General features: G+C 53.4%; 4 protein-coding genes and 1 non-coding gene across 17 annotated transcripts in view; 2 read left to right on the top strand and 3 right to left on the bottom strand.

The window, feature by feature from the left end:
- The window catches only part of DCTN4 (dynactin subunit 4), a 40658-nt gene extending 1571 nt beyond the window's left edge, over window positions 1-39087 (top strand). The window contains exons 1-14 of one of the 2 annotated variants that reach the window (XM_002710315.5): window positions 10776-10970; window positions 14316-14386; window positions 15396-15574; window positions 19981-20024; window positions 20877-20984; window positions 22142-22162; window positions 22560-22633; window positions 22751-22863; window positions 23536-23645; window positions 26908-26981; window positions 29568-29622; window positions 30592-30699; window positions 32791-32888; window positions 36515-39087. In XM_002710315.5, the coding sequence (XP_002710361.2) occupies window positions 10836-10970; window positions 14316-14386; window positions 15396-15574; window positions 19981-20024; window positions 20877-20984; window positions 22142-22162; window positions 22560-22633; window positions 22751-22863; window positions 23536-23645; window positions 26908-26981; window positions 29568-29622; window positions 30592-30699; window positions 32791-32888; window positions 36515-36728 (1404 nt within the window). In that variant the 5' untranslated portion in view covers window positions 10776-10835 and the 3' untranslated portion in view covers window positions 36729-39087. Of the gene's footprint in view, window positions 1-10267; window positions 10971-14315; window positions 14387-15395; window positions 15575-19980; window positions 20025-20876; window positions 20985-22141; window positions 22163-22559; window positions 22634-22750; window positions 22864-23535; window positions 23646-26907; window positions 26982-29567; window positions 29623-30591; window positions 30700-32790; window positions 32889-36514 lie in introns of those variants that run through there. The other variant, XM_070076332.1, reaches the window with a different exon arrangement.
- A 4045-nt stretch (window positions 39088-43132) lies between these two features.
- RBM22 (RNA binding motif protein 22) lies at window positions 43133-53577 on the top strand. Its single transcript, XM_002710313.5, has 11 exons — window positions 43133-44751; window positions 45176-45229; window positions 46157-46186; window positions 46777-46909; window positions 47977-48077; window positions 48161-48333; window positions 48992-49192; window positions 50196-50360; window positions 51115-51203; window positions 51384-51515; window positions 52441-53577. Exons 1-11 carry the CDS (start codon window positions 44698-44700, stop codon window positions 52569-52571), a joined length of 1263 nt encoding a protein of 420 aa, XP_002710359.1. The 5' UTR covers window positions 43133-44697; the 3' UTR covers window positions 52572-53577.
- A 1441-nt stretch (window positions 53578-55018) lies between these two features.
- LOC127490833 (U6 spliceosomal RNA) lies at window positions 55019-55124 on the bottom strand. The gene has a single exon (XR_007919228.2). It is a non-coding gene; the product is annotated as a U6 spliceosomal RNA (small nuclear RNA).
- A 3069-nt stretch (window positions 55125-58193) lies between these two features.
- MYOZ3 (myozenin 3) lies at window positions 58194-71723 on the bottom strand. 6 transcript variants are annotated; one of them, XR_011389823.1, is made up of 9 exons: window positions 70992-71652; window positions 69854-69899; window positions 69537-69598; window positions 64950-65104; window positions 63983-64036; window positions 63704-63869; window positions 63239-63401; window positions 59474-60111; window positions 58194-59103 (listed from the first exon to the last, which is right to left on the bottom strand). XR_011389823.1 is itself a non-coding variant. In XM_008255267.4 (8 exons), exons 3-8 carry the CDS (start codon window positions 69595-69597, stop codon window positions 59943-59945), a joined length of 768 nt encoding a protein of 255 aa, XP_008253489.3. In that variant the 5' UTR covers window position 69598; window positions 69854-69899; window positions 70992-71652; the 3' UTR covers window positions 58194-59942. The 6 variants fall into 6 exon arrangements, 3 of the variants coding, with proteins under 3 accessions (XP_008253489.3, XP_008253490.3, XP_008253488.3); XR_011389824.1 differs by having other exon boundaries at window positions 69854-69922; window positions 70992-71591; XR_011389822.1 differs by lacking the exon at window positions 69854-69899 and having other exon boundaries at window positions 70992-71723.
- Window positions 71724-73092: 1369 nt separating this feature from the next.
- On the bottom strand, window positions 73093-123615 carry SYNPO (synaptopodin). Of its 7 annotated transcripts, none has more exons than XM_051843525.2 (4): window positions 123515-123615; window positions 105372-105944; window positions 79859-82221; window positions 73093-75643 (listed from the first exon to the last, which is right to left on the bottom strand). In XM_051843525.2, the coding sequence occupies exons 2-4, from the start codon at window positions 105760-105762 to the stop codon at window positions 74999-75001; spliced, it is 3399 nt and encodes a 1132-aa protein (XP_051699485.2). In that variant the 5' UTR covers window positions 105763-105944; window positions 123515-123615; the 3' UTR covers window positions 73093-74998. The 7 variants fall into 7 exon arrangements, with proteins under 7 accessions (XP_051699485.2, XP_069932422.1, XP_069932425.1 ...); XM_070076321.1 differs by lacking the exon at window positions 123515-123615 and adding an exon at window positions 120779-120905; XM_070076324.1 differs by lacking the exons at window positions 105372-105944; window positions 123515-123615 and adding exons at window positions 96437-96543; window positions 100364-100567.
- Window positions 123616-138734: the final 15119 nt, after the last annotated feature.

Raw genomic sequence — 138734 nt, 5'->3', positions numbered from 1 at the left:
GAATGCATCACTAAGATGAAGATCAGAGGTCAACCAAGATTTCTCTTTCAAGTTCTGAGATTGTACCTAAGGCAAAGTTGTGTATTTGAAAAACTTTTTGTATGAATTCAGAGTTCTCTAGAGGAACAGAATCAATTGTGTGTATGTGGAGATTTATTTTTTAAAGATTTACTCATTGATTTGAAAGGCACTGTTACAGAGAAAAGTGGAGAGAGAGAGAGAGATCTTCTATCCGTTGGTTCATTCCCCAAATGGTCACAATTGCAGGGGCGGGGCCAGGCCAAAGTCAGGAGCTGGAAACTTCATCCAGGTCTCTCATGTGGGTGGCAGGGGCCCAAGCACCCAAGCACTTGGGTCATCTTCAGCTGCTTTCCCAGGCACATTAGCATGGAGCTGGATGGCCAGTGGAGCAGCTGGGATTCGAACTGGCATCCATATGGGATGCCATCATAGCAGGCACAGGCTCAACCTGCTCCGTCACCATGCCAGCCTGAAAGAGAGATTTTAAGGAACAGGCTCGCATGATTATGATGCTGGAAAGTCCTAACCCTGCAGGGCAGGCCAGCAAGGATCCAGGGAGGAGATATTATTCAGTGGAAACACAGCCTTTCTGGCAGAATTCCCTGTCCCTCCAAAGAGATCAGTCTTTTGCTTAAGGACTTCAATTGATTGGATGAGGTCTATCCACATTGTGGCAGGTAATCTTTACTCAAAATCTACTGATTTAAATGTTAAGGCAGGCCGGCGCCGCGGCTCACTAGGCTAATCCTCCGCCTTGAGGCGCCGGCACACCGGGTTCTAGTCCCGGTCGGGGCGCCAGATTCTGTCCCGGTTGCCTCTCTTCCAGGCCAGCTCTCTGCTGTGGCCAGGGAGTGCAGTGGAGGATGGCCCAAGTACTTGGGCCCTGCACCCACATGGGAGACCAGGATAAGTACCTGGCTCCTGCCATCACATCAGCGTGGTGCACCGGCCGCAGCGCGCCGGCCACGGCGGCCATTGGAGGGTGAACCAACAGCAAAGGAAGACCTTTCTCTCTGTCTCTCTCTCTCACTGTCCTCTCTGCCTGTCAAAAAAAAAAAAATGTTAAGGCCATCTCAAAAATACCTCCACGACAGTATGGTGTGTCTAGAAAAAAGAATAGCAAGAAAACAAGACATTTGGCTGGTGCCGTGGCTCACTTGGCTAATCCTCTGCCTGCGGCGTCAGCACCCCGGGTTCTAGTCTCAGTTGGGGCACCGGGTACTAGTCCTGGTTGCTCCTCTTCCAGTCCAGCTCTCTGTTGTGGCTCGGGAGGGCAGTGGAGGATGATCCAAGTGCTTGGGTCCCTGCACCCACATGGGAGACTGGGAGGAAGCACCTGGCTCCTGGCTTCAGATCGGTGCAGCGCCGGCCATGGTGGCCATTAGGGGAGTAAACCAACGGAAGGAAGACCTTTCTCTCTGTCTCTCTCTCTCACTGTCTAACTCTGCCTGTCAAAAAAAAATTTTAAATAAAAATAAAAAAAGAAAGAAAACAAGACATTGATCTAAGGAAAGGGGCACTTGTGTAGGCTGTGAGATGCTAAGCAAATCTTTGAGGCATGTCCTGGGACAGAGGGCAGAGATAAGGAACCGAAGAAGAACAGGAGAGGCAGATCTCTATTCACTCTAAGAAAACGATATAGAGGCCAGCGTTGGGGTGTAGCAGGCACTCATTCAAGTCCTGGTGTCCACTACTAATGTGCCTGGAAAAGCAGTGGAAAATGGCCCAAGTATTTTGGCCCCTGTACCCACATGGGAGGCCTGGAAGAAGCTCCTGGCTTTGGATCAGGTTGCAGCCATTTGGGGAGTCAACCAGTGGATGAAGATCTCTCTCTCTCTAATTCTAATTTATTTAATGAAATTTTTAATAAGTAATATTTATTTGGTTATTTGAAAGGTAGAGTTAAAGAGAGAGAGTGAAATACAGAGACAGATCTATCCGCTGGTTCATTCCCCAGATGGCCACAATGGCCAGGGCTGGGCCAGGTGGAAGCTGTGGGCTTCATCCAAGTCTTCCACACGAGTGTGGGTGCCCAAACACTTTGGCTGTCTTCCACTGCTTTTCCCATGCCATTAGCGGGGAGCTGGATCAGAAGCAGAGCAGCCAGGTCATGAACCAGTGCCCACATGGGATGATGGCTTCGCAGGTAGCAGATTTACCCACTACGCTACAATGTTGGCCCCAAGAAAGCACTTCTTAAGAGAGCTGCATAAAAATGGGCAGAATGGGATTTCCTTGGATGTGATGAGTTGCCCAACATTGGTGGTATGCAAGCAGAGAGAAGTTGCAGGAGGATTCTGCTGGGAGGGTGAAGGGCTGTGGGGCTGAGGAAGCGGGCACAGCATTGTCACAATGGAAAGGCAGTAACCCTGCACCAAATGGCACCAAACTGTGGCTTCTTGGCTTGGCACTGTCACTAGGCTGCCAGGCAAGCTTGAGTGCGTCCCTTCCTTCTGGGTCTGTGAACTTGAGAAGTAAAAAGAAGGAAGTTGAGTGGTATTCTCTGAGGTCACTTGCACCTTCAAATTGTTACAGTGTTCAAAACTCTGACAATAAGTCCAGTTTTCAGTTAGAAGCATATCTGTTTGAGATGGCTTACCTTATCCCACTGAGGGCTTCGTCCTGGCTCAGACATGAGCCCTCCCCACCCCCCCAGGCCCTCACAGCTCAGCGCCTCCCAAGAAGCCAGCCCTGAGATTACTATGCTCTCTCCCTTCCTCTTTCCTCCTGGACAAATTCCCAAGTTCTTTCTGTTTGGCAGATCCTTGGGCAAAATGCATTCTGAGTCCTTGGAGAAGTTCCACTTGCTTGCTAACTCTCAAAAGAAACAAGCTTTTACCCTGAAAACTAGATACACGGCTCATTTTTATTTTAATTAAAACTTTTTATTATTATTGCAGCTGAAAGACTTCAAATGAATTAATAATTAGGCAGAAAAGTCAAATGACAGGAGTTTCTGCACATGTGGAATTTTAGATAAAACAAGTTGCTGAGCAGACAGGAAGAGAAGGAAATGGAAGGGTTCCGTTTTATAGCTTTGAAGTGGAGTGATGGTCACGTGGCCTCATTAGTATGGTTATAATTATTTGAATCAGCTCTCATGGCGTCATTCCAGAGTAGTCAATTATTACACAGTCATGTAGCTAAGACGGAACAGAATGTCTTTTACTGGCAGATAGCTCAGTTCAGGCTGTCAAGTTTTTGAAGCACAGTGTGGTCTCAAGAAAAAAAAATAGGTAATAAAAACATTTGACTTTATTACTTGTCTCGAAGTAGATGATTTACTTTAAAAACCATTTCCTGAGGACTCACTTTTTAACAAGGGTTTTGTGTGTGTGCAGCCACTTAGCCCTTCTGAGGACATTTCTACGGTGAAAGTGTGATTACCGCTCATTTAATTCCTGAGAAACAGAGGCTTTGTCTTAAAGTGCCCCAGCCAGTAAGCGGCAGAACTGATTCTTATTTTTTATTTTTATTTATTTATTTATTTATTTATTTATTTATTTTGACAGGCAGAGTGGACAGTGAGAGAGAGAAAGAGACAGAGAGAAAGGTCTTCCTTTTGCCGTTGGTTCACCCTCCAATGGCCGCCGCAGCCGGCGCACCGCACTGATCCGAAGGCAGGAGCCAAGTGCTTCTCCTGGTCTCCCATGCGGGTGCAGGGCCCTTGGGCCATCCTCCACTGCCCTCCTGCGCCACAGCAGAGAGCTGGCCTGGAAGAGGGGCAACTGGGACAAAATCTGGCGCCAGGACCGGGACTGGGACTAGAACCCGGTGTGCCGGCGCTGCAGGCGGAGGATTAGCCTATTGAGCTGTGGCGCCAGCCAGAACTGATTCTACACGCAGCCTCGGTGACTCAGGTTCTGTGAGATGGGGTCATTCCTGCCCTGGCGCATGCAGTCAGATGCACAAGCACACGCCATCAGGATGTGCGATGCCCAGAGCACGGGGCCCAAGCAGAGGCAGGCAGACAGACACACAGCTGTGATGGACGGAGACGGACGGTAGCCATGAGCAAAGGTTATTGCTTGGAAACTTGTCTAGTGCTCTTCAAGTTAAGAGAGTATCGGTCAATTTTACTCACTCGAGTGAGTTTGTTTGTGCCTCCAGACTCCCCCCGCACACACTTTTCTATCCGGCCGTGTGAGGGGCAGGTGCATCTGGATGCACCACATCAATGGGCCACTCCCTGCCTGAGTCCCTTGGGCCTCACCCACTGCAGTGCCTTGCGGACTTCCAGTGGCCAGTATCTCTATCTTTATATCCGAGGGCTTTCCCCAGAACCACAGAAGGCCAGCCAATGTGCCAGCCTGAGGGTCCAAAGTCATCCAGGAATTAACAGCCCTCCCCAAGAGCAGCCCTCATTCCTACTAACTGTAGGAGTGTACGCGCCCCAACTCCCTCACCCTACTGTTGAAAGAATTCCGCGGGTTGTGTCTTGAAGGTTTCGGTGAGTGTACACTCCAGTGACCCCTCATGCTGGCTGTTTAACAGCACAACCGCATTGGCTGCCTTTCCTCCCTTCACCCACTCCCTCACTGCCCAGTTGGTGTGCCCTGGAGCTCTCAAATAAATGACTTGCACTTAAACCCTTACCTTACAGTCTGCATTGAGGGAACCCAGACTGTGACAGATTTTCTTGATGGCTGGCTTCCCATTAGGTTCACCTAAGAGCGAAGCACCAGCAAGCACTGGGGTGTTTTTCATTCTACTCCCACAGGTCTGGGAGCTGCTCAGCTGGATGGTTCCAGCTCAGGGCCTCTCACGAGGGTGTGGTCAGGCTCTCAGCAGGGTCAGGCTGACATCTCAAAACTGGACTGGAGCTGTGGCATCTGCTGCTGGGCTCACCAACCAAAGACTTCCGTGTCCTGCCACAGGGTTGCTCAGCAGGTGGCAGCCTGCTTTTCCCAAACAGGTGATCTAAGACAAAGAGGAAGAGACAGAGACTGACACCAATTAGAAGCCGCAGCCTCAGGATCTAGTCTTGGAAGTGTCATGCCATCACTTCCAGTACGCACTGTTGGTCACAAGGTCGGAATACCAGGAGGCGGTGACCACTGAGAGCCTGCTTGGAGGCTGGCTTCCACAGGTGCCCAAGAGGACCCAGACATCCCACTGAGCTTCCCTGGGAGGGCACAAAGATTTCCAAATGAGGGGCCGGCGCTGTTGGGTAGTAGGCTAAGCCACTGCCTGCAGTGCTGGCATCTCATACGGGTGCAGGCTCCAGTCATGGCTGCTCCACTTCAGATCCAGCTCCCTGCTAAGGGCCTGGGGAAAGTCTCGGAAGATGGTCCAAATGCTTGGGCCCCTGTCTCCATGTGGGAGACCCGGATGAGTCTCCTGGCTTCCATCTGGCCCAGTCCTGGCCATTGTGGCCCTTTGGGGAGTGAACCAGCAGATGGAAGACTTTCTCGCTCACTCGCTCGCTCTCACTCTCTCGCTCTCTCACTCTCTTGCTCTCTCGCTCTCTTTGACTCTGCCTCTCCCTCTATGTTACTCTGCCTTTCAAATAAATAAATAAATGTTTAAAATCAAAGATTTCTTTCCAAATGAGAGAGCTCACTCTAAAAGAGCTTCCCAGAAATGAATTGTAAAAGGCACCCAAGAGCAGCAGATGAGAGCGTGGGCAACACTGGTAGTCCCAGCTGCACAGAGCAATCAAAGAAGTCAGCTTAATGCTCATCCTGTCCCCTCGGAGCACAGCGTAACTTCAGGCACATCTCTTCCTCTCTCTCTGAACTGATCTTACTTGTACAGGAGGGGATTGGACTGCGCTCCAGAGCCTCGGAACGAACACTTTGGCAGCACCGAAGCTGTGCCACGCTCTGCCCTCTTTGCTCTCATTAGCTCATTTCACCCTCACGGCAAGGGGCAAAGCTTGCTGGGCAGAGTCCTTGGCACTGTTTGAAAGGGGCCGGGCTCTTCCGCACCAGCTTTTCTGTCTGAGCCCGCGCTGGGGCTCTGAAGATCTGATGAATGTGTTTAGCAACTGACGGGCTCTTTCTCCAGCCTCTTGTGAAATATTCTTTCCTGTGTGGTAATCAGCATGCTTTGTGAGTCGGAGCTAAGCAAACAAGAGACTGAAGAAGTTCATTTCATCTCCTTCTGTTGACTGTGAAAGCTGAAGCTCAGTTACCTCTCCTGGATGGTTTTATTTTGCCTTCAGGGAGCATAGTCGTGGTATGGATTTGCCAAGCCATGAAACAGACTGTCCTTTGGACCATCCAGGGCCTTTGTGTGTGTGACTCCAACCTGCACCATTCAGGAGACAGTCTGGGTACAGGAGGCCCCAGAGGTGGGCATCAGGAAATCCCACAGGTGTTGTCTATGAAATATAGCCAGAATCCACGGTCTGTGACACTCTAAGCTCCTGGTTGCATCACTGTAACAACCTAACTGAGCCCTGCTTCTGACCTTGCTTTCTGCAGCTCATTCTCAAGCAGGGTCCAGAGTGCCCCCTGTAATATATGTGTCACTGCTCTGCCTGAAATCCTACGTGGTTCACTACCCCCTTTAAGAGCCTACATGACTGCACCTCTGCTCCCACTGCCTCTGGGATCCCAGCCCCGAGATCCCTCCCCTTGCTCACTCCATGACAGCCCCATGACTCCCTTGCTATTCCTCAGAAAGACCTTAGAGCCTTGGGTCAGCCTCTGCCTAGAAGACTCTTCCCCCATCAATCCTCTCTCCCCACCTCCTTCAATCTTCACTCAAAATCTCACCTTCTCATGACACCTAATCTGACCACCCTATTTAAATGCAATCTTCCCCCTTTCTAAAAGAAGGAATTGCTTAAAGAGCAAAAAGGGAAAAAAAATTTGCTTGACTGTTGTCTATCAGAAAGTTTCAAATATTGAAGGCATCCATTCAACAAACTCACTGAGCACAGCTCTTTGTCAGGTACTAAGTTGGGCAGGAATTCCACCTCCAATTCTATTGGATTTAATTCAGTCAGCAGTACACTGGTGGTCTCCTAGAAGCAGTTGGGTAGTGAGTTGTGTGGTCATAGAGGGCCAGCCATGTGAAGTAGAAGCAAGAAACTTGGAGCCAACACCCGAGTTCAAATTCTAGCTTCACCGCGAACTTCATTCTGTCTTAAAGTGAGAGGAGCAGCTTAGTCAGTCTTGAAAGTCACTCTGGCTCCACTATTCCATGATTACACTGAGAGCTTTGGCCCCTCAAGTTAGTGTGAGCTCACAGGACTGAGCGAGGCCCAGGCATGCACTACTGGAAGGCGGCATTTCAGGGGCCAGGGACTGTCTTAAGCCCCAGCAACAGTTGGGAGCAGCTGCGGCAGTTAGGCTGAGGTCATGCTGTGCATCCTGCAGTCCGAGGACGTTGGCTGGCTCACGTCCCTGCAGCCTCGGCAGAGCTCAGAGTGTCCCAGGGAGCCACAGCACTGGAACCCACACATCTACTAAGCACAGAGACGGAGAGTAAGGAGTCTGAGATACCCTTGGGAAATTCCTGTTGAAGTCAAGGGGCGAGCACCCTAAAGATGTGAAACTTGTGTTCCAAACAGAAATGGGGTCACCCAGTAAACTTCCAGGAAAAATCTGGTAGGCTCCCCAGTGAGTGTGTGGTTTTCCCATGTATTTGCTTTGCTTTAGTTTTTTTTTTTTTTTTTTTAAGGTATTGTTAGAGAAGAGCAACTGGTTTCTTACTCTGCTGTGAATATGAATCATCAACTGATTGGCGTAAAGCAAGGAGCTTCACTTATAGAAACAAAAAATTGTAGCAGAAGTGGGAAAACCTATGGGTGTGTCTCTGGAACTGTGTGGGCCTCATTTTCCTTGTATGGAGAATACAAGGACTGAACTAGGATCTTCCCGGTACATAATGATTCTTAGTCCTCCAGTCTACTACAGCAGGAGGTGATAGGAAGCATCACCAAATCCGGTCCGGGGGCCAACTCCAGCTGCTGCCTGTTTCCGTGCAGACTGCCAGCATCTCCAGAGGCTGGTGCAGTGAGCCCCTCAAGCAAAGATGGACGTCCTCCTGAACATGCTTCTCCCTCTGCTCCAAGTGTCTGTGCCCCAAGCCGGTGTCTGTACCCTGACACTGCCCAGGACACATGCAGGTCACATGGAGGACTGTGCAGTTGGCGTCTGCCAGTAACTACCAGTGAATCTGCCCAAGTTCAGACGGCTGTGCTCTCTGTTAGGAAACATGGGCACTGGGAGCCTGTGTCACTAGAAAGGAGTTCAGCTGACAAGTCTCTCTCCTCTCCAACTTTTCCCCCACCTGCTTCCTGCCAGCCCCTGTCCCTCAGGCTGATGTCTCTCCAGTCGGGTGCAGAGTGTGCCCACTACCAGGCGAGCATCAGTCGAGGGCTGGGGCGGTGGTCTTCTACCTTGTTATATAAATACATAAACTATTGATTTTGCCTTAGTCTAAAGAGATCAAAATATTCACCATCTGGCCATTCAAGAAAAGGCTCCACAATATATGGGCTATAGCATGATTTGTTCAAGATAAAGTATGGACTCAAAGGACTTGGGTTCAAATCTTAGTTCTACCATTTCTTATTGGTGTGAACTTGGGCAAATTTCATTTCCTCACCTGGAAAATTGGGTTAAAAATTACAGTGCCTATTTCATAGGGTGGTTGTGTTAATGTGAAGTGGCTAGTGAATACTACCTATCAGGTAGCATTAACACACTTGACTATCTGTGTATATCCTAAGTATTCCAAGACGTTGCGATATCAAAATTTATTGTGCACCTGCTCTGGGCCAGGCCTTTACAGGGTCTGTGGTAGACCAGAAGGAAGCCAGATTTGTTGAGAAAAAATGAAGGCAGTGCAATGTGCAAGATTCCCTAAAAGGACACAGCTGTGGGACAAAGACAAGCGTGGGCAACTGCCTTTTGTAAGATCAATCAAGGTTTCACAGAGGAAAAGACCCATGCGCAGCAGGCAGATACAAAAGGTATCCCTGGTAGTCACGGTCCTGGAGGCGTAAAATGGCACGGCACATTCTCCTGAGTGGATCACAAAGGTCAGACAGGCCGTGAATGCAGGGAGGTGTTTGGAAGAAGAGGCTGAAGAGGCAGGAAGGTCCCAGGCAGGCCTTATGTTGTATCCCAGGAGTTTACGGGGTTGTCCTGTAGGTGACAGTGAGCTACTGGTGGGATCTACACAACAATGAGAGAGGATCAAGACCACAACACAGTTTTCAGAAAGACCATTGTGGTTCAATGTCAAAAGCGAATTGGGTAGGAGGCAGGAAGCTGCTCTAAGTCCAGAAGAGAAACTGCTAACCTCAGAATTAAGTCTGGGTATGAGAATGAAAAGAGGCAGGAGTCAGAGCTATTCGGGATGTAGAGTTGCCAGGAGAGAGTCCCCTAGGAAGCTCCCAGGTTTTTGGCTGGGGCAGCTCTGTGAGAGCCAGGATATAGCTACAATAGGAGGTCTAGGTGTATAGGAAGAGGTAGGAAGCCCTGAAAAAAGTACAACTGAAAACTGAGTTCACAGAAAAGACTCCTGAGAACGAAGGCTGCAGCTCTCTGCTATGTTTGTGCTTGGGGAAGCTTTAGCCAGGGCCAGCCGCATTTCCTGGGCGCAGCCGCCACAGGGCCAGATGTGCTGATGAAACAGTGGCTCTACTCTGGCCCTCCTGTTGACTATGACTTTTAGATGAGTCTATAGATTCAACACAGGCGAACCTGTCATTAATGCAGTTCTCAAACAGGAAACCCAAAGAGGGGAAGGCAGTCCTGGCAGATGGCCAGGGCTGGTCAGGGGCCTTCTCCAGAATTCCTTAGGTGTGGAGGATCTGAGTCTTTGATGAGGGTGGCCAAATGCACGCTTTCTCCTTAAGAGGTCCTTTGAGGGGCCGGAGCTGTGGTATCGGGTAAAGCCGCTGCTTGCAGCACCGGCATCCCATATGAGCGCCGGTTCGAGTCCCGGCTGCTCCACTTTGAATCCAAGCTCTCTGCTATGGCCGGGGAAAGCAGTAGAAGATGGCCCAAGTCCTTGGGCCCCTGGACCCGTGTGGGCCATGTGGGAGACCTGGAAGAAGCTCCTGGGTCCTGGCTTCAGCCTGTCCCAGAGCTGTCAATTGTGGCCATCTGAGGAGTAAACCAGAGGATGGAAGATCTCGTCTCTCGAGTGCGCACATGTGTGTCCCTTTCTCTGTTGCTTTGCCTTCAAATAAGTAAATAATTTTTAAGAAAATGTGTGTCACCTGCCAACATTATTCCCTCACTGATTCATTCCTCCACTCATCGACACTTCCTACCCACAGTACAGACTTCAACCTTGTGCTTAGCTACTGGAAACCTGGAAATGAATGAGAATTGGCCTCTGTTGCAAGTGCGTCCTTAACTAGCTGCAAACGAGAGGATGACCTGTGCTGAAGTCACCGTCAGAAGAAACGGCTGGTGCGTGACTTTTAGATTTCTTAGCTTTCCAGCTCTGCCCATGAACTCCGCCGTTGCGACCTTCCAAGTGCGTCCCGAACGTCTGCAGAGGGAGGCACTTGTAAATAAAAAGCATCCTTCCTTTCTGGAAGAAACCAAGACAACGAGAGCACCAAGCCTGTCTGGATTTCATCTCCGAGTCTGGACTTAATTAAAGGATTGACGGCTCCCAGCAGCGGACCCTCACCAACACGCGAGGGGCGCGGCCAGAATCGAGCGGACCAAGCGAACCCAGCTACGCCTGCGCACTTTGTTTTGGACCTGCGCAAAGCTCCTCTGGGTCGCAAGCCTTATGACAAAGTTACGTAGAAGACGTACGGAAGGCGGTGAGCAGACGCTGGCGCTGGGGTCACGTGATGCGGCGGGAGGGCCGTTGGCGCCTCCCTCTGCAAGATGGCGTCCTTGCTGCAGTCGGAGCGGGTTCTCTACCTAGTCCAGGGAGAAAAGAAGGTTCGGGCCCCGCTCTCGCAGCTCTACTTCTGCCGCTACTGTTGCGAGCTGCGGTCGCTGGAATGTGTGTCTCACGAGGTAATGGAGTCATCCTACGGAGAACCTGTGTGTTGGGGGCGGGGGACGATCATCCTAGTCACGGCCACCGGCGGGGAAGTTCCGCCGGTTGGAGGCGGGTAGTCATTTCCTAGCCTGCTGATTGGCTGTGTTTTCCGTCACCCAACTTTGTCTGCGATGTAATTTGCTTGTCATCTGTCACTTGGAAAGGAAGGGCGGCTTCGGGTGGGGCTGAGCGGATCAGCTAGTTGTAGAGCGGCCTCTGATTGGGCAAACTTGACTTTAGGGGAACCCAGTTGTCTTCTGTGGGGGCTGGTAGTTGGGTGGGCTGAGGGTAAGGGTCTGGCGTGGCTTGGTTCAGGCCGCTTGAGGGGCGAGATAACCGTCTTTCCGAGACTGACCGGGGCGGGGGCGCAGGCATTGTCTCGCATGCCCCTCCCAGCCTGGAAGTTCTGCCCCTTCGGCCCGGAGCGGCCCTCACAGACTGCCTGGCCCTGTTTGCTGGCTCCGGCCAAATTCTGGGGTGGGGCGAGTTCCGTGAAAAGCACTCAGGGGCCGCCCCTCCCGAGGGTACAGTGCTGGCCTTCGCCGGCGCAGGTGGGCGTTGCAGAGGGAGTGCTCGAAGTCCTTGACTCTAAAGAAAAGATGATCAAATGACAGAGCCTCCAGATGTCTGCAGTGCTGGGCGCAACTTGGGGATTAAAAGATCGCTAAACCATAAACCCCGCTGCTGGGGACTCACAGTTTAGTGAAGAGAATCCGAATGGTAGTTGCCATGTAGTATGTATGGTACGGAATCTCTCTCCAAACGAATGAAGGGCATACCTTTAAAAAAAAAAAAAAACGAACAAGCAAACAAAAGCCTTACAGGTAAAGAGACTGCCATAGGGCACCCCAGTAATTTAGGAGTGGCAGGGAAGACCAGAATTTGAAACTAAACAGCCTCAGAATTTTGCTAAAGTCCTCTGGACTGTTGAAATGCATATCAAAACACATCCTGTACCGTAAGACATTTTATGAATTACTAATAATTTATTGAAGGTACTTTTCATAATTGTCAGGGAAAGCAATGAAATAATTTTTTGAAGTCGATATATATATATATAAAATATGGCGGGGGGTTTTCTTGTATCCTCCTTTAGCACTTTCCCCTTGTGTATCTCCTTGGCAAGTCCTTTCTCTTTTAGATGCATCCCTATTCCAGCCGCACCCCCAGAACGTTGGATCGGATTCTCCTGTGGTGGCAATAGGGCGTTGAGGCCGCGTGACCTGTAGGGGTGTCTTTGGCTAGCACATCTCTTACAGCCTGGTGTGCACCTGTGATACGGAGGCCACTAGAGTTGGGAAGGATGAGGCTAGGAGGGATTCGGACAGGCCAGAAAGTTCCAGTGGAAGCCCTGGGGTGGGAGCTGCGTGTGAAGGGACAAGCAGAATTTGGAATGGGGACAAGGAGGAATGAATTGTATCTGCCTCCCGTGATGCATCAGGGCGGATGGTAATTAGTGGTACTGTATTTCATGTTCGTGGAGTTGATTTGAGCAGCAACTTTATTAATCTTTTCAAATGGTGTTTATTAGCTGATGAAAAAACAGGCAGTGTGCATACCTTTCCCTCTGCAGGTCACTAAAGATCTATAATTGTCAAATAGGCTCTACCCTCATTAAGACAGTGATGATCGAAACCTTTAAAAAAAATAGAGTGAGATTCACTTTAACCGTGTCTTTTAGTTAAACATAATAAGACTGTCCTGTTGATTTAATTTGTCAAAAAGCTCTGGTCGGTTGGATATAGCTGATAAAAAATCCGTGAGCATGTATTATGTTGGAATTTAGGAATATTTATTTATTTTCTCATTCATTCCTTTATTTATTTGAAAGGCAGGGTGACAGAGACAGATCCTGCCTCCACTGGTTCACTCCCCGTATGGCTGCAATGGCTAGGCTGGAGCCAAAAGCAAGGAACTCGTATCCAAGTCACCCATTTGGGTGGCAAGGACCCAAGTCCTTGGGCCATCTTCTGCTGCCTTCTCAGGCACATTAACAGGAAGCTGCATGGGAAACAGTAGCTGGAGCACTGCAGTATGGAATGTGGGTGTCACAGGTGGCGGCTTAACCTCCTGCACCCCTTTAAAGTCTCCTTTAATGATTAAAGTGTGGTCAAGTTATTGTAATCAGGGAAAACTAAACTAAATGAGTAAATTCCACAGCTTTGCAAATTGGGTTATTTTATTATCTATTTAGTAGGTTATCATAGAGTCCTTCAATTAGAAATGTTTGTTATTTTTTTAAGATTTCTTAAATTTATTTATTTGAAAGGCAGTTACAGAGAAGCAGAGGCTGAGAGAGGTCTTCCATCCACTGGTTCACTCCCCAGATGGCTGTAACAGCTGGAGCTGTGCCGATCCAAAGCCAGGAGCTTCTTTTGGGTCTCCCATGTGGGTGCAGGGGCCCAAGGACTTTGGCCATCTTCTGCTGCTTTCCCGGGCCATAAGAGAGAGCTGGATCAGAAGTGGTGCAGCTGAGACTCGAACTGGTGCCTATATGGGATGCTGGCACCGCAGATGGCAGCTTTATCTTCTGGCCCCTGTTTTTTTTTATTTGAAAGGCAGATATTTTTGTTTGTGTGTGTGATTTATTTATTTATTTGAAAGGTAGAGTTAGAGAGAGGGAGAGGCAGAAAGAGAGGTATCTTCCATCTGCTGGTTCACTCTCCAAATGTCCACAACAACCAGGGCTGGGCCAGGCTGAAGCCAGGAGTCAAGAGCTTCATCTGAGTCTCCTGTGTGTGCAAGGGCCCAAGCACTTGGGCCATCCTCTGCAGCTTTTCCCAGGCCATTAGCAGGGAGCTGGATGGGAAGTGGGCAGCCAGAACTCAAACTGGTACCCATAAGGGATGCTGGTGCTGCATCCAACAGCTTAACCTGAGTCACAGTGCCAGCCCCCCGAGAGATCTTCATCTGCTGATTCACTCCCCACGTGCCTCCAATAGCCAAAGTTAGAGCAAGCAAAGCCAGAAGCTGGGAACTGCCATCTACATCTCTCGTGTGGGTGGCATCGATCGCAGGACTTGAGCCATTGTGTGTTGCCCCCTAGAATGCACATTAACCAGAAGCTGCATCACAGGCAGAGTCATCACTCCCATCAGGCTGGGCTGGCGTCCCAAGTGTCCTTTGGATTGTTGTTCAGGTACCCCAGTTGGACAAGAAGAATGGATTTTTAGAGTAAACCCTAAGCTAAAAACAGTCCATATAAGAGATGTCTCCTCTCTCTCAGTGTAACATTTTAAAATTCCCCGTTTGACATAGAAATGACAAATATGCAAGCTAAACTAAGTTTCTCTTCCTCTGATGTTTTTGATTTCTTCTAGGTGGACTCTCATTATTGTCCCAGTTGCTTAGAAAATATGCCGTCGGCTGAAGCCAAACTGAAAAAGAACAGGTAAGACCAGGATTGGGTTTTCTGTTTTCCTCAACTATTTTCTTAGTAGGTAATTAGAAAGCACATGGAATTAACTGGGTTTATTTTTTTAAGCCATTTTTCATGTTTGGCATCATCATTGGCAAAAATGAAACTGCCCCTGGTTTTTTTTTTAATAGGTGTTCTATTTTACGGGAGTTTTAGACTTAAGAATTATTGTGAAGGTTGTGCAGAGAGTTCCCGTTGAGCATAGCCCTTACTCTCCGCTGTTGTTAACATCTTACATTAATACAGTGTACTTGTCACAGTTAGTGAGTCAGTGCTTATATGCTTATTATTAAAGGTGAGAATACTTCACAGAGTCATAAAAGCAATTAAAAGAGAAGTTTATTTTGGTGCAGAAAAAATTCTGAAATGCATGCCCACAAGAGAGCTTCAAAAAATCCATCGGAAGTGCATATTCTGAAAAAATGATGCATGGACTTCTTTAGCATCTGAAGAAAGAACAAAAAAAAACCCTGAACCAGTGCTGTTTCTGAACCATTCAGTTTAGCTTCGTGTGGGGGGGTGTGAGCTTTCTGGCCCAGCAGTCAAGCGATTATTTCCTGTGTCCAGTTTCAACAGCTGCTCTTATCGTTGGCTCTCGGTGTTCCATCGCACTGTCGGTGCAGCCTCGCCAACAGTGTGAACAGGAGCCCTCCTGTTCCTCGGGAATCTGTGAACTGTGTGAATGTAAAAGGAGTCTGGAGGAGGAACCTGTGCGTGGTGGCAGTGCGTCCCTCTGTGCAGTAGGATTGGGCCAGGTTCTGGTTATCCAAGAATTTGGGTCATGTTTGCATGGTTTTTAAAAAATATTATGTGATTATTTTGAAGTACTGAATTGCTAAGAGGCCTCCAGGAACAGTTTTAAGCATTCCTGCTTGTATTTGGTCTTTGTTGAATTGCCAGCACGCAGAACTCTGTCTGGCACGTGGTAGGTGCTTGGCAGATACTTGCTGAGTGCACTGATGGTTGTGTTTGCCGTGCACAGATGTGCCAACTGCTTTGACTGTCCTGGATGTATGCACACCCTGTCCACCCGGGCAACGAGCATCTCCACACAGCTTCCAGATGACCCAGCCAAGACCGCCATGAAGAAAGCCTACTACCTGGCCTGTGGGTTTTGTCGCTGGACGTCTCGGGATGTGGGCATGGCAGACAAATCTGTAGGTGAGTGGGGTCAGCTCAGCAGGAGATTCTGTGCACTCGGGAGTGGCATAACCGCCCAGAGACTGGCGTTTTATATCCTGTTGGAGAGGTAGGAGCTAAATTCACGATGTTTTGTCCTTAAGCCCACATTTATGGATCATGATGTTTCATCTGAGACTTGCTACCTTGGAATTGGTAAAAACAGCTTTTGTAAATCTGATTTTGAGGATGAAGATAGGTTCTTCTTAAAAAATAAATATCCAGGGCCAGCGCCATGGCTCACTTGGTTAATCCTCCACCTGCAGCGCTGGCATCCCATATGGGCACCAGGTTCTAGTCCTGGCTGCTCCTCTTCCAGTCCAGCTCTCTGCTGTGGCCCAGGAAGGCAGTGGAGGATGGCCCAAGTGCTTGGGCCCTCCACCCGCATGGGAGACGAGGAGGAAGCTCCTGGCTCCTGGCTTCGGATCGGCGCAGTTTTGGCTGTAGCGGCCATTTAGGGGGTGAACCAACGGAAAAGGAGGACCTTTCTCTTTGTCTCTCTCTCTCTCACTAACTCTATCTGTCAAATAAATAAATAAGCATCCATCACCGTGGATAAAGTTAAAGATAAAAGTAACAAATGATAAGAAATAGTTGGAATGCAGCTAACTAACTTAAGATGAAAAACCACATGAGAAACCTTTGTAAAACAATAAAAAGAGACTCAGTAGAAAAACAGGCAAAGAGGACTGGTGTTGTGGCCCAGTAGGTTACACTGCCACTGGGTCACCTGCCTCTCATATCAGAGTTCCTGGGTAAGAGTCCTGCCTTTGCTTCTGATCCAGCCACCTGCTGACGAACCCAAAGATAATAGGTGGAAGCTCAAGTACGAAAGTTCCTGGTACCCACATGGAAGACCCAGATGGAGTTCCTGGCTCCTGGTTTCAGCCTGTCCTAATCCGGCTGTGGTAGGCACACTGCCTTTAATATAAATAAATACTTTTTAAAGAAAGAAAACAGGCAAAGGGTTTAAGCAGCAGTTCTCATAAGTGGAAATAAAAATGATCAGTAAGTATGCAGAAAGATATGTTTAACTTTACTAATAATTGTGGAGATGCAAATTCAAACTTTTTATTTGGCAAAAAAAATTTTTAATCTGGTTATTTCAAGTTTGGCTAGAAAATGAGAAAATTCTCATGTAATACCATCTTGGAGAACAATTTGACAACATCTGTTAAATTTTTAAAATGCTTTTCTTCTGCCCAACAGTTTCATGTCCAAGTCCCCTGAAGCATCCGAACATAAAGACACTTACAGACATAGGGTTCATCAGTGAGACAGAAAAGCCATGTTTGGATTTAAAGGTGTAGGGTGTTACTTACCTCGCCATCATTTGAGCACCTCTAGGTAGAGATTGCACTTACCTTTATCAGGAGGCTTCCTGTATTTTTATATTTTTGTCTATTCCATGTTTAATATCACTGTGGAAACACAGTACAGTCAGTTGAAAATCCTGAGTTGCTATTTATGCTTTATATATATACAGTAGCACTACTAAAACCCTGTTGTCATTTTTCTTTCTGAAATTTCATGGCTCAGTTTTCTGATAATATTTTAAACTTGCTAAAATTCTTATTTTGGGATTTTCATAAAAGTTACACCTTAAATGCTTTTCAGATTATGAGCCACTAAGATTAGAGAATTTTAATTTCAGAACCTGTGCTAGGGTCTGGTGCCTAACAGTGAAAACAACTGTGGCCCACATCAGAGTGCCGGATTCAATTCCTGACTCTGGCTCCTGACTCACGCTTCTGTTATTGCAGACCCTGGAGGCAATGGTGGTGGCTCAGGTAATCAGTTCCTGGCACCCACGTGGGAGACCTGAATTGAGTTCCAGGTCCATCCACAACTGTCGCAGGCATTTTGGTAGTGACCAGAAGATCAGTGTTCTGTTTCTGTCTCTGTACCTCTCAAATGAATAAAAACCTATGCTGGCTTCTAGACCTCTCTCTCCTCTGGGTGTCTTAATAGTGATGGTTGGATCTCAGAAGTTCTTTGAGACTGCAGATAATTTCAGTTCCCCCATGATGGCTTTGATGCCTAGGAAACCCTGAAACCACTTTAGTTAGAACTGTTGACTGACTTGTAACAGTTCTCTGACATATTGTCCATATGTACAGAGGAAAACATAATGAGATAAGACTTTTAAAAATATTGTTGGGCCGGCGCCATGGCTCAATAGGCTAATCCTCCGCCTAGCGGCACCGGCACACCAGGTTCTAGTCCTGGTCAGGGCGCCGGATTCTGTCCCGTTGCTCCTCTTCCAGGCCAGCTCTCTGCTATGGCCCAGGAGTGCAGTGGAGGATGGCCCAAGTCCTTGGGCCCTGCACCCCATAGGAGACCAGGATAAACACCTGGCTCCTGCCTTTGGATCAGCGCAGTGCACCGGCCACGGTGGCCATTGGAGGGTGAACCAACGGCAAAAAGGAAGACCTTTCTCTCTGTCTCTCTCTCACTGTCCACTCTGTCTGTAAAAAAAAAAAAAAAAAAAAAAATTGTTGCAATTAAAAGGTTCCAGCTTTCAGAAATGTTACTAAAACTAAAACATTTTGGTCACATAGTTTATTTTCCATGATTCCTGTAAGTAATACAAACTTTGAAACAGGAATATTGTACAAAAGATAAGTTCAGCCATTTCCTGCGAGAAAATACATTATTACTTTTAGCAAGATCATTAAGAGTCCTTTTTGTTTTGGAAGAGAAAAAGTTACTTTTAATTATATAAATAATATATATTATGTGCATATCACTTAGTTTAAGAAAAGAAGTGGAACCAAAGCAGTATAAGCCCCTTCTGTAGCCTTTCCCCTCTTGTATTCCCCTGTCTGTCCCCAAGAGATGATTGTCACAACCCTGATGTTTATTAGTGTCTGAATATTTTTATACTTCTCCACATAGGTATGTTGTCACTAACAAATAAAAAAATAAGATTTTTATTTAGTTATTTGAGAGAGAGGGAGAGACAGAGAGAAAGATCTTCCATCTGCTGATTCACAACCCAAATGGCTGCAGTGGCTAGAGCTGGGCCAATCTGAAGCCAGGAGCTTCTTCCAGGTCTCCCACATGGTGCAGGGGCCAAGCACTTTGGCCATCTACCACTGCTTTCTCAGGCCATAGCAGAGAGCTGGATCAGAAGAGGGACAGCAGGGACTTGAACCGGTGCCCATTTGGGATGCCGGTGCCACAGACGAAGGCTTAGCCCACCGTGCCACAGTGCTGGCCCCAGTAGTTCTCAATTTTAAGCAGATGGGTACATATACTATATGTATCCTGCTACAACTTTATCAACATTACGTTTGTGATAAAAAACTGATTCATACATGACTTTCTATAGTTTTTTTATTTTGTCTCCTTTTGGTGGACATTTAGGTTGTTTTCATTTTTTGCTTTTGAAAAGAGCCCTGCTAGAAGCATTCTTGTGTGTGTTTAAGATAGATTGATTAATTAATTAGTTAATTATTTTTGTTTTCCATTGAAAGAGTTCTGTTTGGGTATAGGTCCATTAGTAAATACATATTTGGCAAGTATTTTCTCATCTGTGACTTGTTTTTTTATTTTATTAACAAATCTCTAAAGAACACAAGTTTGTCATTTCAGTGAAGAGCAATTTCTCATTTTTTGTTTTGTTCTATAGAGTGTACATTTTTGTGCCCTTTTGCAAGCTAAGCCAGAGTCACTAAGATTTACCCTTAGGTTTTCTTCTAGAAATGCTATAGTTTTAGCTCTTACATTTAAGTCTGTTGTGCATTTTAGAATAAGTGTTATATGAGTTATAAAGTAAGAGTCGAGGTTCACCTTTTCTCTGTGTGGATATCCAATTATTACGGCACCATCTGTTGCAGGTGGTCAGTTGTGGTTTCATTTTCAGCTTTCTTGAATGCTTTCTTCCCTTATCAGTTGTGCCGTGTGTTCCTTATGTAAGAAATTCTCTAAATCAAGGTCATAGAACATGGAAGTTACACAGTGTTGAAGATAAGAGCAGAGTCTCTGGATCAGACAGTCGTTTGAATCCTGGCGCTACCACTTCCTGTCTGCAGGATTTGGAGCAAGTTCTCTAACATCTCTGAGCCTCGATTTCCTCATCTGTAAAATCAGATTGATAATAAGAGTCCCTACCTCAGGAAATATCGTGAGAAAAAAAAATGTAGTACGTGTCCAATGCATGTTGCATCGTTACTGATGATGAAGAGAGTTGCCGTTAGCACCATTTTTATGTTGAAAGAAAATTTTATCCCAAGCATTCTGGTATATATCATTTCTAGGACTTTTTCTTAGAAATTCTATCATTTTATGTTTTTATATTTCATTTTATGGCCTCAGATGACTTGTTTTTATGAATGTGCAGTTATCAAGTCATCAATCTTGTTTAATGTCTCTTCATTTTCTAGCTAGCGGCGGCTGGCAGGAACCTGAAAATCCACACACACAACGGGTAAGTAAGGCGTCGTCAGAGCCATGAGATGAAATAATAAAAGATAGAGTAAAGGCCTGAAGATCTTCCATTTTGCATTGAACATGGCCCGTGCTTGGAAGTCCGTAGTATGTATTGTGGCATCCGTTACACAGGGAAAGCGCTTGTCATCATAAGACTAAATCAGTGTCAGTTTTTTCCAGTTGACATAAGTTCATGGAGAAAGCTAGGTGTAGTTTTAGGTCTGATTTCACGTTATGCCTCAGAAAAAGAAAACAAGATCATTTTTGTTTTTGCCTCATCCACCCACCCGCGAGTTACGGTTCCATTTTTTCCTCAGATACTCTTGGAAATGTCATAAATATGTAGCTATTTTAGCCCCTGGAGACACCAGTAATGTAGACAATGTCCTAGACTCACTGCTTACAGGGTCGTGGCCTGTGCCTGCTTCAGCAGCTCGTGGCGAGCTCCTCTGTTCTGTGTGTGTGACATTTGATGTTCTCACCCCTTGAGAAAGGTGGGGAACTGCTCTAGGAATGGATGTGCTGACATTCAAATGCAAATCAAATGGCGGTTTATAATTGTTGACCTATGTTACTGTAGAAATACTGAAAATGTCTTGGGTAAGATTGTGGAGGGGCAAAAAGAGATAAAATGTCCAAGCCTTTTCATTGTACACTTCTTCCTGAAGGTACCATTTCAGTTCTGAAAACAGATCATGTAATAAAGAGAAATTCTCTTAAAGAAAAAGCAAATTTGCCCACCTGAATCATTTGTCTCCTCTATTACATGTCTGTCAGTGTGATTGTTTAATTTTGTGTGTTTCTTGTTAGCTTTCTTGTGAAACAAATACGCATCTTTGATTTCTTACAGATGAACAAATTGATTGAATATTACCAGCAGCTTGCTCAGAAAGAAAAGGTTGAGCGAGATCGCAAGAAACTTGCACGACGTAGGAACTACATGCCTCTGGCTTTTTCGGTGAGGATTTGCAAGATCTGTGGGGCATAGCAATAGTGACCATTTCAGAAAGTGGCCGTGTCCTTCATTCCTGAATGGTGGGTAGCAGAGAGGGGTCCCTCAGAGTGACAGATGTTTAAGCCCAGCAGTTCTGCTTTTGCCACGTCATCAGCTCTGTTTGAGTTCTTTTGTGTTTTAAGAGTATTTGTGTTTGTTTCTCCATCACTCCCTTTTGTCTTCTGATGGTCCCCCCAAAAAGGCTGCTGTTTAATTGTGTAGACACCACAGAACCCCGCTTGCAGCTTTTGTGAATGACAGAGGGTCTGAAAAGAGAATGGGCAGAGTATGTTCTCTTCACGTCACCCACGTCTCCCACCTTTGACAGCCTGCTGGTAGCCGTTTGCAGCCGTGTGTCCCCACGATGGAAACACTGACATTACACACTTGTTTGGTTACCTAGTCATATCCATGCATTTTAAATTTTTTGCACTAAAATAAATTTACCTTTAAATTCCATTTTTTTAACAACCTTTTTGAAATACCCTTGGATATGCGAGTGGAGTTTTTGTAGGAATTATTTGTGGAAGTCTTTCCCTACCGGTTGCTACGAGTCAGAAGCTAAAGGTTAGGATCTGGAGTTTCTGTTACTTACCTCAAGTTTTATTTGCTCTCACAGAACAGTTTGTTTTCTGTGTTCTTGCTTGAGGCCAGCAGTTTGATATTTAGTAAATAACATTGGTTGAATGGTTACAGTGTGTCAAACCCTGTGCCAAGCACTTTACACATATCATGTTATCCTCACAACAGGTCTTTGGGGTACAGTGTACCCCTGTTGCACACTTGAGGAAATGAGAACTTGCCAAATTGCATCCACATGAGAATTAGTTAAGCCGTTGAAACCTAAAGAATTGTAAGGCTGTGTCAGAATGCCTGGAATAGCGTTTACTACACAGCGACAGTTATGACACACCTGCACTTGCCCGACACTGATGTGCTCGATAATCCAGTGGTGTGATCGGCGTATGTGCTAGTCTGTTCTGTTTAGGAGAGAAGTTCGTGTTAAATGCTTTATTTTTCCAACTTTCCCATGTAACCTGCCTGCTCTATGAGTTTGCTTCTATCTTATGCTGCATATTTTTGTCTCCGTTGCAACCTGCTGCTATTTGGGGGCTCCACAGCAACACACTATTCATGTAGTGGTAAGTTCTCTTTTATGATTCTTGCTGATCCCGAGGAAGTTAGCAGATGATCACTGGTGTTCCAAGAAGATGTCCGTCGTGTGTCTTAGACATTCTGCATAGTTCTTGCCTGAGCCATAGCTTAGATATTTTTAGATTAATAGTAAAACTCACATTTAGTTCACTTTTACTATATTAACATAGTTTCGATCTCTTTGTCTGGTGCCTTTATTATTTTAAGAATAGGATAATGATGTGGGGTTGCAAAGTACTCTCTAAAAGAAGCTTTTAAATTAGCTTTTTTTTTTTTTTTTTGGCTTATTCCCTGAGCTTCTCATGCTTTCCCACCCAGAAATCTTTCAATAAATAGGATGTATAAATCGTCACTTGCTAATAGGAATTTCTGAACTTTGTTTAGGATAAATACGGTCTTGGGACCAGGCTTCAGCGACCACGAGCTGGCACATCCATCAGTACCCTTGCTGGACTTTCGTAAGTGTGGATATTAAACTGAAAAGATTCTCTGTGACAGGAACACTTCAGTTGTTGATGTCCTAGACGTGGCATAATCAGTGGGCCCTGGAGAAATCACTACTTGTTATCTTTTAGCCTTAAAGAAGGAGAGGACCAGAAAGAGATAAAGATTGAGCCGGCTCAGGCTGTAGATGAAGTAGAACCTCTGCCTGAAGACTATTATACAAGACCCGTGAACTTAACAGAGGGTAACTTTAAATATTACTGTACATTTCTAGTCTGCATCTAAGTCTGCTTTGACCACTTGCATGCATTGCGATTTGAGATATTGAAGGGGATTGTTCTGGGTAGTAAAGCAACTTGTAGAAATAAAAGAGAGGGCTGGCGCCGTGGCTCACTAGGCTAATCCTCTGCCTGCGGCGCTGGCACCCCGGGTTCTAGTCCCGGCTGGGGTGCTGGTTCTGTCCTGGTTGCTCCTCTTCGAGTCCAGCTCTCTGCTGTGGTCCGGGAAGGCAGTGGAGGATGGCCCAAGTGCTTGGGCCCTGCACCCGCATGAGAGACCAGGAGGAAGCACCTGACTCCTGACTTTGGATCGGCGCAGCACGCAGGCCATAGCATCCATTTCGGGGGTGAACCAACGGAAGGAAGACCTTTCTCTCTGTCTCTCTCTCTCTTTCTCTCTCTCTCTCTCTCTCGCTGTCTATAACTCTACCTGTCAAAAAAAAAAAAAAAAAGAAAGAAAGAAAGAAAATAAGGAGGTAGATGTCATCAGAGAATTTTTGAATGTTAAATTTCTGTTGTGTGGATTTTTGAACGTCACTGTTCATGGTGGCAGTACTGTTTGATGCAGTTACTGACGACATCTAAGTCTGATTCTGAAAGTCACTGTGACCTGAGCCTGGCTTCTGCTTTCTTGCTAGTGACCACCCTTCAGCAGCGCCTCCTGCAGCCAGACTTCCAGCCAGTCTGTGCTTCGCAGCTCTATCCTCGCCACAAGCACCTGCTGATCAAACGGTCGCTGCGCTGCCGGGTAAGCAGCCCATTCTGTGGAGGTGCATTTGTATGAGAGAAAAGCAAAACTAAAGTAAACATGATTGCTATCTGACTAAGGTAGTAACTGCAGAAGACACCAGGTGTGCAGAACACTGTCGTAAATGCCTTCAATATAAACTCAGTTGGCGTAGCTCTAGCGCAGTCTCAAGTGTTGTTTCTGTTTTACAGATGTGGAAGCAGGCACCTGCAGGTTAAAGACGTAGTGTTAACCACTAAAAGAATAATGATTATTCATCTTCTAGTTTAGTTTGAGGTAGAGGGAGGGAACTATAAAAAATAATTCCAAAGAAAGAAGAAAAATCAGCAAAAAGTTATGGCAGTCTGCAGAACAAATAGTTTCTTTAATAAAGAAATTGTAAAAACGAAACTGAGCAAAGGGCAAAAGGAGCGTTTTAGAGCAGAGCTTGGCAACAGCACTTTCTCTGATGGTGGACTCTCCCACATCTGCACAGAGGCGGAACCACGAGGCACACTTGACATGCGGTCCTATGATGTAGAGCCCTTCATTTTCAGTTATCTAAATAGCTATGTTTGACTAGTGGCTGATGTTTTAAATAACACAGATCTAGGTTAGAAGAGACTTGAGTTAAACACAGTGTGTGGACTTCCTGTAGATCCTGATTCAAGCAAAATATAGTCAGAAAGGGGCTGAGGGAGAGGGGTGTAGAAGAAGGGCAGAAAATTTTTTGAAATCTTTGGAGAAATGTAGACAAAGGCAGGATAATTTTAATACTATTAAAGAATTGTTCATTTCTTAGGGAATAAAAATTATATTGTTGTTTTTAATCTTTTATTAGAGATACCTACAAAAATACTAATGGATGAAATGGCACCATGTCTGATATTTTTTACAAGATAATCTGGGCTGGGAAATGAGAGAATACAGGAAGCAAAATTAGCCAATATTGCTAATTGTTACCAACATACTTAAGTGTTGAAGTTGGGTGATGAGTACCCAGGAGTTTATTTTTTTTAAAGATGTATTTATTTGAAAGGTAGAGTTAGAGAAAGAGAAAGATCTTCCATTCACTGGTCCACTCCCTAAATGGCTGCAGTGGCCAGAGTTTAGCCATTCTGAAGCCAGGAGCCAGGAGCTTCTTCAGGGTCTCCAGTGTGGGTTCAGGGGCCAAAGCACTTTTGGGCCATCTTCCGCTGCTTTCTCAGGCGCATTAGCAGGGAGCTGGATTGGAAATGGAATAGCTGGGACTCAAACCAGTGCCCATATGGGCTGCCAGTGTCACAGGCAGTGGCTTTATCTGCTATACCACCGCACTGTGCCCCCACCCCCGGCCAGGGATTTTTAATACCATTTTGTGTTTCTATATAAATGAGAAAATTTCTGTATTAAAGAACTTTTTGGAGAAGAAAAGATGGGCAAGCATTTGGCCTAACCATTAAAACACCTGTGTCCCATGTTGGGGTACCTGGGTTCAAGCCCCAGCTTCACTCCTAATTCACCCATATGAGACACCTGATTGAGTTCCTGGCTCCTGCTTCCACCCAGCCCAGTCCCAGACATTGTGGGCATTCGGGGCGTGAGCCAGTGGATGGGAGAGTGTATAAGTGCTCGCTCACTCGCTCATTCCCTCTCTTCCCCTCCCTACCTGAGGTTAAAAAAAAAAAAATTTTAAGTAAAATTGGTACTCCAGCCCAAAGAAAATCCATAAAGAAATGAAAGGATAGGCCGGCACCGCGGCTCACTAGGCTAATCCTCCGCCTTGTGGCGCCGGCACACCGGGTTCTAGTCCCGGTCGGGGCGCTGGATTCTGTCCCGGTTGCCCCTCTTCCAGGCCGGCTCTCTGCTGTGGCCAGGGAGTGCAGTGGAGGATGGCCCAGGTGCTTGGACCCTGCACCCCATGGGAGACCAGGAAAAGCACTTGGCTCCTGGCTCCTGCCATCGGATCAGCGCAGTGCGCAGGCCGCAGCGCACCGGCTGCGGCGGCCATTGGAGGGTGAACCAACGGCAAAGGAAGACCTTTCTCTCTGTCTCTCTCTCTCACTGTCCACTCTGTCTGTCAAAAAAAAAAGAAAAAAAAAAAAGAAAGAAATGAAAGGATAGACCACAGGCTGAGATAAGTAATTTGTAAGGTAGCTAATAAACAAAGGCTTTGTCTCTGGAATATGTAAAAAGCTTCGGCTAATCAAGGAAAATATAACCCAGCATAAAAATAATCAGTAGATATTAGCATACAGGTGATGACAGTAGAAATCCCAGTAACCAAAAAATATGAAAAATATTCAGACTTTCATAGTGATTAGGTAACTGTGTCTTAAGACAGACTGGCAAAGCTAGCAGTTTGATGGTGTCATATATGCTTGGATCTACTTCTGGAAAATTATCCTTCAAATACATTTACACGTGTGGAAAGTGATGAATACACACGAGTACATTATATGTAGTAGCAAAGTAGCGGAAACATTTAAATATTAGCTGTTTGCCTCTGGTTACATAAGTTATAGAAGTTTTAACAGTGGTACAGAGGTTCCTCTGTATGCTGAATGGAATTTATTCCAAAGGAGATAAAGTAAAAAAGAAGCAAAGGGCAAAACATTGTGTAAAATGCTCCCTTTTGTGTTATATAAAAAAGAAATATGATATATGTTAATGTTTTTCTGTACACAGGCCCCAAATATAGCTGCATAGGGTGGCTCTGGGGACAGGAACAAGGAGTCAGAAAGGTTGATCTCCACACTGGACACCTCTTTTGTACTGTTAAACAATTTTAACCAAGTATAACAGTTGCTGGAGCAGGTGGTTAACAGTTGCTACTGTATTTTCCAGCAAGAGACCTGGAATTCCAGATCTCAGCTTCACTTCTTGTTTCTGTGAAGTTGTGCAGGTAACTTAGCTTTCCTGTGTCCCATTTAATCTTCTGTAAAATGGGCCCATGAATATTTGTAGTACTAGTAGCTACCTCATCCAGTTAATGTGATGCTGAAATCCATTTAAACCAGTGAGCAAACTGTTCAGCACATATGGTAAGTATTCAGTATATGTGTGTGTTGTTATTTCAGTAGTTTTAAAGCACCATAAAGGTATAATAATATTAGTCCAAACAGCATCATCTGTAAATTTTGGCGATCAGTGGCATCTGAGCTATGTTAAAACACACAGTCTAGTAGTAGAATCCTACAGGACAGAATTGTGGTCGCTGTTGTCCTGAATTTAGCAACTCAGTGGATCAGCCTGGTATGTTCTTATAGTCCTCTGATACATATTATATTGCTTTTCTTTCTAGAGATGCGAACATAATTTGAGCAAGCCAGAATTTAATCCAACATCTATCAAATTCAAAATCCAGTTGGTTGCTGTGTAAGTGTGTTGGGATTTGTATTTGGGTTACTATTTAGGATTGTTTTTGTTTGTTTCAATGTGCGGTGTGTTTACTCTTGGCCTAAAAAAGAAAAGAAAAATTATATCAAAGTGATCTTGCTGTTGTTCCCTGTTTAGATTTTTTTTTTTTCAATTTAGTTACATACTGTGAAGTTTAGGAGAAATCTGTAGACATAAAATTAAGGGTGTTTATATTAAGAACACAGTGTGGAGGTGTGATCTAGGGCAGTTTGATGTGTTGATTAAATAGAGAGTCAGTAGTCATTCATTATAAATTATAAAGTGCTTAAGCTTGGGAATAATCTTTTAAAAGCTTAATAAAATATAGGCAGGTTGAAGAGTATCCCTAATACAATGTTCATTTTACCTGTGTTCTGATAACACTTCATTGAGTGGAATAAAAGTGAATAAGTTGGTGATGACATGCTGAGGCCTATCAGTGGAAGGGAATTTCATGTCTAAAAATCACCTGTCAAGGGGCTGGCACTGTGGCGTAGTGGGTAAAGCTGCCACCTATAGCGCCGACATCCCATATGAGCGGTTGTTCGGGTCCTGGCTGCTGTACTTCCAATCCAGCTTCCTGCTAATGTGCCTGAGAAAGCAGCAGTAGATGGCCCAGGTGCTTGGGCCCCTACACCCACATGGGAGACCTGGATGAAGCTCCTGGTCCCTGGCTTTGGCCTGGCCCAGCCCTAGTAGTTGTGGCCATTTGGGGAGTGAACGAGCAGATGGAAGACTTGTCACTCTCTGCCTCTGCCTATCCCTCTCTGTAACTCTGAGTTTCAGATAAATAAACCTTAAAAAAAAAATGTCAAACAAGAAAAATATTTTGAGAGGTTAGAAGAATATTATCTTTACTTTGGGGTAAAAGCCCTCCCTAAACAAGGCAGGAAACCCGGAAGCCAGCAGGAAACAAAACAGTGTTGATCTTAACAAAATGAAAGATGAGTTGTGAAAGAAAGCCAAAGTTCTGACACAGACAGTGGAGCAGAAAAGAATATTTGGTATTTGTGACCAGAATAAGTTTAGTATCCTTGGTATACAGAATTCCCACAGATTAGAAAGATAAAAATAGAGGAAGATAGTGATGGGGGTTGTAAGGCAAAGGATTTGAGCAGGCAGTTTATGGAATAGGAATTCCAGGTAACCAGGAAATAGATAAAGATGCCAAGGCTCAGCAGGAAAAGTTTAGATAGCATCCAGTGCTCGGGACTATGGGTGACGTGTACTCACCTGCGTTGGTAGGAGTGTGCACTGCTGGAGTCTTTTGGAGTGCTCTGAGAATATCAAGACAAATTATATAGACTTTTCATCCTAGCAGTACTCTACCGTCTTCCTTGTCAATTCTATAGAAACAAAAGCACCAAGAAACAGATACATTTACAAGGATGTGTATTGCAAAAGGCAGAGTTACAGAGAGAAGAAGGGACAGAGAGATAGAGAGATCTTCCACCAGCTGGCACTATGGGCGGCAGCTTACCTGCTGTACCATAATGCCAGCCCCGTATTGCAACATTTTAATGGCAAAAGACAGAAGTAGTTTCAGTGTGGAGCTGACTAACCATTAACAAGGGAGTGGTAGATTAAGGTGAGATACACGTGCACTGTAGGATATTAGGCAGCAACTATAAAGAGTCACTGGAGAGCACTGGTCTGCTGAGGAGCAAGGACTTGAAGTGGTGCCCATTTGGGATGCCGGCACTGCAGGGGGTGCTACACCACAGCGCCGGTGCATAAAAAATATTGTTTTCTTTTTCATAGATTTATTTGTTTTATTTGAAAGGCTGAATAACAGAGAGGCAGAGGCAAAGAGAGAGAGGTCTTCCATCCGCTGGTTCACTCCCCAGATGGCCACAATGGCCGGAGCTGAGCCAACCAGAAGCCGGGAACCAGGAGCTTCTTCCAGGTCTCCCACGTGGGTGCAGGGGCCCAAGGACTTGGGCCATCTTCTACTGCTTTCCCAGGCCATAGCAGAGAGCTGGATCAGAAGAGGAGCAACTGGGACACGAAAAAGTATTGCTTTCTAACGTCAGACACCTATCATGTAGTTACAGTGAAGAGTCTAAGAATTAATGTATGTAAAATGCTTAAAACATTGGTGCATAGTATCATAAGTGTTAGATAAGAGTTTGGAAAGAACATAGTAGAGTTTCTACAGCCCTTTCTGTATTTTTTTTTAACTTTTTGTTTGTTTTCTGTGTGTGTGTGTACCCTACATGTATTATTAGTCTTAGATATTACAACCAATTTCCTTCTGCAGTTACAAAAATGAATTAAATAAGATTTCAAAAAAATAATAGCTGCATAAAGAAGCTATCTGTCATGATATACACACAGATATGAGGTTCTATTTAGAAATGAGTAGTATACGTAAGTTTCAGAAAGAACTCATTTCCAGTTTGGTTTCATGTCTTAAGTTCTTATCATAGTGGTGGTGTGAGTCTTTAAAGTTGTTTTCTTCTGACATGTTCTAATGAGCATAAAAGGATTCTTGTACTTGGTAATTGATAATAATAATTTTAAGGGGCTCCAGTGAACATTAATGCATTTTTTATTTGTGCATAGCAACTATATTCCCGAAGTGAGAATCATGTCAATTCCCAACCTTCGCTACATGAAGGTTAGTATCTTGCTTATTAACAGAAGAGAATGGATTGATTGATCGATTGATTGATTGATTGATGCTGTGTGCAGATGCCCATGTGGATAACTGTATGCTTTTGTGGCATGGAATACAATGAGCAAGGAATAGAACACAGTTGGGAAAATAAAAGGATTGAGGCTTTAAATGCTTTTAAACTGGGATTATTGCCAGTAGCATCTTTGAAACGTATGTAGAGGAAGCAGAGTGCACATTAAGTAAAGGTAGAATCATAGGTGGAAGAAAGAAAGATGATGTTTGTCCCCACAAGCACCTTACGCACTGCTCCACCACCTCACATGGGCAGTGACTTCCTAACCGCAGCCCGTCTCTTCCTTGGAGTTGGCCTCCACCTCTCCCCTACCCCTCCACCATGTGAACTGTAGAATATGCCACAGCAGCTTCTTCAGCCTTTGTCTTGACATTCCTGGAGTCCTTCATTGTAAAGATTTTTTTTTTGATCTCAGTAGAGTGTCGAACAATGGCAAGTCGTCGTGGCTTAAGAAGTCTTAAAGTTTTTATCATTTTGGTGTGCCGTTTTTTTCTATGTTAATATTTCTGGCTGGCCTGTGGCTCCCACATTTTAATTTATGAGGGCTTCCTTCTTTTTAGTCCTTAAGTGGCAGCCTGGCTGGGACAACAACTTTGAACTGATAACAACCACTCAGATAATGTACGTTCCTCAGGGTTTCTAGATATAGTACCTGACACCTTCCCAGGGTCTGTCTGATTTCCTCGGAAATAGTAACTCTGGAGCATGTTAAATAGCCTAACGCAGGTAACAGAAGAAGGGTCAGTAGGCACCGCGATGTGGCAGTGAGGCAGCAGTGCAGGCAGTATCCTGGCTCAGGGGTCAGGGGAGGAGGAGGACTGTGTGAACTCGCAGCTGGGAGAGTGACCTGGGTACCCCCCATGGCACATGTATGAGACGCTTTTCTTATTCCCCAGGAGAGCCAGGTGCTTCTGACTCTGACGAACCCCGTGGAGAACCTCACCCACGTGACCCTGCTGGAGTGCGAGGATGGGGACCCCGATGATGTCAGTAGCACTGCTAAGGTACTGTGTTACGTCATCCTGCCCGCCCCTGACACTGCCTGCTTGGCCTCATTTGACCTCGCTGAAAGACGCCAGTCTCTCTTCCACTCCTAGTTAGTAGGTTTTTGACTCCACCTCCTGACTTTCACTGTGTCCTGAAACGCACTGCCACTGCCCTGTCTGAAGGCCTCAGCCCTTCTTAGCTGGACTGTGCAGTAACTCGCTAACTGAGCTCTCTGTGTTAGTAACCCCACCCCTCCCCGGCAGCTCCCAGCATGAACTTGCTGAAATGTGCGTGGCAAGCTGAGCACTTAGCCTCTCTCTGACTCTGGGTAAAGCCCACATTCTTCGGCCTAGCAGATCAGCTCCTTGATGACCTTGCTTTACACATTCAGATTTAGCATTCCCCAAATCAGAAATCTTTAAAAAGTTTGTGGAAATGCATAATATGGGAAAGTATGCATGGTTTCAGATTCTTTTGCAGCAAAATAAACATCTTTTCTTTCCATTTTTCCATGAACTTTTTAAAGTACTCTGTTGATGCTTGTGATTCAGGTGGAGCCAGTGGGTTGCATTTTCATTTTCAGAAAGAGAATTGCATATGCTGTCATTTTACTTACAGTGCCCCCTTCTGATCCCAGTCCCTCCCCCTGCCTTTGCAGTCTCCCAGTCCACTCTTCAGGACCCGTATGAAGCTCCTTTTCAAAGCCAATGCCTCCTCCAGATTTCCTCTGCTTATAATGAAAATGCATAGTACTCACTCGGTGTTGAAATGGGCAGTTTTGACTCTTAGCAAGTGTTAACTGAATGAATGACATGGGGCCTCTTTGTATTTTACTCTACTCAGTGATTCATGTAGGACTTGGAATTTTAGGAGGACTTTTCTCTAGGTTATTTGTGACTGATTCATAACTCAGCATGGTCCTTATAACAAAAGCTGGTACAAAGGATGCCTGTATCTCTACTTAGCTGTTATCCAGACACTCTTGTTGGAGAGTGTTTCTAGCTGTTATCAAGGTACTGTTGTTAGAGAATGCTTCTAACACCTTTTTCTGTTTTTCTTCTTTTTTTTTTCAAACTAGCAACAGCTTGAAAGAGAAATAACACATCTTCCCTACTCCTTTTCTTAAGTAACCATAATAAACAGCTCCAATGATGACAGAGACAGAAATAAGCCTGACACATATGCCCAGCTTATGAATGTGTTGCCTTCTTCTCTTTATACCTCCCCTGCCACATTTGTTTCCATGATGAGAAATTTGGCTGACACTGTTACCTGTTCATTTCTTATACCGAGTTGAGGCCTAATTACAAGAGGATAAGCTTGAACAATGCCTTACCCTTTTCTATAACCATAAATCCCTGTGTCAGAAAATACCATGTGGGAATTGTTTCTCCTGTGTGTTCTCTTTTCTTAAAATGTGGTAAACTGAGGCAGGCATTTGGTGTAGCAGTTAAGATGCCGCATGGCTCTCATGCACATCTAATGTCGGAGTACTTGGGATCGAGTCCAGCTCCTCTCCCGATTCCACCTTCCTGCTAATGTGTGCTGTAGGAGGGCAGTGGTGCTGACTCAAGTAGTTGGGTCCCTGCCACCCACGTGGGAGACCTGGTTTGAGTTCCTGGCTTCAGCCTGCCCCATCGCCACTTGTTAGGGACATTTGGGGAGTCAGTAAGCGGTGAGAGATAATCTCTCTCATTCTCTTGCTCTTTCTGCCTTTCAAATAAATGAAATAAATAAGGAAAACGTATGATAATCTATTTCAAATGTACCAAAACATAGAATAATCAAACACCCACATAGTCGCCCTCCCATTAAGAAATAAAACATTAAGCACATATAAATAAAAACAGTAGAGAAGCACCATATTCTCTTCCCAGATGAATTCCCCTGTGAAACACTTCATTTGACTTCAACATTCCCTTAAATTTACTTGTTCTTATTCTTTTATTACAAATGTCTGTCTTCCTAAACAACAGGCTTCTAAACTCTGTGTTTGTAGTACAATGCTGCGTGCATTCTAGAATGCGCTGTTCACTTCTACATGTATTCCCTCGCATGAATATCCACCCCACGGATCCTGAGGTTGGCCTCTCTGTGTTGCTGTTCAGGTGGTGGTGCCTCCCAAAGAGCTCGTTTTGGCTGGCAAGGACGCAGCAGCAGAGTACGATGAGTTGGCAGAACCTCAAGACTTTCAGGATGATCCTGAGTGAGTAATCTTCCTGTGACCCCTGCACCACAAATGGCCCACTTATATATCCTGGTTTTCTCATCTAGGTTTTTTTAAAATAACCTTTTTTTCTTTCTGTTTATAAAATAATTACTGTAGAAAATGTGTGAGACATATACAAAACCATGAAGAAAAAAATGCCTCATCACCAGGTATAAAGTCATTAACATTTTGGTGCTTGTCCTTCCAGATATTTCTTTGGTCACTGGGATCATTCTCTAAACGTAGCGGTTTTTTTTTTTTTTCACCCTTTTTCTTTTTCTTATTTTTTTACTTAATTATTTTTTCTAGGGTAAGTGTTATAGCACAGCACATTAAGCTACCTGTGAGCTGCCTGCATCCCATATCAAAGTACCTGGTAAAGTCCTGGCTACTCCGCTTCCCATCTAGTTTCCCGCTAATGAGCCTGGGAGGCAACAAATGATGCGTTAAGTACTTGAGTCCCTTACGCCCACACAGGAGACCAGGATGGCTGGTGGCTGCAGCCTGGCCCAGCCCCAGCTGTTGTGGGCATTTAATAGGAGTAAACTAGTAGATAGAAAATCAATCTGTGTATCTCTCTTTCTCTCTGTCACTCTGCTTTTCAAAATAAACCTTAAACATATTTTCCCATGTTAACCAAAAATTTCAAGTATATAATTTTTAACAGTTGTGGACAGGATACAATATTCTGTCCCTGTAGATCATCACTGGGTTTGTCCTCCACCTGCACCTCATTAGAGAACTAATAAATTTTACTGTCTCCTGGCCGGTGCCGCAGCTCACTAGGCTAATCCTCCGCCTGCGGCGCCGGCACCCCAGGTTCTAGTCCTGGTCGGGGCGCTGGATTCTGTCCCGGTTGCCCCTCTTCCAGGCCAGCTCTCTGCTGTGGCGCAGGAGGGCAGTGGAGGATGGCCCAAGTGCTTGGGCCCTGCACCCCATGGGAGACCAGGAGAAGCACCTGGCTCCTGCCATCGGATCAGCGCGGTGCGCCAGCCGCGGCGGCCATTGGAGGGTGAACCAACGGCAAAGGAAGACCTTTTTCTCTGTCTCTCTCTCTCACTGTCCACTCTGCCTGTCAAAAAAAAATTTTTTTTTACTGTCTCCTATTCAATAACTGAGAAGGAAAAAAATGAAACTTCTCCTGGTTGGAGAATGCATCATTTAGGATTTCCAGTGCTTGGTACAGAGAATTTAAAAAGAATGGTTGGGGCAGGCATTAGCCTAATGATTAAAATGCTGGTTGGGACACGCATATCCCACATCAGAGGACCTGAGTTTGATGTCTGACTGCTGATGCCCACTTTTTGCTAATGCAGACTCTGGGAGGCAGTGGTGATGTCCCAACTGATTGGGTTTCTGCCACCCACTAGGGAGACCTGGATTGAATTCCTGGTTCTTGGCTTTTACCCCCTGGCCATTGCAGGCTTTGAGGAGTGAGCCAGCAGGTGGAGCTTTCTCTCTCTGCTACTCAACTCAATAAATCCTTGATTTTTTTTCTTCTTTTTTTAATTTAGAAGCTTGAAGGAGGAGCCCCATGGGCTCCAGGGAGGTGAGCTAGAGGATACTGCCTGATGCTGGCATCTCTGGGCGGCACAAGGGGGAGTAGCTGGACAGCTAGTTATACAAGAAATGAGAATACTGCCACTGGATACTCCCACTTTCTGGGTGAAGACCCAGTGCTGAAGTGATGCCCACAGGAGCCACAACAAGTGGAAATTCAAAAGGGGGAGCCAGACTGGTCCTCTGCACCAGGCCTCCGGGCTCCCTGTAGAGTCCCCTGTTGACAGAAATTGACAGGGAGCCAGCCTACAAGGAAGAAATGGATTTAACACAATCCAGTGTCAGCAAGCAAGATGCAAAGAGGAGCTTGAAGGAGTAAAACACAGTTAATAAACTAGCACGGGGAGCATTTAAGATATTCTAACAGAATGTTCCAAAGCTCCCGCGGCAGAGAATGGAGAGAAGGGATGACATGAGATGGCCTGGAGATCACAGGAAGGCCAGAGTGAGACGAGCACTGTGATAGCAGACATGCATTAACTCAGTGCCAGGGTGGCTGTTTTGTTGCTTCTGTCGCGTCCCAGACCCCCATATCAGAGGGTCACTTCAGTGGGTTTAGCTGGGGACTAGAAATTTGAATTAGTTTTTTAAAAAGATGCCCAACGGCTGGCGCCGCGGCTCACTAGGCTAATCCTCCGCCTGCGGCGCCAGCACACCGGGTTCTAGTCCCGGTCGGGGCGCCGGATTCTGTCCCGGTTGCCCCTCTTCCAGGCCAGCTCTCTGCTGTGGCCAGGGAGTGCAGTGGAGGATGGCCCAAGTGCTTGGGCCCTGCACCCCATGGGAGACCAGGAGAAGCACCTGGCTCCTGCCATCGGATCAGCGCGGTGCACCAGCCACAGTGGCCATTGGAGGGTGAACCAACGGCAAAGGAAGACCTTTCTCTCTGTCTCTCTGTCTGCCTTTCAAAAAAAAAAAAAAAAAAAGCTGCCCAAATATCAGTGGTTATCTGAGGAATTAAGGATAGGGAAAAAGCCTTTTCCTTCTTACTATTACTAACAGATTTTTTTTTTTTTACGTGAGTCTTACACGTATTAGCTAATGTATGTAGAATGTATTGAGTTAGTACAGTTCAGAGTGCTGCTCTGAAACCCCTGCTCTATGTGTGTTTGAATTACATTATTTAGATGTGGAAATCTGCAAGCTTCTGGAAATATCATCTGACACCAAATTCCAGTCTGATTACATGACGGATTAATTTTTTAAAAACTCTGTTTCACATAGTTATACCTTAAGGAAATTTCAGATATGTGGAAATTAATACCTTGTAATACTGTCTAATTATGTAATTGTTTAATTCCAGTAACTTTTTCGAGTGTGTACCATTCGGCCCATTTACTTTTGAAGCTAAGTTATTAAAGCACACACTTCAAGTGCCAATGAGAGCAAACAAATGGAAACACTAACTGAAGAGACTTTTCTAAATATTCCTGTTATGTAGGTCATTTCTAAACACTGGTTTACAGTGTTCCAGAAATTCCTTTAAAGCTCTGAGTTATTAAGTCTTCCCACAGTAGCAGTTTAGATCCTGTAGAAAAACTGCCACGTGTGCACAGAGGTAAACGTGCAGCCCCGTTGTTTACAAGAGAGAAAAATTGACAACAGCCTCAGTGTGTGCCGAGCAGGGTAAATAGATGGTTGAATGCTATGCAACCAGTAACTAGAATGTGGCTGAGCTGTATATACCATTTTGGAAATGTTTTAAACAGAGTGGAAAAGCAACAGAATCATGTGTTCCATTTATGTTGGTTGAAAGAACATTGTAAGCTTGTAGCAAAATACCTGGTCGGTTCAGAACCAAACTAATTCATTTTTTTTCTTACGAGCTGAATGGAAGAATCAGGGGAAAGACTGTATTTCTCATTTGACTTTTTTACAAGTCTGCTTGCTTCTGTGATGTTAAGGAAATAGAAGGGGTCAGCATCATTGCTAGAAACTTTGTTGCTTGGAAACAGGATGGTGGCCACATCTTGTCGGAGATAGCCTGTTGTGCTGTAAAACATGACTGTAGGTCTGGGTGGTCTGGCTGGCTTATGACCTAATTCTGTGCTTATTTCTTTCCATAGCATTATAGCCTTCAGAAAGGCCAACAAAGTGGGTATTTTCATCAAAGTCACCCCACAACGTGAGGAAGGCGAAGTGACCGTGTGCTTCAAGATGAAACACGATTTTAAAAACCTGACAAACCCTATCCGGCCCATTGAAGAAAGTGACCAGAGCACTGAAATCATCTGGCTCACCCAGCATGTGGAACTCAGCTTGGGCCCGCTTCTTCCTTAAAAATTTTCAGGGGTGGGCAGATCGCAAAGGACAGTGTCACTACCAGCTCACACTACGATGTGGCAGCCGCTGCTTCTCTAGGCCTTGTGTGTAACCATGTTCCCCTGCACTCCTGAGTCCGTTCCCCAGCAGTGGGAGCAGTGGCCAGGCCTCAGGAGAGCAGGGTGACTGCTGGGCCTCTTGCTCTCGCCTCCGTTGACCACTGAGCCCTGCACGTTGAATAACAACATAGTTGCATCCCACTGAAGGAGATATTTCTCGGAGTGGCCGTTAGATTTGTCACCTGAGAAACTCTGACCGTTCCCTCTCTTGACCTGATCTCACTAAGGATCACAGAGTGACGATGACGTGAAAAATGATAGCATAAAGGTGGAGCTGCCGTCGGTGCTCCCACGTGGGTCTCAGTGTCCCGCCTGCTCTCTGTGTTCCATGAAGTGGGGTCTGGCAGTCTGCAACATGCCCTCCCCCTGCTCTTGTGGCTCCTGTCGTGCCATAGGTTCCATTTGACAAAAAAGGTCACCTTCTCTTCACTGTCGTGCTGATTGGAGAAGCCTGTGGAATTCTTAAGGCACTTCGATTCACCCTCTTCTAACTGAATACAGAACACTTAACCAGTTGCACTTAAATTTTTTTCCTGGTAAAATACTGAACTTTTGAGATGGATCTTAGAGGCAAGCAATTACATGTCATGTCAGGGGGTGGGAGGGGTGGCAGGTTCTCTGGTGCGTTCAGGGTGGTATGGCCATAGACCACTCATTTGAAATATTGCCACAGTATCCAGAGACGGGTGCTGCCACAGGGAGGCAGGCTCTGTCTACTCCCTGCCCTGCCTCTGCTCTGCCTGTTTAACCCAGTAAAGTGTTCTGAGAATTTGAAGCTGGTAAAGAGCCCAAAGAAAACTTCTGTGGACAGTCACTTCTGGAAACATTTTGAAAGATTTCTTTTTAGCATGATCTGAACTAATGTTCTTTCCATTGATTTGAAGGGGAAATTATATTATCTGAATCCAAAGCTGGACATTAAGGAAAAGAGCTTTTCCCCTTAATAAATTTTAAACTTTTGTCATATGGTGTGTCCAAGAAAGACCATTTTGATTGTAATCCATAAAGTAGTTCAGCAAGCATCCTAGAATCCTGGCCTAACAGCAGACATCCTGTTTTCTCTTGGAATTCTGGAGTTGGCTTGCTAACCTTAATTTCTGTGTTGTTTTCTAAAATGAACTTGACAAAGTAGACCACCAGCTGCACCACATTTTCTTTAAAAGTATTGGAAGTGGTCAGTGGACTTGTGAGTTAGAAATTTCTGGTTTGTGCTGGTTTTGTTTTAAGTCTTTAGTTTAAAAAAATAAAAAGATATATTGTAATATACAATAAAGATAGAATTCAGTCCATTTCAGCTCCCCTTGAAAGATGAAAATATTTAGGAGGCTCTCAAAGACACTAAATTGTACTCTTTAAGGTCAAGGCGACTTTATGAAACAATGTTCCCATAGAGTAATATATATGCTGCAATGTGCGAAACATTCGCACCTAATAACAGAGTCACAGTAAATAACGTTTGGCCTCTTAGGAGTTGGGGCAGGGGAATGGGTGACTACAAGTTCACAGGTGACAGAAACAGCTTAATGTTGTGTAACCCCACAGAGTGTGGAATTGAGTTTTATTTCACTGCCTGCCAGAGCCTGCCATGAAACCACTGGTCCGTGTCTGCCACTGGAGGAAGCAGGCATCAAGTAGAGGACAGCGTCACGTGCTCACAAGCCTGTGACGGGTGCACGGCTGTATGGCGTGCCTTTGTGGGCTGTAGCCATTACTCTTGTTCCCAGAAGTAATAATGTTTAAGTAACGGTCTCATCACTGCCATGGGACACCACACAAACACTTCTGGTCATAGTTTTTCCCCCTCAGAAGTCAAATTAACTTGCAGAATAACTCGCGTTGGTTTAATATTTCCTCAAGATAGATTATAGTACAAGCTGGCATTCTGTGTGTTTGTAGAAATGGTTCAGTAATTGCAGCTGGTGAATTAGGAATTTGTTGCCTTTTTTGTATTAGGTCAGATGCAAGCTTTGTAATGCTAGTCGGTGTACACCCCCTCAGGAGTTAGGCATCATCAGCTCATGAAACTATAATTTGGGAAACTTAAGGCTAAGGTAATCTGGGTTTGTGTTTGGTTCACCCACCAAAGTCTTTTGTTTAAAGTGTAGGCATCATGAGCTCCGTGTCATCCGTGTTTGTGAAGAAGCCTCCTCGTCGGTCCCTTTGGGGAGTGAGAGGTACTCCCTGATCTTTACGAAGGACAGGTTACTGTTTGCCTTACTGCTTAAGTTAATGTAGTGAAATAAAGCAGACAAAGCTTGTGTGTGTCTCCTGTTTGGTTTCTTGAAGATGGGTGGGAAGCAGCATGGGGCGGAGTCCGGAGGTGCCTGGAGTCACAGGAGTTGCTCTCTGAGAGCCAGTGGCGTGCTTCCTTCCGCCTCTTGAAGTGAACTGTGCGAAATCCTCGGATCAGGTTAGTTGACTGTAACATTGCAGGGAGAAGATGCTTGCTCTGTACCTGCATGCTCTCAGACGCACATCAGTGTTGCTGTTAGCCTGTGTCATTGCTCCCAAAGATGGTTTCTCACACAAGCTGGGTCAGCCTCCCCAGGTAGCCACTCATCTACCTTCCCCACGGAGCTCTTCCCTCTCTTGTGCATGGATTTATTCCTGCTCGCCCACCTGAAACCAGCCCTACCTCTTAGCACTCGCCCTTGCCCTCTTGCTGTTTGTTTCATGCATGTGGCTTCTCCCTGTCTACTGATACATATCTGTTCCTACATGGTCATATGAGATGCTGGCACTGCAGGTGGCTTTATCCGCTATGCAGCAGCACCAGCCCCTCAACTATTAAACAGGTTAATCGAAGTCCTCACCCAAGATTTGAAAACATCTGGGTGATTTCTGTGTATGGTCCTGTGGGTTGCTTTGTCTATGAAAAATGGCTTGGTTTCTTGTGTTGCATGTCCTAATTTTGAATTTTGAATGCCAGTCATGGGCTCTCTGACAGTAGACTTGAGGTGAATAGTTAATGCTCGGAAGTGGGCAGGCTTCTTGCATCAGGCCCTTTGTGCGGGGTTTGGCCGATAGTAAGGAACCAAGCTGGACTTGGCTTTAGTTCTTGCTGTGATTAACTTTAATACATGGATTTCACACAGTCCAGCATTATTTTGTGCTTTGAGTTGGTGCTGAAGAGCTTAAGTCTCCGTGCCTCATCCTTGGCTCGTAGTTGTCCTTCACACCTGCACAGTGGTCTCTTTCTGTGCCCTTGCCCACCCTCCAGCAATGATGCTTGTTACTGGCTGTTTGCACGGCTGGTAGTAGAGGAGGAATAAAGGGGTTTCAGTTCCGCCTCAGGCTCTGGTAGGCCCTGTGCACCTGGGCCTTAGGAATGGGCCTTTTCTCAGCATTCTTGCCTGTTTGCTCTGACTTGTATCTGTAGCTGGTCTTGGTCTTTTTCTAAAAGATTTACTTTATTTGTTTGAAAGGCGGAGTTACAGAGAGGGAGAGACACAGAGAGATCGAGATCTTCTATGTGCTGGTTCACTCCTCAAATGGCCACAACAGCTGGTCCAAAGCCAGGAGCTTCCTCCTGGTCTCCCACTTGAGTGCAGGAGTCCAAGCACTTGGGCCATCCTCTGCTGCCCCACCCCCTCCCCAAGGTGCGTTAGTGGCGAGCTGGATGGGAAGTGGAGCAACTGAGATTGAAACCAGTGCCCATAAGGGATGCCAGCATCGCTGGCAGCAGCTTTGCCCTCTGCTACAGCGCGGCCCTGTGGCTGGTCTTGGGAAAGAGTTGCTGTCTTACTTCCACAGTGGGAGGAGGCCTTCAATAGTGGTGGTGCAGAATTGTGGGCCAGGACTGAGTCTTGTCCTTTCTAGGGCAGAAGTTTCCCTCACCTTGCTGTAACAGGAACTGCTCTTGAGAAATACCCACAACAACTGAGGCTGGGAAGGCGAAGCCAGGAGCCAGGAACTCCATCCGGGTCTCCTACATGATTGGTAGGGGCCCAAGTAGTTGGCCCATCACGTGCTACCCTTCCAAGTGCATTAGCAGGGAGCTGTGATCGGAAGCAGAGCAGCCGGGGCCAGCGCTGTGGTGCAGCTGGTTAATGCCCTGTCCCATGGGTGCTGGTTCTAGTTCCGGCTACTCCTCTTCCAATCCAGCTCTCTGCTATGGCCTGGGACAGCAGTAGATGGCCCAAGTCCTTGGGCCCCTGCACCCGCGTGGGAGACCCAGAAGAAGCTCCTGGCTCTTGGCTTCGGATCAGCGCAGCTCCGGCCATTGTGGCCATCTAGGGAGCAAACCATTGAATGGAAGACCTCTCTCTCTCTGTGTAACTCTGACTTTTGAATAAATAAATAAATAAATAAATAAATCTTAAAAAAAAAAAAAAAGAAGCAGAGCAGCGGGACTCCAGCTGGCACTGCAATATAGTGTTAACCTGTTGTGCCACAATGCCAGTCCTCTAGGCTGGTCTTTGAATCGAGCACAGAGGCAGATGAGGCAGGGGCCTGGTTAGTTTTCGAGGAGTTTGCAGCCCAGTAAAGGAGCTAAACACATGGAAAACCCCAAAGTGCAAGGAAGAAAGAAATTCTCCGGAGAGGCAGACGGGAGCAGAAAGTAATCCTGGAAGACACAGAGAAAGGCAAGTTTTCCAGGTAGAGAAAACACCAAAATAAGAACAGGAAAGCACAAAGCAAGTCAGATTTTGGATAAAAGGCAGCATAGTGTGTATCAGGAAACAGATCAACTGCTACGCAAAAGAAATGAGCTGAGCGGCAGGGGCTGTGGCGTGGTGGGCTAAGCCTCCGCCTGGAGGACTGGCATCCCACATGGGCGCTAGTGCATGCCCTGGCTGCTCATCTTCCGATCCAGCTCTCTGCCATGGCCTGGGAAGGCAGTGGAAGATGGCCCAAGTGCTTGGGACCCTGCACCCATGGGGGAGGCCTGGAAGAGGCTCCTGGCTTCAGATCTGCCCAGCTCTGGCCGTTGCGGTCATTGGGAGAGTGAGCCAGCAGATGGAAGACCTTTCTTCTCTATCTCTCCCTCTCTCTCTCTCTGTGACTCTCTCTCAAAATATTTTTTAAAAATGAACTATAAATCCAAGAGAAGACATGAAGAACCCTGAAATACACATTACTAAGTGAAAGAAGCCAGTGTGAACAAGCTACGAGCAGCATGACTCCAACTGGGACATCCTGGAAGAGGAAGGAGACAGTGCGAAGATTAGTGACTGCCAGGGGTTGGGGGACAGGAGGGAGGAATTTTAGGGTGATGAACGACTGAAATACTATAGCGGGGGATACACATCGTTATCCCTTTGTGCAAACCCATGTAATGTAAAGATTTATTTTTTTATTTGAAAGGCAGAGTTAGAGGGAGAGAGAGATCTTCTATCTGCTGGTTCACTCCTCAAATGGCTGTAATGGCCAGGCCTGGGCCAGACTGAAGGTAGGAGCCAGGAGCCAGGAGCTGCTTCTGGGTTTCCCACATGAGTTAAGGAACCCAAGTACTTGGGCCATCTGATACTGCTTTCCCAGTTGCATCTGCAGGGAGCTGGATTGAAAGCGGAGCAGCTGAGACTTGAACTGGAGATGCTGGCATTGCAGACCAAGGCTTGGCCTACTATGCCACATGCTGGCCCCTCAAAGATTTTTAAGCAGAGAAATGACTTAATCACCCTGGTTAGGGTGTTGAAAGCTAAGGCAATGGTGCAGGGCAGGGCCCTGGGTTTTTCTCGAGGAGGCAAGTGTATGTGTCCTGTGAGGATTATCTTGGGTCATAGGTCATAAGTAGATGGTGGTGACCGGGCCCAGGGTGGTCACTTAGGGGATGCTGTGGTTAGTTTGAAGGTAGAGCTGGCAGGATGTGCTGACTCACGGGGTGTGGTCTGTGAGCAGAGCTGAGGTTTATGGGAGAAACTCAAAGGATGCGGCTGCTGTTTAGTTAAGGACCACATAGGAAAGGCAGATATGGTGAGAGAAAATTCAGAGTGGTTTTTGGACTTTGAAAAAATACTCCAGAAATGGTATTTTTTTTTTTTTTAATTTTTGACAGGCAGAGTGGACAGTGAGAGAGAGAGACAGAGAGAGAAAGGTCTTCCTTTGCCGTTGGTTCACCCTCCAATGGCCGCCGCTGCAGCCGGCGCACCGCGCTGATCCGATGGCAGGAGCCAGGATCCAGGTGCTTTTCCTGGTCTCCCATGGGGTGCAGGGCCCAAGCACCTGGGCCATCCTCCACTGCATTCCCTGGCCATAGCAGAGAGCTGGCCTGGAAGAGGGGCAACCGGGACAGAATCCGGCGCCCCGACCGGGACTAGAACCCGGTGTGCCGGCGCCGCTAGGCGGAGGATTAGCCTAGTGAGCCGCGGCGCCGGCCCCAGAAATGGTATTTAAATGCGGAGATGGCACGAGAACCAGGACCTGACACTACAAAAGTGAGGGTAGAGAGGAAGGACGGATATGCAAGAAGAGACCTGGAACGCCGCAAGACTGGGCGCGTGGCAAAGAACTCAGAGGATACAGAAAGGAGGGTTGTGTTCCGGAAACCAAGTGAGCAAAGCCTTTCCAGGGAAAGGTCAACTGACAGATGGTAGGTACGGAAAGATGACGTAGGTGCCTGCTGACTGACGCATTTCACAGTGTGGATGAAGTGCTGGGTGCAACGCCCTAACCTGAATGGGCGCAGCGGAGAACAGGAGGAACTGCAGCAGTGTTGCCGTAAAGGACAGCAGAAGAAGGAATCACTGATGTGACATCCTTGAACAAGTAAGAGGGCGAGATAGAGTGCTAAGAGGTGGGGCTGGTTTTAGGGAGGGGAGCAGGAACAAACTCCCACAGGAGAAGGAAGAGTTCTGCGGGGGAGCTACTTCGGGAGGCTGAACCAGTCTGTCTGTACGAGAAACTGTCTTTGGGAACAATGACTCAAGGTTTGAGTCTTGACTGCTCCACTTCTAGTCCAGCTTCCTGCTAATGCGCCTGGGAAAGCAGCGGAAGATGCTTGGGCCCCTACACCCTTGAAGGAGGCTCAGAAGAAGCTCCCGGCTCCTGGCTTTGGATCAGCTCAGCTCCATCAGTTGTAGCCATTTGGGGAGTGAACCAGTAGGTGGAAGAATTTCTCCATCTCTCCCTCCCTCTCTGTAACTCTGCTTTCAAATGAATAAATAAGTAATAAAAAGGCCGGTTGAAAGTATGAACGAAGTAACTGCAGTGCTGACTCTAAGATCCTTTTCACTTCAGACGCTGGAAAAGCAAGGCCAACATGGGCATTGTGCCTGCACCATTTTTTTACCTCCGCAAGCAGGAGCCGGTGACTAATCTCTCAAAACCTTCGTGTCCTTTTCTATAAAAGAGAGGTCAGCATACTTGCCTAGGGGACACGGATACAGATGAAACAGGACACGCGGCTAAATGTGAAATTTCAGATAAACGACGAGTCGTTTTAAGTGTGTCTTGGACACATGTGATTCGGTGTTTATCTGAAACGCAACCTCACTAGAGTTGTGTTTTTGTTTGCTAAACCTGGCAAATCCCCCACGAAATTTCGGTGAGAATTAAATGAAACGCCCGGCGTTTGCCGTACTGAGTGCTCAGTGCTACTCACGCTGCTTGAAACCCAGCCCCTCACTCATTACTTGCCCCTTTATTCTTCGGCCCAGTTTTTAAATTAACTGTCCTTTTGGCTCCTCCTCCGAAATTCACACGTACTCACACGCAGCCTCATAGAGCAGCACACCACGACCCCAATTGCTAAGCGAAGACAGTGCAAGAGAGGGCGACGTCATGACGTAAAGGCCACGATTCCTGGGCGGCACCGGACGCGTAAATAAGACGTCATCAGGGCCGGCGCCAGCCTCCAAGCCTGACGGGATTGTGGCGGTCCTGTCTCCCAACTCGGAAGCTACCGCTGCCTCTGGGACGCGCTCAAGATGGCGACCTCGCTGGGTTCCAACACCTACAACAGGCAGAACTGGGAGGATGCGGTGAGTGTGCGGAGGGCGGAGGGCGGAGAAGCCGTGCCCTGTGCGGGCCGGGCTGGACGCGGGGCTGCGGTGCGGCCCAGGGAATTCCGGGCAGGAGGCAGCGCCGCGGCCTAGCTCGGCCGGTGCAGGAGGCTGGAGGGCGGCCCTCTTGCCGGCTTGGAGGGAGGACGGGGTCCCGGGACCGGCCTCGTGTCCATCCGTGGCTCGTCCAACATTGCCCCGCTGGTTATCTGCCCTCTCGCCGCCCGCCGGAAGTGCAGACAGCGCCCCCTCCCGCGGCCGGGCCCGTGCTGGCCGCCCTCGGGTTCCTGACCTGGCGATCCCGGCTCCCGCTCCCCGCCCGTCCCCTCCCCCCACGGCCGTGGCTGAGGTGGCGCCGGGGCCTCGGAACCGGGTCCTCAACCAGATCTCCCGTTCTCGCCAGGACTTCCCCATTCTGTGCCAGACGTGTCTTGGAGAAAATCCGTATATCCGAATGGTGAGCGATGGCTTGTGGCGGGGGGCTGGGTTGTTCTTGTGGCGGCGGTGTGGTCCTTGCTCAGCGGCTGTGGGGTGTTTCGGCGGAGGAGACGAAGCTCCGTTACCATCCCACAGGACTGCTGTGCCTGTGCGCTCACTTGGGAGCCCAGCAGTGATCCTGCTCCTTGACAGTCCTAACAGCAGCGGGTATCCGGGCACCGACCCTGGGAGGGGGTCTGGGAGCAGGAGCTGGCAGAGTTTGTGTTTTCAAATAGCGAGTAGGGGTGGGGCTGCCCCCAAGAACCTCAGTAAGTGCGGGGGAGAACCAGGACTAGAAACGAGATTTTTCTGACTCCTCGTTCGGAGCCTGTGGCCTGTCCCCTGGCCTGGTAGTCTCTCCAGTGGGAGGTACCCTTTAGCCTTATGAGTGAGAGTAGAGCTGGCGACAGTTAACCGTGGTTAGGTTAGGGCTGGAGTACTGTGATGGGTCTCGGAGATACTTAGCTGCCCATACTGTTGTGGTGTTGGAATAGCTCATGGGAATGGGACGGTTACGGTGTGCCGGCAGCAGCCCCAGGTGAGGCTACCTTCTGGCTAAACTTCCTAAAATAGGCTGGTTGTGGCCGCTTCCTCCCTGATGTGGGGTCTGTGGAAACCGATAGGAACTTTAGTTCTTGGAAGCAAACTTGAGAGCAAAGTGAACCCAAGAGTTACAGCTCTGGAAACACACCCACTTGCCTGGTAACAGATCCAAAGACCCTTGAGGGTGATACATAGTAACCGCTTGACTATATCCCCAAGCATCCTGTTTCCTTACAAAGATTTTTCCCCCCCTTTTTTTTAAGATGCCAGAGATCTCTAGATACTTTTCTTGGTTGTATTTATGGAAAGAATAGATATCTGGTTCTTTTTCTGTATAATTCTAGCTGTATTTTTTCTATTTCAGACCAAAGAAAAGTATGGAAAGGAATGCAAAGTAAGTATGTTTGTTAAAGAGTAATGATTTCATTATAGTTTCCTTTTCTGTCCCAAACCAGCCCTCATTTATCAAGCTCTGAGGTCCTCCATAAAAGTGAGTGCTTCAGGGCTTTCTTAGATCACTTACGTCTTCACTGACTGGTAACAGTTTGGTCTGGAAGGTAAGAAGATGAGCACTCTAACCGGGTGTTCATGGATGGGCATTGAATGGTCAGTTTTGTATACCAGATGTTGGATAACCATGAGTGTCTTAGTGAAGGAGGAAGTTAGAAAGGATTGAATGATGCTCCTGTTCCTCCCCCCGAAAAGTTTAAGGCTTGGATTATTAATAGTACCTCTGGTGGAGGGACTTTGACTTTCTAGATATTTCATTCCTGTACTGTGTGAGTTTTTTTTTTTTTTTTTTTTTTTCAATGACTAGGAAGGGGTGCTGTAAATTAGATTGAAATATTAGATCTCATTTAGTTTAAATGGCTGGTACAGCATCTTCTAAGCCCTAGATTTTGGGGTCCTTTCTTGAATCCTCCATGAATTTATGAGTTGATTATCTGAGCCTGGATTGATATTGTCACTTTCTTTGTGCTCCAGATCTGTGCCAGGCCATTCACTGTGTTCCGCTGGTGCCCTGGGGTCCGCATGCGTTTCAAGAAGACTGAAGTGTGCCAGACCTGCAGTAAATTGAAGAATGTCTGTCAGACCTGCCTCTTGGACCTCGAGTATGGTAGGTCTGCCCTGTCCAGTCGTGTGGCTCTCAGTACAGTCAGGGGTCCTAAACAAGCTGGACTTTTGGTCTCCTGCTTCTCACCCTGCCTCTGGTTCTGTTCCACCATGGAATGTGGCCCGTAGTCCGCTTTTCCCAACAACAGAGCTATAATCAGGCCATTCTAGAGTGCTCCTGACAACAGTAGAAACTGTAAGGGAAAGCAAGGAATTAACCAGAACTGGCCTGTGTCTCCATCTCTGTAGCCAAGCTGAGGTACAAGGCGTTGATCCTATGCCTTAGGCTGCTTTTTTTTTTTTTTTTTTCCTCTTAGACAAAAGAGAGACAGAAATGTCTTCCTTTTCCGTTGATTCACCCCACAATGGCCGCTGCGGCCGGCGCACCACGCTGATCCAAAGCCAGGAGCCAAATGCTTCTCCTGGTCTCCCATGCGGGTGCAGGGCCCAAAGACTTGGGCCATCCTCCACTGCACTTCGGGGCCACAGCAGAGAGCTAGCCTGGAAGAAGAGCAACTGGGACTAGAACCCAGTGTGCTGGCGCCACAGGCAGAGGATTAGCCTATTGAGCGGCACTGGCCTGGGGCTGCTTTCTTAATGAAGCTTTCTTTGCTTCAGTCCAGACCAGATGTGCATAGGCTAAGTGTGCTTTAGACTTTGATCTCAGTGGTGGTGTTAGAACTAGTATGTTACTCTACTGCTGTTTCAGAATAACTGGAAAATTGCTGAGTTTCTGTGTGTTGAGCTCAGAGAGTCACTGTGCCAGTATTTATTTTAAACAAATTATACTGTAATAAAAGCTAGATACACCGTTCATTTAAAGGTCAAATGTGAAATGTGACTAAAACCAAAGTGTGTTCATCTAAAAGATTTTGTAAAGCATTCACTTCATCAAATTGCATAATGACTTGGGATATCAGATGCTTCCTTAAGATTCTGTGCTGAGGGTTTGAATAAAAATCAAGTGTGTGGAAATAGGAGGGTGGAGAAGGGAAGGATGGTGTTGTGTTGTTGTTGTTGTTGTTTTTAAATATACCTGATGGATCTAGTTCCTCTGTTCTTTTGTACCAGGCCTGCCCATCCAGGTTCGTGATGCAGGACTGTCTTTTAAAGATGACATGCCAAAATCTGACGTCAACAAAGAGTACTACACACAGAATATGGAGAGAGAAGTATGCTGCCAGTTTCTTGCTGTAGTTGTATATTTGATAAGAATCCTGATGAACTGGCTCAGTCTATATATGTGTCTTTATAGATTTCCAACTCTGATGGGACACGGCCAGTCGGCATGCTGGGGAAGGCCACCTCCACCAGTGACATGCTGCTCAAACTGGCCCGGACCACACCCTACTACAAACGGAACCGGCCCCACATTTGTTCCTTCTGGGTGAAAGGAGAGTGTAAAAGAGGCGAGGAATGTCCATACAGGCAAGACCTGGGCTGCTTTTTGGTGTTTGTTTACAGAAGATTGATAATCTGAAAAGTGGGAGATCCTAGTTTGAGATTATACATGCTTTAAAGTGTAAAGCTCATACAACTAATATGATAGAACTCAAGTCTCAAATCGCTAAATTCAGAGGAGCTTGATTAAATCGAAGATTTTACTTATGAGTGAGCCTGGGGACACTGCATTGCTAGGCTGTATAATGTAGATGCAAACCCTAAAATTTCTACCTGAGAAGTAAGATCTCACTGTCATGGGTCTGATTCCAGCATATACTTGAAGTAAAAAAGACCAGACTTGCAAAGGATGCATGGGTGTGTTGGAGCCAAAGCAGCCGAGCACCTGGGTTAGGAGTTAACTTGGAGTTGGTAAACCCCCATCTCCCAAAAGATAGTTGATGTAAAAGGAAAATCTCACACCCCAAATAACCATTTACAAACGGCTGCTAGGAGACTGGGGAGTCTGTCCCTAACCGCCAATCCCTCGCGGCTTTGTTTGGGTTGTTACTTTTTTGCTGTGACCATCATTTCCAGTTCAAAAAGTGTATCAGGGTGTGTATTTACGACTTTAATGTGTAGCTACTGTTGGATAATGCCAACTTTTTTTTTCCACCGTGACACTTGTTTTTTTCTTGAATCATAGACATGAGAAGCCTACAGATCCAGATGATCCCCTTGCTGATCAGAATATTAAAGACCGATATTATGGAATCAATGATCCTGTAGCGGATAAGCTTCTAAAACGGGCTTCAACCATGCCCCGTCTGGACCCACCAGAGGACAAGACCATCACCACACTCTATGTTGGGGGTCTGGGTGATACCATTACTGAGACAGATCTAAGGTGTGTGTGTATAATTTTAAGAACTCTTTTTTTTTTGCTTCTAACTGCCCTGGGATAATTTATTTGCAAGGACACAGGCAAGCGTGAGAAGGCTCTACACAGTGTGGTAGTGTTCAGCTACTCTGTCGTTAGTTCATACCGACTCCAGGTTCTATAAAATTGCCCTTTAGGAGTCCAGAGTAGTAGTGTTCCTCAGAGTGCTTCTCCATCCTTGCATATGAAAGTAGTTGTGAAGGATTCTATTTGACCCAGTTGGTGATGAGAATTTTGAAGGGTGGCACAGTTGCAGACAGGGTTGGTTATGTAGGGGAGGGAGAGCTTTGTGATTATAAAACCCTGATGGTTTAAATTGTTGGCTTTTGAGAGAAGCGGGTATTTGATAAATTTGTTTTATTTTGGCTTGTATTGTGCTTGGCTTCGTGAAACATTTAGGCAGATGGTAATGGAAATGACCTCTTCCAAAGAGAAAGTGGAGGAGAACCTCCTGTAGGTTTATCATCTGCTCTTGGTAGCCTGTCTCCATCAAACCCTACCAAAGTGAGCTCGATAGGCCCCACGGCTCAGCACTCTTCTCTGTAAAAGGCCTAGAGAGTAACTGCTTTAGGCTTTGTGGGCAGTGTAGTCTCTGCCACATTTCTCTCTTCTTTTTCTTGCAGCCGTTACAGTTTGTTGTTATTAGCTTTCTTGGCTCATGGACTATGACAGCTGTAGTTTGCCAACCCATTATCTAGAGTTCAGGGTTTGGGGTCTGATGGAATCTGTTGGAGCCCCTTTTCCTCCATGGGAGAAACTCTGACTCGTCTGAGAACCCTGTTACTATTTCTCATTCCATTCCTCAGTTAACAGCACCCACAGTAAGGCGGGATACAGGGATGATCCAAGCAGATAACCACGGGGCCCACCTGCCTACTGATAAGTCAGTGAAAGAGTTGAGGCTCCATTTCAGGCTCCTGGGAAGGTCTTGTGTTGTTGACTCCTGGTTTTCTCTGCTGTGTCCCCACAGAAATCACTTCTACCAGTTTGGAGAGATTCGGACGATCACTGTTGTTCAGAGACAGCAGTGTGCTTTTATCCAGTTTGCCACAAGGCAGGCCGCAGAAGTGGCTGCTGAGAAGTCCTTTAATAAACTGATTGTCAATGGCCGCAGACTCAATGTGAAATGGGGCAGGTAAGAGTTAATTCAGTTTTCAAATCCCTTTATTGCAATTTTCAAGAAACTGTTTCATTATCTGGAGACTAGTACACCTTTGACAAACAGGCTTAATTCAACAAGATCTTCAATAAGATCTTTAAAAGTTCATTCCGTGTGTGCGTGTGTGTGTGTGTGTGTGTGTGTGTTTGAGAGCTGATTCTTAGGGATGGTGGGACAGTACTGCTTTGAAACTGCATCAGGGTGTTGGTGTAATGATCTGCTCCTTTGAAGGTTTGTGTTTCTGTGGCCAAGTATCATGCCAAGGCAAGAGAGTTGTATTTTTGTGAATTAGACCTAGATTTTTGCCCTTAGAGGCTTACTGTCTAGTGACGATGATAAGACAGAGAATAGCTATTTTAAGTTTGAAAGTGATGATTGCATAAGACAGACACAGGAAAAATGACCTAAATTTTAATCTCAAGTCTCTAGCTTGGAACCAGAAGGAGAAGGCCAGCAGCAGCCTCTCCTTGTATGGAGAGTTTCCTGCCTGCTAAGTGTTCTGTTAAACACGTACGTTGCCTCTGCTAGCGCTTAGTTCTAGCAAGTTTTGAATGGAGGTCTTTCTGGTCTCAAAACCTTTGCTCTGACCCACTCTGCACTGTGGCATTTATGGGAAAAGAGTGTCAAAGAGGACGCAAAAAGTGAAGGAATTCCATTTGAGAAGCCTAAGAAGCAGGTATCAAATACAGTGGGACAAACTGCTGATGTCCTGTGTGCTCGTGTGTGTCAGATCCCAAGCAGCCAGAGGAAAAGAGAAGGAGAAGGATGGAACCACAGACTCTGGGATCAAGCTGGAGCCTGTTCCGGGACTGCCAGGGGGTGAGTGCAGGCTTCCTGCTTGCGTCAGGAGCTCAGTCTGCCCTGAGGTTACTGTTCGAGGAGACTCGGGCCTGGCCCCTGGGCAGCTCCCTTCTCCCACCGTGACCCGGAAGGATTTAAAGGTGGTACAATCGGTGTTGCAGAATTGTCTTCTAAAGTTGGCAATTTTCTCTCCTCCAGCTCTTCCTCCTCCTCCTGCGGCAGAAGAAGAAGCCTCTGCCAATTACTTCAACCTGCCCCCAAGTGGTCCCCCGGCTGTGGTGAACATTGCGCTGCCACCACCCCCTGGCATCGCTCCACCCCCACCCCCAGGTAACCTCCATCTTCCTGCTTCGCCCAGAGAAGTCTCTGGGAGAGTCCTGTCTCACACCTCACCATCATAGCTAATTCTTTGAGTTTGCCCTGTAGAAGTCAGTGAGAAAACCTGATATTTTGGATTCTGGAATACTGATTATCCGGGTAGGACTCACTGGGCTGCAACAGTGGTCTGCATCAGTTTGTTCCCTGTTCTAAACTAAACCCTGACCAGTGCCCTGGAGCAAGCACTGGTGCTCAGAGTGTGGACTGGGCAGCCGCACTTTACAAAGTGTTTATTGCCTGTCACAGCGAGACAAGGGCTGCTGCCAGAATGTAAATCAATGACAGCTTCCTGCATTGAGAAAGTCTTGTTACAAAAAAAGCCGTCAAGAATAACAGTGTGCTCGTCATGCAATTAAGTTACATTTTGGCCCAGGCGGTGGATCTTAGTGGTAGCCAGCAGCAGAGAGTTGGAGGAGCTGCTCCTTATGTATAGCGGTGCCCTAGGGAGTGTCCGGGACAGGGTGAGGAGAGTGCAGGCAGCCAGTGCCCCCAGGGCGGAGCAGCCTGCGCTCTGTGGAGACAGCCTGATTTCTGGACACCCTCGAGTCTGCTGCACGCGGCGAGGGCAACAGTCTCACCTGTCTTCCTGAAATTCTGAATGGACCCTGTCCGATAGGATTTGGCACGTGTGAGACACTGCAGAGGTTCAGGTGACGTCCTAGCAGATACACTGGCGGAATCTTCTAGAGAAAAAAGTTTGTAAAACAAAGGAAATGAGACAGGTGCTTATTTCCAAGCTCATCTTGTGAATGGATACTTAAGTTCGCTGTCAGCCTTGGTTTGTGCATAAGTCCTTGTGATCTTGGAAGGACTGAGAAGTTTGAAACATTGTCAAGGGAACTGCAGGCTTAACAGATGTGTTCTTTACCATCCGCAGGTTTTGGGCCACACATGTTCCACCCAATGGGACCACCCCCTCCTTTCATGAGGGCCCCAGGACCAATCCACTACCCTTCTCAGGACCCGCAGAGGATGGGGGCTCATGCTGGGAAACACAGCAGCCCCTAGCACATTCTTACCACTCTGGGGCTACGTGGAAGAAAGGGCGCTTAAAAATCCCAGTAAATGAATCTTGGAATAAATCTATTTTTCCTTCCTTTGTAGTTTCCATGGTAGCTGAATGTGTTCAGATGTGGGCAGTTGGAGAATGGCAGCCATGCTTTCCTACACGTATTCAGAGATCAGTGGACTTGAAATATTGAATAAACTGCCATTACCACATCTGGTTACTGCTTAACATTACTAATACAACCTAATGTCTGTTCGCCTAACCTGTACAGGGGACAGGCACATGGCTGAATGGAATGCTCCACAGAGTTACTATCCTAATAACATGTTTGTTTTGTATCTTTTGGGGGAGGGAGGGCACTGACCTGCGGTAAAGAAACTTTGACCATTTTTATGTCCATTGGATATTTTCCTTTTCATCGTCTAAAAGCAAAGGTGACCAGCACTAATCACTGTCGTGGCGTGAGTGTGACTGAACTCTCCTGAAGTCACACCCTCAGAAAGTCCAGGAGCAGCCAGCACCCAGCACAGCACAGCACAGCGCTCTTCATCCTCCCCTTTTCAAACTTCATCCATTGCTAAAGGAATCTGATGGATAGTTTGACTTCTACACCACTGAGAAAAGATAAAAGCGAAAATTACTTTTTACTCCTGTCAATGAGATGGAAACAGATTTCAAGGAGCTGTGTGTTACTGAAGAAACCTGGTGTCTGGGACAAAATTCTCTGAAAGAACTTCCTGTAAAACACTCACTGCAGCGAGAAGCCCCAGAGTGTGTTTGAATGGAAGACTCGTGACCTGCAGCTGGAACTCTGCCCTTCAGCACGGGCCTGCGTGTGTCTTCAGCATCGTCTTGTGATCCTCTCCTGTGGGTAGGGGACTGTCTGTCTGGTCTTAGAATGTTTGGATATAACTGAACTGTAGATGGTAGGGGAAAGTTGATGTTATTTTGTGTTTTTTTTTTTGTTTTTGTTTTTAAATAATTAAAACGGGTCAATTTTCCAAATACTGTCGTGGCTTGTTTCTGTATTGCTGTTTCCTTTATCCTTTGGTAGCTGAAGTTGAGGTCAGTGAGAGAAACAAATTATACATGAATGCGATGTGACACGTGTTTTGGAGTTCAAGTCAGTGCGCCTTTGTGACCTGAAATGAGGTAGCAGAGGAGGCGTCTAGGGTGACAGCAGCGCGCCACACCCCATCTCTGGCTTGGTCAGCTGGATGAAAGGATGTCTTCTGGAATGCGGGATGCTGCAGAACGAGATTGGGAGGCGGGGGGTGGGGGTGGGGGTGGGGGGTGTGATTCTAATATGGGATCTGGTGAGTTTAAAGTTACTGTGAGATAGGTCGGTGGACAATTCCCAGCTCAAAGGGAAATGGAGCTTAAGAGATCAAGATTTGGGAGTTGGAGTTGTGGCATAGCAAGTAAAGCCATCACCTGCGACAGTGGCATCCCATTTGGGCACCACTTTGAGTCCCGGCTGGGAAAAGCAGTTGAAGATGGTGCAAGTGTTTGGGTGGCTGCACCCGCTCATGACTCCTGGCTTCAGCCTGGCCCAGCACTGGCCATTGCGGCCATCTGGGGAGTGAACAAACAGATGGTATAGCTCTCCCTTTCTCTCTGGAATTCTGACTTTCAAAATAAGTAAATCTTAAATAAGTAAATAAATAAATCTTTAAAAAAAAATTGAGGTGGCAGCTGAAGCCCTGGTATGGAGCGGGGATGTAGACCAGGTGGCAATGTAGACCAGCTCTTAGGCTTCAGTGTGTCTTAAGTGTGTTCCTGCGTGTCTTCAATGCTGATGGGTGAGGACCACCCTTTGAAAAACATGACTATATGATGCGATCACTTTTTTAGAAGTTTTATTTATGTTTTTATTTGAAATGCACAGTAATAGAGATCTCTCTGCTGGTTCATTCTCCAAATGCCCACAACAGCTGGGTTGGGGCAGGCCAAAGTCAGGAGCCAGGAACTCCATGTGAGTCTCCTACAGGCGTGGCAGGGACCCAAGTACTTGAGCTGTCACCTGCTGCCTCTCAGGAGTGTGCATTAGCAGGAAGCTGGAATGCAGGCAGAGTGGAGAGTGCACTCAGGCACTCTGATATGAGACGAGAGCATCCCAAGTGGCAGCCTACCCTGCTGTGCCATTGTCCACATCTTTGTGAACAGATGTTTTCATTTCTCTTGACAGGTGATGGTTTATAGGGCAGGAATGTGTTTCTTTTTAGAAGAAACCTTCAGACCTTTTCCCAAACCAGTTGCACCACTTTACATTCCTACTGCAACGTATGAGAGTTCCAGTTTTGCCACAGAATCACTAACTTTGGTGTAAGTCATTCCGGGAGTGTTTAGTAGTATTTTATTGTTTTATTCTGCATTTCTATTGTTAGAAGTAAGTTGTACATCTTTTCAAGGACTTGTTGGCCATTTATCTGTCATTTTTTTTAAGTAAAATATGGAGCACTTCACGGATTTGTGTGTCATCCTTGCACAGGGGCCATGCTAATTTCTCTGTTTCTTTCCAGTTTTAGCATATGTGCTACCAAAGCAAGCACTATATATCTTTTTTTATGAAGAATCTGTCCAAATATTTTGGCCATATTTTGGGGAGGATCTTTTTATTAACTAGTTATAGAAGTTTTCTTTTCAGGATAGCTTAGATATTAGTCTTTTGTCAGAAATTCACAAGTATTTTCTCCCAGCATGTGGCTTGCCTGTGCACTCCTTTGTGGTATCTTTTTGATGAATAGGGGGTTCCATTGTCATGAAGTCCAACTTGTCTAGTGTGCCAGAGTCTGCTTTAGTCTGCCTGAGCTGTCATAACCAAGTGCCACCAGTGTGACGACTTCCACATCAGGCATTTATTGTCTCACAGTTCTGGGGGCTGGACTTCCAAGGGCCGAGTGTCAGGAGGGCTGATCCTTCTGCGGGTGAGAGAGAACCTGTTCCGTGCCTCTCCCCCAGGACCCAGTGGTTTTTGGCAGTCTTCGTGTTCCCTGGCTTCTGAAAGCATCAGCTAATCTCTGCCGCGGACTTTGCAGGATCTTCCTGGGTGCAGGCCTCCGGGTCCAGTTTCCCTCCCTAGGACACCATTCATGCTGGCTCAGGGCCCAGCCTACGGACCTCACGGATTGTTGATTGTTGGTTGAAAAAGATTTTTTTAATGCATCTTTATATTTCCATGCAAATTTTAAAGCTAGCCTAGTGCTTCCATGAAAATATTACTGAAATTGGAATTGTGTCGAATTTGTAAATCAGTCTGGGAAGGATGGACCTCCTAACAAGATGGAGTTCCAATCTGTGAGCGTGATGTAGGCATTGCAAGTGGTGGCTTAACCCACTGCGCCACCATGCCAGCCCCTCTGGAATACCTGTAACAGGTTTCTTCTGACCTTGAAAAGTGTGTTTAGAAATATTACCTCTTACTGTTCATTATGAATGAGTTTGTGTAATACTGATTTTTTTTTTCTTAAATGTCTGCTATAACTCACCTGTGAATCCCTCCCTCTGAACCTGGTGTTTTTTTTGTTTGTTTGTTTTGGTTTTTTTTTTTTTTTTTTGCTTTATTTATTTTGGAATAAATTAACTGTTTTCTTTTTTAACATTTAAAAACTTGTCTACTACAAGGGAAAGGGTCCTTGCCACATCACAGAAATGTAAGTATTACTGATGACAAAGCTTGGTTAATCAGTTGGCATGGAGTCCCCTAGGGCTGTTCTTTATAAAGTCACTATTTTGCATTTTCTATGTTCTATTTGGAAGCAAGTTGGCCAGTTCAGTCTGTAACCAACAACAAGTGGAGAATTAAGTTCTGCTTCTTAAAGGAGTTAGTATTTGCATATATTTGGAAGCCTTTGTTACGGAGAAGGAAGATCTATCCCTTCACTTTCATTTATGGTTTATTTATTAAATCACTTATTTATAGCTGACATATTCATATTTCCTGTCTGAGTTATAATGTCCTATTCCATGGATTGCCTTTTTACTCTCTTGATAATGATCTTTGGCACACAGAATTTTTTAATTTTTACATTCAGCTTTCAAGAGTGTTCTATGTAGTTGAAATTGAGGTCATGTGTTCTCTAATTAGTACTTTTTGTTCAGATCTTCTGTATCTCTCCTCAATTGGTTTGATAATCCATCAGTCACTGAAAGGTGTTCCTTCATGCTTTCAGATTTATCCTCCTGTGAGGACCCTCTTTATCACAGCAAGGCTTTTGGCCGCAGTCTACTTGGTCCGATGTTAATGTGGCTGGAGCACATTTCTTTTGGATAGCACTTAACTGGTATAACTTTTTTTCATTTCATTAATTCCTCATATTTTTAGGAATTCTGCTTGTAAATAGCTCAGAGCTAAAAGAAGTTTTTATCTAATCTGTGAGTCTTCATCTTTAAACTGGTAAGTCTTGTCCTTTTAAATATATTGTTAAAACATAGCACTTTATTTTTTGTGCCTTTATTTCTTTTTCATCCTTCCTGCATTCCATTGTAATGACTAAATTTATTGGGGCTTACTCATATTTTCTTAAAAGATTTATTATTTATTTGAAAGGCAGAGATACAGAGAGAGAAGGGGAAAGAGAGAGAGAGAGAGCTTCCATCCATTAGTTCACTCCCCCAAATGGGCACAACGGCAGGGGCTGGGCCAGGCCAAAGCGAGGAGCCAGGCGCTTCCCCGGGTCTCCCACGTAGATGCCGGGCCCGAGCACTTGTGCCATCTATTGCTGCTTTCCCAGGTGCATTAGCAGGGAGCTGGATGGGAAGTGGAGCAGTAGGGACTTGAACCTGTGTCCATATGGGATGCTGGTGCCACAGGCGGAGGCTTAACCTTCTATGCCACAGTGGCTGGCCCTACTTACTCACATTTTTATCAGATGTTCTGCTCACCATGGCTTCTTAGATTTTGTACTTCTGGGTTCTAACATGTTCTTTTGTAGTTCTTTCAGGAATTAATGGAAAGCTCTCTTAATACTTATTTATCTGAAAATCTATTAATTTCACTCTCCTTAAATATATTTTCCTATTGTTGCTATAAAGTATTGCTATTTGCAGTGAGATATTTCCATTTTATTCTCTGTTACTTTGAACTTTGCTCAGGTCTTCCATCTTTTTACCTCTATAATGCTTTATGGGCACTTTTACTTATTCTCTCTGGGAGTGCCTAACCGATATTAACCTGTTCATTAACTGTTTAAAAATGATTATTTTGGTAAGCTATAACACATATGCAGGAAATGGCATCACGCTCACATTTGTCTAACTTGAATATTTTAAAATGGACATCTCTGTAACAGTCACCCAGGTCTAGAAATACAGTTCTCTAATTACCCCAAAATTGTATGTGTCCCTTCAGAGTCACAAGCCCTTCCCTTCTCCCAAAGTTACCACCATTCTGACTTTGATTATAAACACTCCCTGTACCAGGTCCCATGGGTGTGTTCATTTGCCTGCCTTTGCTTATCCCCAGCTTACTGAGGTACACCCATGTTGTTGCATGCCCCTGTAATTCATTCTTGTTCATTGCGGCTATGTCTAATGGTGGGTTTCTTAACACTGTGGCTGTTCTTGGTCTTTTTCATTTCCTTGTCACTCTAATTTCATTTACAGAAAGAACAAAAACAGGCTAAAGAATGGAGTTTTATATAAAGGACTGGTAAAGGTTAATGTATCTGCTTTTTCAGAATCCAAATTTTACTTATGGCTGAATAAAGAAGACACACAAGGGTTCATACAGCATGATTCCATTAAAACCGAGACATCCCCAGGCACCTGTGCATCTATATGCATGCACTTATCTACCTATTCAAATAATTCTAGATTTCAAAAGGACCAAACTGTTGCCAGTAGTTACCTCTGCTGGGAGGGCCGGGCAGAGGCAGGAGGGTGGGCAGGTAGGTGTCTGTGCTGGGTATGTGCAGCGCTTACTGTCAGCGCAGGTGCTGAGACACTCAGCACACAGCTACTGTCATCATCTTCATTTTCTCTCCTTCCCCTTTCCTCCTCCTCCATCACCATCATCACCGCCATCTTCACTTGAGCTAAAGGGCCCGCTCAGAATGGCAGGTGGAAAGGAGCCTTTATGATGCCCCCACTTTGCACCTGTCCTGGAAGGTGTCCAGCAGGATGGCCCCTCTCTCCATCCCCGTGACCTCATCCCTTTCAGACTTCCGGCTCTGGCATTCCTCCTCTCCAACCTGTGCCCTACACAGCCACCAGCGGGACCATCACTGAAATGTCCCCACTTAGGAAAACCCATCCCACTGTGACGCCTCTAATACCATCCCTTCTCCACAACCCCTGCACCTGGGCTCAGCTCCGCACCTCTGCACCTGCTAGTCCACTTGCCAGGAGGGCCCTCGCCATCACACCCTCTCTCTTCTTCTTATAGACTCTGCCTCCAGGGTCCCCCTCCACCTCTGGGAAGCTTCCCACCCCACACCCAGGCACTTTGCCTCTGCCCTATAACACTGTTCCTTGGATGGCAGTAGCACATTTTAGGAACAATTCAGATGATCTGTTGCCTTACAGATCTGTCTCCCCTTTCTTATTTATTTATTTATTTTGTCAGGCAGAGTGGACAGTGAGAGAGACAGACAGAGAGAAAGATCTTCCTTTGCCGTTGGTTCACCCTCCAATGGCCGCCGCGGCCAGTGCGCTGCGGCCGGCGCACCGCGCTGATCCTATGGCAGGAGCCAGGAGCCAGGAGCCAGGTGCTTTTCCTGGTCTCCCATGGGGTGCAGGGCCCAAGCACCTGGGCCATCCTCCACTGCACTCCCTGGCCACAGCAGAGAGCTGGCCTGGAAGAGGGGTAACTGGGACAGAATCCGGCGCCCCGACCGGGACTAGAACTTGGTGTGCCGGCGCCGCTAGGCGGAGGATTAGCCTAGTGAGCCGCGGTGCCGGCCCTCCCCTTTCTCTTTTCCTCCTTGGGGCCTGGGCTTGGCAGATGGTCTCACACACAGTAGATACTCAGTAAATGTTTAAATAAAAAGCAAGACTTTCTAATCATCAGAGGTATGCACAGGTAGATGGACTACTAGGGAGCACCCTGCACCTGGGGGAGTGTGAGCTGCTGGAGCAGGGAGGAGCCAAGGCATGGCTGTGGGTTGCTAAGGACACAACCTGGAGTACTGTTACAGACTCCCCTGCCTGGGAGGCGCTGATGCAGCAAGGCTAGGGCAGGCCAGAACCCGAATCAGGAACAGTTTCCCCAAGGGATTTCGAAGCATGGCTACATCTGGGGCCTTCAAGGCCATGTGCGATCAGGTTTTACATGCGCAGGCTCTTCATAAACCGCAAAGTACTGTCTGCAAGTCTTGGCTGCAGAGGTTGCCCAAGCCCTGAGCGGGGGGTGTAGAAGATCCAGGCTGAGGCTACAGCTCCTCAGACTCCGGGAGGTTGCGGACCCAGCCCTGGGCCACTCTGTTGAAGCTGGGTCTGAGGCGGAGGAGCTCCAAGCCATTGAAGGGCTCTGGGACAAAAGGGGTGCCTGCCCTGGGGATGGCCTCCCCCACGAGGGGTCCTCCAAATGGCACCGGGGTCCTGGGGAAAGAGAGTAGCAGGAGACGTGAGCTGTGTGGGAAGAGGCGGCAGGACCCTGCCCTGCGGTCCCCACGTGTGGGCCTCGGTGCCCTTCAACCCAGCAAGGTGTGTGCCTTGTGCAATGGGATTCTCCAGCGCTGCCCGTTCCCTGCCTGCCCCTAGTGGCCACGGCTTGTTGCTTAGGCAGAGGTGTGGCGTTTCCAGTGTTTCAATTGGCTTGTCGTAGAAAGTTGTCCCTTCTACTTGTCACCCTTCCGCAGCTTGGAACAACCAACTCAAATCGAAGCAGGAAGAGGGGATTTGCCTTAAGGCCAGCAAATTGGAATCACTGGGAAAGGGGGCGAAGTGGGTGAGGTGGGTGGGGGCACTCCTTGGCTGTCAATCTGGGTCCTCTGGTGCTGCTGCCTGGGTCGGAGGACAGCTCGGCAGGATCTTTTTCATCTGGAAATGCGTGCACTCTGTTCCCCAGCAGCTCCACCTCTGAGCTTGCAGCGTGGGGAGGCACAGGCATGTACGCCCGAGGCAAAAGCCACGAGCAGCACGCGGGTGACAAAGAGCACAGCATGTGGCGGATGCCACACAGCAGCTCTAGATCTGTATGCACTAATGTGGAGATCCCCAAAGCGTGAGGTTTTGTGGAAAAGACAAAAAAAAAAAGAACACACACGCAGTACAGTGTCTCCAGTAGCTATGCCACTGGCTGTACAAAATGTCCTGCACGCACACAGTCTGCCAATGGCGCTGCCTTTGGGGAGGGAACCCGATTGCAGGGTAGTGAACTGCATTTGCAATTGCTGAATTTTTTTTAAGAGACAATATGTGTATGATTTTAAAGCCTTTTTTTTAATTTGAGGAAAATATTTTTAAAAATTGCTTGAGGAGTGTTTTTCCTGCAGCCAGAGACTTCTGGAGGAAGCAAGCAAGCCTGGCCTGGTTCCTGGGTTCCTGCAAGCCAGGCAGCCTTGCAGCTGAGACCACCCCAGCTCTGGTGGAGACAGCCAGGCCCTGCGGGAGCAGGCTGGGCAGTGTCCAAGCCGTGCAGGCCTCACAGTTGACAAGCCCTTGACTGGGAGCCCAGAGCCTTGGACTCCGGGCCCTCGTGGCCACCAACACTGCTGTTCCTGCCCTTGCACCTCAGTTGTCCTTTCTGTCTCAGGAGAGGTCTAGGCTCAGGGCTCCCAGGACCCTCCCGCTGCTGGTGGGAATGTAGAGCGCCTGTCATATGTGTGGCATGACGTGGGTGCAGATGCAACCTGAAGCGGCCAGCATAGAAGCTGGCTGCCCAGGGCTGCGGGGCTGCCAAGGGCTTTCCAAGGCTGGGCAGGCAGGGTCTGAGGACCAGAAGGACAGACAGGGAAGCTGCCCCTGGTGGGAACTCCAGGGCGTCTGCTAGGAGCTCTTAGCTCGAGGCTCACACAGTGCCTGTGGGGCCCACTCTTCCCTGGCTGTTCACAGCCTGGGGGCAGTCACGTCCATCCTGAGCTGTCCCTTCCAAGGCCGATCCCCTCCCATCCCCAGCCCCCAGCTCCTTCAGCCCTTCCTCACAAGGCCGGGCGTCCAGGGCCAGCCAGGGCCTGGAGCCCACCCATCTGTCTCTGTCAGGCAGATGCGGTCTCCCCGTGTGGTCTGAGCAGGTGCCAGAAGAGCTGGACGGTGGCCTCCTCTCTCAGGACCCCTTCCCTTGCTTCCTGCAACCTAAAATAGCCTCAGAGGGGGGAAGCCAACTGCAGCTGAAATGTGTCCCCTGCCCAAGGCCCTCCTCCTCCAGCGCCAGCCTCCCTCTGGACGCCTGCGATGTGTTCTCAGGCCCCCGGATCACAGCACTAGAGTGATGTCTCTCGGGTTCTCCATGAGCTTCTGCCTTCATCATCCGTTCAGCCTACAAGTGGTAATAACAACAGTAACTGCTGTTTGTTGAGAGTGTCTTATTGGCAACTTTGTGGCTGCTGTGTCCTGCTCATAGCCATCAGATGGCTTTTCTACAAGTCTCCGCTATAGCTGAGGCAAGAGGCTCAGAGAGGCTGTCGCTTGCCCAAGACCTGGCGTCTGTATTTAACCCTTTGTTGAGGCCCCAGGCTTTAAACCAGTACCAGCCACTCCAGTGGTTTCCTGCCACTCTTCTGTTTAACCAGTTTCTGGGGCGAGGGAGGGGTCGGGGAACATCCCGCCTGCGGGCCAAACAAGCTCTCCCCTCCCAGTCATTTGGTCTGGCCCTGCCAAGGCAACCGCAGAGGGGACTGGAAATTCGACACGACGGTAGCAGCCTAATGTTTAAGTTCACAATTTTGTACTGACCCCTGAGTAGCGAGGTTGTAAATATCCAAATGGCCCCCCCCCCCACCCCAGTTGGTGACATAAGGAGAGGCTGGGCTGGCCTAGCTCTGGAGAGAGCCAGCTGCCTGCCTGCCTGGGGGAAAGACAGGACCTTGGAAGAGGTCGAGAGGCAGCCAGGGGCTCTGGGTCGTCCAAGCGACGAGCCCCCCACTCCGCCCCCTTCTTGTCTCCCGATTCCGCAGTTTGTTCGTTCCTGGGCTCCTGTCCCTTCCCCTGCAGAGGACGATGCGTGGGCACTGTGAGGTAGGAAGTTACACTGGCCTGTGCGTGCGGAAGAGCCCGGTACTTTGCACAAGTCCTGCCCATACCTATGCAGCTTTACAGGTGCCCCAAGTCTTCCCCCAAGGAAGGCTCCTGGGGGAATCTCCTCTGTCAGGGTGGGCTACCCAGTCTGCTAACACTGGGTGACAAACCGTAGGAGGAATTTCACCTAGCTCACACCCAGCAACCTTGTGGCCAGGAGAAGAGGGAGGAGGGGAAGCAGAAAGACCCGGCCCCCTTCCCTTAGAAGCCCCAGTCTGAATACTCCTAGCCTGCCCTGCCTGCCAAGTGGATTGTCCCCATCCAACTACCTAACCTTGCTCTCCCCAGTCTGAATGACCTGGCCCTCTCCCAGGCTCCAGCTGGACAGGTGCCCATCTGTCTCGACGGCCACGCTACTCCTGGACACTTGGCCACCTCGCTCACCATTCCCCTCTGTCTCGCGTCTGAATTCCTTCTGGCACCCAGACAAGAACCTGTTCTACTCATCTTGGCCAACAGCACCTGCCCAGCCCTCCCCGTGCGGCCTTACTTGTTGAAATTGCGGTAGCTGGCTGGGCTGAGGGTGTGACTGCTGCTGTCGCCCAGGTAGTCTCGGTAGCTGATGAACTCCTGCCACGGGCAGCGATAGCCCTTGGGGATGGCCGTGTGATTGAACTTCTCCGGCGGGACGCCCTTCAGTGGCTCGGAGTAGCCTGCGCAAGGAGCGGCTGTGTGGGGTTGGCGGAAGGGGGCGCGCGGGCTCCGTACCCCTTGGCCTCGCTGCCGTCCTCACTCCCAGGACGAGAGAAGTCGGGGATGGGGTATCGATGTCGCGCCAGTAAGGGGGACTCTTCCATGGCACCCAAGGTCAGCTGGCGGGACCCAGACTCGCCGTGTGGCCGTGGACGCCCCCTTCGAACTTGTGCTCCAGCCCATGGGGCGTGGGCGACCAGGCTGGATCGGACGATCCCTGGGCAACCCCATCCACTGCCCCACGCCAGGCTCACCCACTCACCTGGGGCCAGGGCGCTGGGGTTGCGGGCGCTCTCCGCCAGGGCGGCCGTGCCGCGGGCGTTCTCCACTAGGGCGGCCGTGCCGTGGGTGTCGTCCAGGCCCCCGGGAGAGCCCGGGAAGACGTGCAGCTCCGAGCGGTAGCTCTGCCCCTCGAGGCAGTTGGCGACCTGAGCACGGGGGCGGGCGCTCAGAAAAGCCGTGGCCGACCACTCCCTCCCCTGCCCGCGGCGGCGCCCCTTCCCCAAGCGTCCCTTTGGGCGGAGTCTAACCCAGCACTCACCGTCCCGGGCTCCGCTGTTCCAAGCGCCTTCCTCTTGGCGCTTCCAGCCAGGCTCTGTGAGGGGGCAAATGGACCGCAGGAGGCTCAGGGGGGAAGGGCACCCAGGTTCTCCCTCCACCAAAAGAGGCAGAAAGGACAAGATCCCCCAGGGGGTGGCTGATGAGCTAACAGAGACATGCTTCCAACAGTTTCCCGGGCAATCGGGGTTAAAGGATACATTTATTTCCGTGTACAATAATTTGAAATCCATGTGTAGTTTTTTTTTTTTTTTTTCCTTTTCAAAGCACCCATTGTCCACTCACTTTTTGAAGATACCAGCGTTTATGCTGACTGCTATTGTACCAAGTCTGGGTGAGATATTTCACGTCTCTGAGCCTTGATTTCCCTCTGTATACATGGGGATGATGATGGTGGTGGTGGTGGTGGTGATGATATGGATCTCGCAGCATGAAATGAGGGGAGAAGCCAACCTTGCTTAGGCCCTAGCAGAGGGAGGTGTGTTGCCATGTTTGTTCTCTGGGTTCTTTCCTATGCAGAGCGGATGGGAGCCGAAGCCATATATGGCTGTAATACCCCCACTTTCTTTAGAAGTAGTTGAAGCTGCTGTCCATTTCTGCAGCCAGGGGAAACCCATCCTTGCTGCATTTTCCATGCTAGGCCAAGTTCAAAGCTAAGCCCTGCCTGCTGTAAATTCAGCCCCTGTTCTCGACTGGTTTCCAGCCTTTTTAGCAGGAGGCAGAGTCCCGTCCTTCCTCCCGTCCCACCCAGCCCACCCTGGGCTTTGTATCAGTGGAGAGAGGCTAAAGCCTCACACAGCCCAAGAATCACCCAGCAAAGCAGACGCTCGACCTGTGGGAACATCACCGTCTCCCCAGCTGGAGCTCGAGGGCCCCACCAGAGGCCAGAGGTGCTCACCAGGCTCTCCCTGGCCTCAGTTTCCCCCAGAGCACAGGGCAGGCTGACTCACCAGCCGCTGGCTGTCTGGAAGCTCAAAGGTGAACCTCTGCACACGGCGCTGCCTCTTCTGGAAGAGGAGGGACCCCCGGTTGTTGCGGAGTGACAGCTCTTCTATCATCAGGTCCTGGGGCACGCTCAGCTTCTTGCCCAGGTCCAGCAAGGGCACTGCAAGGAGAGGCCAGGGCGGGGTCCACAGCGAGGCCTCACCACCCGCCCCAGGCACTCCAGGCCACGTCCTCAAGCCTCCAGGCATCAGGGCTTGCTCGTGAAAACACCTGTTTCTGCCACGCAAACATTTGACCCCGGAAGTCATTACTCTGAAACGTGGCCCACTTGCTGGGGGAAAACAGCACACGAGACTTTGGCCACTGGGGGGGCGGGGGGGCAGGGAGGGAGGCTGTAGTTTGGGAAGCTCTTAGGCCCAGGACTTTGCTATGCGGCTCCTATGCACAGTGGCCGAGGGAGTGAGCGGTGGCCACATCTGGATGTTTGCTCCAGGTAAACCGGGGGCCTGGGGGTGAGGGCTGGAGGGCAGACTGCAAGGTGTCAGGCTGGAGCCACTGGGAAGGGGGCACACCCACTCGCCGAGACCGGGAAGACCAAGGGAGGACATGTTCTTTTGGGGAAAGATCAGAAGTTTGGTTTTGGATATGTGTCCTGTTGATTTAAAATGGTCTTTCAGTGTTACACAAATGGCATATGTGTATACAGAGGACAGTTAGAAAATGCAGATTGAAGAAAACAGAAGAGAAATGCCGCTGTCCACCACCCAGACAACACCACCAGCAATACCTTAGCATACGTGCTTTCTCTTTTTCTGTGCTGTTCACTCTTGTGGGACTTGGGTTTTAAGGATTTATTTTATGTGAAAGGCAGGGTAACAGAGAGAGACAGACAGACACAGAGACTTGGCCATCTTCCGCCGCTTTCCCAGGCACATTACCAGGGAGCTGGATCAGAAGTGGAGCAGCCGAGACCCGAATGGGCACTCTTAATAGGTTGCTGGCATCTCAGGTGGCAGCTTAACCCACCATGCCTTGAGGCTGGCTCCTCATAGATGACTTTGTACCCAAAATGAACTCACGGCGTTTGTGTTTGTAACTTGGTTTTATGAGTTCACCATCTCCACCTTTCCAAGGGCACGCACGTGTGTTGCATTGAATATCTGGTCTGCATGAAGCTCTGCTCATCGTCTCTAAACATGAACACATGAGTTTGGCAGCGCCTGCAGACTTCCAGGTGGAGACGCTGAGGACGGAGCTGGATGTATGGGTGGAAATGGGTCTGGAGGGAAGCAGCGGGCACCCCTGGGAGCTTGTAGACAGTGCTTATTGGTGGTGGTGTTTTCCATGATGTTTCTTCTCCTCTCATGCTTAGGACTAGGCATTGTAGCCATTGAGAGGACTTCCGGGGCTGGTGGTTTGGGACCCATGTCTCACCTGAGTGTTTCCCCCAGCCCAGTAAAATGCTGGCTTGTACATATGACCAACAAGGAAGGCTTTGGAGGACGGGGTGATGTGTGCTGGCGTGGTGAGGACCTGGGTGGGGAGGGCTGTTGGGTGAGGCAGCTGCCCTGCACCGTCCGCCTCTAAAATCAGAGACGCTGAGTTCACATCCCAGCCCTCTAGATGCTGTTTTGAGCTGGATGAGGTCAGCAAGAAATGGGAGTACAGCAAGACTGAGCCAGGGGGCCTCCGACTCTAAGCTGGAGGAGGGGGGAGCCAGCCCAGAGCCTGGATGGGAGATAGGAGGAAACCTGAAGAGGGAGACGCCCTGCAGAGCGCCCCGAACAGTGCAGGGATGGTGGAGGGACCCACAACAGAGGCAGGCACTGAGAGTGGCGGCCACGGTGCGTACCGTGGGGACAGCGGTAATTTGCACTAAAGCAGTTGCTGTGACACATTTGGGTGTGAGAGCCTGATCGGAGAGGGTTCAGGAGAAAAGGGCCAGAGGAACAATTTCTGGCATAACCAAAGCAAGCCTGAGTCAGATCCAGGATAGGGAACATTCCACGCGGCAACTGGCCTGTTTTCTTCCACAAGTGAATGACGTGGAAGAAAGGGGAGGGAGGCTGCTTTAGCATAAAGGGTATTTCAGAAACCTAGCAGCCAACTAAAAATGAATGATAGCCCTAGGCCAGTGCCGTGGCTCACTTGGCTAACCCTCCGCCTGCGGCGCCAGTACCCTGGGTTCTAGTCCCGGATGGGGCGCTGGATTCTGTCCCGGTTGCTCCTCTTCCAGTCCAGCTCTCTGCTGTGGCCCAGGAAGGCAATGGAGGATGGCCACTGGGCTCCTGTACCCGCATGGGAGACCAGGAGGAAGCACCTGGCTCCTGGCTTCGGATCAGCACAGTGTGCCCGCCATAGCGGCCATTTTGGGGGGTGAGCCAATGGAAGGAAGGCTTTTCTGTTTCTCACTGTCTAACTCTGCCTGTCACACACACACACACACACACACACACACACACAAGCCCTTTTTGATCCTGATTAACCCAAACTAGAAAATCGGAAGGAGCTAAATGTGGTACTGCTTATTAGGTGGTATTAAATCCATTTTTGCTATTTATGTTCTCTGTGCAAATACCCTTGTAGAATGTAAAGAAAGTCCTTATTATCCTTGTTGATGCATTCTGAAGAATTTGGGGGAATGAAACAACATGTCCTTTGGTATTAACTTTGGAATCCAGGAAGAAAGACAGGAGCCCTGGGGACTTGAACTACCTACTTCTGCCTGTGTTTGGAAATTGACATCATAATGTGTTAACGAGAGAGAGGATGGGAAGGAAAGGATAACTGCGTTGAGAAGTCTGGGCTTTAAATGACCACGGCTGGAGGCAGCTGTGAGATCGAGAGGGCTCTGTCTGTCTGTAAAGAGAACTGACAGCAGGTGTGTTGGCTGATGGGAACATTTGACAGAAATGGCTGAAGGACTGTCCTTGAAGGGGCAGGGTGTCTGGTACGCAGCTAGAAGGGCTGGCACCAGACAGGTGTGAGGGGGTTTTGCCAAGTCTCTGGGGAAGGAAGACTGAGCGCCCAGGCTTGGACGCGAGCAGGTGGGCAGCTGTGGCAGGTGGGGCTGCACATGTTGTCCGTCCGTTACTGGATTTTCCTCGGTGAAAAGAAGCAAGGTCGTTAGCAGCAAGAGGTATTGGAGGTTCGAGGAAAGAGGAGCGGGCTTGCCAAGGTCATGGAAGGCAGTGCCGTGGGCCAGAGGATGGACTGGGCTAGGGGAAGGGGGGCTCCCGTCAGCACCTGGGCCACTGGGGTGCTCTGAGTCATTCTATTCAGTGATGTCCTAAGCAGTCACTTTTTTAAAAAAGGATTTTTTAAATTCTTTGAACAAATGTAGAAAGAGCCCTTTCCACATGCTAAGAACAGAAAGAAACCCGCTGTAGGTTAAGTAGAGGGGAAAGTCCTTTGAGAAGGCTGTGTATTCTAAGAGCCTATTTATACATGCCTATATATATGTAGGTATCTGTAGGTGCATCGGAAACAGTAGCAGACATGTCTAATATTAGCGGTGACTACTTAGGAAACATAGGAAGAAGGAGGGCTGGAAATTGTTGACAGGGTTCTTTTTATACCAGAAAGTGCATTGCGTAATTACCAGCAGGGATGGTTTTACCTAAATGCCTCACCAGGCCCTTGCCCCCACCTCATAATCTCAAACACCATGCAGGTGAACTGCGCTCAACACTGACAACAGAAACGATAAAACCCGCCTCCGTCTAGGAACGCATTCTCGGAGTGCAAGTTGAGTAAACATACCCAAAGACATATACCCGAGGGTGTTTACGATCGTGCGACCCCGGGGTGCACCCTGTGCTAGATGCTGCCCTGACTCTGTTATTGGTGGCCCACAGATCCTAACCATGACCTTCTGCAGAGACCTGCTCAGTGGCATGGAAGCAGCTGCCCATGGCCCCCTTGCCTTGGCAGAATGGGTTCTGTGATGCTCTGCAGTCCCCCACAGGGGTCAGGCTGAACTTGAACTACAGCCAAGCCCGGCCTGGCTCAGCATTTTCTCCTGCCCTCACTTCCCTTCTGAGAGCACCCCTCAATGAGGCATGGGCACGGGACCCCTGGGGCTGAACTCCCAAGGATACCACCCAAGACTTCCCTGCCCTGGAGATGGGTTTCACATCCAGCATTAGAGATTGGCAGATATGTATCCCACGGCGAACCAATGGACGCCGGGCAAGCCGGGGGGGGGGGGAGGCAGGCAGAGGTGCCGCATGAGACAGGCGGAAGTCTGGGCTGTGCTGCTGAAGGGCACGGAAGCAGCCTGCAGAGCCCAGCGTGGAGTGCGGGCCCCCCAGCCCCTGCCATGTAGATGCCCTCAGAATTCAACTTGGGGCCGACGTCAGGCCTTAGCTGGAGTTAGGGTCACGCAGCCGCAGCTCCTGGCTCTGCGGACACAGGACAAGGTCCCTCCTCGAGCCTCCGGAAGTTCCCCAGCCCAGGCTGCAGGTTCCACAGGCGCTCCTCTGGGCTGGCCTCACACCTGTTTGCTGGGCCTGGGGCCAGCAGGCCTGAGGAGCCACAGATTAGAAGGGAGAACAGGGTTTGTAAGAAGCACCGGGCTGGGCCCAGCTTACCTGGTTCCGAGAGGTCGCCCGGGGCAGACATGGCCAGCCCTTTCTGCTCCTTGGGGATCATCCTGTCGAAGAGGAATACTCACAAATGGGCCAGGCCACCCCCCCCCCCAGCTCCTCCCCAGAACCCATCCAAGTTCTTGGTTGACCCAGCCCTGGCCCTAAACAGTTTCCCTCTGCCCCCCACCCCCTGATGACAGGCGAGGGCTAACTGAGCAGGAAGAGCCTTGGGGTCTCTGCAGAGGGGCCTGAGGCCCAGGAAGGGCAAGGGAGAGGGGAGAGGCCACGCAAACCGGGTCCCCGTTGCTAGGGATGCTTACTTCCGGCACAGCGTGAACTCTGAGGCCTTGGTCCAGGTCCGGCACCCTGGTCAGAAGGACAGCAGGTGCCTGGGACATCGGGGATGGGGAAGTTGGGGGGGGGGGTGTCCTAAGTTCTATTGTCATCGCCCAGCCAGGGTAGATCTCGTCAGGGGCAGGGGACGTGGGTTAGGATGGGCTCTGCTGGGCTCTGCTGGGCCTTCTTGGCTCCAGGACTTGGCCCTGAGGCTTGAGGCACAGACTGGCCCAGCAGCAGTGGGGGAATGGTACCCTCTCTCTCTCCCCCCACCCCGCTCTACCTCCACAGTGTTCTCTTTCCCGTCCTCCTCCTCCCTCTCTGGTCTCAAGGCACTTTCCAGGAATCCAGGAGATTTATAAATAAAACGAGGTCCAAAGCCCCAGAGAGCCCTTGCAGGCCTCAGACTCAGGTCTCTAACTTGCCCCCAGGAAAAGAGGCAGTGCCCAGCCCTCTGCCCCCCTGCCTTTGCTTACAGATTTTTCCAGACGTCCACTTCCATCTGTACCACTGCTATACCCACTCCCTGTGGAACCTGGGGTCCAGGGGCGCTCGCTGGGGACCTGCGATTCCTTGGCGTCCCTGACTTCCTCTTAACTGGGAACAAGTCGTTCTCCAGCTCTGAGCCTCTGTCCCCCTCTGTGGGACAATGGGGTTGGACCAAGTCGTAGGAATTCACGGATCGCCTTGAGGGTATTCCTGAGTCCCCTAGAGCCGGAGGCAAACACGAGTGTGTCTGCAGTCTGCGTGCATGTGGGCTGAGGGTCCTAAGCTGTCCAGGCCTGCACAGTGCACAGATCTCTTCTTAGAAGCACTCCGCTGACAGACATCCCCCATGCTGGGCAGGGCCCCTCAGTGACAGATGGGGAGGCTGCTGAAGTCCCCAGCAGAGCTGTCAGCCGCCCCCGCCTTCAGTCCGAGCCCCCCATCCCACTTGAGTGGAGTGGCCAAGAGCTTAGAGTTCTCCTCCCCCCAACCCAAGATCCACACCCCTACGAGGTCCCAGACTCCCCGGATCCTCTGCGCGGCCTGCCTCCGCTCTGGGGAAGGGCCGTCTGGACACTGGCCGGGCCCCTCTGCTGCCTCCCCCCCAATTCCCCAGCTCCCCTGGGATCCTGGTACCTGAGAGGAAGAGGAGACCACCACCGTGAGCAGGAGGGCGGGTCACAACTCCGAGGCTGACGCCTCTGTCGGGAGGCCGGAGTTTCACCGTCGGCTGGTGGCTGTGTCGCCGCCGCGGTAGCGGGCAGTGAGCAGTGGGCAGCCCTCTCTGGCTGCAGCTGGCGAGAATCGTTCCTGCCTTGTCGCGGGTCACAGCCTTATTTCGGGCTGCAATAGGAGCCGGGGCCAGATGCTAAAAGCACCAGACCCTAGGGAAGACAGGTGCCCCGGCAGCGGGCCCTTGCCGACAGAAGGCTTGCGCCCACAAGTGCACGCGCAATCACGTGTGCACGCGCACTCCCGTGTGCACGCACACTCCCATGTGCACGCCTAAAAGTCACCTGGAAATGTCAAGTCAGCGGCTGCTCAAACTCCGCTCATTAGCTGTTGTCGCCTTCTTAGATAGCTGGTGGGTGGACGACGGACGGACGGCTGCATGGGTGATTCCCCCTGCACCCGCTATCTTTGCTTCTCTCTCTCACTACCTTTCTTCCTGTGTCAGTGCCTTCTTTCCTTCCGTCCTCCTCCTCTCCCTCCCTCTCCCCACCTCCTCACATTCTCAGAGCCTCTCTCCACCGACTGAAAATAAATGAGGCAGGACTGCGTCCTGAAGGAGCCCAGCCAGGCTGGAGTCAGATCCAACCCAATAAACAAGACTTGGTGTGGCCTCATGGGAGATTCTCCGGAGAGCCTGGGGTGTCGAGGACGTGTTATCAGCCTGGCCAAGGGGATTGGGAAGGCTTCCCGGAGGAGGAGATGTTGGCAGGTTCCCATGAAGAATGAGCAGGGCTTTACCGGGCAGCAAAGGGGCAGGGGCATTGCAGATGGGGGACAGAATGCATGTGAAGATGGTAGGGACTAAACCTTAAAGAAAGGAAAAAGATGGCAGGGGGTTGGCAAGCTGAGCCAGAGCTGGGGACTGCGGGGCAGTGCTGAGTCGAGGCCAGGTAGAGGGCCGGGGCCGATGCTGCACCGGGAGCTGTGTTTGTAAAGGGCTGCGGGGATGCCGTGGTCAGACTGGCATTTCCCCAAGATGGCTCTGGCTGCCCCGTGGGAAAGGTATGGAGGGGTCAGACCAGAGGCAGGAGGGTCTCAGTGCAGCCAGCTGAGGGAGGGGAGAGACAGCAGGGGTGCTCAGAGAGTCGCCAGGTCTTAGGGCGGGACTGCATGTGGTGAGTCAAGGACCACACCCCGCTTCCAGCTGGGATGATGGCGGGTGGTAGCCAGGACGAGGAGCAGGCTGGGGTGCAGGGCAGGTTGAGCTCCGCTTTGCAGGTACTTTGTGTGATGAGCTCACCAGTACGCTGGAGGTAGACCGAGACAGAGGCACACGGACCGCTCCCAGGGAAGGGTGGCAGAGCCCTGGGGCTCTGGGCCCAGTGGGTGTGGGAGAGCGCCTGCAGCTGTGGTCAGTCCCAGGGCATATTCCTGAACCCTGCAGGGCACTGTCACCTGCACTCAGCTCCCTTGGGTTCCTCGGCCCAGCTCCTGCTAGGTCTGAGTTTCTAGAAAGGAGGGTGAGGGAGGTCCCCAGGACAGGCTTGGCCTCATCTGGGACTGGGACCACAGCCGCCTTCTCGGGGCAAAGTTTGCCCCGGCAGGAGGGGAGGACACCTGAGGGCCGAGTCCTGAGCTCGCTAGGTGACCTCTCACCTTGGGTCTTCGTCCTGGAGCCCTGACCTGCTGGGGGGAAGCTGGCCCTGGCCCAGCCTGGCTATGCCCACTCCAGTGACACTGTATACGGTGGTCCCAGCCTGGGCAACACCACCCAAGATGCTTCCTAGCACAGCTTGCTCTCCCCTTACCCACATGGGGAGGCTGAGCCTGGAGAGGGAGTGGCCAGACGCAGGGTCCCTGAGCTGGTCAGTGACAGCACCAGGACTTCAACCCAGGGGTGGCTTCTAGGGCCATTGTTCCCCCACCTTTGCATATGGCTGCTCCCCAAGCTCCCAGCCCATGTCTCTCAAATATTCCAATTCCCCCGGAGTCCCATGGACTGTTGCATGCTTGGGGAGAAAGGAAGGGCTTCGGACAGAGACAAAAACGACACTGGAGGCAGAAGAATGCAGGAAGCATTTATTGAGGGCCAGAGCTGAATTCTACAGGAGGCAGGAGGCAGAACACTGGCAAGCTCTAGTGGGTTAGGCTGCCTCCTGCTGGCTGTTTCAGGAAATGCAGGTAGAAGTAGATACTTAGGTCACTGCATTGGCCAGAAGCTTGGCAGTGTCTCTTCTCTAAGAGGGGTCCTTAGCTCCAGTCTCTCTTGCTACAAGGGGTTCCTGCAGCAGGCTGAGGCTTCAGTAAATGTGGTTGCTCCTTACCAGTTGAGCTGGAGCACCTCCCATCTTCCCACCCACAGGGCCTTTGTCCTCAGCCCTAAGGCTCCAGGCGCCCTCTGGGATCACATTTTTATTCTCAGCCTCCCACCCCAACTCTGAGTCCCTTCCCCCCTGACCTTGGCTGGCTCTCCCCAGCCTTGGTTTCAGGCTCAGCATTGCCCTGAGGCTAAGTCCAGTCCTGCACCTCTAGCTACATCCCAGCATCCTTCTGCCTGCATACCTTTAGTGCTCTGCTTACTGCAGTCCCCGGCGTATTCCGAGGCTGATGCTCCTCGAGAGGCCACCACTTGCCAAGCCTACAAACCACGGAATTTGGTCCCAGTGCTCCCTGGATCCCTCCTGGGAACTGGAGTCAGAGCAACCGAAGTTTACTGAATGGACTAGGCTGGCAGCCACGCTCCCCGGGGTCACTGGGAATGAGGCATTAGCCAGGCCAGAGTGCAGCAGAAGGGGTGGGGCAGGACAGGACCCACTCCCCACTCTTCTGGGCACAACACATTCGCTGGGGCTGGGGGCTGGGGGCTGGGGGCTGGAACTGAAGAAGGGGCATTTCCTAGGCTGCCAGAAATGCAGGCGGAAGCTGGCCTGACCCCTCATCCACCCCCCCCCCCAGCTTATCTGCCCCCGTGATCCTCTGTCACCATCCTCCCCCCATTTCCTAGACCAGGAAGTGAATTTCAGGGCTAGGGGAGCCCTCAGGGGTCACCCAGAGCAGGGGCTGCCCACACAGCTAGCATACTCCTTGTAACAGCAGAACCTCCGTCTCCCTCCACTTAGACACCCGCGGTCTGAGAGCCACAGGTGAAGCCTCAGGATCGCTCCATTCTCTGCTGTCCTCAGGTCAGCTGTGAACCCAGAACCTGGCATGGGTGGGCCCAGGAGGGACAGCTGCGTAGGAAACCCAAGTCCCAGGCCTGGGAGGAAGTCCAGGCTGCAGCTAAGACGCCTGAGACCCCCTGCGCCGGGGTGGGGGCCGAGCAGGGGCCAGGGGAGGCTCTCTCACCTCCTCTCCAGAAGGCACGGCCGGGCACCTTGAGCAGGCCTGGGAGACTGCTCTAAAGGTCACCGGGTAAAAATAGAGCTTGTCTGGGAAGGGACGGAAAACAGCTGCTCCTGCCCAGACCTCGGTGCCAGGGAGCTCAATGGCCAGGGCAGGGCCTGCGTGGGACAAGGGAGCTTTTGAACACACCGCAGGTGGCAGACTCCAGGGAGCTGGGGGGAGCTGGGGGGAGGAGAACGCGGCTGGTCCCGGGGTCCTGTCGCCAAGGCATGTGTGTGCTGACGTTGGGAGATGGTATTGTCCAAGCCACGGTAAACAGGCAGCTGAGGGTCAGCAGGAGCATTAGAGAACAACTGAGTGAACCGGGAAGGGCCAGAAACCAAGCGTGGGTCCACCCCCACCCTGCCTCCCCCAGCCCACGCCCAGAGCGCTTCTCTGGGGCTGACCAATGAGACCAGACCCTTTGGGGCCGAAGCGCTGGGTCCCCCAAGCCTGCTCGCTCTTTGGCCCTCGTGGGGGTGGGCAAGGCTGGTCAGTGCGCTGCTTCTCATTGGAAGTTTGGATTTGTGGACCGTGTGGATGGCTTATTCTGAACTTAGAAATATTTGCGTGTTACTATGCAGGGGACTTTAGGTGGTGCAGGAGGCTTCGCCGGGGAGGCTGCCGCGCTTCAGCCGCAGGCTGCCAGTCCACCCGCGGGGGCAGATGTTGTAGGCCAGGATGCCGGGCGACTTGACCCCGGAGTCCTCGGAGTCGAGGGACACGTCGGAGTCCGTGGGCGAGCGACGGTAGGGGTAGGGCCTGGGCGGCGCGGGCAGCGGGCTCCGGGGACCGGCGCAGAACGAGGGCCCGGCAGGCAGTGGGCTCCGCGGGATCGGGGCGAATGCGGCCCCTGGCGCCGCCAGAGGGCCCGGACGTGCGGGCTGCGGCGAACGCATGCGCGGTGGCGGCGGAGGCCGAGGCGGAGAGAAGGGCCGCAGGCTCTCGGCGCCCGCCGGCCGCGGGGAGGCGCTCTTGCGCCGGGCGGCGTTGATGATGTTGCGCGCCAGGAGTGCCTGCAGCTGGCGGCTGGGTGGCCGCGCGTCATGCTCGGGCCGCAGCGGGGACACTGAGCGCTCGCTCCACGAGGGGGACATCGGCGGCGGCGGGGGCAGCGGTGGTGGGGGGCTGCCGGGCTCCCACGGCCCAGGGCTCACCCAGCCGTCCAGGCTGCTGGGGGGCCTGGATGCGGCTGGTGTCCAGGGCGGGGAGGTGGGCAGAATCTCCCGGCGGTCCTGGGGAGAGAGCAGAGAGGAGGGGGCAGGTGTTAGTGCTGTGTCTTCTGCGACCACGGTTGGGGCAGGGCCGAGCGGGCTTGCTCTTTATCTAGAGAGCAAGGGGGAGGGGGCCGGGCAGTGCCGCAAAGCACAGGTGTCCCCTGTCAGCTGGTGTCCACCCGTGTGTGTAACGTGGAGGCTCGGGGTCAGCGTCACCTGTCACCTCGGGACAGACTCCTTAATCTACTGGGCACTGTGGTTTCCTTCTGTTTGCCGAGCACTACAGAGAAACAACAGAGGGGTGACCGCTGGGAGATAAGTGGAAGGGGACGGGACACTCAGTCCCAGGGTTAGGAGCAAGGCTTGTCAGTGGGTTGCTTTTCATTGGAGGTTTGGATTTTTGGACCATGTGGATGGATTATTCTGAAATTTAGAAATATTTGCCTGTTACTATTTGGCTTAGAGTGGATGAAAGCCCAGGGTGTGCTCCGCTTTTCCTCGGATGCCTGAGCGGGGAAGAAGTTCCCCGTGGCAGGTGGCAACACAAAAGGAAGTTGCTTTGGGCCTAGGCTGCACACTGCCCACCCTGGGCATCTGGCAGGGGCGTGGGGAGGAGCTGCGTGGAAGTTACAGAGAGCACAGCTCTGCTGTGCACCTGCCCCGCGTGCTGCTACCCCTGGGAGAACTCTGAGGTCTGTGAGCTTCGTTCTTAGTCTTTGTGGCTCATCAACTCCTCCCAGCAGCCCTGATGGGTGTGAACGGTGCCCAATGTGGTCTACCCCACCAGGAAATGATGTGCGACTCTGTTGAGTCGAAGCTCTGCCGTGTTTAAGCCATCTGCACTGGTTTGAGTGGAGGCTTTAGGAATCATGCCCGGCTTACATCTCCTAAGCCTCCCACCAGGTGCCAGCATAACCAGTCTGCTCGGGCTCCCAGTCTGACCGCTTCCCCAGCATCCACCCTTCAGAGTCCAGAGCCAGTCAATCCATCCAGTGCCCCCTACCCAAGTCTAGAACCAGCCACACAAGGAATTCTTCCCTCCAGTCAGTGATCAGCCATGGCCATGCCAGTCATCCTTGCATCCAATCAGGAACCTGATCCCTCCCCGCACACACTGGCTGCTAGATGCAGACTCAGAGTTGGAACCTTGCACCTATAAAGGCGTGGTATACACGGCCTACACAGTGCATATCTGGTGGGAAAGTAGAGCTGGAGTGATCCTTAGAGACCTGAGAACACGCAAGCCTCCAGCCTTCAAGGTAAAGCTCAGCATAACCGACCTCTTTTCCTTCCAGGGTCGGAGGTAGGGGAGCCGCTGTGCGCCTGGGACACGTTCCAGGAAGCAGACTCCATAACTCAGCAAGAGCACCTAGGAGGGAGGGCTGAGCCCTAGGGCCAAACAGCAGTGAGCAGGGTCTCAGGACCAAATGCCAGGTCAGGGTGGGCTCTGGTGTGCCCCAAACCACAGCACCACCCTGAAAGAGGGAGGTGGGGCCCCAGGCCGTCAACAGCCATGGAGGGAGAGGAGCCTGGGGTCTTTGGCTACAAGAGGCACAGGCTGGGGTGGGGGAACCAGGATGGTCTAAAAATCTCTAAAGGGTGGCTTTCACCTTTGGTGGCCACAGGGGGAATTCTGAGGCCAACAAGTGGGAAGAGTCCCAGGGGCACGGGCTGGAAAGAGGGGAGGGCAGCGCCTTATCGCCTGGAGGTGGGCCAGAGCCTGACCTCATCCTCAGTGCCCTGGCTGGGTGCTGCCTGTGTGGGATTGCAGAGGATGATAGTGTTCGCTTTCTGCCACAGCGTGCAGTGCACTCTGCACCTGAACTCCTTGGCAATGCAGGGGGTGAAAACTCAGGGTAGCACCATCAACCCAGCAGCAGCCTGGGACATGGTGGGGTACAGGCATGAGTAAGGTCTGGTGAGACGTGGACTATCAGAGACCAGCCTGAGCCCCCAGCCCACCTTCTGCAACCCCAGAGGCCCAGAGATGGGAGGGGATCATCACACAAGAGTCGGGGGCAGAGCTTGGTTCCCCTGAGATCCCCCGACTCTGTGGCATTGGTTCCCGTCCTCCAGGCTAACAGTTAGCAATGTGGGAAGTGGTCACATTTAGATAGGGTGAAGGGGCTTGGAGAGTGAGTGCCTGGCTAGGGGTATTACAATTCCGCTTGTAAAGGGTGTAACCAATCTGGCTCTAAGGAGCCGAATGTTTTCCCCAGTATTCACCACCGTTTCTGTTCAGACCTGAAGGGAGGACACGGCAGAAGGTTTGCACAGGGTGCTGCGGCCCCAGGTGCTGCCTGGAGCAACCTTCACTTCCAGGGCTATGCAGGTCTGTACCCAGGGGGCATCCACACACACAGCGAACGCAGGCGGTACATTCCCCCTCCTCACACACACACTTCCCAGGCCAGAACCAGGGAGGAGGACAGAGCCCTGAGGGCCAGTAGCAGCGCGGAAGAAAGAAAGCAGCAAGACGGATTGAGGCAGAGTGTATTCAGAACAGGAGAGGAAACAGAATGGGGAAAGAGCTGGGTGCGGGGTGGGCTCTTCCGGTGCAGGCCCTCGCGGTCAAAGGGGAGCGTGGGTCCAGGACAGGGGGCGTGTCCCCAGTCAGGGAGGGGGCCTGGCCTCACCGAGCGGAGCTCCCTCAACTCCCCCACGCTGCACTCCCTCCGTGGGCAATGAGCTCAGTGAGAAGGCACCCCTGTTCCCATGGAGACCAGCCCGGAGCTCACGAACACTGCAGGCTCAGCCCAGCAGGGCACCGCCCCCACCACCCAGCTCCCCTCCGGGAGCCCAGAAATAAGGCTGGGGAAGAGGAAGTGGGTGGTCCCCAGCCCCCGGCCTTGGGATGCTTCCATCTGCATGCTGCCTCCTGCGTCTATATTTTCCCAGCCCCCATGAAGCCTGGTTTGAGGAGAGCTGCCCCCCATCAAAGGTACCAGCGCGGGGCGGGGGGAGTCAGATAATGTGGTACCCCAGCATCACTGTAGAAGAGACTCCGCCATCAGTCTGGTTAGGATCCAGGTCTCTTAAGTCTCGAGCTGCTCCTCAAGTCTCAGGGTCACCTCTGTCTCTCTGGTCCAGCCCCTGTCCTGTCCCCAGCCTCCAGGCAGCCATGGCCTGGGCCATCCCAGCGGTGGCTCCTGAGCTTCACGGGGCCACCCTCACGGCTGACGCTACCTGCTCGTGGCAACAGCCCACCTCCTTTTCCTCTCTTCCCGGGGCACTGTCTTGTCACTTACAAGGCCTATCTGTCTCTCAAAGCACCAGCCCACAATCTCTAGCTCTCAATCCTCACAGCTAGAAGGGCCCTTGGTACACAAATTAGAAAACCAAGGCCCAGAGAGGGGAAATGACTTGGCCAAGGTCCCACAGCAATTGGGAGGCTGGGATGGGGGTCAGAACCCCCCTCCCCGCACCCTCCCTCCTGCCTCTCTGGGTCCCCTTCTATCACCCCCAGGTGACTTCCTGTGGCTAGGCAGCTCTTTGCTAGCAGCTGCACTGCTAGCCCCTCGGACACCTGCACAGTCCTTCTCTAGTGCTCTCGGGGATGCCCCGGGACAGCCCCCCACCCCCACCCCAGAACAGCCAGGATGGAGCTGAGACAGCTGGGCCCAGGTGTCTCCGACCGGTGCAGCCAGGGCTCGGAGAGGGCATGGCATGGGGGCAGCTGCCCAAGGGCAGGAAGAACAGCCTGACCCAGCAGTGCTGGGCTCAGTCCACGTCCAGCAGCAGAGGAGGAGAGGTGGAGGGGAGGCAGAGCTCTCAGAAGCAGTGCTGTCCAGAGGCAGAAGTGGGAGAGACAGGCGTGTGGAGGCGAGAGTCCAGCAACAGGAAGCGAGATGCCGGCAGCTTGGGCAGCTGAAGAGGCAGACCCTGGACTGGCCACTGCCTCAGCACGATGCTGGCTTCGCCCTGACACCCCGAAGTTCACGAGGCAAGGGGCAGCCTAGTCCTGGTGAGGCTCTGCCCCTCACCAGGGAGGGAGTTCTGTCTCCATGACCCCTTCCCCATCCGACACAGTCCAGGCTGTACGGCAGGGGTGGAGGGGAGACGGCTCACACAGGGTCCTACGGCCAAGCTGGCGGCGGCTGCAGACGGTGCCATGGACTCTGCAGCCTCCTCACCCAGCCCCGGGCCCTGGGGGCCTTTCAGGGCAGGAGGACCCCAGCCCCAAGGCCGGGGGTGGGATGTCTGTTACTTGAAGCAGAAGGAAGGCTTCCACACCTGAGCCTCGATGCCAGCATTGCGGGTAGAGAAGGAGGGCCTGGGGGCCTGCTTGGCGCGGGGAGACCACGCCCTGGAGGGTGACACCGGCGAGACGTCGCTGCTGTAGGGAGGGCTCACGGCGGGGGGCTGGACACCATCCTGGCCAGGGGAGGCGTAGAGGCCTGGAGAGGAGCGGCAGGGCCGAGGCAGCACAGGGGACGGCGGGAGGGCTGCCTTGGGCAGACTGGGCCCCAGGTCCAGGGTGCTGGGCTTGGCAGGGGAGGCGGCTCTCGGCGAGACAGCTCGGGGGGAGGTGGCCCTTGGTGTGGCCCGGGCAGGCTCCTTGATGGGCGAGAGGACGAAGAGCGAGGGCCGCATGTGGTACGGGGGCTGCTTGGTGGGCTCTGGGCGCAGGACCCCGTTCTCGGGCAGGTAGCCGTGGTAGAGAGAGGCAGGCGGGGTCCGTGCGGGGCTGCGGGAAGCCACCCGGAAGCCCCCAGGTGCATTGGTGGAGTATTTCCAGGACGAGGGGAGGGACATGGTCGGAGAGGGGCAGCGGGCCAGCTCGACGGCCGCGGGACCCGATGACTCGATGACGTATTTCTCCATCCGTGACTGGCGGCGGGCGTACAGCTCAGCCCCCTTCCCAGAGGCCTCTGAGAGGTTCTGGTTGGGCTTGGGCTTGGGCTTGGCCTGGATGCGGGGAGACTTGAGGCAGGAGGCCCACTCGGGCACGGCTTCCTCTGCTGCGCTGTGGCCGGCCCTGTCGCGAGGGGCCGGCTCCTGCTGGAAGTTGGAGGCCTCGGCGCCCAGGGCGAAGGGCTCCTCGTCCGCTCCCACCTCACCGTGCTCCCTCTGCCTCCGCTTCTCGTCGGCCGTCTGCACCAGGTCCAGCAGGTCGGGGTTCGGGGTCGCCTTGGGCTTCTCCACGAAGGTGAACATGGACTTGCGGCTGCCCCGGCGGGCCATCGACTCCTCCAAAATGCCTGTCTTGCCGGTGGGCACTGCCTGGCCTTTCAGAGCAGGAGGCCTGGGGTCGGAGCTGGGGTACAGGGCAGAGTAGGATGGGGGAGAGCGAACCCGGGAAGCCGGGGGAGCCGCTGACAAGGTCTCGGCGTAGGTGGGTGGTGGCGTGAAGTGCCCCAAGGGGCGTCTCTCGGAGGCTGGGCTTCGCTGCCCCATCACCCTCCTCTCCACCATGGGGCTGTGGGACACCACGTGTCTCTGTGGCCGCGGGCTCCTGTCTGCCAAGGTGGGGGCCTGGGGAGCTGCAGCCTTCTCCCCAAGATGCCGTCTCTCTACCATGGGGCTCCGCTCCAGCTGGCTGCTGCCGCCCGGGGCCTGCATCCCAAAGGGCCTGGCGGTCCTGTTGACCACCGACGGGGGCTTGGCCAGGGTGAGGTGCACCTCGCTGTATGCCTTGGTGGGTGTGATGGCAGCTGCCTGTCCACACAGCTCTGGTTCTGCTGCCAGCCCTAGGGTGCTGGGCTGCACGTCGACCAGCAAGGAGCTGGATGTGAACTCTGGGGCGCGGGGGCCAGAGCTGGGCAGGGGCGTGGCTTCTCGGGAGAAGGCGCTGGTGGTGGTGGAAGGTGGAGCCGATACTTTATCGATGAGGAGTGTGCTGAACCTCACCTCATCCGCTGGTGCCCGGGATTGCCCGTCCGTGCACGGGGTGCTGGGAGATTCAGAATCTGGCACCGAGCCATTGGATGGGCACGGCCCCTCGGAGGCATGCTGTGGGGTGCTGGCCAGGGGCAGGCTCTGTGGGGTGACAGCTGCTGCTGGGTTCTGGTTGACATCCGTGGCCGGTGGGTTGCAGGTGCTGTTGGAAGCTGGTGCGGTGACTGTGGCACTGGGTGACGAGAGGTTCTGGTTGACATCTGTGGTCGGGCTGTGGTCCTCAGCTGGAGGAGGGGTAGGCGGGGACTGCTGGGCCTCCCGGCTCTGAGACAGGTGCAGCCCGTTGGCCGTCAGCAGGGCCGCATTCTCCTTTAGATAAACCACCAGTGGGACCTCCTCCTCCTCGCTGGCCATCTTCTCCAGGTGCCGCAGCAAGCCGGCGTCTTCCGAGTAGCCCTCCATGCTGGGGCCCCCTCTATCAGGGCCGTGGGGACTGGGCTTCCTTGGAGGGCCTGGCTGGGGTGGCGAGGGGGCACTCAGGCTTGGCCCTGGCACATGGCCCGCGGCGCTGGGCTTCTGTCCCCGCTGGCCACGGCTCTCCAAGGTAAACTCGTTCACCCGCTGCCGGCGCCTGTTGAAGAGCTGGACGCCGCGGGAGTTGGAGCTGGGAGGAGTGTTCAGCTGGGCCGCGATCTGCTGGCTGCGCGCCTTCGCCTCCTTCAGGTCCTTCTCGCTGAGGCTAGTGCTCCGGCCCAGGGCTGCGGGAGAGGGGCAGGGAGGGGGACAGAGGCCCGGTTAGCAGGCGCAGGCACACTGTTGCTCTCTCGGGAAATTGCCCTTCACCCACTGTTTCCTGGAATCGGCCCTAAAGACCCCCGCCCCACCTTTCATGGTCCCACTAGTGTCCCCCAGTTAGGCCTTCGCCAAGCCGTGTACGAACACCTTGCCCCTGCATGTCCCCCGCGGCTTCCGTGGCGGCTGCTCTCTCTGCTTGCAATACTCTTTGCCCAGATTCTCCATGTTGCTGGAGTCTCAGCTTAAAAGTCACTTCCCTGGAGGGGCCTCCCTTCTCCTCTCCCATCTCGTCACAGCTTTCATCACAACTTGAACCGATCGTTTTCATGTGCCTGCTTGTTTGTCCTCTGTCGTCACCCGGGAGCACGGCGGCAGTGACCTTGCTTGCTCACCTCCCTAATGACAGCGCTGCCCACGGTGCACCCTCTGCGGACATCACTGAACGCACCGGGGACCCCGGGCCCTTTGCCGCGTGCCTTTCTCAGGGCCTGCGATACTTTCCAACTTAGAGTAGTTGTTTGTACAAAGAGAAGCTGCTAACACTTTCTAGAACAGGAAATACAGTCACGTGGTCTAAAAATGCAAACAGAAGAGAGATATCCAGTGAGAAGCCTTCCCCCTCTCGACTGCTGCTCGTCACAGCTGCTTCTCCAGCCTTCTAGAATATCTTCCCGTTTCAGGGAGCACTTGCTTGAGGGGGAAACCAAGACTCAAAAACCTGTAGGTTACTGGCCCCAACTCTTACTGAAAAGACAGCACAGCTGGAGTGAGCTACAACTACTTCTCTCTGGGCCCACAGCCCACACACAAGCTGAGTGCTCCCCCTAAAATGTGGTCATTTGGGGATGTATCCGGGGACAGAGGTCAGGCTCATCTGTAAGTTCACTCAGGCCAGCCACCATGCCTCTCTCTGTCCCCACTGCTCAGCTGGCACACAGTTGGCGATCAACGTATGCTTCCTGAACAATGAACAAATGAATCGTCACACACGGATGCGGCAGCCTGTGGCCGGGCAGGCAGCTCAGTGAGTAGCTGAGAACATTCCTGCCTCCTGCACCCCGGCCCTCCTCCTCTCCCTCCTCCTCCAGTGGGAGCTAATTAGTCCCTGAGGAATCTGACACTGCCACCCTCCTCCCTTACCCTCACTAGCAGGGGCCATGACCTGCTGGGTCTCCAGGGACAGTCTACCTCAACACCCTGCCAGCCATGCTCCCAATTCATGGAGTCTCAAAGCTGGAAGGGGCCTTGTGCAGTGGCTAGTTCACCACCACCCCAGTTACAGGTAGGGAAACTGAGTCCAGAGAATGACCTAGGGTAGAGGCTGTTGAGTGCAAACAGCAGCTTCACAGGGACCAAGCCAAGCAGCCGCAGGCTCTCTGGCCCGAATCTCCCTCCCTCCTCTCATCAGAGCCTGGCTGCTTCCCACTGTGCTGGAAACAGAGAAAGCGCGTAGCCCACCTCACCCGCCCACGACACCTGCTGTCCGTCAGGGCTCCTCTCCTGCCTGGATCACCGCATGTGGCAGCGAGGACGTTTAGCCAGGCTGCTCCCTGCGGGGAGCTAGGGAAGGGGTCACCAGCCCCATGGGAGAGCCCGAGGGGCAGCTCAGCTCCTGCAGTGTCGGTTTCCTCTGCTCTGCGTCTGCCCTAATCCCAGCTCGGCCATCTGCTAGCTCTGCCACCGTGGCAGGTGCCTGCACCTCTCAAGGCCCTGGCTTCCTGAACTGAGAAGAAGTTGGGGGTCAGAGGACCTTGGGGTTGGGAGGCCACAACGCGGTCCTGAGTGCCAGGTGGGCAGGGCAGGGTGCTCAGGTTACTCCGAGAGGAGCCGGCACGTGGGGAGCCCCCTGGCTGCTCCCCTGGGGGAGGAGTTTCACGCGATGGAGGGAGGTCCTGCAGGTCACATAGCAGGGCCTTCCGGGGTTAAGGGGAGATGGAGCTCCCCGCCCCAGCTCACAGAAGCTCTGACTCTCAGAGCTGACACTTGGACCAACTGTCCACACGATTCTCACCTCCCCAAAACCCTGGCCCTGAGTGTTCACCTGCTGAGGGTGTCCCTTCCCAAGCCCCATCCTTCCACCTTACACACACACACCCCGCTGCCCCCAGCCTGACGGCCCTGCAGAGATTGAGACAAGACCCAGCCCCATGGGACACAGAAGTTTCACATGGCACAGCAGCAACACGGCACTTACTGCACACCTTAACACACACACACACACACACACACACCCGGCCAGCAACCCTGCAAGCACAAGCTGTTATTGCGCATGTTCTGTTGAGGAACCCAGGGCTCAGAGAGGCAAAGCAAGCTGCCTGAGGTCACAGAGCCAGGAAGGAGTGGAGCCGGTACCCACCTGGCTTTCTGTGGCTGCATGCTCCCACAGGGCTGCGCTCAGAGAAGGTGCTTTGGGGACTGAATAATACAGATTTCTCTCTCAAAAAAATGCATTTTTCCAGTTCTCTCCTTCATTTTCTGCCTCTATCCCATTTCCCAGGGCTCTGAAAGGCCCTGGGTTGAGGAAAAATCCTCAACTGCTGGAGTGTGAAGGGGCCTGGGAGGCGCGGAGAGGAGGCCGTGGGCCCGGGGCCACTGCACCCAGCTGGGCCCCATTCACAGCCTCCACCTCTGTGAGCTTGGAACTGCCCCCAAGCTACTGTTCTGGGAAGAGAGGAACCAGAAAGAAAAGGCCAGGAGGGGAGTGAGCGCTGCCCTCTGAGGACAGCTCCCAGGCCTCCCGGCCCTGCCCGCACTGACTCCATGGCAAAGGAATGCAGCGGGAGGTTTGGACCAGGCCCAGCCAGCAACCCTGATGACTTCTGCCACCCTGCACAAACAAAGTGGGGAGAAGGGGGGCTTAGGCCAACCACAGGCACCCCAGAGTCCCTTATCCCAGGGCAGCAAGGGGACAGTACCATCGAGAAGTCCCCAGACTAGGGAACTGCCACTTAGGGTGATGCCCCAGGAGGCTGATCCAAGGCTGTGCTCCTTGGTGTCAGAGAGGTGGGAAGTTACCAAGGGCGCCCTCATGCTGCCTGGCTGTGGCCTGCACCCCTGCAGGTCGGGGTGCCAACCTTTTCAGGACCTACGCTGGACCCTCGAAGTGAAGACAAGCTTTCAGGAGAGGAAGGGGAGGAGGAGCAGCGCCAGGCGGAGCCACCTGCGGTCAGGAGGGCAAATGCTGAAGAGGGGCAGGGAGATGAGGAGCCCCGAGCACAGCTGCTCTGGGGAACCTGGGAGCGGCCACTGGGATCCCCGACAGCAGCCAGCATTCCTGTCTGCCCCCACAACCCCATCCCCTGGCCATGCAGCTTAGAGGTGGCAGGGCTGGGATTCAAAAGCCACAAAGCCTGAACCAGTCTGCCTTCAGACCTGGACTCTGGGGCCCGGGGGCACTGAGACCGGCTCCAGTGTGCCTGGACAGCAGGCTACAGCGGCCTCAGCACGGCTCTTTCCCCTAAACTCAGCTTTCGCTCCAGAAAAAGAGCTGAAAAGTTTATTCTTACTAAGGTGGAAATGACTGATAGGGCATGAAAGACTGGTAGAATGGGAAGATCAGGTTAGGAGGCCAGAGACCCCCTGGGCTACTATCGCTCATGCAGGAACAACCCCTCCGCCCCCCACGCCTCTTGGCACGGCAGCCAGCTCCGGCCCCCCTCGGACCTGTCTGGACCAAGAATCAGAGAGGTGGGGAAGGGAGGCCAGAGCAGGAGGTCAGGACAGGGAGAATTCAAGGAAATGTTTCTTCACACGGCTGCCGTCAATGGGAGGGTCCAGGCCTGGGTGGGCCAGGGGGCCAGGGCAGGAACAGAGGCTGGCTGGAGGCAGGCCATTGTGATGGCTGGGAGTCTTGGCAACAGGACGGGTAAACAGGCTGAGTAAACTGCCCCCCTGGCGGGGTCAGGAAGGAACCAATGGCTGGCCGCTGTACAACCCCTGGCTCAGCTGGGGGCAGGAAGATGAAGAGGCCTGAGTAATGGCCTGGCTCCCTTGCCAGCCCCTGCCCTGCATCCGCCGGCTGGGCTCGGAGGAGGAAGTGACACAGTCTCCATGCCCTGGGGAGCTCTCCTCACACACCAGAGTCACGGGGAGTGCAAGCCGACTGCGGCCCGGCAGGCTGCCCATCTGGGCTCCGCGGGCAGCCAACCCCGATGCAGCCCAGGTGCAGGGACAGCCAGTGTGGGGGACTCAGGGTGGGGACAGGGGAGCCTGAGGCCCGGCTCCAGCCTTGCCACTTGCAGAAGCCACCATACCCTCTCTCCCTGGATGCCCCAAGGGAATCCCACCTGCCCTAAGCCAGGCGCCCCACACCAGACAGGCGCCCGCCGATACTCCTCTTACTCACTCTGGCTGGGTTCTTGCTGCAGCCCATCTGCCCCTTGGTTGCTCCCTGCGGCCTCCGGGCCTCGGCTCCCAAAGCCTCCAGCCAAGGCAGCCAACTGCCTGGCTGACAGCGGGAGGAAAATCCCACATAGGCAGCGGCAGCACGGAGGAGCTGGATCTGACTTCTCTCCTCCTCAGATGACTCAGCCCAGCTCTTTATCAGGAAAACCGATTTTGCAACAGCCTTTTAAATGGCCTCTCCACCCCCCAGTCTCTCCCCCGCCAATCAACCCATCCTACGCTGCCACATTCGTCTTCCCACACTGCCGCTCCACTCGTGTCTCTCCTGCTCCAAGCCCTTTGCTGCCTCCCCACGTGGGGACCCAGGGGAGAGCCCAGACCCGGTGTTCAAAGCCCCTAACATCAGTGCCCTCGAACCTCCTCTCTCTGCCCCTGACAAGGGGGGGAAGGAGGTCAATCCGTGGCTCACGGTTCCCAGGCTCGCCCTGTGTGTTCCAGATCCCTCCAGCCAAAACTCGCCCCACCCCGGGCTAGCTCACAAGTCATCACCACCTCCAGGGGGCCTGGCCCGCACCACCAGGGAGGACATGCTCACCGCATGCCAGGCACCCTGACGGCCTGGCTTCCTTCACCTTCCCGGCTCCCCACGAGGCGGCAGTACGCTCATGTCGGTGCTACAGAAGAACCAGGCTCAGAGGGGTGCAGGGACTTGCTCAGGGTCACACAGCCAGTCAGGGGCAAAGCTGAGGTTCAGCCAGGGGTGGCCCAAAAGCCCGACGCAGGGCCTGTGACAAGGGCCACACTGCCCCCCTCCCATTGTCAGGCTGTGCACTCTCCCTGATCACGGGGACCATAAATGCTCTGCTTCTGTATTCCTGCCACACCCCCACATCGCCCACAGGCACTTGCAGAGAAACGGTGAAGTCGCTGAGGCCACAGCGGGTGCTAAGGGCTTCCCGTGCCTCTCGGTGACCCCTCTCAGCAACCCATCAAGGAGCCTCCTGCGTCCCCACGTACTCGACGAGGAAAACAATGCAGACACTAAGTCACCCCCGCTCTCCCAGCCAGCGAGGGGCAGAGCAGAGGCACAGCCGGGCGGCCCACCCTGCAGCGCTCCAAGTGCACCTGCCTTCTGCGTGCTCTACTCACGGGGCAGGGGCCCTTTCCTGACCCACTGTCCTTGTCCCAACCCCCACGGCCACGTCTTGTGGGAAGCCCTGGTCATTCCAGCGAGACTCCTAGACCCGTGCTGTTCGCCTGCTCAACCTGGCACAGAGGCCTCAGAGGGGAAACAGGTTGATGCCAAGGCGAGGAGGCTGATCTGAACGCCCATCTCTGCAGTCCATGGTGGGGAGTGGACTCCCAAGTCACCCATGCACTGCTCGCTGCTGGCTGACCAGGGTCCTACTAAGGGGCATCGGCCAGGAGCCACAGCCTCCCTTCGGCCGAATCGCTAATCTCCAACAGGTAGATTTCCAGAAACCTGGAAATGGGGAGAGAGATGCAGGTTCAGTCCCAGGTAGACAGCAAAGTGGAGAGGCGGGGGTCACAGCCAAGGTCAGAGTCCCGGCTCCCTCCCGCTGTGCCGCCCTCCTCCCCAGCTCCCTGGATGCTGTGGGAACACAGAAAGGACTCACACCCAGGCACACACACCCGTCCAGGAAAGAGAGTCCTAGAGGCAAGAGGGCCAGGGCAGGGCCGAGACGGTTTCCCCTACCCTGTGCCTGTGCCAGGACACAGCCTGGTCACCAGCAGGCCCCTGCTGCTCGTGGCACAGCCTGGCACACTCTGGGCCCTGCACAAACATGCAGCCCTCCCCCTTAGCTCTGGGCCAGCCTAGTGCCCGGGCTCGTCTCCAGTCTCTCCAAATGCCACAGCCCCAGCAGGGGCCAGCGCCCAAGGAGGGACCCAGCAGTGCTGCCCAAGTCACTTATGGAAGCACCAGTGCTCCCACAGTCATCCCCAGAGACGAGCCCAGGTTTGCTGAGATGCTAGACTGGAGTTCCTGAGAGTGGCTCCTGGTGGGGAGGGGAGAGAAGGAAGGAGGAAACAGTATATCTATGGGCAACAGGAGACCAAACCTCCAGTCTTACATCTAGGAGGCAAAATGTTCCACTAAGAGCTGCGAGAGCATACAGCCTAGAGGAGAGTGGAGTTAGGTTGAAGCAACCAGGCAGGCGCTATGTGCTCCAGGTCTCAAAAGATGGCGATAAGGAGGTGTTTCAAGCAACAGGACAGTAGCTCAGCAGAGGCTGGAAGGCGAGGGGTAACTGCCCAGATGCACCTCCCCCAGCCCAAGTCCAGAGCAGCTGGAAGGAGCTTTTGTCACCGGGACACACACGCCTCCCGGGCTTGCCCGAGCCGAGGGAGAGTGGGGTATGCCAGGCACAGTTCCACAGTGCATACATCTTACATGGCCCAAGCCTGAGACCAGGGACACTGTGTGGTCTGCCGCGGGCCTCAGTTACATAACTGCCCACTGCTCCGGGCTCCTGGGCTCGGGCCACAGCCTGCAGGGACCCTCCGCCGCCGCCTCTGCCATCCGACAGCCCGCAGGGACCCTCCGCCGCCACTGCCTCTGCCATCTGTCTGGGCCGCTTCCTTACAGAAGAGGCCGCCCAGCAGCCGCAGCCCCAGGCGAGGGCCAGCACCCTGTGGTAAATTCCCCACATTCCTTCCTCACAGAAAAATAAATAAGCGGGGACCAGAGAGGCAGGCAGGATGAGGAGGACAGGGGAGGGGCGCTGGCGGCTGCTCCGCCCCAGAGGCCTCACCTGAGCCAGCCCCTGGGGTCCAGTGTAAACGCCCCTGGGGGAGGGGGGTCCTCAGGAGAGCTCACACCTGCCCAGGGCACACCCACTGTCCCTGCGCCCAGCGTGCGGGTGAGTGGGGTTCTTCTTGTACTACGTGGCTGCATGTCTGCCTCCAAGGTGTGGGGTAAGCAGTGCCTTCATCCCCATTTTACAGAGCAGGAAACGGAGATCGACGTCCCAATGCCCCCCTCCCGCTCTCAGAGGCACTCCAGGGCCACCTCACGCAGCCAGGTGCCTCCTGGCTCTGCCTCTGCCTCGACAAGGCACACGGGCTGGGGAGCAGTCAACGAAGCCTTTGGCACAAAATCAGCCTCGGCCCAAGTCTACGGGGCTGGGCCCTGCCCGCTTCTGTCCACTCCACCTGCCCTCTCTGGTCCATTCTCTCACTCCTGCTCAGACAGCTGCTAGCCAAGCTCACCCCCCTCCCTGCCCCCAGCCTGCTCGCCACACGGGGACCCCAGTAGCGACAGCCAGATCTGAGCCTAGGGCCTCCAGGGGACAAGTCCCAGGTCCGGGAGTTCCAGAGGGAAGGAGCAGCCAGGAGGACCACACAGCTCTGGGGCATAGGAGGCTGCTGGCCCTGCCCTGGCCCTGGCCCCCTCCCGCCAGTTACCCACCAGCAGGTGTGAGAGGCAGAATCATCCAGTGCCACCCTCTCCCCGGGGCCTCAAACTACAAAAGCAGAGACCAGAAGTCAGGAGACTTAGTCCCAGCCTCTGCCTGGTCACCATTTGGGTCAGACACTGTGCTACTCCCTGACCTACTGGGGGCCTCGGTTTGTTCACCTGTGCCAAAGACCAGTGGTTCCCAGGCGTGGTGCCCTCACACCTCCGTGAGAAGCCAGAGGATTCAGGTGGCACTCTGATAATCACAGGTCAATGTTGGTAAAGCGCTATGTTAAACACAGCAAACCCATGATCTCAGGTATGCTACTGCTTAGGGAGAGGCTAGCGTGGAAAGTGCAATAAGAAAATGAGGCAATAGAGGGCTGGTGCTGTGGTGTAGCGGGTAAAGCCACCGCCTGCAATGCTGGCATCCCATATGGGCGCCGGTTCAAGTCTCAGCTGCTCCACTTCCAATCCAGCTCCCTGCTAATGGCCTGGGAAAGCAGTAGAAGGTGGCCCAAGTGTGTGGGCCCCTGCACCCACATGGGAGACCTGGAAGAAGCCCCTGGCTCCTGGCTTCAACCTGGCCTAGCCCTGGTCATTGCAGCCATGTCGGGAGTGAACCAGTAGATGGAAGATCTCTGTCTGCCTTTCAAATAAACAAATTGAAAAAAAAAAAAAAAGAAAGAAAAAATGAGACAATTGAAAGAACAGAAGGACATGTGGTGCATGGATTTGTTCATTAAGCTAATGGTCTCCGTACACCAGCTAAGGGCCAGGCACTGTTCACAGCCCGGAAGAGAAAAAGGCAGCTCTCTGCTTGCAATTCCGGCAGGGGAGCGAGAGTGAACAGTGAAGTCCGTCAGCTGGGAAACCCAGAGAGCAAAGTAAAGAGGGACAGGAAACGGGCGGATGGACGGGGAGGAGGGTGGTTTGCAAAGGTGCAGCGGTTATCATGATCACCCTCATTGAGAAGGCTGACCCGAGCCAAGAACTGAAGCAGGAGAGGGAGTGAGGCGCAGGCGAACGGTGACCAGGCAGAGGCAACAGCTGGTGCTAAGGCCCTGAGGCAGGCTGCTGCCAGCAGGCTGGGGGATGCTGCTGCACAAGACGTGGGGATCCTTTGGGACCGTGGGGATGTCCCCGCACTGCCAGCATCTGTGCACATATCAGCCCTCTCACTGCCCGGTAACACTCGGACACCCCTGCCAATAGCAGTATGTCTGCCTTCACACGTTCTCCTGTGCACAGAGGGGCTGCCGGCTCCAAGCCTGCACTCCTCACAGCGGGGCATACCCAGGCACGTGTGCATGCCACAGAGGTGTACACTCACGGGTGTGCACATGGGGGCACGTGGCAGACTGGTGCCACATACGTGTGTCAGCCACATGCCTTGTGGGAGAGGCCGTGTCTCCTCCCACCAGTCTGCCCTGTCTTCAGGTACCTGAGTTACCAGGTGATTCTCCTCTTGAGGGTAGGTGCTACCAAAAAGCGGTACGTGCAGTTTCAAATCCACACGTCCAGCATCTCGGCTCCTCCTCGGTCCTCATCTCCCTCCACGGTGGATACATTCAGAACTGCCACCAGACGCGCACACAGCCCAGGGGACCATGTTGCGGTAGACAATGTCCCCTTTCCTATGCCTCCTGCACTGATGCAGGACGAGCCTTCCACAGCTCTGTCCACAGAGACAGCCACACCAGCCCCATCGGTCCTGGTCACAGGCACACCCGGCTCCATTCCCTTAGGGCGCTCGCGGGCAGCTCGAGAGCAGGAGGAAAGCACCAGACTGCGAGCCGAGCCAGAGGCCTGGGTTTAGCCTCTGTCCGGCCTCCAATCCAGTGAGGAGGCTTCAGGCAAGCCCTTTCCCCTCTGTGGCCCAGATCAGAAACCTGGAGGGCCAGGATCGTGGCGTGCAGATTAAGCCGCCTCCGGCAATGCCACCATGCCGTATGAGCACCGGTTCAAGTCCTGGCTGGTCTACTTCTGATCCAGCTCCCTGCTACTGTGCCTTGGAAAACAGTGGAGGATGGCCCAAGTGCTTGGGCCCCTGCACCCACGTGTGAGACCGGGATGGGGTTCCAGGATCCTGGTTTTGGCCTGGCCCAGCCCCATCTGTTATGGCCATCTGAAAACTGACAGTATATGGAAGATCTCTCTCTCTCTTTCCCTCTGTCCCTCTCTTCATTTTTCCCTTTGCTGCTCTACCTTTTTAAAAATTTTTTTTTAAAGATTTACTTTATTTTATTTGAAAGAGTTACAGAGAGAGAAGAGACACACATGCACACACACAGAGGGGGAGGGAGAGGGGGAAGGAGGAGGGAGAGGGGGAGGGAGAGGGAGAGGGGGAGGGAGAGGGACAGAGGGACAGAGGGAGAGGGACAGAGGGACAGAGGGACGGAGGGGGAGGGGGAGGGGGATCTTCCATCCCCTGGTTCATTCCCCAATTGGCCATAATGGTCAGAGCTGCACTGATCCGAAGCCAGGAGCCAGGAGTTTCTTCCGGGTCTCCCACATGGGTGCAGGGGTCCAAGGACTTGGGCCATCTTCTACTGCTTTCTCAGGCCATAGCAGAGAGCTGGATAGGAAGTGGAGCGGCTGGGTCTTGAACTGGCGCCCATATGGGATGCTGGTGCTTCAGTTCAGGGCATTAACCCGCTGCGCCACAGTGCTGACCTTTTAAATAAATAAATGTCTTCTTTTTAAATTTTTTGTTAAAAAGAAACCTGCACACATATCAGAACTCCTCTGGCAAGTGTTCAAATGCAGATGCCAAGGCTCCCCCAGACCCAGACCCATGGGGTCACAGAATCTGCACAATAACAGGCTCCCCAAGGGTTCAGATGCATACCCAGTGGGGGACCCGCCAGGGTTCAGAGCCCATGGTATTATAACTAAGCTTCTAAGCGAGTTCACACAGGGAAAGATGCCTGGCACCTGGCACATGTCCAGCACAGAGTAAGACCCCCTAACATTAGCAAATACACATTGAATAAAGTGTATTTCTACACATCACCATGTATGGTGATTCCACACCACTTTGTGCGTGTGTACAACACTCTGGTGGCTTTCCCAGCACTTCTCACCCACCAGAGAGAGGCAGAGTGGGGACTGTCATACCGTTTCACAGACTAGAAAATGGAGCCAAAGGCCAAGGACCCGCTCGGGGCCTCACGGCGCACAAGCTTTTGCCTCCTGACCAGAGATCTCAGCACAGCCTCGAGCCACGTGGCATCTTGTCCTGACTGCCAGCCCACAGTGTCCCTGTCCTTCCCATTCCAGGTTCGTGAAATCCCTGGGCTCACATGACTTCTCCAGTAACGCAAGGTGGGACATCAACCGGCGCATTTTCGTCTGGCCATAGGTCCCTCCGTGGACAGTGCAGGGGGTCCAAACCCTGATGCTACTTCTTGCTGCCTTTTGATCTAAAACGGGTGCTGGGTTCTAGCTGATCTGAGTTCCCTGTGATAGCCAGCGACGATGACCTTTCCAAGCCTGGTAGATGCTGAGCTCAGTGTCCTTGTCTGTGAAAAGGTCTGTTAATCCCCACCCGGCCGGGTGGCTGTGCAGGGAGCTCTCGCAGGTGCAGAGTGCCCAGCGTCAGGCCCGACATGCTGCCTCTCCTGACCCCCGGAGGGCAGGAAGTCTGTTTCATTCCTTGGCGCTCAGGCCTGCACGCACACCCACACCTGCTGCATCTAATAGGTGCTCAACAAATACGAGCTCAGTGAACGAAGGCATGAGATCCTACTAAAGCAGCTCTCTCCTTCTGGCCGAAAGTCATATTCCAAGCCCCAAAGCCCAGCTGGAGAGCTGGGAGCCCTGGGCAGGAACGGTCAGGGCCAGAGCGATGAGTCGTGGGTCCTGGGAAGCTGCCCTCCCGTCGCCCATCGTGGACACTGCACTGGGAGGGCCATGCGCCGGGAGCCCTGGACGCAGGCCTGTTGAGTCACAGGCGTACATGAAGCACCAGTACGTTCCCTCCTCATGATCCTGCCACACTAAGAATAGCATCGGCTACCCTTCCAGGGATTCCGACGGGAAGGGGGCAGGACACCAAGAAGGGGACAGGCAGAGGAAGGCCTCAAAGGGCTAGGAACCACACCTCCAAGCTCACTCTCCCAACCCATTCAGACAGGAGACCCTGGAAGTTAGAGCAGAAAGGGCTCTCAGGGGCCACCTGCCAGGAGTTCTCAAGGGGCAAAGGAGAGGCTGAGAGGGCACCTCCTTGTCATGATGCCCACCCTGCGCCCCCAACCTCCCCCTCCTTCCACATGGGATGAGCCTGGGGCCCCTCGCGCCTGCTGTGTCAGACTCTGCAGAGGGAAGAATCGTCTATGACTTATTTCCTTTTTCAAGTTTAGAAGTGGCCAGCCCCTCGCACAACTTCCCATGCTTTCCTGTATGCAGGAACCACTCAGGATGCCGCTAGGATGCACACTGCTGATTCTGCAGGTGGCGGTGGGCCTGGGGGTCTGCGTCCCTAACTAGGCTCTGGGTGACGCTGGCCAGGAAAACCAGGGCATGTCCTAGCATACAGACACGGAGACTGAGGCCCAAACAGGGAAAGGGATGAGCCCAAGAGCACACAGCAGAGATGGGCTCAGGAAGCACCACCCCCGCCCCGCCCCGCCCCTGCCACGGCCATCCCAGGGCTGAACAGGGGTGAATGGAGGTGCCTGGAGGGCAGCAGGGGCCAGGTAGTTCGGGGGGCAGGCCTGGCTCAGCCAAACACGGAACCTCCTGGGGTCTAGACCCACACAAGGGACCCAGCGACATAACAATTCACCTGACCAGAGACACTCAGCATGAGTGACTACAGCCTTCCACCCACACGCAAGTCCTCCCAGGCCTGAGCAGGGGTGAGGGAGATGGGGGATTGTGTCTGTGGGTCACAACTCACCTCAGAGGCCAGACACAGGGCTGGTGTGGGGCGGGGGGGGAGTGAAACTAAAATGCAAACAAGCTCCAGGAACAGAGATGGGGCCCCATGGCCTCTGCATCCACACAGCCCCCAGAAGTGGCCAGGGCAGCACGGAGAGCCACTGACAGCATTCTCAGGGTGGATGCCCACCCCAGAGAAGAAGGAGGCAAGACCAGCGCCAGGAACATGTGCGACCAGAACCATGCGCCCACACGATAGCACTCCTTCTGGGGCCTCACCCTCCCCGCACCAGCCACACTGGCCCTTCAAGTGCTCGACAGCTTGCTAAGTACTTCTTCACCTCAGGGCCTTTGCACTGGCTGCTCCTACAGCCCATTCTTCTTACCACCTTTCAGCCTGATTGCTCTTCTCATCCTTCTTGGCTGTTGGCAAGCCTCAGGGGGCCCTCAGAGGCCCTTCAAGTGCTTGACAGCTTGCTAAGTACTTCTTCACCTCAGGGCCTTTGCACTGGCTGCTCCTACAGCCCATTCTTCTTACCACCTTTCAGCCTAACTGCCCTTCTCATCCTTCTTGGCTGTTGGCAAGCCTCAGGGGGCCCTCAGAGGCCACATTCCCTGGCCAGAGCCCCCTCTCCTGCCCCTCCAGGCACCTGTCAGATTTGTCATCCCAGCAGTGTTGGTTTGACTGTCAGTTTGTCCTGCCTCTGCATGGCGGGGACCTCAGCTATGTCCATGCCCCGACACCTAGGGCTCGCTCACTCTAGGGAGGGCGTACAGAACTCTAACTGCGAGATGCCTGGGTCTAGGCCTCTGCTCTGCCACACCCCAGCTGAGCGGCCTCTCTGAGCCGCGTCTCCAGCTCTGGAGGTCAGGCCTAAATGAGAGCAGCAATCTGGAAAAGCTTTGAGCGCTGCAAAGAGCCTCACTTGCCAGCCCTGTCACTGCCAGAGGCCCGGAGAGCAGAATCCCATTCAAGCCGCACAGTGTGTGTGATGATGCTGACCCCACTGGCATAGCTCAAGGCCAGCAGCTGGGCTCAGACCCACCCAAGCTCAGCAACAGCACCATCTGCCCGGAGGCTGGGCAGGGGGAGGAGGGGGAGGAGGGTGGCTGGGAGCATGAAGCTTCAGGCCCAGAGCCAGGCGCGGTGGGTGGGGCCTCGGCGGGAGACCTGAGTGGGGCCTGGCAGCTGGGCATGGGGGAGCCAACTGGCTCGCACTGGGCGGTGGCATGCTCATTCCCTGTGCGCGTGACTAGCTTTCAATCAGCGTCCTCCCCATCCCCCGCCCCCACGTGCCTCCCACAGAGTCCCATACCAGGAATTGTGTCCTAGCTGTTATTAGGACCCCCTCAGGGATGGGTGCGAGGGTCCCTAATGTCCCATCCTCCCCTGGAGCCCACAAGTACCTAACAGCCCAGAAGGCAGGGCAGGAGGCCTGGGGAAGAATGGCTCCCCCTTGCTCATGTGACCTTGTCCTGCCCTCCACTCTCTGGCCTCAGTTTCCCCACTGTGTGCACTGATGAGGGCCTACCAGGCTGCCTGGGAGCTCACTCCCCTTGAAGCACCGGGATCCACTCACTCTCCGCCCCTCAGGCGCTGGCAGAACTTCCCAGGGCTCCTGGGGTTCCTGATCTGCTCCTGGGAAGAGGGGAGGAAAGAAAGGAGGCTGAACTGGTCCCAGGACCAGCCTCAGAGCCCCAGACCCCAGGGCCTGAGGGACAGGAGTGATGAGGACCAGGTCAGAAGGCTGCGATCCTGGGGCAGGGGCGTGGCCCTCTCACTCCCTGGCACACACAGGCCGACCGGGTCTGAACGTATCACTCACCAACCGTGCAGCCTCAGCAGCTCACTCAACCGGACCCCTCTGTGCCCGGCGCCCGGCCTATCAGATGGTGATGACAACAGGGCTGACCTCACGGGCTGTGGACATGTCAAGAATGTAGAATGCTCCTGGCCACGTAGTAACCAGAAACAACTATTGTTCGAGAAAGGTGGCTTTGGTCGGGACCACTCTGGGTGCCCACTTTCTTCTGAGGGATGGGATGTAAGAGGCGTGGGCCAGCCCACCGTCCTGAGACAGGGCTCCCCCACCCTGCCCCTCCCCAACTTCTGCTGGTGTCCCCCAAGTTCCTTGACACTCATGATTCCCGCAGACCCTCAGCAGCCTTAGCCTGTCCCCGCAGCTCCAAGCTGAAGCCTGGGGTCCAGCCCGAGGCAGCAGCCGGGTAGCTAAGCCCAGACTTCCAGCATCCCTCCCTGGAGCCAATCCACGCCACGTCCCACTGCGCACACGCCCACCCTCCCACCAGCAAAACCCCCTCCTGGCCAAATGTCAAAAAGTGATGCATACTGAGACTGGGGGTGAGTCCTGAGCGAGAATTGTGTCTCCAAGAGCTGCCATTTTAACACAGATCAAAACATGATAATACTATTAACACGTAGGAGCTCATTATTTTTAGTGTTTATCATCTTAGCATTTAATTGTCAGAACCACAGTACAAGACAGAGGTTTTTATCATTTCTGTTTTATAAGCCTGGAGAGGTTACATAACATGCTCAAGATCTGCTGGTTAGCCAGGAAGGGAGGCCAGGGGCCCGACCACAGCACTTGTGTGGAGCCCCACTTGCAGAAGCTGGGGGACTGGGGGGCAGGGCCGGCCAGGGCAGGGCAGGGTCAGCACAGCTCCACACCAGGCCGCCTTACCAACTGGAAAAGATGAAGCCAGGACATGGCATTCCAGGCAGCAGCCACTTGGTAGCGATTTCATTTCAGAGAGAGGGCTTTTGTAAGCCTCTGGAATGACGGGCCTGGAGGCTATGGCGTGTGGACACTGGGCAGCAACGCAGTCCCCGGCATCCAGGGGCTGCCCACAAAGCAGGCTGAACTCACAGCACAGTGGCCTAACTCAACAGTGGCCTTGTCCTCACCCCTGACCAGATCTCAAGCAGAGCCCCTTGGGGTTTGCAGTCTGCAGACCTCGGGGATGCCGCCCCCAGTCCCCACCCCCACCCTGTAGCCTCAGCTGAGACTGCCCCTCACCCTTTTCCCCAGCCAGATTCCCCCACTCTTCAGATCCCCATGCCTCTTCCAGGAAGCCTCCGCCATTCCCTGACTCCACCATCTCCTGCTGAGAGGTTCTCCCTTGCCACCAGCCCAAAGCAGCCCCCACCTAAACACTATCTAAACTCTTCATCTAAACACTTGCAATGATCTTGCTGATTTGTTTCTTTTTTTTCTTTCTTGGTTGTCTCCTTAATTAAAACACAAACTGCTTGAGGCCAGGGCCCTGTCTATATGTCTTATTCTCCACTGGAATCCCAGTTTCCAAATGCCCACCCAGTTTCTGCTGTTAGCCAGAGTGAGAGATTCACCCAAGGTCCTGCGGCAGGTGCACAGGGGCAGCCCTGCCACTGACTCCTGCCTCTTCACTACACGGGGGCCACAGCCTGCAGGTCCCCACCCACAGAACTCCCTGTGCTTCCCCAGGGCCCGCGGCGCTCCTATCTGGGCAGCTCTGCCTGCTTCCCCTTGAGCCTCCCTTCCTGGCATCAGCAGCTCCAGTGAGCTCATGTCTGGAGGCCTGGGAGCTGCCCTGAAGGAAAAGGTGTGCCTAGGCCTGGAGGTGCTTTCCCTCTGGTGGGAGAGAACTCGCAGACTCCCTCCCGCCCGCCTGTCCAGCCGGCTCAACCCCTAAGGCTGTGAAGTGGGCTCAGAGAGCCCCAGCTCGACCCTAGCCAGGGGCACCACTAGGGAGGGGAGGAGGGGCACACAGAAACGGCCCTGTTGTGCTGCCCCCTCTCCAGATGCTCCAGGGCCAGCTCTCCCCCAGGCTGGAGGCTTCAGCCATCTTCCTCCCAGACCCCCTGCGCCTTCGCCTTCCCAGCTCAGCAGGTACAACAGGCTGGGTGATCTGCGGGACCTGGATGCCACTGGTTTACTTTGGTTTTTGTTTCTTTCACCTTAGGGGAAGGGAGTGGAGAAGGGCCATCACCCACAAGGGAGGGAAGGAGTTAACAGCCTCATTTTTAACCCCGTGAATGCTGAAGCCACAGCAACAGCAGAGAGAAAGCAAGTGGTGGTGGTGGGGGGGGGGGAGCGTGACTATAAGCCAGGGGAGCACAGTAACAAACAACTGGCCTGGGAGAAGGTTCTTGAAGTCAAACTAAAGTGTTCCTAGCCCACCCACCTGGCTGTACAGGTGGAGAAACCAGCACAAGATTTCATGGCGGGGGGGGGGGGGGGGCATCAAGCAAATGGGACACTTGCAACTCCCTTGAGGGTCTCGTCCTACCCCTAGATGACTGATGGGATGGGCAGCAAATCACCAGCTGCAGCTCGTGGGTCTAACCCAACTCCAACTCGGGACCAAGGCCAGTGCCCTCAGGTCCTCCCAAGAGCATCCTCTCTCACCCTCCACCTCCCCATGTGACAGGGGCAGGGCACCCTCCAACTGTGCCTCCCACCAACCCGGGCACTGGGAGCGTGAGACAGCAAGGGCTTGCTCCAAGATCACACAGCAGGCAGGCTCATTCCAGTGCCACCTGCAGCTGGGATTGGGGCGGGGTGGGGGGCGGGCGGGTGGCCACAGGGGCGCCCACTGCTTTCAACCACTCATGGAACACAGGCGGTCCCCTGGTCCCATCCAGAATAATCCATAGCCTGGACTGCGGTGGGGGAGGGAGGAGCCCTTTCCCAGGATCCTCGAAGAGCTCCCGCCCGGCCGGATGCTGCCCCATGCCTGCCCATGTCATCTGGTAGCCCCTCGCTCGCCTCAGCAAATGGAGCAACAGAAGGGTGCGCTGAGACTCTCACGGGGACAGCTTCGGACTTTCCCTCTCGCAGGCGGTGCTCAGCAAGGGCCTCGACCTCTCCAGGCGGGGTCTGGCCGGTGGTCCTCGTGGGCCACGACCCTGTCCCTTCTGCGTCCCGCAGGCCCCCCTCCTCCCGGCCCTGGCCACACAGACAGAACCGGTGCTCCGCCGCCCGCCCGCCCGCCCGCGGGAAGCGGAGGCGCGAGTCCAGCACAGGCCGTTCCCGCTGCCACCACGGCCGCCTGTGTTGGTCAGCCCCGGCAGAGCCCAGCCCGCCGTGTCCCTGGGTCCAGCCGACCCAACCTTCCCCATCGCGGGCTGGGGGCCGCTGTCCCTCGGTGAGTCAGGACCCCCGCGACCCACCGGCGGAGCGCCCACGCAGCCCCGGGGGAGGCGCTGCCCGCGGTACGGCTGTCTCCGGCTCCGGAACTGCTCCAGGGCCCTGGGGTCCTTCTTGCCCCTCCCTGGACAGCTGGGGAAACTGAGGCCCAGAGTGTAGAGGAGACGTGGCCAAGGTCACCCAGCATTCATGGGCTGGAGCCCAGCGGTGCCACCTTCTCCCGGGCGGCGCCGGGAACTGCGCAGGTGAGACAGGGCACGGCTCCTGCGCTGCCCGCACCCCTGGGGGCCGGCGCCCCTCACTCACCTCCAGCCGCGGCGAGCGGTCCCCACACTCCGGGCGCCGCCGCCTCGGCTCACCTGGCCGCGCCGCTCAGTAAGCCCCGGCACCCCCGCCCCGCGCCGGCTCCGTGTCCGACGCCCCCTCCTCGCCGCCGCCACCACCGGCTCGAGGGCTGCTCGGGCCCGGGACGCGAAGCCGAAGCCGGAGCGGGCAGCGCGGGGCGGGCGGGCTGGAGAGCTGCTGCCGCCGCGGGCTCCCCGGGGCCCTAGCGCCGCCCCGCCCGCGCCCCGCCCCGCCCGGCCCTCGGGGGGTGCGGCTCCCTCCGCTCACCCGCCTTGGTCTTCACGCGGGTCCCCCATCCCCTTCTATCCTCTCGCTGTGCCTCGTGTCCTCATTCCTGGCTCTCTCCCTCTCTGATTCTTCATCATTTTCTGTAGCTCTAGGTCCTTCCATCGAACTGTCTGGCCGCCTATCTCACCCCCTCCGTCTTTTCACCCCTTATATCTGATTCTGGACCTTGTGCCTACAGCTGAGACCATCTCTCACCCCATCCGCCACCTGCCTCCCAGAGACAGTGCCCCGGGCTCTGTTCCCCCCACCCCAGCACTTAAGCAAAGGGGGACGGATGGGGGTGGCCCTCACAGTGGCCTCTCCCACACTCCCTTCCCCACCCTCTCCTTTAACTTAAGGCCATTCACATGCGCTCAACCGGGCAGTGGACAGTGGGCACGCTGGGTAGGGTGGTGATGCTGCTACCCACCCAGCACCCCTCCTGGGAAGAAGGTCTTGGAAACAACACCTAACAGGCACCTGGCACACCGGCAATGGTGAGGCAGACCCACTCTGGGGAAAATGCTCCCCTGGGTTTTCACTGACTTCCCCCAGCTCTGGCCCCTTCCACCAGGCTGGCTCTGCTCTCATCTGCCTCCTATAGCAAGAACTGTGTGTTTAGCCTTCTGCTATTGGAAGTCAGGAATGTGCTGATGCAAGCCCACCCCACCCTAAGTTCTCTGAAACACTGGCCTACAGGTGGCTTGCTTTGGGGACATCCCTGGTCCCCAACCTCCAACGGGTGGGCTTGGGGTGCAAGAAATCAGGTGACAGAGGGGACAGACCCACACTGGCCACTCCCCTCCTGCTGCCCAGCTGCACGGGCCTCAGAGAACAGCTTGGACTCCGTGGCTGCTCTTGTCCCCATTGTGCTGGGGTGGGGCCGCAAGAAGGGGGACCCCTGGGGCCTGGTGCCAGGCAAGGCATTGCCTGCCCTGACAGAACATGTGCTCCAAGTGTCTGCAGCCCAGCCTGTGGGAAGCCAGGAAGCAAAGTGTGTGGGTGAGAGGCGAGGAGAGCGAGAGCCTGGGCTGACTGCGTGGGTGGGTATGAAAGAGAAAGACATGGGGAAGAGAGCGGAGGAGAGCGAGCGGTTCAGGCTGCACGTAGGTGTGTGGCAGTGGCTGTGCGAGAGTGGGTCTGCCTGGAGCAGAGGCTGCATGTACGCAGACGGCTTTCCAAGTGTAGGTGTGTGGCACAAGAACATGGAGAAAAGCCACAACCTGTGTCCACGGAGCGGAGTGCGTGTGTTTGTATGAGAAAGGGCACGCAGGTGGGACTGCAGCTCTGCAGGCCAGTCTGAGACGTGTGTCTGTGTATGATAGGTGTGCCTGGGTGAAGGGGTCTTCGGGTAGGCAGTGTCTACCGATTGCACAGGGCTGTGTTTAGCCTTACATGTGTGCGTGTTGGCGTGTATTGTGCACACACGTTTATGGATGCATGTCAAAGCGTGTCAGTGCACAGCGAGGTGTATGGCAGCCTATGAGCAGCGCTCCTCACCATCACCCCCCATCACGATCGCTGTGCTGTGAGGACGGCTCCCATGTCACAACCCTGAGGGGCAGGGGTCTCAGCCTTGGCTCAGCAACCACTGTCAGTGCTTAACATGGGTGCGGGCCCCTGGGCCTCATCAAGATCACCGTGGCTCATCTGGGGAGCCGGCCCCGCCCCAGAGCAGTGGAGCAGTGGCCACACGAGTGGGAAAGGTTTCTGGACCCTCGGCATGCCACCGCCCCCAATAACAAATGGGTCCCCAGTCTCCCCAGCACATCTTAGGGGGGGATAGAGTGTGGCTCAGCAGCAGCCACACCAACCCCCAAAGCCTGAGCAACCTTTTCCCAGGCCCAGGTGGGTGGAAGAACAGCCTGCTGCCTCGTCTCCATGGAGACAGGCAGGGAGAGGGTGGTGGAAAGCATGGGCCCAGACCTCTCAGGTGCAACTCTGGGCTCCGCCACCTGGAGCCGGGAGACTGACAGTTCCCTTCAACGCAAATGCCTTAGTTTCCTCATCTGTAGGAGGTAAGAAAAATGGGCCCCTGCTAGGGCTGTTCAGATGACGGGCTAAACGAACCCACCCAAACCATTTAGCACAATGCCTGGCAGCTGACCTGCGAGGCGGATGCCCAGGTTCCAGCTCTAGCTTTGCAACAACGTGCTGTGCGACTCTGGATTAATTGGTTGCTGTCTCTGGGCTCTATAGTCTTTAACCATATGACACTCTCGAGGGGCCCTGCCAGCTGTGACCAGCCCAGGATCTGCAGGAGAGACCAGCCATGGCATGGGGCTCTCTTGGTGGGCTGTGGACCAGCCAGTGCTGCTGAGGCCTGCTGATGAGCCCCAAATTACACTTTGCTTCCTACGCCTCTCTCGAATTGGCAGCAGCTGATGGCAAGAAACTTGAGAGCTGCAGGCTGCTGCCCACCTCATCTCTCCACAGCCCCTGCTCCCCCCAGCCTGCCAAGGACCCTGTCGCACCTTGCACAGCTGGTACTCAGGATTGAGAGAAATGGCAGCAGTGCCCCCTTGCCCCAAAGACCTCTGAGTGCCAAAGGCAGAAGATGCCGTGACGTGTCCTGGAAGCTCCCAGGAGTGCGCTTGAGAGGCAGGTAGAGTTGCGGGAAGACGCTCCTAATCCCCTGGCCACGATGGGAGGAAGCCTCCAAAGGGAGCCCTAATCCACTAATAAGCTGGCGGCCCCTCCGCGTCTCTGGCCACTCCCTTTCCCAAGGCTCTGACTAAAGCCCACCCGGATCTTGGCCATCCTGCCTGACAGCTTCCTGCCTGCATCCACCCCCTGCCCAGTCCACCCTCCCTAAGTCACTCCCTACCCCTCTGTCCCCAGCAATGTTGAGAACCTCAGAGGACCAGCTGGCTGCACATGAAAGAGCAGAATGCCCCAGACGGTTCACGGCAGCAAGAACAGGGTCCCTGTCTCCGCTCCGGCCCTGACTTTAGTGGCCTCGGGCAGAGAACTTCCATCTCTGCCTCTCAGTTGCCTCACCTGTAAAATGGGGACCAGTGCCAACAGTCCTTTCTCCTCTGCTCTCTCATCCCCCCCCCCCCCCGCCAGCAGGTGCCCAGGTCCAGAATGGTGTGGCAGCTGGAGCACAGGCCTGGGGGTCCCCAGAACACCACACAATGACAGCAGCCTGCTGGTCGTGCTCCTTGCAGAAGGCACTGAGAGTCCCTGAGCCTCCATCTTCTCATCTGTAGAATGGAGGCATTGATCCCTGTGCGGGGACTGCTGGGATACAATGAAACGATGCATGTGACGCTCAGCACAGTGGGCTTAGCACGTGCCTAAGGGCTCACCAGTCGCAGCAGTCACTGCCGCTGAGATGACGACCGTGTGAATTATCATCGTGTCCCTCACACACCTGCCGGATGACTCTGAAATGTCCCAACACGGCCACTCCTCAGGCCACGGCTACTCCTCAGCAGCTCTGTGACACAGACAGGGCTCATGTTTCTATTCATCTTCGAAGGTAAAGAAACTGAAGCTCCCCAAGGGAAAGACAGTTGCTAGGGTTGCCGGGTCAGCCCTGGGTCTAGAACCAGCACCCAGGGCTCCTGATGCTCAGCTGCAGTCTGCAGCAGGAAGGGGGTGCGTCCCGGGACCCCAAGTCCTCTGCAGTGAGGACCGAGACAACTGGACCTCCCTGGGGGAGGTCCTTCTTCCGGAAGACCCCGCTGTGCTGCTGCCCCACTCCCAGTGTGACCCAAGCTCCCAGGGAACAGTGGCCGCGGTGGGTGATCAGAGCCTGGAGACAATTATTTCAGAGAGCAGCGTGGGCGGACAGGCTGGTGGGATGCCAGCCGGGGCGTCAGAGACGCCTGCAGAGGAGTGAAGCGTTCCTTCAGTTTCCTGACGCACAAGCCCTCACGGCACCGTGTCCCCCACGCGCCCTGCACCCCCGGGGTCTGCTGGCAGCAGCTCCCGCCTGAGCCGAGCATGGCCTGCATCACGTCCTCCCCATCTGGACCCACTTCAGCATTTCCATGGCCGGCGGTGGAGGTGAATCAGCGTGGGTCTCCCTGCTCTGCAGACTCCAGACGCCTGCGGGAACGCGATCGTCACCCCTTCCTTCCTTCCGGGCGGCGCAGGAGCTCTTCCCCAGCCACTCCCCTCCCCACACACGCTGGCGTCGGCGCTCACAGCAGCCCCCGCGACAAGAGCTCTGCCTTTGCCATCTCTAAACTGGGGCCAGCCCGGCCCCCGCCCTGCAGAGTGACCTGGGGCCAGACTCTTCCTCACGCTGGATCTCGTTTGCCCCACCTGTAATGTGGGCAGGTGGACTTGGATGGAAGGCTTCACCCTACTGGGTCAGCTCCCCGGCGCAGTGGCTGGGTCTGTTTTGTCCGGCACTGGGCCCCATGTTCTATGGGAGAGCATGCTACCCCTTCAGTTGTTCGGACACTCGTTACCACCAACGACTAAAGTGCAGATGAGAACGAGAGATGACCTCTTTCTTAGCCGGGAGAGATACTGCGGCTTTCCTCAGAGCCAGCTCATGGCCCCTCCCTGGCAACCATGGCACAGCCGGGAGCAGTCTCCCCGCCTCTCCTGTCTCACCCCAGCTGTTCACCTGGGCGTGCCCAGGGGACCCTGATGGCTGCTTTCACATTGCAGAAGCCCCAGCGGGAAGGCTCCCGGGGTACCCCCGTGACTCCGACAGGCTAGGGGAGAATGGATACAAGCTTACCTGGTTTCGGGGCCACCCTGGGCCCAGGGCCAGAGCTGGAGTTGTTTGTCATCACCTTCCGAGCCTTCACCACGTCCCAGTCCCGGCTGCCCCTGTCGTCACACCGGGGCCCTCCTTGCGGCTCCCTGGAGCAGCTGGGCAGCTGGATGCTCAGGGCGCCGGGCAGCTGTGGCGCCCCTCGGGCAGCTCGGCAGTCCCCACTGCTGCCGGCCGCCTCCTCCTCCTCTGGGTCCGTGAGCGCTGCATCTCCCAGCAGGCCCTCCTCACTGCTGCTCTCCTCGGCCTCCAGAGCCAGACACCTGTAGCTCCCATCCGGGATCCGGAAGGCACAGGGGGTAGGCCTGGCTTCCGTGGGCCCGAGGGGCGGAGGTGGGAGGTGGGGGTCCAGCATGGCGCGGCCTCTCCTTAGAGATGCGGAGGAGCTCCAGGGCCCGTGTCTCCTCCTGGAGGCCTCCTCTGCCTCTCTGCCCCTTCACCTCCGTCCACTGGTTGGCAGTCAGGTGAGCTCCAGCTGGGAAGGTGAGTGCTTCTGCACCTGTCTCGGGTGTATGCTGTGTCTTCAAGGCAATCACTCTGCATGGGGCGGGGGAGAAATAGCACGTGAGACGCTCACTGCGGGTCCCGGCTGAACTTCTGAGACCCCCCCCCCCCCACACCACCAGGTGACCCTGAGAACTTGCCTGGGGTTTGGGGCACAGGTGCCACACTTCCACAGGGAAGTGTTATTCAACATTCCAGGATTTCACCATATCCTGATGCTACCTGACACTTTATTTGCTTACTAATTTCCCTTCAATCAACTTTAAATAACTTACTTTGGTTACTTTAAACTTATCTGAAGCAATAATTGCAGGAAAACCACAAGTGTGTTGTGTGAAGTCATTTTTCTCCCAGTGCACATTCAATACAGCACCAAGTATTTAAAAGTACTTATCCGAGCACCACCTCAGAGGAATTCTCTCAGGCCGCACCAAAGGTACATACTCCACAGCAATCAATCACGGGAACAGTGGCGCACAAGACACAAGACTGGGAACAGGGACCCCCAAGTGGGGGGGGGGGCAGGTCGAGACAGCGGGGGCAGTGGTATGTTAGCAAGCCCAGGGTTTGTGTAAGAATCTCAGCTCTTCCACCTATGTGGTGGTCAGGAAAGCCACTTGATGTCTCTGAACCTCCACTTTTCCATCTGAAAAATGGGCACTGTAATACAGAATAAGTGTCCCTAATCCCAAATCCAGATGCTCCAAAATCGAAAACGCTTTTGAGCACCAGTATGACACCCAAAATGGAAAATCCATGCCTGACCTCATGTGGCACGTCAGGTGAGCACACACACGCATTGCAAATATTGTGTGAAATTACCTTTCGGCTATTTGTATGAGGTGTTTGTGAATCATTAGTGAATTTTGTCTTAGACTTGGGTTCCCTCTGCAAGATATCCCAGGATACATGCAAATATTCCCACATCTCAAACACTTTTGGTCCCAAGCATTTTGGGTAAGAGATACTCAACCTAGATCTCCAACTAAGTGCTGTTTGGAGGACTCAATGAGAAAATGCAGGCAGAGGACTCGGTCCAGTTGCTGAGCCATAACTTCATTCGTGTTGGCTAGCCTTTCCTTTCACGGAAATTTCCTAAGCTTCTGGGATATTTCAGATGTCATGTAAAGTGCTGGGGATATAGAGGAGGGGAAAGGAAGATACAGTGCCCTGGCTCATGCAATCTTAAAAACTGCTGGGCAGAGCTGTGAGTGATGTCAAGATCAACAGCAATCCCAGCATGATTACTTAAAAGTGTTAAGAATGATGAAAATGCAGAGAGAGGGGATGCAGGCTTCCCATAGGCAAGGAGGGGTGGATGGGAGAGATGCTTGGGCGGAAGCACTGGCTGGGCGTGCGGGCAGATGGAGAGTGGGTGTGGAGGAAGAGGGAGGGGTCCAGGATGCCTACCAGGTTCCTAGCTCTGATGACAGTGATTTTGCTAATAGAGATTGAGAAGACATGGGAAGCAGCAGGTGTTCCGTGAAGCAGAGAGATGACTTAGATTTTCCATTTCTGGGGGAGACGCGCAGTGGGCAGTTCCACCTAGGGGCCCGGAGAACCGGCCAGAGGTAGAGGCTGGGTCTCATTTGGAGGGGCATACAGTGGAAGGGAATGAGATCCCCAGGATTGGCAGGTAGCACTTAAAACAGGGTCCCACAGCCAGGTACACTTAGAAGGAGACCTTGGAATGAAACGCATGTGGCTTAAAGATGTAGCTGTGTGGATTCTCTGACCTTTGGCAAAATGGTACACACCGACACACGCTTGCAGTAAGAACCCTGAGAACTGTGGCTGTCCGTGGACATGGATGACCTGAGCTGGGGCTGAGCTCAGCTACTGTGGTTGCACCTCTGCTCCCCCAGCAGGTTCTGGTACCCTGAAAGCAGCAGGCTGGGTCAAAGCCACTCTTCTGGGGCTGTGCCAGGCAGGTGCAGAGATAGGAGCAGCCCAAGGGCAAGTGCCGGGGGGGGGGGGCGGGGGAGGGTGAGAGGGGAGACAAATTAGAGTCGGGATGGGAAAGATAACCAGGCACCTGATGCAGCAGCGCCAAGGCAGGGGATGGGGAAAGAGAAGGCAGGCTTCTGCCTGGAGGCCAGAATGGGAGCTCAGTGTTCCGAGCAGCCACTGCGTCTGAAGTTCTCCCAGCCCACGAGAGAGGTTCTTTATTACTGTTCCACTTCAGAGAAGAGCAGATGGAGGCCCAGAGGGGGAAGTGACTTCTCGCCCCAGGCACAACAGCTAGCGAGTGCCAGGGCTGGGTGGAGCCTGGCATGAGATTCTTGAGGAGGATGCTGGACAGAGATACGGAAAAGGTGGCTCCAGGCCCTCGTTCCTCTCAAGGGCCTGCTCCCTTGCCAGCTGCTGCCAGATCTCTGCCATTTGCATGCCAAAGAATCCTAGACTCCTGTAAAGGGCCAGCAGAACTCTGAAGAGACCTTGTTGGCTGTGTGACCCTGGGCAGGTGCCTGCTGTGCAGTTGAGTCACAGGGCGGTGACAGGACCACCAGGCTCTGGCACTGCAGGATCCATGCTCCCGAGCGCTCCGAGTGCCCACCCCCATGCCACCCCCACAGAGCCAGATGGCAGGAGGCAGCAGGAGTGGGCGTGGGGGGCAGGGCTGCTCTGACTCCCCCCGGGGGGCCTCGCCCCTGCTTCTGTTTTTGCTGTATTTGACCATGGCCACGGTTTCCAGGAAAGAAGAGCGAGGCGGAAAAGTTAACTTTCCGCCACCCACACAAATATTTTTGGCTGGCTCTGTCTTCATGCTGCCAAGCCAGGAGGGAGGGGCTGGCAGGAGCACCGCAACCCAAGGCTCCTCCCAAGGAGGGAGCACTCCCAACCCAGCTGGAGAGCTGGGGTGGGCCCCGTGCAGGCCGTAGCCCTGGCACCGCACCCCTGCCCAGGCACCCACAATGGTAGTGGTAGCTGCTGCAGACGGAGCATCTGCGGGTGCTGGACCAAGCCCTTTTCCTGGCCTTCCTGGGAGCTGGACGCATGCTCAGAGAGGTTGGAGGTTGGGAGGGCCCTCCAGCAGCCAGAGGGTCTCACGGCGGCTGAGTGGTAAAGCAGGTGTGAATCAAGGCTTCTGGGGCCTGTGCTCTCAGCGCCACTCTCAGCGGCTACACACTCTGACTCCAGGGACCCCACAGCCCCCAAGGGTGCTCAGCTCAGACAAGCTCAGGGGCCTGCATGTGGGGGCAGTGTCGCAGAAATGGGAGGGGGGCTATCAAACTTCCAATCCAGCTCTCTGTCAATGTGCCTGGGAAACCAGTGGAGGATGGCCCAAGTGCTTGGGCCTTTTGCCACCCACATGGGAGACCTGGATGGAGTTCCAGGCTTCTGGCTTCTGCCTGGTCTAGCCATTGAGGTCATTTGGGAAGTGAACCAGTAGATGGAAGATTTCTCTTCTCTCTTCTCTCTTCTCTCTCTCTCTCTCTCTCTCTCTCTCTCTCTCTCTCCCTAACTCTGCCTTTAAAATAAACTAGCATACGTATTAGCAGGGAGCTAGATTGGAAATGGAGCAACCACGCCTCAAACCCAGCATCGCAGGGGGCAACTTAGCTCGCTGCAGCACCACCCCAGCCCTGGTATCGGATCCATTTTCCCAAAGTGCAGCTCTGAATGTGTCATTCACTTGCTCAAGAGCATTCCATGGTTTCCCACGGCTCATATAATAGAACAAAATCACACCTGGCCACAGAAGAAAAGAAATGCAGGTTCCACAGGAGATCTCCTGACTCTCAGCCGAGGGAGATGATGCAAGGCTTCCTGGAGGAGAGGCTCCATCAGGCCCAGGGAAGGCGAGAAGCCAGGACCACTGGGGATCAACCTGGACGAGCCCATGGACTTGGGTAGGCTGAGGCTGGGGTGTGTGTGGAGGGCAGAGGGAGGTAAGGCTGGGAGAGGCGGGGGCCATGATGAGACAGACCCCCATGGCCCGGGCTCTCCACTGCCTGGAGAGACGCCGTGGGGAGCAGCCCCACAGGCCTGTGGGGACGGCCAGAGCAGAACATAGGGGGCCGACACCAGGGCTGGCATGCAGGATCCCTGCAGGAGCGATGTTTGGAGCCATTTCCTCAGCACCTGGCCCAGTGCCAGGCACATGAAACAGTAACAATGATAATAGCTGGAGCTGATGAAGTGTTTATGATGTCAGGTGCTATTCCCGACACTTCACTGCGCCTCCACTCATTTGATCCTGGTCACAGCCCTGCCAGGAAGGCACTATTATTATCCCCATTCCACAGATAAGGAAATCGAGCTTCCGTGACTTGCCGAGCTCCCACAGCAAGTGGCTGAGTCAGGGCTCATGATGGTCAGGTTCAAATCACGTTCTTATCCACCCCTCTCAGGGTTGTTAGGGGCGACTGAACGGACGGATGGATGAAGGAAGGAGAGGATGGGAGGAGGGAAGGATTGAAGGAGGGAAGGAGGCACTCAGAAGGGAAACAACCAAGGGGACCAGTGACCAAGGGCACAACTGAGTACACAGCTTGGGCCGCACCTGCACACCTGCCCTGCCTGGCCGCACCCTCAGCACCGGGAGGCCAAAGCCACGTTCTCTCTACTACTAGGAAGAGAAATTGTGAGGTCCTCACTCAGCTGAGAATGACTTCCTGCTATCGTGTTTCCCTCCCAAGGAAGGGAGGGGGGCCAAGGCAGGGGGGTTCCTGCCCTATGGCTCCAAAGTAGGGGAATCCCAAGCCTTTCCCCAGCTGAGAAAGACCTGGAGTGGAGTGGCTGCAGGAGCGGCCGGAGGCTGCCCCTGAATCCTCTCCGATGGGCCTGGTCCTGCTGTTTTCCAGTGGGCAGAGTCAGCCCCAGAGGGAGGTAGAGGAGTGGCTCCGTGCCGGCCGCCCTCCCTCAGTCCTGTAGGAGAGACTGGCAGATCCTGGCCTTCAGCCTCACGAGCCTTTGGCTTCCGCAGTCCTGGCTGCCCAGCCTGCGCGGACCCCTCCTCCATTCTCCTCATTCCTACCCAGCTCCGGGGCCAGAAGGAGCCGGTGCTGTCTCTGATGTGAAGCTGGGAGAGATCAGGAAGGAGCAGGAGGCATCCCCTTGGCACAGGGAGCTGCGAGGGGCTGGGAAGCAGTCACAGCCGAGCGTGCTGGGTGGTCTCGGGAGAGCTGAGCGTCAGCCAGGTCTCAGGCCTCACAATAGCTGGGTGACTCGGGTCGCATCCCTTCAGCTCACTCAGTTCCAGGGACCCCCGCGGGAGAACACAGACTGGGTCATTTGTGTACCTACTTGTGCCCTCTGCAAGGATTCACTGAATGCCTGCTATGTGCCGTCGCTATTTTAAGGGCTGGCGGTACACAGGGAACAAAAGAGAGCGAAATCCTGCCCACAGGAAGCTCGCGTGTCGATGGAGTAGACAGATAATAAATAAATCACAAAGTATGCCAGCAGTGCCAAATGCAATGGAAAAATAACCGGGCAGCAGGGGCCAGGGCGCTGTATCACCAAGACAGAGAAAACAGTGGTAATCGTACGAAAAACCTTGACAGATGCCACTCTGCTTTGTATAGCATGTACATTTCAAGTTCACTGTCATGTTAAATTCCCATATGCGATTCCAAAAAGCATAAAATCAACATGAGGTGGCAAACCCAGAAACATAAGCCCTGCAAATGCCTGGGAGTCTTTCTTTCTAAAGATTTTATATATTTGAAAGACAGAGTTTTAAAGAGAGAGGGGAGGGAGAGAGGGAGAGAGAGAATGGAGAGACAGAAACAGATAGAGAAATGAGATCTTCCGACCTCTGGTTCACCCCCCAAATGGCTGCAATGGCCAAAGCCAGGAGCCCAGGAACTCTATATGGGTCTCCCACGAGAGTGGCAGGGGCCCAAGTACCTGGGCCATCACCTGCTGCCTCCCAGGCACGATAGCAGGGAGCTGGACCAGAAGCAGAGTAGCCAGGACTCAAACCAGTGCTCAGACAGGATGCTGGTGTCACAGGCTGAGGCTTAACCCCCTGTGCCACAGTGCCTGTCCCCGGTGAGAGCTTTCTTAGGCTAACATTCTGATAGCTGCCATTGTTCCCCGTTTTAGAGCCCTCCTGTTCCACTGTGAACCCATCTACCGCTTAGAATGACTTTCTATAATGCTGTATAGAAACATGATTTCACCCCGGTTAGAATGGCTCACATTCAGAAATCTACCAACAACAGATGCTGGCGAGGATGTGGGGAAAAAGGGACACTAACCCACTGTTGGTGGGAATGCAAACTGGTCAAGCCACTATGGAAGTCAGTCTGGAGATTCCTCAGAAACCTGAAGATAACCCTACCGTTCGACCCAGCCATCCCACTCCTTGGAATTTACCCAAAGGAATTTAAATTGGCAAACAAAAAAGCGGTCTGCAGCCTAATGTTTATTGCAGCACAATTCACAATAGCTAAGACCTGGAACCAACCTAAATGCCCATCAACGGTAGACTGGATAAAGAAATTATGGGATATGTACTCTTTAGAATACTATACCGCAGTAAGAAACAACGAAATCCAGTCATTTGCAACAAAATGGAGGAATCTGGAACACATCATGCTGAGTGAAATAAGCCAGTCCCAAAGGGACAAATACCATATGTTCTCTCTGATCGGTGACAACTGACTGAACACCAAAAAGGAAACCTGTTGAAGTGGAATGGACACTACGGGAAACGGTGACTTGATCAGCATAGCCCTGACTGTTAATGAAAAACTTAATACATTATCCCTCTTAGTAGTTTTTTTGTCTGTTCTACTTAATATGACTGGTTTAATTCTGTAATTAATACACAGTTATTCTTAAGTGTTGAAATTTAACTGAAATGTGATCCCTGTTAAACATAAGAGTAGGAATAAGAGAGGGAAGAGATATATAATTTGGGACATGCTCAAGCTGACTTGCCCCAAATGGTAGAGTTAGAAACATACCAGGGGACTCCAATTTAATCCCATCAAGGTGGCATGTACCAATGCCATCTCACTAGTCCAAGTGATCAATTTCAGTTCGCAATTGATCATAATGAAAGGACTAAGAGTCAAAGGGAGCACATAAGCAAGTCTAGTACCTGCTAACACTAACCGATAGAATAAATAAAGGGGAGAGTGATCCAACATGGGAAGTGAGATACTCAGCAGACTCATAGAATGGCAGATGCCCTAAATAGCACTCTGGCCTCAGAATCAGCCCTAAAGGCATTCAGATCTGGCTGAAAAGCCCATGAGAGTATTTCAGGCATGGAAAGCCAAGACACTCTGGCAAAAGATCTCTGTGAGTGAGATCTCAGTGGAAAGAACAGGTCTTCAAAGAAGGAGGTACCTTTCTCTGAAGGGAGGAGAGAACCTCCACTTTGACTATGACCTTGTCTAAACAAGATAAGAGTCGGAGAACTCAAGGGGCTTCCATAGCCTTGGAAACTCATGACTGGAGCATAGGGAGATTACTGATGCCATAGACAGGAGTGTCAATTGGTAAAGTCAACAACAGGAGTCACTGTGCACTTACTCCTCATGTAGGATCTCTGTCCTTAATGTGCTGTGCATTGAGATTTAATGCTATAACGAGTACTCAAATAATATATTTCACTTTGTGTTTCTATGGGGGTGCAAACTGTTGAAATCTTTACTTAATGCATACTAAACTGATCCTCTGTAAAAAAAAAAAAAAAAGAAAAGAAAAGAAAAGAAACGAAACTATCAACTCCCAACTTGACTCTCACTGGGATTAAACATGACAATAGGTCTGATCTGATTTCAGCATCATTAAAAAAAAATCATCTATTATTTTTTACTTTATGTTTCTGTGTGGGAGCAAACTGTTGAAATCCTTACTTAATGTATACTAAGCTGATCTTCTGTATATTAAGATAATCGAAAATGAATCTTGATGTGAATGGAAGGGGAGAGGGAGTGGGAAAGGGGAGGGTTGTGGGTGGGAGGGACGGTATGGGGGGGAAGCCATAGTAATCCATTATTCGTACTTTAGAAACGTATATTCATTAAATAAAAGTTAAAAAAAAAAAAAAAGAAACATGATTTCACATATTAGCCTTATTTCTTCCAGGACATTGTTTTCCAAGTTCACCAGTTGATAGGGCATTTTCTCAATGCAAAACATATGATACACATTGAGTTCGAGAATAATAATAATGATGATGTCATCTGGTTGTTGTGGAGGTTAAATCAGGCACCCTGTGTAATACCCAGTGTGATGCAGCTACTGTCTGTAGAAGTGTCCTTCTGTGGAGCAGGACTGAAGGCACAAGACTAAGAGCTAGCAGGTTAAGTCACCGCATGTGGTGCTTACAGCCCAGGCGGGAGTACTGCTTCTGGTGCCAGCTGCTCCCCTTCCAGCTAATGCATCTGGGAAAGCTGCAGAGGATGGCCCGAGTACTTGGGCCCCTATCGCTCACGCGGGAGACGCAGATGGAACCTCCAGGCTCCTGGCTTTGGCCTGGCCCAGTTCAAGTCCCTGTAGACATTTGGAGAGTGAACCGGCGAATGGAAGCTTGCTCTCTCTCTACCCACCTCTTCCATACTCCATCTCTATTGTTGTCACTCTGCCTTTCAAATAAACACACATATCTTTTTAACATAAAAGAACAAGGGCTACCGTTCATTGGACTTTACTGTGTCCTGTGCAGTGTATTGGCACACGGTGTCAATTACAATCTTGCTTATTCTTCTCAACAGCATTTAAGAGGCCGACACTGACTACTACCCCCAGTGAACAGATAAGAAAACATAGGCTTGGGGAGGCGAGTCTCTGCCCGTGGTCCCAGAGTAGACAAAGGACCACCCTGTGACCTAACAGGTGCCCGAGATCTGGGGCAGTCACTGGTGCATCCCCAAGGGTCCTGGGAGAAGCCATTTCACACAGAGCAAACAACCCTTCGTCCTGGCCCTGCCGTGCCTTCTGTAACCTTGGCCATATGCCCCCGACTGGGGGACCACACAATCCCAGGACTGGGCTCGGGAGGATCTCAAACCCCCCTCCAGCCCTAGGTTGCATTGGCACCCCACGCCCAGGGCTCTGGGGGACACGAGCCCACTGCACAGGCACTTGCTGCCTGCAGCCTGCTCGCAGAATCAGCCAAGGCCCCTGCGCGTCACATCTATTTCTGCCCCACCGGGTTTATAAATACATGGGCCAGGGAGCCAGCTTTAGTGGAGCTGGAGAGACTGAAGTCACGGCTATAAATAAGGACCAAGGCTGCTCGGGGTCGGGTGGGCGGTGCGCCTTGGCCGAGGCCGGCCTGGAAGATCACGCCCAGGGGTCCTGCGTGCAGGTCCGTCTCCTCCCGGCCACACGAGAACAGGGACACTCAGACGGGGAGGGCCAAGGCTGCCCTTCATGGCCACCCACCTCCCATCCTTACCCCTCAACCGCACGCCCTGACCCGAGGGCCCACAGTGGGACAGCCCCGTGAGAACAAGCCCAGGACACTATGACCTGAGTTACATAACCTGACGCCTGACGTCGACAACACACTGCTTTCTATCTGCCCTATACACTGGAATTCTCACACAGGCCACAGGACTAATACTCATGCAAATGCCAGAGTACTTCTCCCTCCCACTCAGTAGGACCGCCTCTCCCCCCACCCGAACAGTGGTCAGCCATGTGCGGACTCCACCTCACGCCCGCGCACAGCCCTCCCCAGCTCTGGACTCCCACGACGTAGTTGGAGCTTGCCATGGGCCCCAGTGGGAGTAGCGACGCCACAGAAATGGGCGGACGCTGCCAATCAAGGCTTCCCCCGCTGGAGAGCCAGTGGTTAAGCACTTCCCAGCACACTGCTGGCTGAAACAGGGCGAGGAGGAACGGCGCCTGTTTCCTGTTCCTTTACCTCCGCCAGCCTCTATTTCTCCGTCTGTAAAGTGGGAACCCGAGCCACACGTGGGCTGTGGCGGCAGTGAGGGCTAAGGGAGCTCGTGCCTACCCCCACCCCCCTGCTGAGGGCTAACACAGCGTTCCTGGGGCCTGTTTGAATGTAACAATCACCTGAGGGCCTCTCACACCTTCCAGAACCCGGGCCACACCTGAGACAAGTGAAATCGAAACCTCCAGGGGCCGGGGGCCTGGGCATTAGCACATGTCCATGCCTCCCGGGGGGTTCCCAGAGGCACCCAGGATTGGGAGCCCCTGGCTCTTTGCGAACCCTTGGCCGCAGTCCAGGCACCGCAGAGAAGGGCAGAACCCTCCTCAACCGTCCCATTTCTTAACTCGTGGGGTTTCGTGGGGAAAAACTATACTGAGAGTGCTGGGTTGTGACTGCTTTTCCTGCCGAGAGGCCTAATGCACGCAGGAACCCAAGTGAGCAGCCCCTACCCTCAACCTTGTGGCGTGGGCTCCTGAGCAGACAGGCCACAGACTCAGACCCCACCGAGGCCATCCTTGGTGTCCCACCCAGCTGGCCAGCCAGGGAGCTGGTGGGCTCCGCCCAGCCTCCGCTCCCTCCCCTCCAGAGAATCGAGCTGGTGCTTCTCGCCCTGCAGGCCAAAGGTTCACAAAGTTGGCTCAGCTTGGGAGACACCAAGCTCCTGGCTTGGAGAACTGAGGTTAAGAATAGCGACATCAGGGCATGGTGCATGCCAAAGGCCTGGGGCCTCAGCCCAGCTTCTCCATGGACCAACAAGAACCACAGCCAGTGATAAAAATAACCCTACAACTGGCTGACATTTGGGGAGGGGGGCTCTTCCTAGGCACGAGGGCCTCTCACAGTAAGCACCTTGCATGCAGTGTGATGGAGAACCCCACCGTGCAATATGGCAGCCACTGGTCCTACATGCCCCTGAGCACGGGCGTGTGCCTGGTGCAAAGGGGCCCACCGTGAGGATGGAGTGTCCACCCCCAGTTCCCAGCACATGGCCCTGAACAAAGAATGGAAAAGGTCTCGCAGTGCCACGTGCTACGTTGATTACACATTACAATCTGCTCTCTGGGGTTTAAATAAAGGCATTATTAAAATTGATTTCATGAGCTTCCTTGTGCCACCTGTTTCTCTTTGCTTTTTTAGTGCGGCTGCTAGGAAAATTGGAATCGCCTGTGAGCTCGCATTCTGTTCCCACAGACAGTGCTGGCCCAGAGGACGGCAGGGCACGGCCCCTGCTGCCACCACCGCAGACCCAGTCCTGCTCTGCGGCCCGTCACTTAGCACCTGTACAACCCTGGACACACTGCAGGACGGTCTGTGCCCCGTTTCCTGATCAGTAAAACCAGGGTCGCCACAGCACCTCCCTCCTCTGTGGTGCCGTGTGCGTACAAAGAGAGACAGAGCACCCTCAGATGATCACATAGGTACTGGTACTCAGTAGGTACTGAGCTCCCCATCACTGGTGGTGAACAAGGAGAGCCTGGGGAACTCCCCGACAGGCTTCTTGGGAGGGAGTCCAAGCGCTGAATGCAAATGAGGGGGTTGGAGGAAAGAGCCTCTTAAGACGCTGCCAGCCCTGTCTACGCCTGGCTCCACGTCCTCCGCTGATCCTCCCACGCGCCCCTCCTCTCCTCTCCCTTCCCTGGTTCTCAGATGATCCAACAGGCGGTGCCCCTGGGCTGGCGTCAAGCAGGACCCCGGGGAGGACACGGGGACAGCAGGGGTGGCTCCTGCCTCCAGTGACTCTGCCATGGACGGAAAGGCAAGAGGCAGGGCTCGAGTGGCTGTTACAACGTGGGGGGTGACGCTGTGAGGAGCTGCTTACCCTCTTAGCCTCAACGTCCCCATCTGTAGGGCCAAGGACCGCCCCTCCGCCTAGACACTGCTGCTGGGCTGAAATGAGATGACGCAGGAGCCCCCAGGGATGGGCTCGGGAGGGCTCGGTGGTTATTTTAGTTCTGTTTGAGCTGCACCATGCCGGTTGCTCGCGACGCATTCATTCATTCATTCATTCAGCAAGCAGAGTTTGAACACATGTGGGGACCAGACATTCCCCTGGACTGGGAAATGGGGTGGGGCTGGGAGGGAAGTTATGTCCCCACCGAATCAGTGAGTCCACTTTCCCAGGGTGCCCGGCCTCAGCCTGTGCGTCTTCAGCGGCCATGGCCCATTCCCCCTTTCTTTACACTTCCTACAGAGATGAGACCGCCTCTGGGAGCTTGCCCCTCACTACCACCCGCGGACTTCAATCCTGCCCTCTGGGATGCACGGAACCAGCCTTGCCTCTTTGCTATTCCTCCCCTTCAGGAAAGACCTTCAGACCCCCTTCCCATTCTGTTCACCCTCCTCTGCTCCAGCCCCCTCACTCACTTTCTCAAGAGGGAATGGTCACACCCTCCAGAAAAACCACATGAGCACAGAGCAGTGCAAAACCATCACCTCCCTCATTCTGCACCTTCTACCTTTATTAATACAACCTGATATCAGCTTCGGGGTTTTTGGCTTTGTTTTGCTTTCTGTAATGAATCCCTGCTGCATCTCCTTATGTTTGTGGTCTTCAAAGACATCGCTTGGGGCCGGCGCCGTGGCTCACTTGGTTAATCTTCCGCCTGCGGCGCCGGCATCCCATATGGGCACTGGGTTCTAGTCCTGGTTGCTCCTCTTCCAGTCCAGCTCTCTGCTGTGGAGGATGGCCCAAGTGCCTGGGCCCCTGCACCCACGAGGGAGACTGGGAAGAAGCACCTGGCTCCTGGCTTTGGATCGGTGCAGTACCGGCCGTGGCAGCCATTTGGGGGGTGAACCAACGGAGGGAAGACCTTTCTCTCTGTCTCTCTTTCTCACTGTCTAACTCTGTCAAATAAATAAAAAGACATTGCTGTACAACTGCCACTTGTGTGCCATTATCTCCCACATCCTATGTTTGTGCGACTTGCATTTGACCCAATAGGATTTAATAAGTCTGGACCCCAGCGGGCAAGGACTGTCAGGGGCACAGCCGTGACCCAAGGCTATTCAAGGAATAGGATGACGCCTCCCCCACCACACACCTAGGACACAATAAGATACTGCAGGGGACTATATTTGTCAACCGGCCCCCAAAGCTGTTGTTAAGGAGGCTCAGGACACAGGCTCCGGTTGGCTGGGCAGGGCTGGAAGATGGAGGGAGTTCCATTGATGGTGATGGGACAGGTGGGGGAAGGAGGTGACAGCAGAGGACACTGAGAGAGGATAGGAGGGTGCTGAGCGCCCCCCGCCCCGGCACAGCACACAAGGACATTCTGCCCTGCTTGGTGCATCTCAGGGCCTGGGGGCAGCTCACCCACCTCCCAGGGCCGGGAGAATCATGCTTCACGCAGCCCCGGGGCGGGAACTAGGACCCTCAGAGGAGACCATGTCGGGAGTGGCGGCCTGCTCTGGAGTGGCCGCTCCACAGCTGTGTGACCCGGAGCCAGCGACCTCCCCTCCCTGACCTCACGTTTCACAGGGCTAACGGCAGGGCCACCTCAGAGGTGCTTGTGAGGGTTCACCCAGTTAGCGCGGGTAAGGCGCCGGAGCGCAGCCTGGGTGCAGGGGCTGAGCCAGCCTGCGGGAAGTTCTCAACATGGGGAGGGAGGAGCCATGACACCTGCTTCTTAGCACCTGCTCTCTGACTTGGGACTCCTGTGTCGCTGCTGTGTGTGTGCGTGTGCACGTCTTTGTGAGTCCGTGTGTATATCTGTGTATCTGTAGCTATGTGCGGGTCTGTGTCTGAGTGTGTCCTTGTACATGTATGTATCTTCTATATATGCGTGTCTTTGTACATCCATATTTGCATGTGTGTCTGAGTGTGCATGTGCATGTGCCCGTGCACGAGTGTTTCTCTGTGTGACTACGTGTGTGTATGTATGTGCGCGTCTCTGGGTACATGTGTGTGTGCCTGTGTGTAGCCGTGTACTCGTGCCTGGATCTGCGTGTGCCTGTGCATGCACGTGTGAGTGCGTGTGGCGGGGACGCTGGCGGCTGTCTACAGATGGCTGGGAGCGGCTGAGCCACACCAACCCTCCCCAGTGAGCTGGGAGTGCAGGGCTTTGCACCCGCCCGACTGTTTGCTTTCTTCCTCTCCTTTCCGGTTCCCTTTTAACCCATTCCTGCTCCAGGCGGGCTGGGAGGGAGGCCCTGCAGGGAGGTGACATGGCCCTCTCCTCCCGGTCTCTGTTCTCACCTGCAGCCTGCCACCCCTGTGTCATCGCCACGCTGACCCCACGCAGGCCCTCCCCCTCTTGGGGCCTCAGTGGCCTCTTGTCTCTAACTACCCTCCAGGGATGAAGTCACCCCACATTTCCTGCTCGCAGCGGCAAAGAAGAGCCCCGTTACCCACCTCCCACCATCCCAGGAGACTCCAGACAGAACATCTCCGGCGGGTGGAGATTTGAGACCAGCCCCTGGCAGGGAGCTCCACCAGGGCTCAGGGAGCCTCTGGCTGCCTGGCCCCACTGCTGGCAAAGCCTGCAGCTCTGAGTGAGGGCTAGACGGATGCTGGCAGGGGAGCAACTGCACGTGCTCCCATTCAGCCAGCACAGTCTTCATGAGCACCTATTACGTGCCCAGCGCATCCAAGCAGCACAGCCGCCCTGTGAGGTAGGTACCACCTCAACCCCTCGTGCAGATGAGGATACAGAGACGCCAGGGTTTGGTGCCCGGCTTGACAGGCAGCGCAGGCAGGGCTGAGCGTGGAGCTGGCCGGGCGAGTTGGTGCTCTCCCCATCTCCTTGGCCGGGGTCTCTCTCTCCCCCTGTAAATGAGGAGGACACCCCCTCCTTAAATTGGCAGGATCACCAGCAGGCCTCATCCCTTTGAGCTACTATTCACCCAGGGCCACTGCAGGTGGACCAGGGCCCGCTGGAACCATCGCCTCGTAAGTCTCCATGACAACCCATTTTACAGATCAGGAGCGTGGAGCGGAGAGAGGCACGGTGGCCTGGCCGCTTCCCGCCGCTGCTGCAGGAGCCGAGCCTGAGCTCACCTTCTGTTTGCTTTGGTTCCTTTTTTCCTACCCCAATAGCAAGCTTCAGTTTTCCTGTTCCTGAGGTTAACTCCGTCTCCAGTGCACAGGGTGTGGCTCTGTAGGTAGACGCACCGATTCCACACTCTGTCCCTACCAAAGCCAGGAGAAAGAAATCAGGCAGGGAGCCAAGGCGGTGGAGAACCCGGGGCCCCACGGTGCGTGGGGAAGCTAAGCTGAGCCTCTGCCTCCAGCTCGACCCCATTCCTGCGCCCACTACGACCTTGGTGATGGGAGCGGTTTCATTTTCTGAATGACAGTCTCTTGCGACAGAGCTGCTCTTCCGCACGAGCAAGGCTACCTCCCGTTGCCTGGTCAGGCGGTCCTCTCTGTGAGGATGACCACAGAGCTGCCAGGGCTTCACGGAGCAGGGCTCTGTCTGCCCTTGGCCTTGGGTGCAGCTCTAGCAGTTCAGCTGGACTCGCAAGGCCACCCAAGGCCCATCTGAATGTGTAAGTTCCGCAGGCAGCGAGTGTGCCCTGACTTCAGCCAGCTGCTTCCTTGGGTTTGAAGCAGCTGCCAAGGCCCCAAGGGAGCCAGGCCCCAGGAGTGTGCGTGACTCCACGTGCCCCCCGCTCCCGTTCCCAGGAGCCCAACTCCAGCACTCACAGCACGCATCCTAGGAGAGCCCCAGTCACCGCAGCTTCAGCAAGGCCAGTGCCTCCTGGAGCGGGTGGGGAGGATGGCCATGGGAGGCAAGGAGTTCGTCCAGGGCCACACAGTGTGTAAGCGGCAGCACTGGGGTGGACCAGCCCTGGGCTCCTGCCCCTGCACCTGCTGCTACCCCCAGGTAGGGGCCATGAGGTCGTTCCCACTTGAGGATGCTGGCCACGTCCTCTGCCTAGGGCAGGATGAGATGAGAGGACGGCCTGGGAGCCACACTTTCTGCTCCTGAAGGGCTGCTGGGGAGGCAGCGTGGCCAGGAAAGATGCACAGACAAGGAGCGCCTGGCCCCAGGAAGAGCCATGCCAAGCAAAGTGTACAGGGGGTGGGGGGAGGGGGCAGCCCCCAAGCCTGGAGAAGTGACTGGGGGAGCCCTGTCAGGGCACACCCACACAGCCCACCCCTCTCAGTGCCCCTCTCCCAGACCAGTCCCAGGTTGGCAGACACACTGCACGCAGCGAACGGCTTGGGAGCCTGGACAGAATGGCAGGAAGGGCCAAGGCGAGGGCGGACTCAAGCTGACCCACCCGCCCCGGTGATTCAGAGCAAGGCTGAGGCCGGACAAAGCACTTGAAAGTGTCGGGCGGGGAGCAATCTCTTTCCCGGAGCCCCTGCCTTCGACCTTGGGTACCCACCCCCGTTTTTTCCCAGCTCCGGCCATCCATCACCAGCCCCTCCCACATGGTGCACATAGCACACACCAAGGTGGCAACTGGGCTTTGCCCTCTGTAGTCATGGGATTACATGGCTCCCAATCTGTGGGGCCAGATGACGCTCTACACAGCAGGTCACACCATCGCGTCCTAGACAGCCAGAAGTGACACATGCAGGAGCACTTTGGCGGCAGCCCAAAGGGACAGGCCCCAGGGGTCATGCCCTGGTCCTCAGTGTTCATTCATTCAGGTAGATTACACTTTTATTTAAATCTGCTCCCTAGGTCGATACGCTAGTTACATATTGGTTCCCAAATGCAGGCAAAAATAACAGATACTCCTTGTTAAAACCCACAGCCCGCGGGGTCCCACTGCATGGGAAATGTGCACCCCACACCCCAGGACACACTGCTGTGCCTGCCCTGCCACCTCAGGGGAAGGGAAGGTGAGGCAGAGCCGGGAGATCTGTCCAGCGTCCATGCAGAGCAGGACACGACCATCCCCGAACCCAGAGCTCCCCCTGCAACAGGGCTGGCTTTGCAGAGAAAGGCAACCCAGGATGCAGGCCACCTGAGCTTTGGCGGTGCCCCAGGACCCTAGAAGTCCCCAGACCCCTGGTCCCTGATGCCCTGGGCAAACTGCCCTCTCGCTCGGCCTTGGCTTTCAGGGTTAGGGTCTGGACACCGAGCTCACTGAGGTGACCTCACTGACACAGCTTCTCCCCCGGGAAATGGGCAGAGGCAGTGCAGGTGCAGTGACAGCCACAGGGCTGCAGGGAAACGGAGGGAGAGGAAGGGGGCCCAGGGGAGTCGCCGCACCGTTAGGACTGCCACCCACTCGGGGGCGTCCCCCTACCCGAGGACACCCCCAGGAGGCAGCAGGCAGGCTCCCAGGCCCACAGGAATGCCCGGGACTCAGCTCCCAGGAGCAAAGAAGGGGACCGCTGTGGACACTGCACTGACCGGCAGGCGGGCTCGTGTGTGCACACGCAGACCAGACCTTCACCCCCACCTTGACACACTTGCATTAGAGCAGCTGCAAGCGACCCCAAGACACCCCCCAACACCCTCCGGCAGCCCCGTACCCCACCCCCACCCAGGGCACACTGCACAGGACTCGGCTGCGTTCTTCCTCCCTCGTCCCAAGCCCCAGGCTTGGCGGCATCCCTGCCCGGCTGCCTGGGGGACACATGTGTTTTCAGTTAGCAGCAGAGCGGGCATTTCCGTCCCAGACAGCGCGGCCCTGCCAGGGACCCGGTCCCACAGGCGCCCGCAAGAGGGGCCACCTCGGCCTTCCCACCCCACTGGCCATCCCGGGGACCCCAGAGGCCCCCCTCCTCTGCAAGACCCTCTCAGCTTCCCTTCGGCACCCCCTCCCTCACCTGGAGCCGGCCACAGCACCCAGTGGCGCGGGAACCCACTGTGCCCGTCTCGGTCCTCGGCTGCCCGCCGCCTGCCCGCCTGCCTCCTCACTGCTCTGTCTGGAGCAGGCTGAGCGGGATGGGAGGAGGGCAGGGTGTCAGGGGGGCGGGCGGAGGGAGGGGAGGGGGCTGTGGAAATGAAACTTTAATAACAGAGCCCCTTTGTCTCCGAGCATATGGGATATTTCATACATACTGAAGACATTAGCCGTCTATATTTTTAAGGGCTCGGGCTAAAGGATGAATAAATACAGCCCATGCTCTGCTCAGCAAACACACACAGGCTGAGTGCTGACTTCTGGCGCCTTGCAAAATCCGATGAAAAAGCCCCCAGCGACACAGGACACTTGCAAATAAATATGTCTCCAGCGCCTCAGGCTCCCCCTGCCCTCTTGGGGAGCCACCTGGAGGCCTTGGGGCTTCACGCACCCCACCCCCGCCCACCCCTCCGCCTGCTGCTCTACCCTGGGAAGCAAAGCCCCTAGCATTCAGCCCCCCATCTAGCTTCCTTTCCCAGGACCACACCTCCCCATGGGGTCCCAGAGTGTCCGGGCAGAGACAGGGCCCAGGGCCCAGGAAGGGGCAGGGACTTGCCTCAGGTCACACAGCAAATCAGGATCTTGGATTAAGGGGCCGTGCCTTCTTCTTTCAACCAGAGGGAGCCTCCACTTCCCCAGCTCAGGGGCAGCGGGGGAGACCCCAGGGCTGCAGAGGGAGGGCCTGCGTGTGGGCTGGGACGGCGCCCGCCTGCTGTTCCCACTGGAGCACCGCTCTGGGCACCCCCCCTCCAACCTCTGGGCATCCATCCAGCAGCGCCTACGTCAGCAGAGCTGGGAACGGGGCCGGCCCCAGGAAACCCCCTTCAGGCCGGCAGATCCCAACAGGCCTGGAGGCCTCAGGGGCAGGTGCCTTCCTCCCTGACAGCTCAACTCCCGTCCCCTTGTGCCCTCCGTCTGCTCTCTGGAAACAAAAACAGAGGCCCAGAGAAGGCCAGGCCTCAGCTAAAGACACACAGCAAGCTGTTGGCAGATCAGAGCCTGGTGCTCAGATCTTGGGAGCCTGGACTTGCTGGCAGGGCTGTGGTGCTGAGCCTTTCTCCAGGCAGGGCCCGGCCCCCTGGTCTGCACAGGTGACAATCAGTGCTTCCTTGTCACTCCCCAGGGGTGGCTTCAGGCCTTCTTCCACCACAATCCAGCCTCTGCTCCCTGACTTTGTAGCCATGCATTTAATGACGTTGTTAGCACGGTGCCTGATGTTTAGAAAGTGCCAACACTAGAGGCAAATCCCCGGCTAGAGCGACATTGATGGAGTCCCTGCCGTGGCCACGCCCCTGCCTCGTCCTGACACTGCCACTCCCGCTCGGGCCCTCTGCACCCATGCACCTTGCATCAGGTAACACAGCTCTGGCCATTGGTGAGCAACTGAGGCTCAGGGTGCTGCCCATGAGTCCCCTGGCTGTGGTGGTGGTGAGCAGTGGGGCTGAGCCTGCTCAGCCAGGGTTACCTGACTCCAGAGCCAGTGCTGCCAACCCTCCTGGGACTCACTCACCGCCTGGTCCCAGCCCTGCTCCCAGACTGCCGGGCACCACATGCCCCCTGCACGGCTCTACAGCTCCTGGTCCTGGCTCTCCTGGGCCCCCTGCCAAGCAGAGCACCCCCCACCCTCCATGGGAAAGCGGCATTGACCAAGGAGCTAGAGAGGGGGCTTTGTGGCCTTGCCCTGCAGCTAACAGCTGTGAGAGGTGCCTTCTCCTTCCCCTCTGGGAAGTGGAAAGAACCGTCTCGCTGACCTGTGGCGGTCATGTGACGGAAAGGATGTAGGGGCTTCACCCGGCGCTCGGTGATTTCCCTGTCTGGAATTTCACTGTGAATGGGTCATGGCATTAAATCCTGTCTGGGTTCCAACAGGCCCTGACTGGCCTCGTTGCCCAAGGTGGCCCTCAGTGTACCCCATACCTGCCCGCGTCAGCCTCCTGAAGAAGCCCTTCCCTCCCGACATCCCCCAGTGGTGACCCTCCAGCAGTTGTCACTGGCCCAGGCCAGCTGATGGGTCAAAGGGGCACCCAAGACTCCCATGAACCCAGCCTCTGCCTCAATTTCCCTCCTCCACTTTCCCACCGGGACCCTGGACCGCAGCAGCCTGGCCCCTCGGGTCTCCAGAAAGCCCGGCCCCACCATGACTGCCCATGGGGAAAGTCCCTGTGCATGGGTGCACGGACGTGGCACTCTGCTGTCGACAGCTCAGAGGCTCTGTCAAGGGGATTTCATGCGTTCTGGGCCAGGGTCTGCGTGGGGAAGTTTTCCAGGGAGGTGAGAGGCTAGCATCGTGATGCAGGTACTCCACGGAATAATAAGAAAACTGCCACTCGTTCCTGGCCCTCGGATGAGGCTGGAACCCCCAGCCTCTCGGTGGCAGCTCCATCATCTCTGGCCTATGCTCTTAGCTGCTGCCCAGACTGGTTGGCATTTCCCCCTCCTGGGACGGCACACGCCCCTGGGGAGGGGCACGCAGCCCCCGCAGCAGCGGAGTGGCGCTTCATTCTGCGCTGGCATGAGTGACTGCTGCCTGAACTAAACACCAGTGATTCTCAGGCGGAGGGAAGCAGTGCGTGCACACGTGTGTGCGTGTATGCGTGCATGTGCACACACAGCTTCCTCAGCCCGGCAAGCTCTGCCCGACCCGTGTGAGGCCTGTGTCATCTGCAGGCTCTATAACTGCTGACGCACCGAAGGCTGCTGAGCCACTATTCCACTGCTGGCTGGTTCAAACCCACCCCCCCACACTCCCCAGACGTCACTGTGGACCCCAGATTCAGCGTGGGCCCTGAGCCGCACAGGGCATACGGCCAGGGCCTGCTGGCCCGGTGAGCCTCCTGCGGGTGTGGAGCTGGGTGGGGAGGCCGTAGCAGAGCAGTCCTTGGGTGATGGGTCTGGGGTAGGAGGCATTAGCTGGAGACTTGGAGCAACAGGAAGCCTGACACCCAGCGTGGACAGGGCTTGGCAAAAGCACAGGAAAGGAGCAGGGAGTGCTCTGCCTTCCCAAGGACAGGCCCAGCGTGCACGAGGCCCCCCCCCCCACTCCCCTGTCAGGTCCAGAATGTGGGTGGAGTCACGCGGATTGCCCGCCCTCCCAGACCCCCTCACTGGGCAGGAACAGTGGGGGTAAAACTCCTGCCCCTTCTCCCTCACGCTCCAGGCTCTACGCCCTGAGTCCCAGGGAGGTGTTTAGCCGGTGCAGGAAGTGGCAACCCCTTCTGGGTCCTGGACACTTGCTCAGTGGGACACTGCTCCCCAGACCCTGCCCCCAGGGGCCTCAGAAAGGCCCTGTGGGCTCGCAGGCCTGGGAACCCTCATCTCAGGCCGAGCAACCTTCACCAGGGCCCCCTCTGACACACGAGCCGTCCTGATCAGATCACCGGTAATTGAGTTGCTTTGGGGGGTAAATTCCATCCAGATGTGGGGGAGGGTGGACTTCCTGAGCCAAGCAGGGGCGGGGCATGCGTCCAGGGGGGGCCACGCAGCCATCTCGCCTCATGCTCCGGAGGCCTGGGATAGAACATCGCCTTGTGAGAAGCCAGAGAGAGAATTTCAGGGCCAGCGTATCTGAGTCCCGGCCCCTTTGTGGGCAGCTGGGGAAACCGAGTCATAGAGTCCCTGGAGAGCAGGAGGGACGAGTCCAAGAGGGACTGGCAGATTTGTTGGGTCAGGATTGGATCACTTCAGCCTGGGGGTTTGGGACAGAAGTAGACAAGGTAGTTCCCGCCCCGAGAAATTCCCACCAAGCCCTGAATACGGGGCCAGAAGTGGGAGTCGGGAAGCAGAGACTCTGTGGTCAGGGAAAACCCTCATCACCTCCAGTTTAAAGCCCCTACCAGAAAGAACTCTGCACTGTATAGGGAGAAGGCTCCCTGTGCCCCCACTCACCCCCACCTGTCCATGCACAGCCCTAGGGGAGCCTGGCGGCCTGGGCCCTTTCCCCGGGGTGGGGGGGAAGCCCCTCCATGCTTCTCACCTTTGACCTCCGTGGGGCCCGCATACCTTCCTGGCTCCTTTGGGCTGAGTTACTGGAAGGCAGGAAGAGGCCAGGCAGCTTGGGCGGGAGGCGGGGGTGGGGGGGCATGAGAACTTGGAGAGAATGAGAGGAAGTGAGGGGGGAGTGGGCTGGGGTGGGGGGAGATGGACAAGGGAATTTTTTGCCTCCTACCTCATGTTTTGGCTGCCTCAGTGTGAACACGTCTAGGCGCCTTATCGCGAGGGCAGCAGTCTGCACGAGAAAGAAAATATTGTCTACAGCAGGAGAAATATCACATCTTGATAAAGTATCCCTTTGGAACAGCGTGGTGGGGCTCTTATCAGCGGGCGGCTGGGCCCCACATACCTCTGTCTGCCCCGGTCCCCGGCCCCAGCCTCCTCCTCTCTCTCCCCATGCCCTGTTCCCCCACCCCACCACCTCACTGGAAAGCAGCCTTTATCCAAATCGCTGGAGAGAAGTGGGGGAGCCCAGGTTGGGGTCCTGTCACGGAGGCTGTGTGCCCTGGCCCAAATCCTGGGCCTCAATTTCCCTTCAATAAAGGGTGAAGTAGCTGACTTCTAAGGGTCATTCCAGCATCACCACTGCATGGTGCTGGCATTGTCCTCTCTCGTGTTCAGATGTTTTCTGACCCCCACCCAAATGCCATCATGGGCTAATCATCCGAGAGCAAAAACACATGAGCGCCCTTCCCGTCCACGCGACATGTGAAGCTCCTGCTCCGGCCCCAGGAAAAGCTCCCCACCAGGGCAAGTCTCCCTCCCTACAGCTCCCACCTGATGACCCCTGCAACAGCTCGGGGCTTTCACACCTTCCAGACCCAAGTACCTCTTCCTGAAAATGCTGCCTGCACGAGACCCATATAGGAAAGCAGCCAGGGAAGCGACAGTGCCTCCTCGGGTCCACCCCCGTCCTCCCTGCCTCCGCTGCCACCCCACCCACGCCCCTTGCAAACTCCTGGGTCTGCGGATGGAGACCCCGCTCAGTCACAGCTTTGCTGGGAGAAGCCCCTCTCGGGCCTGCGGTTTCATCATGGGAAGCAAGTCGGAGGCAGAATGCTCACCACGGCCGCCTCCCCTCGAATGAAGCGACAAAGAGGAAAGGGCTCCCGGGACAGTAAGTGCTGACAGTGAGGGGACCCTCACGGGCAGCTGCGGTGACCTTCCATCCAAATCCTTGCTTGGGGACACTGAGCCCCAGAGAGGGAGGGGCGGACAAGGTGGGATGGCAAAGGGGAGAGCCGAGAGGCCGTGCGAGCCTCTTCTTCGGCCGTCCCTAGGCTGAGCAAGGACTGGTTTGGTGTTTAGGGATTCCTCCCAGCTCGAGCATTCAGTATGAAGCCTCTAAGCTCCCCAAAGTCTGGGCTTTCCCCTCTTCCAGCCTCCCAGCCAGGCCTGCAGGGCAGGCCTGGGGAGAAAGCCCCTTTGTGTGGCAGCCAAGCCCCAGCTGTGAAGCAGGGTTCTGTTCCCGCCAAGCCTTCCTCCTGGCAGAGAAGCCCCGACACTCCCCGCCCCACCCCGCCAGCCTTCCACACCACCTCCAGGCGTGAGGCCTGGCCTGTGCACAGGCTCCCACAGAGCGCCTCTGTGCTCGGGCCATCTGGGTGGAGGCAGCCGCTAACACACGTGTCTGAAGGGCTGCAGGCTGGGGAAGGCAGGCGGGGTCAGCACAGCCACACGGGCGCTGCCTGCCCCTACCCCAGCTGACATCCCTAAGGGCTTCAAGCCTCCTCGAGGTCACCATTGGCACCTGGGCAGCTCCCAGAGCACCATTCCGCATGCCCGCTTCCCCTCTGAACCCGGACACGGCCGAGGAGTCTCGGGCATTAAACACCAGTCAGCGCTAACCCATCAGAACCGAAGCAATGGCAGAAATAGGTCAAGCCACTCACAGCACATACAATAAAAAGGCCAGAGGAGAAGACACCTGCCTAAGGTCGCACAGCAAACTAGGGACTGAGCAGGGGGCAGGATCCAGGGCTCTGGGGCTCCTGCTGTATCTCCTGTAGACTGAGCATCCCCAAGAGGGAGCACCTCGCTATCCTGGTTCTGTCCTGCCCTTGTCTCCCGGCATTCTCCATGGCCAGCCTCTTTTTGTTTTAAGATTTGTTTTATTTATTTGTAAGGCAGTTACAGAAAGAGAGGGAGGGTGACACACACACACAGAGAGAGAGAGAGAGAGAGAGAGAGAGAGAGAGGAGACAGAGATTATCTTCCCTCTGCTGGTTCTCTCTCCAAATAGCCACAATGGCTGAGCCTGAGCCAGGCCAAAGGCAAGAGCCTGGAACTCCATCTGGGTCTCCCATATGGTTGGCAGGGGCTCAAGTACCTGGGCCATCTTCCACCACTTGCTTAGGCACATTAGCAAGAAGCCGGATCAGAAGTGGAGCAGCCGGAACACATCAGTGCTCATATGAGATGCTGGAGTCCCAGGCAGCGGCTTAACCAGTGATACCACAATCCCAGCCAGCCTCATTTTTGTATCGTGCATGGAGACTGTGCACAAGGCAGGGCACCCCAGGCAATGCTCCCAGTGTCCCTGTAAATAAAGGAGCCAGAGACCAAGCCGAGAGTTGCGCTTCCAAGAGAAGGGCCTATGCAGACTCTGGGGGCTGTCCTCCCTGCTGACACATCTCTGAAAGACTTGTCCCCGGGCCAAGGGGAACGCTTTGCTCAGGGCCACGACATGAAGGCAGACTTGTGCTCTAAGGAAGAGCCTTTTGCCAGCTGAAGCTGCACAGTGACGGAGAAAGACCCCCTCGGGGGGCAGTGACGTCTGGTGCTGCAGACAGGTTCCGGATTCCCACGTGGGGTGGGCGGGAGGGCGAGGGGTTAGAGGTGTCACCGCGAGTGCCCTTTCTGTCCTCAGAGCGTGTGATTCGCGCAAACACACACAGCCAGTCATGCTCACACGCCACAGGCATCCACACACAGGCCCCTCTGTCCTCCAGGAGCGCAGTCAAGCCTTCATCCCCAAGGAATGTCTTCTGGCCCCCGGCCCCGAGGTCACGGCGGGGGAGGGTTCCCAGAGCCCCAAGACCGTCGCCTTGTGCCAGCCGACCCCCAGGGTCCCACCCAGGCCTCCCTCTGCTTTCAGAGCCCCCCACCCTGCTGGAGTGCTCTCTGCTCCCTGCAAATCCTCACGCAAGTGTGTTTCATTGCTCTAATTCCACCTTGCATCAGAGCAGCCTTTCTCAGGTTTATTTTTGGTGGCATAGGGACGCCACATGGAAACAGCTGATCTCTTTGGGGCGAGGAAGTTATTCCCTTAAAAACCCTCCTTTGTTCATCAATGGTAGGGTTGCCATATTTAGCAAATAGAAATACAGGATGCCCTCTTACATGTGAGTTTCTGATAAACAAATATTTTTTTCAGTGTAAGTATAGACTATATTTGAGAAGTACTTATATTAAAACAACTATGCGATGTCTACCTGGACTTCCATTTAACTGGGTGTCTTGTATTTCACCTGCCAGATCTCGTCAAAAAGAAAGTCTCCAGGGGACTGGTGCTGTGGCTCAGTGGGCCCAGCCCTGCCTGCGCTGCCAGCGTCCCTTATCACAGTGCTGCTTCCAGTCCCACCACTCTGCTTCTGATCCAGCTTCCTGTCAGTGTGCTTGGCAAGGCAGCAGAAGGGAGGCCAGGATGGCGCTCCTGGCTCGTGGCTCTGACCTGGCCCAGCACTGGCCTGGCTATTGCAGCCTTCTGGGGAACGAACCAGCAGATGGAAAATCTCTTTCCTTCTCTGAGATGCCTGCTACATCCCCTATCAGAGTGCTGGGTTCAGCTCTGGCTCCCTATTCCAGCTTCCTAGCAATGCAGACTCTGGAATCAGCAAGTGATGGCTTAGGCAGTTGGGTCCCTGCCATCCACGTGGGAGACCCAATTGCATTCCCAGACCCTGGCTCCTGGCTTCAGCCCTGGCCCAGCTCTGGTCTGGTCTGGTCTGGTCTGCACATCTGGGGAGAATGCTGGTGGACAGGAACACTTTCTATCTGTCTCTCCCTGTCTCCTGTCACTCTACCTCCCAAGTTTAAAAAAGAAAAATAGAAACTCTCAGGATCTTATCTGTCTGTGACACACTTCACAGATTTGTAATCTTTTTTTATCAGAGAGAGAGAGAGAGAGAGAATATCTCAGACTCTAGGTAAAATTTAACAACCTGGTTTTCTTTTTATTGCATTGTATTTACATGGTTACTATGTATGGCAAGTAATACAAGTTTTCCATTTACAGTAGCAATATGAAGTTTCTTTTAAAATAAATATACCCAAGTGTTAACAAGTGACTCAACTTAAAGAAAAATGACCATAGGCTAAACAGTGAACTGACAAAAACAGGAAGGTAGCACTGAGAGACTGCTGGCTGCATGAGGCTGTCGGAGAAGGTGCTCAGCCCTCGCCCACCTGGGGGCTCCAGCATCCCTTTCTCCCCCGGGGTCACCGTCCTGCACAGACCAGAGGCCTGGGGGCCGGGACGCCCAGGGCAGGCTGCAGGAAGTGGGCAGCCCAGCGTGAGTGTTGCAATTCTGGGGAAGAGGTTTCAGCCCCTGGCCATTGCAGAGGTCCCCAGGGCCCCGTTACACAGAGCAGCCTCCCCAGCCCGGGCTCCACTTCAGAGAGCCTGTTGCTGAGGAGGCAGCCCCCAGGGACCTCCCAATGTGTTTTCAAGTCAAATCCAAACCTTTGCAGCTTGGCCAGGCCCACGCCTTCCACGCCGGCTGCCTCCAGGAGTCGGCCATGGGGCCAAGGCCTCCAGACAGCATCACACCCCATGCCTGGCACCTTCACCTCTCCTGCCCCCCCAACCCTGATTAGGCCCAAACCTTGGGATTAGAGGTGGGGGTGGGAAGGGCACAGGGGGAAGCTAACCGCCTCCATTGTGGCAAAGGCCCAGGTGTGAACCCAAGTCTGTCCCACATCAGCCCCTCCCTTCGCAAGATTGTTGTGGACAATACGAGAGCCCCACACATCAGGCACTGCTCCCAGGGTCTCCCGAGAACTTTCCCACTTCCCACCCCCAGGGACGCTACGAGGTGCCGTTAGCCTGTTTCGGAGATAAGAGATCAGAGGTGAGGCAGTGCCAAACACCTTTCTCAAGGTCACCCAGCCCTCGATTAGAACTCTGCAGACACACAGTCACAGCCGTCACCTGCAGGGTCTCAGGGCCCAGAGTCCCAGAAGTGAGGAAACAGAGACAAAGGCTGGGGCTCCTGTGACCCTGGCAGGAGTCTCCCAGGCAGCCTCACCCAGTGTCTGATCACCACCAGGGCCACAGCACTCTACCTATGCGCTGTGTGGCCTGGGGCACCCCCCTTGCCCTCTCTGGGCCTCTACATCCCTTCTGAGTTCTATCATAGGGGCTCTCCAGCTTGGCCCTGCTGCGACAGCCCCTCTGCCCCCTCCAGGAGCCTGCGGTCCCTGCTGGAGCGGAGCCAGGGAAGCACATTGGGGAGAGGCCTGGGGACCATCTCCGGCTTGGCTCCCCTCTTGATCCTCAGCATAGATGCTTCTCCCCGAGGCGGAGGCAGGCCCCGGCCCAGACATCAAAGGGTCTGTACGCCTGGCGCTTTGATGAGAGCCTTGTAAAGTAATAGGAAACAGGAGGATGACACTGTGCCCCCGCCCGAAGTGCAAGGCTTGGAAAAATGAAAAGAAGAAACTCTTGGCAGTCCTCTGCGCGGGCTTTGGCTGAACTCAGCCTTGCGCAGCTGCCGGCAGCCTGTCCGCTCCCCAGGAGAACTCTGCAGCCACCCCCGGGGACATGGGTGCTTGCACGGCGGCGGTGGCGGTGGCGGTGGCGGGGGGTGGGGGTGGGGGTGGGGATCTCACCACAGCAAAGGAGCTGGTATTCTGACACCCCGTTTTCCCAGGCAGACTGGGCCAGAATGAGGGCTGGTGGCGTCTTAGGGAAGCGCCTCCAGCCTGTCTCAGCCCTCAAGCCCGTGCTATTTCTAATCCACTCATCCGCTCCTCCCACCCGCACCTGCCCCATCAGCAGCAGTGGATCGGAGACGGAGCCAGAGGCTTGGTGACATCCCCGAATGCCAGGCACACACGCTCTGAGCAGCAACGCGGTGGCTAGGGAGCCAGCTCCCATGTGTAGCAGCCACAGGCTCCCAGGTTGGGACGCACTCGTTGCAGGACTGTGCGTGCAAGCCAACAGCTAGAAGCAACGTCGCTGTCCATCAGCAGAGGCCAGGGAATACTGTGCAGATGTCCCTGTCACAGAGCAGCGTGTGGGGGTGAGATCAGTGCCAGAGGCCTGCTCCTGCCGCTGAGGGGGCATCGGAGCAGAAGGCTGCGGAGAACACGCTACCGCTAAGAAGGAGATGGAGATGTGGAATTGATGTCGCCCGCAATCTCACAGGACGGCTGGGAGCTGCCTCTCAGAGGAGAGCTGGGGCAGGGGAAGGACATTTATGTTTACTGAACATCCAGCTCCACTGTTTGCTTTTTGTTTTCACAATGAGTGTACAATATACATTTTTTATGTTAAAAAAAAAAAGTGCTTTCTCTGTAGAGGGTAAAGTCTAGAGGCCTCAGCCGGATTTTATGGCCCCTGGGAGCTCTTCCCCAGCCTCCTCTTCTCTGCCTTTTTTTTTTTTTTTGACAGGCAGAGTGGACAGTGAGAGAGAGAGAGACAGGAGAGAGACAGAGAGAAAGGTCTCCCTTTGCCGTTGGTTCACTCTCCAATGGCCGCCGTGGCCGACGCACTGCAGCTGGCACACTGTGCTGATCCGAAGGCAGGAGCCAGGTGCTTCCTCCTGCTCTCCCATGGGGTGCAGGGCCCAAGCACTTGGGCCATCCTCCACTGCACTCCTGGGCCATAGCAGAGAGCTGGCCTGGAAGAGGGGCAACCGGGACAGAATCCGGCGCCCCGATCGGGACTAGAACCCTGTGTGCCGGCGCCGCTAGGTGAAGGATTAGCCTAGTGAGCCACGGCGCCAGCCCTCTGCCCCTTCTTGTAGCCCAGTTCTGCACCCCAAAGCACGCAAGAATGAGATCTCCTGCTTCCCCACCGCAGTCCTGTGCCTGAGGCTCTAAGGATGCCAAAGACCCCCTTTTTGACTGACTTGTGGAGCTCCTTGCCCCCCAGCGTGGGCTGAGCAGCCCACGGCCAGCTCTGGGACTTCTCCCTGGTTGCACACACACTCCACGCCAGCTCCAGGGGCTGGGGCTGCAGGTGCCTCAGGGGAGTGAGGTAGCTCTAGGCAGGGCAGGTGCAGCCCGAAGTCAGGGACCTTACACAAGCGGCAGCCCTGCCAGCACCTGAGGTACACCTGAGGGTACAGAACATGCCAGGAGGAGAGGCTTCCGGCCAGGCTGGTCCTCCTGCCCCAGACCTGGAACCTCACTCCACCCCCAGGGACCCAGCACCTGTCCTGCCAGCTCCCCTGGGCTTTGAGAAAGGCATGGTATGGGGGGAGAGCACCTGTACTCAGGCATGACAAAGCCCCACGAGGCTGGCCCTCCCAAAGATGTAAGCAAAACACTGGATTTGGGTGCTAGGAGAGATTCAACATTTTCTCTTTTAAAAACATTTTTTTAGGAAGGGCACTGTGGTGCAGCCGATTAAGCTGCTCTTCAGATGCCTGGGTTCCACATCAGAGTGCTGGTTTTGAGTCCTGGCTGCTCTGTTTCTGATCTAGCTTCCTGCTAATGCACCTAGGAAGCAGTGAATGATGGCCAAGTTCTTAAGTCCCAGTCATCCATGTGGGAGACCCATATGGAGAGTCTGGCTCCTGGCTTTAGCTTGGCCCAGCCCTGGCCACTGCAATTATTTGGGGAGTGAACTAGCTGCTGTGGACATTTGGGGAGTAAACCAGAGGATAAAAAAATCTCTTCTCTGTGTGTATTACTCTGCTTTTCAAATAAACAAATCTTTAGGCCGGCGCCGTGGCTCAATAGGCAAATCCTCCACCTGCGGCGCCGGCACACCGGGTTCTAGTCCCAGTCAGGGCACCGGATTCTGTCCTGGTTGCCCCTCTTCCAGGCCAGCTCTCTGCTGTGGCCTGGGAGTGCAGTGGAGGATGGCCCAAGTGCTTGGGCCCTGCACCCCATGGGAGAGCAGGAGGAAGCACCTGGCTCCTGGCTTCAGATCAGCGCGGTGCGCCGGCCATGGCAGCCATTGGAGGGTGAACCAATGGCAAAAGGAAGACCTTTCTCTCTGTCTCTCTCACTGTCCACTCTGCCTGTCAAAAAAATAAATAAATAAAAAATAAACAAATAAACAAATCTTTTAAAAAATTTAATTGGTATATATTATTTGTATATACTTATAGGATATAATTTGATACATGCATACAACACTTTGTTACATAGTTCAAAGCAACCTCTTTTTTTTTTTTTTTTTTTTTGACAAGCAGAGTGGACCCTGGGCGAGAGAGACAGGGAGAAAGATCTTCCTTTTTCCGTTGGTTCACTCCCCAATGGCCGCTGCGGCCAGCGCACTGCGCTGATCCGAAGCCAGGAGCCAGGTGCTTCCTCCTGCTCTCCCATGCAGGTGCAGGGCCCAAGCACTTGGTCCATCCTCCACTTCCCTCCCGGGCCACAGCAGAGAGTTGGACTGGAAGAGGAGCAATCAGGACAGAACCAGCACCCCGACTGGGACTAGAATCCGGGGTGCCGGTGCCACAGGCAGAGGATTAGCCTAGTGAGCCGCGATGCCGACCTCAGCAACCTGTCTCTTTAAAAGAGAAGAGGAAGTCTTGTAATTCTGTCCTAGGTCACAGCAAAGCTCAGAGGGGCAGGACTGCAGTGGGGGATTTTGACTCCTTTCCCAGAATCACTTTACAGTGGTAAGAGGACAAGTTTGGGGCTGTGTGACCTTAAACAAATGTACTTCACTTCTCAAAGTCTGTGTGCTCATCTCTTATAAGAGGGCATTGAATGAACTTTGAATCCATTCATTCGACTTCTCACACATTCATCCTTCTAGTCATCCACTTATCCATCCATTCAGCTATCCCTCCATCCATCCGCCCACTCATTTATCCATGCATTCATCCATCCATTCAGCCAGCCAGCCATCCACCTATGTATCCATTTATCCATCCATCCATCCATACATCCATTTATCCATCCATCCATACATCCATCTATCCATCTATCCACATATATATTTTTATCCATTCACTCATCCATTTGCTCAACAAATACCTGTGGGTTTTACTGTATACCAGGGCCCCAGGATAGTCTGGTGAAAATGACAGACACATCTCTGCCCTTTCAGACAGAAGGGGCACAATGTCTCTCAAATGACCCCACAAATGAGTGTCCAAGTACAAGTGGAAAGCCCTGGTTCCAGAAGTACTGTCCTGGGGGAGCTTGACCGTGTTCCTGGGGTGCAGTGGGGTCTGTGCAGATCTCGGGGCAGACTTCTAAAGGAAAGAAGGTGTCCGGGTGGAGAGTGAGCCCACAGGTTGTGGTTTAGGGGCCTCCTTCCCGCAGCATTTACTGATTCCACTATCGTGTGATTGTTTCTAACCTTGCTGGGATGCTGGGAGCTTGCTGATCAAGTCACAGCCCCCGCCTCAGCTGCCCCACCCTGAGAGAGGTAACTGGCAAGGGAGCGGCTTCCCTTCTCCTTCCCCATTTTCCATCCCCACCAGGTCTGCTTGCTTGACACACGGGCCTGCAGCCACCCCACCACCTGGGAACTTCTGAGGATTTTCAGAGCCTGGTCCCTGCGCCTGCCCCTGGCGGGCTCCCACTCTGGGTGCAGCACTGCAGCTGGGGGCCTCCTGGCTCCTCCCTCCCGGGGACCTAGATCAGGATGCCAAGGAGACCTTTGCCTGGCTCAGGGCCTCCTGTAGCTCCTCTGGGGCCAACGCTGACTGAGTCTACAAGAGTTCCGCAGTCCTGGGTACCAGGATCAGGCTCATCCCTGGAGGATGAATCTGCCGGATGCCTAGACCACAAACCTCTTGGACTATTCTGTCCCCTCTGTGGTCCTAGGGCTCCCCAGGTACTTTCTCCACCTTGGCTCAAGCAGTGCTCAGTTCCCAGAATGCCCGGCTCTTTCCTCCAATCCTTTAAGGCCTGCCCATGTCCCAGCTCTTCCCCTGTCCCTTCCTTGCCCAAGTCGGTGCACCTGGTGGGACAACTTGGGTTGCAGAAGAGAAATGCCTAGGTTTCTGTGCACTCCGGCTGTGGGGCGTGGTTTCCTTCTCTGTCAATGGAGGGGAGATGGTGACCATGGTAACCATGTCTCCTGGTTGAGTGCACCCAGGGTAAGTAAGGGAATGCACATTTAGTGCCTGCTGCACACCCGGGAGCCGCAGTCACTGTTAGGCCGCCCCTGAGCTCCCTTGGCATTCCCTGTCCAGCCCATATGCCTGGGATGCAGCGCCCACAGCCTCACACCCTGTGTTTGCTGCACAGTGCTGGCCGCCCAGTTGAAAGCCGTGGCCTGCGCACAGGGAGCTTAGCCCTGAGGCCTGGTTCTGCCTCTCACTGCTGGCAGGGCCTGGAGCAAGCCTTTTCCTTCTGGGCTTCCTGTGCCTGAAGGAGCTGTCAGGTCCCTGAGGATGGGACCCCCAGGCCCCTGCCTGACCACAGCACCACACTGAGCCCAGGGCCAGACATGCCACCATGGATCCCCCAGGTTGGCTGGAGAGGGTGAAGGAGGAGGGAGAGGGAGGAGGGAGGGGGAAGGGGCTCGGCTACCCGGGGCTGAGCTTCTACTGCAGAAGCTCCAGTCTGAGACAACCAAGTCCACACAAGAGGCCCAGAAGGCAGTGCACAGGCTGGCTGCCCTGCGCCTCGCACGGCCTGAATCGGAACAAGCCTGGTCTGTTCAACTGTGTACCAAGGGCTGGGCAAGGCCTAGGGAATTCGGGTGGTGAGCGCTCAGCCACCTCAGCCTGGGCAGGGAGCAGGACGGGCTCGGGCGTGACCAGCGCAGGCTCTCCTGCTGAGCTCCGCTGTGAGCCTCGGTGCCCGTGCAACAGAGCCAGCGAGGCAAGGGCTACACAGCGCCTGGCAAGAAACAGGGCAACCGGGCAGAAAACGCTCAATAGATCAGTACACGGGTTACTAAGATGACCCTACTGCTATTGCTATGATCACACGTGTGTAGGAAGCAATGGGTGTACAGGCTTCCGTGTGTGTGTGACAGGCAGACAGACAGACACAGACACACACACAGA

The sequence above is a fragment of the Oryctolagus cuniculus genome, chromosome 6, assembly GCF_964237555.1.
Source record: "Oryctolagus cuniculus chromosome 6, mOryCun1.1, whole genome shotgun sequence".
Classification (NCBI taxonomy): Eukaryota; Metazoa; Chordata; class Mammalia; order Lagomorpha; family Leporidae; genus Oryctolagus; species Oryctolagus cuniculus.
This window is presented reverse-complemented; position numbering and strand designations above follow the sequence as displayed.

Coding starts and splice junctions, on each gene's coding strand:
- RBM22 (XM_002710313.5), top strand. CDS start 44,698: ATGGCGACCTCGCTGGGTTCCAACACCTACAACAGGCAGAACTGGGAG. Junction 48,078..48,160: donor CACAGAATATGGAGAGAGAA/GTATGCTGCCAG, acceptor GTGTCTTTATAG/ATTTCCAACTCTGATGGGAC. Junction 49,193..50,195: donor ATTACTGAGACAGATCTAAG/GTGTGTGTGTAT, acceptor GTGTCCCCACAG/AAATCACTTCTACCAGTTTG.
- MYOZ3 (XM_008255266.4), bottom strand. CDS start 69,597: ATGATCCCCAAGGAGCAGAAAGGGCTGGCCATGTCTGCCCCGGGCGAC. Junction 65,105..69,536: donor GGGCGACCTCTCGGAACCAG/GTAAGCTGGGCC, acceptor CTCTCCTTGCAG/TGCCCTTGCTGGACCTGGGC. Junction 63,402..63,703: donor CCCCAGCGCCCTGGCCCCAG/GTGAGTGGGTGA, acceptor CTCCTTGCGCAG/GCTACTCCGAGCCACTGAAG.
- SYNPO (XM_051843525.2), bottom strand. CDS start 105,762: ATGCTGGACCCCCACCTCCCACCTCCGCCCCTCGGGCCCACGGAAGCC. Junction 82,222..105,371: donor CAGGGTGGCCCCGAAACCAG/GTAAGCTTGTAT, acceptor CCTCTCCCGCAG/CCCTGGGCCGGAGCACTAGC. Junction 75,644..79,858: donor ATGCTGGCATCGAGGCTCAG/GTGTGGAAGCCT, acceptor CTCTCTCCCCAG/GACCGCCGGGAGATTCTGCC.